The 144,179-nt window shown below is 38.6% G+C and overlaps 4 protein-coding genes across 4 annotated transcripts; 1 reads left to right on the top strand and 3 right to left on the bottom strand.

The window, feature by feature from the left end:
* The first annotated feature begins 84,265 nt into the window (after nt 1-84,265).
* On the top strand, nt 84,266-104,865 carry LOC139731233 (microfibril-associated glycoprotein 4-like). Its single transcript, XM_071642120.1, has 4 exons — nt 84,266-85,109; nt 97,545-97,690; nt 98,955-99,216; nt 103,401-104,865. Exons 1-4 carry the CDS (start codon nt 84,584-84,586, stop codon nt 103,652-103,654), a joined length of 1,188 nt encoding a protein of 395 aa, XP_071498221.1. The 5' UTR covers nt 84,266-84,583; the 3' UTR covers nt 103,655-104,865.
* A 5,692-nt stretch (nt 104,866-110,557) lies between these two features.
* On the bottom strand, nt 110,558-126,801 carry LOC139731232 (uncharacterized). The gene is made up of 5 exons (XM_071642119.1): nt 126,520-126,801; nt 115,417-115,692; nt 113,655-113,705; nt 111,725-111,833; nt 110,558-110,659 (listed from the first exon to the last, which is right to left on the bottom strand). Exons 1-5 carry the CDS (start codon nt 126,620-126,622, stop codon nt 110,626-110,628), a joined length of 573 nt encoding a protein of 190 aa, XP_071498220.1. The 5' UTR covers nt 126,623-126,801; the 3' UTR covers nt 110,558-110,625.
* A 4,858-nt stretch (nt 126,802-131,659) lies between these two features.
* On the bottom strand, nt 131,660-132,982 carry LOC139731264 (D(2) dopamine receptor-like). The gene has a single exon (XM_071642151.1). The coding sequence runs from the start codon at nt 132,980-132,982 to the stop codon at nt 131,660-131,662; it is 1,323 nt and encodes a 440-aa protein (XP_071498252.1).
* An 8,582-nt stretch (nt 132,983-141,564) lies between these two features.
* LOC139731263 (probable G-protein coupled receptor No18) lies at nt 141,565-143,546 on the bottom strand. The gene has a single exon (XM_071642150.1). It carries the CDS (start codon nt 143,544-143,546, stop codon nt 142,179-142,181), a length of 1,368 nt encoding a protein of 455 aa, XP_071498251.1. The 3' UTR covers nt 141,565-142,178.
* Between the last annotated feature and the right edge of the window lie 633 nt (nt 143,547-144,179).

Here is a 144,179-nt window from a genome sequence, read left to right as displayed (position 1 = left end):
TCCCTCTGCACCTCATAATAGGTCACTAGATCGCATTACATGTGCCGTATTTATTATTATCACCATCAGCAGTCATGGTGGATACACGAACTCAGTGGAAATACACCATGCTGACCCTGCTGAACAGAGCATCGCCCCACAGTGTGACACGCAATGTGGAAGACAGTCAGTCAGTATGAACACGTGTGAATTCTTTTCACACTGTTGAATTCTTTTCACACTGTTGAATCCGAGCGTTTTTTACATTGTGCACACACTGTGACTCATCAATCCATAGTGTGATACAGAATATGACTATGTGAACACTTTGTGAAAACCACACCACAGTGTGAAATCACCTTCACACTGTTGAATTCGAGCATTTTCACAATACAATAGTTAACTATGTGAACACACTGTGGACACTCTGTGTAACACTGTGTTCTTTTCAGCAGGGGAGAAGCAACGGAATTAATTGTAATAAACATCTCATATTTCATTCATTAATCCTTGTAGAAGGAAGAGTTATGAAGGAGCAGTGTCGTGCTGTCATCATGAAAAAGAGATGAAATTAAAAGAAGAAGAAGAAGAATGCAAGCCGAGATTGGAAAATGTCAATCCTGCCTACGTCGGCTTCGAGTTTGATTACCCAGTAATCGGGCTAGATTTATATGCCTTAGCATGCATTCAAATTGCATACATTTGTTTTCAAATGACACATACACACGGATTAAGAAAGGCATAAAATACTTTGTTATTTACTGCTGTTTACAGCTATTCTCTGTCGGACAAACGGTCTTCACTAATATCAGCCGTCTAGGCGGACATGCATGATAAAGTTATTAACTAAGCTGTCGAGAAAAAAAAAATTAAAAGACCTGAAGCAAGGCTAAGAAGAGCTCAACTTACTAAGAAGCAAGGGTCATATGTGATACTGACATCGCTCAAGCAAATGATACGTCGTCTGCTCGGTTTGTTTTTTTCCTTTCTTCTTTCCCAATCTTGTTTTCTTTTAACGAGTAATCTCACTCTTTCTCTTATCAGTCTCTGATTTTCCGAGGGGGGGGGGGGTGGTAAATTGTCGTTGTTTTTGTCTGCTGTCTTTCTGTTATGCCTCCCCTTCGTGATTCAATATTATCCTATTCTTATAGTCATCTTTTTATTACAAAATTGTGCGACTATGGCAACGCATTCCACAAGAAAGGTGTGACATTTGCAGAGAATCGTCGACCTTGTCACTCTTGTCTTCCAGACTGCAGGAGCTACTTGATTTTTTTTTTCCAGAGGCAGCAGTAGCCTTTTACATCTTGCAAATATCCAACAAAATAATAGATACGGTATCGACATGTTTGGCAATGATAAAACTCCTCATATTGAGTATCGAATACAAAATCTAACACTTTTTCATTTCTTTTTCAATAGCCATGCGTAATGTCATTGCCACGAATGTTGTAGCTGTTTGTGCTACTGATGGGCACACTTATTGTAATCTTTTGCCACCCGTTAGAATTTCTCTTTTAAGATATCAATGCCACAAAAATATCTACAAGCTTTTAGCAACGCTGGGCACTCCCCCTTTTCCATAAATATGCTCTTTATAATCTGTATCATCTGAACTATTGAAATCTGTGCTTTGGTGAAAGGTTCTCGGCTGCCTCAGCGAAATCATCAAATATTGTGACTGTAGGCTCAGAGTACGTAAACGAAGATTCTATATGGCATCCACTCATTTTGATTGCTGTTTGTGACAAGATTTGGTGGTTGATAGTTCAGGTTGAGCTTGTTTGCAATGGGTTTCCGAGTCTTTTTGGCGTACGCTCTGAGAGTAACCATAGGTTACCATACGAGTCAACTCATCATGTTTTATGGCTTTGAAGGTTATTGAAAACACGAGTACTCTCACGTGATATTCTCGTCCTCGCTAATCGTTGACGCATGTATGCTACCAAAATGACGCTCATGGGGTTTTGATATGGTTTCAGTGAAAATCACACTGTCCTTCTAGCTGTGTCAGTGTTAGTCCAGGCCGAACAAGGACTAGACCGAATGCGGTCCGAAGTCGGAGTAAACCCACATGACTCCATTTACCCTGCCCGAGAGTTCTGCCCTGATCCTTACCTCAAGCTGAGCCAGTTCCTCACAGTTTGCACTATATTACCAGGCCACAGTCTTACTATGGTAATGAACAAGAAAGCGGTAGAACAAACTAATGATTTAATCTTATATAAGTTGTGTATGCAGTAACTATTGCAAACGTCTTTGATGAAACTGGATCGGGACAAACACGGATTTTGAAAAAAAAAAATCGGTCTTGGTGTTTCGTTGCAGACAACCAATAGTAATGTATAGTTTGGAATTCTAAGACTATTAGGTTTTGACAGGAAAAATAGCTATAATATTAACCTATGATTTTTGAACAGACGAAAAGCCTTTTATTTTTCCAAAACACAAACAAACAAACAAACCCTTTGCGAAAGTAATCATGGTGATCGGTCACCATCAGAACTGCTCATGGTAGGCCGTTTCAGATATCATAATGACATTGAAATGGTCAGGGCTGATATTTCACATAATTGCACTATTTTCATTCATCAAATATACGTTTTATTTTACTGCCTTTCACCGACCCTGTACAGTTGTACCGCTCTGACTTGACTCAGCCGCTAAATGAGAATATGCACAAAAAGTTTAAAATGAAAGCGATGTCAAATTCGATCGTGTTACGTTATAACTCACTGAATCCTTATATTGGTATGGAATCTGATATTTGATTATAATCTGTTATGATCCAAGAACACGTTGTGTTGAAATCACGTTGCTTTTTTCTAGACATGGCCAAAAAAAAAAGAAGAGAGTAACCGCATAAAATGGTAAGCCCCGCCCCGTCCCCCCCCCCCCCAGAAAGACCAATAAAAAACAAACAAACAAACAGCAGCAACAACGAAAACCAGAGTGAATGACAGCAATAAAGCTATAGCTTAAAGCTCGAAGTAACAGATGCGGTACTTCTTGAATTCATTACCCTACATAATGCCTTTTGAACGCGTTTAATACAGCATGTTGAGTAAGATTTGTGGCAACAACGTTAAATCTGTTTCTTTGAGCGACAGTTGTGTCGAGCAAGCGAAATTTCGCTAGAATCATTTTTGGTGAAGCTTACCTTTCTTGAATAAAAGGTAGTCCAGTAAAGTGTGGGGAAAAAATCCTATCCAAAGTTTTTGTCTTTTATTCCGCAGTAGCTAATCAGACAGCAGCCCGTTATGACGCACGGAGAAAGCAAGGCTACTTTGTTTTGAGGAATGTATTCGCATATAAGCCCATCTATCTCTCCCTTATTGTCTATTTGTCTGTCTGTCTATGTTTCTGTCTCTCTTTCTGTGTGTGTGTGTGTGTGTGTGTGTGTGTGTGTGTGTGTGTTTCATTTCGCTATGTCTGACGGCTTATTATTCCTCTCTTCACCTATCCCTTTGATAGTCCTGATTAGCATCTCGCTGTATCATTAGTCATCTCACTTTGGCTAATTTTCTCTGAAACTTCCTGTCTTCCATTTTATGTCTCAATTATTCTTTACCTCTCTATCGCTCTCTGTATCTATCTCTCTCTCTCTCTCTCTCTCTCTTTCTCTCTCTATTTCTTTCTTGTCCTTGAACGTATTGTTTATTTGTCTTTCACATGCACTTTAAGGGATGGTATAGTTTTGGTTGAGATAGGGTTTCAGGTTTCTAACTGTTTTTTGTAAGATGATGAGAAGCCTCTCCTGAAATATGAAAGAGCATGTAATTCTGAGAGGAATTTAAAGTTTATTTGATTATGAAGATTGGTTTTGAAATGGCTGAGATATCCAAAAATCAAAACCATCCTAATGAAAGATGTGACCCAGCTTTTATTAGGAACGCTTCGTTTTACTATGTTTTTGGATACCTCAGTCACTTCAAAGCTGATTTTCATCAAATAAACTTTTATTTCCTTTTAGAATTGTATGCTCTTTAACATTTCATAAAGTGGTTTCTAAGTATCTTGTAAAAATTAAGGGCTGAATCGTCGCCTCAAGCAATACTATACTTTTCCTTTAAGTTCCCTTCTCTCATCTATTTATCTGTCGATCTGCCTATGTATATCTCACATCGTCTCTGATTCGTTTTCAGAAATGTTCATGTATCATAATGAAATATAAACATATACAAACATAAGGGTATATACAATAAAGATATATGTATATATCAATTGTATTGCATATATAGGTTCCATATCTTTCTTCTTTTTCGCCCCCCTTCCTCTCTGTCACAATCCACGAATATCTTTTGTTTTCCAATCTGACATGATAGGGTTGTATCGTGCTCTTGCTTGATCCAACGTCAGTCAGGCTACTTCGAGGTTAAGCGAAGGTAGATTGCATATTTCGTTGTATCGCAAAAGAAGAAAAAATACAGAAGGAATAATGCAAAAATAAATCTTTCCTCGGGTGTCAAAAGAGTGCACCAGAAGTCGTTAATCAATATGTCAATCATATATATATATATATATATATATATATATATATATATATACATATATATATATATATGTAACATATATTTTCAATCATAATTCTACCTCGATGAAGAGCGTCCGTGTAGCTTGTCACGAGACATTTATAAGACTTATAAGTTCAGGAATTTTGATTCAATTTTGTCAAAGTTATTGTAGTTAAGAATAGTTTTCTGATAAAAGTATAATGTGAGAAGATGAAGACAATGGCAACCGTCGTTTCAAAAAAAAAAATCTAATTTGCCTACATGGTCATAATGGTTATGACGAATAAAACGGTTTTGTGCGAGAAAAAAAAATCCACACCTTTCCCATAACTTTCTGTAGATTACCCAACTCTCTATCATTTTTTTTCTGAGTTTCGTTGTCTTTTCTTCCGTCCTCTGTTCGTAACAATGTTTCAGAGACTTATCTCAGACCACACTTGAAACCACCTGATTATGGGCAGTGTGAGGATTACGTATTAGCAATTGTGACAAGAGGAATGGTAATAATGATGATGATTATTGAACGATAATGAAAATGGTAATGATGATAATGATAATGATAATCGTAACTAAGATAATGATACTACAATTAATATCAATGACAGTGATAGAATAGTGATAGTTTTGAAAGTATTAGTAAAAACCAATAATTGCAGAATTAGAAGACTATGGGCTGGAATGTTCCTTTAAATAAATCAAAGAAGGCCGGTTACACATCACATACTCAGCTTACCTAGCAATATTCAGGTCGGGTCATCTTAAAAGCACCAGAGGTTAATGATTTTATGTTTCTTTTTGAAATCCTAATTGCAAACACGCGGGAGGAGTTCTTCTTAAACCGATGATTTTTTACTATAAACCTGTCTCGTATGCTTTCGTCTAATCAAAGCGGAAAATGTGCTCATTACAGTGACAAAACGCAGTCTCCGGTGAATTGGAGTGTTTTCACGATTGTAGTAATAAGCGGCCGAGAATGAGTACACTGGCTGTATTTCCGAGCCCGCATCGCAAGATATTGCGTCTCTCGAGTATCGCAATTAGGATCTCATTTCTATCTCACATTTCTATGCTCATTAAGAAGAATGTATTAAAGTGCGGAAACAGCAAGATTAACTGATAGAAAAAAGACATATATATTATATGGATGAATGAAATAAAGGCAGTTGCATTGATTGATCATCACAAGAGAATGTGAATCCAAGACAGACAAGTCAGACAGGTGGTTTTTTTTCCTTCTCTTGTAAGGGTAAAACTTCTGTTCCCCACTAAGATGCAGATATACGCTTGAAGCGCGATATAGCCAGTCTCTCAGACATGTACGAAGGCTGTATAAATCGTTCATCTGTCAAAATTTTGTGCAATTTTAGACGGTCAACTTAAGCTACAACTTAAATCCGTTGGCTTCTTAAATTGACAGGGAATTGTATGTCTGAGTTCTAGAGATGTAATAATGTTTTCTTTCATACTTTGCATATAAATGCATCAGCGGGTACTTTCTTTGGGACGTAAAACCGTAGATATTGCAGATATTGTATGCTCATGAAATACACTCATATCCTAGAAACATCATACTTTCGGCCCTGAGTAGCATGTTGTTTTATGAGGAAATGTGCCTTAATGGGTATGGTTCATTACATTTATATAGTGTCATATATTAAAACACTTTTCAGGTAGCTCGCTACGATATGTCCGCGTATCGCATACGACACCAAAATGATGGCCGGGTTTACCCCGTGGTGTTGTACTGTTCGTCTGCAGTCTGGCTGATAACTTAGTTAACTGTACTGAAACACGATTATTGGCCACGTAAATGTGTGTGTGATATTTATGTGCGTATGTGCATGTGTGTGTGACTGTCTGTCGTTTGTCAGCCTGTCAGTACGTGTATATGGGGATGTGTCTGTCTGTTTGTCTGTGAATATGTATCCATATAAACGTTGTATTTGTTTGTGTTGTGTGTGTTTTTGTGTGCACGAGTGTCAGTGTGCTTCTGCTAAAATGCATAGTCAGACTGATGTAGTGGTATGCAAAATTATGCGCATTTCACAGGCATTATTGCAAGGTTTTTTATCCAACAGTAAAGCCCCTGTTCCACTATGCCGTTCTCGCCACGATTTGACAATTTTCTCAGATCGGGAAGGATCTGGTAAAACATGAGCCGATCTGAACACAGTATGATGTTAGAACGCTCTAAGAACGCTGTATTTACAACTAACACGTGCTTGCTACGCTCTTACCACGATGATTGGTAATGAGACATTACAATCTTTGGCGCTGCAGTTACGCTTTAGAACGATGAAACTTCGCTGTCAGTGCGATGTTGCCGATGTTATCAGTTCTATCATTTGCACGCTGTATTTAGGCTCTGAACGATCTATACGATCTCATCACTGTCCTCCTGTCCAGAGAGCTGAAAAGTGTGCGATGTGCCGCGATGTACCCCGATTCGGCTGCCGATCCTCAACCAGTCAACTTATTAGCATGCAGTACAGTCGGAAACACATGTCTGTCGGCTTCGTCTCGTGTGTTTTCGACTGTTCAAAATTCATGGAGGGCGGATAATTCTACGAGTGCCCAACTAAATAAAGTGCATTATTTGTTTTATAGAATGGTGACATGATTTAAATTCCGTGGCGTCCATTTTCCAAGATTCCCAGGATCCCCAAATTCACCGGGTACAAGCTAACTGAACGGCACAAACAAATAATTGCAACGCATTTGTAATGCTGCATTGGTAATGAGGCTGAGCTCAGGTGACCATGCAGTAAATTGATATTACTCTTTAATTAAGCCCGGTAAAAAGTAAAGTTGGGCATTCAAGAGAAATAAAAGACTGGTCACGTGATAGCTCTCAGCTAATCATTTGAATAGAATTTGAGTTTAGTCCAGGGACGACATGGATGATCAATACTCCTCCTCGAGGATAGTTTAAAGGATTGACAATGAGATAAGACAATTTCTAAGAGTGTTAGTAAAGTGTACATGACAACCCCACACCTCCTGTAGGTGTAGGGTCCAAATCACATGGGCCTGACGATCATCTGCATGTGTGTGAACATTCCACACACCTTGTAGGCATTCTGTGGCCTTCAATGTTACTTTCCGAGACAAAAGAGTGATACTTGATAGTGTTATCACGATAATCTTTTCTGTTGTATCTCAATGGATAAGACAACTTGGACTCTCACTTTTGAGATGGCTGATTCGAATCTCCGCAGCACTTTTACTCCTAGGCAAGGCACTTTATATCCTCATTGCCCAGTCTCTCGGAGTCACCTTATCGCCGTCATCGGTTAATCAGTTGCTTAGCTAATAAATGAATCTTTGTTGTAGGTCCGTGGATAGCCTAGCATTCGTTGCTTCTTTGGCGGCTACGTAAAAACAAAATACTGATTCGGCGATTATCTTCCAGAGTCTTACCTTGTATTTTATTTGCAGATATCAGAAATCTTTTGCGGCTGATCTCCAGACTATACTGGCATATTTTATCGAAGCAGTATACTTCCTATGTTGCTGAAAGAAAATACGATGCCTAAAGGGGAAGACAGTCCATTGTCGTCATCAGAGCCATGTGAATGCTCGGGATTGAAAAGGAATGCATGATGAATTTAAAAGGATTCCAAACACACATCTCGTAAGAAAGTATATTTCTTTATGAAGCTCACAGAAGGAAGCAGAGGTTGATTTATGGGATTTTTTTTTCAATCAATAGATCAATCAATCAATCAATCAATCAATCAATCAATCAATCAATCTATCTATCCATCTAGCTATCTAGCTATCTAGCTATCTAGCTATCTAGCTATCAATCAATCAATCAATCAATCAATCAATCAACCAACCAACCAACCAATCAACCAATCAGTTAGCGTCCCTATTGGTAGACTGGTTCTCTAACGAATCTAAATTCATGGGCGTTTCGCCTCTCAGAACCTAGAAACAATTCAGTCTCCCAGATGTACCTTTTCTATGCATTCTGAACAACTTTTCATAGATCAACAAATAAGAGAATGGCTAAAATTTGGCAATAATACTATTTGTATGTTATAAAGCAATTGGTCGGGCATGTCATCATTCACCTCTCTATCGGGTACTGGATAAACCTAGCATCTCATTTGTCTATTCAACAAGCGTGATGTGTCAAGCAACTTTGAAAGCAATGCAGTCAGCATTATCTTCACAAGCCCGTCACCGCAGCCATCCCATCAAGTCCGAGGATAATTTTCCTCGAGATATGATTATTTTCATCTTACCCTTTAAAAACTCGCACCTCTAGATTTCGCTGCACATGTTTTATTCTGGAAAGATGGATCTAGCGCAAATTTCCAATATAACACAAAACAACAGCAAAAAAAAAAAAAAACAAACACACACACACACACACACACAAAATATGGTGCCAATTTAAACGAGGTCTGAGTTTCAATCCTCTTAAATGTGTTTTCCAAGTAAAGAATCATTGATAAACATAGCAATTAAGAAATAAAGGTACATAACAATAACAAATAAAGGTACATAAACGAGTAAACAGATAAATCTTTATATAATTATGTACTCTACCCTATCAAAGCTCACAATGGATGCCATAATTTCTGTCAAACAGATTTAGACCAGACCACAGAAATGGCGTTTTGGAACTTGTCGTGTTAAAAAGACCCGGTAGCGTGGTGGGATACCATGCAATGGGCATGATGAAAAGGCTGGCTCGACTCGGATAGACTTCGGGATAAATCGGGAATATCCGTTACGAACTGGGTACAGCTTTATCCCTAATATTTATCGTCAAGTATACACTCAGCCGAAGAATGTCGACTGGAGCCGAACGTTACCGAGGAGCGTACGCTTCGATGCACATTAACTCGCTGAAGGGCAACTCTATTCTAGCAGGTCTGCGTTTAATTGTCGTGGCTTTCGAATGCACTCCGATGGGCAGCAACTGGAGATCGATTCTATCGGACTAACCTTCTCTTCCCTGCCCACGCTGTCGGGTCTTTAAGTAGTCAGCTAGTACCTCCATGGCTGAGGCAACGATACGTTTATATAAAATATGTATTCATGATTTAAGACCTGCTGCAAAGTTTTGAGACTCTATTGTAGTATACATGCTCGGCACATCTTCACTATAGCCTTGTTTGCGATCGAGAAGCTTACACAGTGTTGAAACCTTGGAAGTTGACAAGTCAACAAGTTGATTGCCTTCGTGGCATTTTCATTCTTTTTTTCTTTCATTCTTTTTTCTTTCTTTCTTTCTTTTTTTTTTGCTATCACGCATATCTCCTGTGAATAAATTTTTTCCTCCTTTCTGTGAAGATGTATCGATCATTTCTTTCTTTCTTTCTTTCTTTCTTTTTTTTTTTGCTATCACGCTTATCTCCTATGAATACATTTTTTGCCTTCTTTCTGTGAAGATGTATCGATCATTAAGAGCAGATCAGATTCAATAAGCGTGATACTGGCTAAATGATTTCTGAAACCTTGAGTGAAAAACCTTGAAAAAAAAATCCGCTCCTAAGAAGTGGGATAAATCATGTTACCGGAAAGTATGCAGCACGAAGCGCACTTCACTCATTATAAGGGGGAGAATGATTGGGCATTGCCTGTTGAATAACAGCGTGATACATCAGATCAATCGCGTCACAAAGAGAAAAATGATGTTATTCAATCACAGCAAGCATTTCTTCGAGGCAAGGAAAAAAAAACTAGAAAAATATGCGTAACCATAGCTGTAGAGCTGGAGCAATAAATATAAAAGAAAGGATGAAATAGTGAGCGGAGAAAATGTGCTTCCCTATTGTCAGGGTAGATCTTGAAAACAGGAGAAAGAGCGCTGCCCACAGCGTTTCGAGTTTTCCGTATTGTCAGCCCGTGCACATACGCCATTACCCGATCTGACTGCCGACACCCACACTCCCGACATCAATGTCGTAGCAGCGGCGAAATATTGTTTACCAAGAGTCATACAATCTATAGTGAAAGTGTCAACAGCGAGGAGATGGTAACGTTCCACAGGAGATACACTCTACAAGAATGAGAGAGGGGGGAGGGGGGAGGTGTATATAAAGGGAGAGAAGGGGTGGGTGATATACAGAGGGAGGGAGCTGTCCCACACTACCCCACTCATTTCCTTTTTGGAAAAAAAATGCCCAAATTTTGTTAATATACAGTTTGTTTGTGTATTAAACATTATAATGATCTTTGCGCCCACTATATTCATAAAGCAATATACATGTTTCACACTCCCTAATCAAGAATATGCCGGCAACTTGCGTATATTATACCCACTCAATTACCTGGTTAAATGAAGAAAGGGGTATGTGGGGTAGATGAAGATGACAGGGAGAAAGTTTATCCATCATCGCATGTTCAACATCGTTCATTGCCCCAGAAAACCCGGCTTCCAGAGATCCCTGTTCTATCACAGCATTACCCAGGGTGACAACACACATGAGACACGAAACGAAGTGACAACAAAGGAGTAACACAAACAGAAATACATAAACTCCAGAAAGCAAGTGACAAAAGCAATTATTGGCAAACAAAATGATGGGGGGAATGTATTTTTGGCTCGTTATAACAGGCGAAACTCGCAGGTCAGTTGCAACCGGTCATACGATCTTTATAAAAAAAGAACAAAACAAAAACAAAACAAATCGTGTAATTATCTAGATACGGGCATTGATTAACTCGTTGACATCGAGCTTCTGACAGCTTTTAACGCTATCGTCGACGCGATCTTCCGCGTCAGGGGAAGTCGTCGACGATCACGGATCCGCTTTGGAAACCGTCATCGCCCCCAGGCTCGACAATCGCCCTCCAAGTCGCTGTCAAACCAGCGAAGTTGATTGATGGGCAGAATCAATAATTCACGTACTGGAGGGTTCCTTCGGAAGTTTCCACGCTTGTAAGACACGTGAGACTGCGTTTTATAAAGAGCACTACAAAATAAAATGGGAAGTGATAACTACACGTGCATGGTGGCAAAGCTTATGTCTCAGCTGCTCCCGCAAAAATAGATGGGGCAAAATTTGGCCTTTTTCATTTCGATGCAGGCAAGCATTTTAACATAATATACGAGCAGAAGACATCCGTTATTTATGGCTTAATGACCATGTGACATTATAACACTAAAGAAAATAAGACAACATATACATGATATGAAATGTTATAGATGTTCTAAACATAAGGCAGAACGCAAGCAGAAATTAGATCTTCCCTTTTATCAGTCACCTTTTGAAACTTATTACAGTATTAATCTATTTTCAATGAACTTTACGTTATTACTGTTTTCTAAACAGACAGAAAATTTTGATGACACTTTCCTTTAAAAAAAAGAGCAACAGTGATGTCATCGCCCATTTCTTTGTTCTGTTTTTGTTATTTTTTTCTCACTTTGTAACCTCTTAGTTTCAGCTGTTCAGCGTCACCGAGATTATTACTTTGTTGTAAAAAAGTAGCGAAAAATTAAGCACTCGTCGTTGTGGGTGAGGCACTTTTACAACACAAACATTACCGATTTACATTAAATTGCTAGTGTTGTCAAACAGCTATGTGACTGTAATTGGTGTCATTAGTGATCATTATAGTGCCATTATTGATCATGATAATGTGATATCTTCTCTCAGTGGAATATAGGCGTACAGACTAAATTGGCAAGTAAGGATCGTCGTTTCCGATCCCAACTGGTGGCGCACAGGTAACCGCGATTTGTACCGGGAGAGAGAGCAAGGACTTTTATGGGGCAAAATACATGAAATGGATCGCTCATTCGTCTTACTCATTTTCTGTTTACGTTCTTCTTTAATCACCGCCCAATCGACCTCGCTTGCCTAATCGCTAGAGTGCATTGCAGTCTCCCCTCTTTTGCTGATTACGACTTCAGAAGAAAGCTATTCGTATTAATGTCAGCATTGTTTTGAGTTTTTTTCTTTTATTGCCTGGTGTCCGTTGAAAGTCGATGTCGCCCATGCTGTTTGACTAATTTACCGCGCACAATCTATCGATTATTGGTCAATTAGTCTTTGAGAAAAGCGGTGGAAGACTACGTCAATGGCTCCACCTTCTGCCGGGTGTCCTTACGTACGCTGTGGCGGGAAATATTATTGTTTGTGTGCTCATTCAAATATTGATGGATTGATTGTTCGGTTTGGCGTTTGTGATATTGGTAATACTTGGTGTTGGGAAAAGATCTGAAGGTTACACACTAGGGAACGAATGAAATGAAAATGCAAAATAAACATAATCACAAGAGTGAATGATGAAGAAACTTATTTACAGTAAACATAAATGTTGGTCCCAAAAAGGCAAAGCGAAATACGCAACTAAGTACCTTTTGTTTAATGAGTTCGAATTGTTTAGCATTATCCTTTATTTTTCTGTGTATTCATGATAAATCGCAAGAGAAATGGGACATGTATTTGGTTGATTTATCGATTATGATGTTAACATGAAGATAAGATATCATGTATAACTCGAAGTGTTTAGCATTATCCTTTATCGTATATATATATATATATTCATAATATATCGTAAGAAAAATGGGACACGTTTTTGGTTGATTTGTCGATTGTGATGTTTACATTAAGATAAGATATCATGTACAACATTGGAAAACAGCTAAAACGAATGATTGCATCAATCTACAATGCTCTAGTCATCTCGGAGTCCTTGAGGTGCGTGGAACGATTAAAGCGTTTTTCCGTCACAACGCCTCTTTTGGACAAAAGTGTGAGCTTGGTGTTCGAGGTTCTTCCACTCGCATGAATCTTGCGTCAGAGCGCTCCGCGGCCTTGAACACTATACCGGCGTCGACTGTAGCCCAAGCAATCTCGTATTACGTCACAACAATTTAGTGCCGCTCCTTCACAAAGAAACAGACTTGAACGCGGCAAGCAGGCAAGGAAATCAATAGACTTACGATTTTAGCTCCGCTAAATGGATCCGAGTTGGATGTGAAATGCCATAAAGGTTTCATATTTCTCTCTAACCCTTTTTCTACTTCAGCGAACGGCGTTTTATGGAGAATAACAGCGGGGAACGAAGGCGGGATTGCCATTGGAAAAAAAAAAAACAGCGACAAAGATGGCTAAAGGGTTCGATTAAAACTGGTATTGATCTGCCGTCTTTTGTTGCTTCAGAGCAAAAAATAAAACAACAACTAAAGACCCTAACACCGCATCACAACAAGAGATATTGCCGGTATTCTAGACTCGCCTTTTTCCGTTTAGCATCTCGCTACTTTTCTTGAAAACAATGTAAAGTTGAAAGATAAAGAGTTAAAAGCCCGGATAAAACAGGAGGAGGAGGAGGTTGTGGTGGTGGGCATTAGAACCATCAGTGTCTGACAAGGATTTCAATCTAAAAAAAAAAAATCGGCACTATATCCACCTTCAAAATGCTATGAGGTAATAGTTAAACATTTCATTTCATTCATTTCGTTCATTCATTTAAGCACGGCAACATTCTTTAGTCCAGAGACTGTTCTTCCGCAGGTCCGTGCAGATAAAATACAACATAAACATACATGTATCAGAAATGAAAAACAATGTCATTGTTGGTTGGTTAAAGTACACAATCTAATTTACATGTATATCTATTACAATTATCATTTCCAAGGCAGAATGATGGAAAACAAGGAAAGGATCATGATATCAAATCAATGACTGCATTTAGTGCAATGACCTATCCGTTAGTGTAGAAATCTGCTTCCTGCTTATGAAATTAGCTTATAATTGAGGTCACTAACACAGCTGCACTTTTGTTGGGTAACAATCGCCCATTGCCAATGTCGTTTGGAAGTAAGGACGAATTCTGTTTGTACAGACATGAAAGAGAGAGAGAGAGAGAGAGAGAGAGAGAGAGAGTTAGATAGTATTATCTCTGTTGATATAACTTCACAACACATATCGCGTAATGATTGTTGAGAAATGGTGGTTAGCTAGAACTGAGGCACTCGATGTCACAGTTAACCTCTACTCGTAATTTGTGTGTTTGGTTGTTTGCTTCTTTTTGTTTTCATTTTCCATCTGAGAGGATGGTTTGATAGCCCATATTCAGCGGAACTAGTTGGCTCTTCATTGGGTCTAGTTGTATGTAGGGAGGGGGGGGGGGTGAGGTGACCACTTCAACGGGTTATGCACCCTGCTTTCTGCGATGACTGAATGAAGCGGAAACTTTTGCGTGCGTAATGATGCACAAGGAACCTCCATTTAATGTCCCATCCGAGAAACAGTGTGTTTGACTCTTACTATAGGAGATATCATGATAACACACAGCATCACTCAGTTAGACTCCTTTGGATTCGAGCCCAAGCCTTTCATTTCGATTGAAAGTCCTGGCGGATATGCTACGAACAGCGAACTGAGCTACCACTCTGCCCATTGATATGCATGATGTGTGCGTAAACGTGTGTATAAAATGGCGTTTATGTATGCTTGTATGAGTGCGTGCGATTAATTACACCACTCTCTGAGTGTTTGTCACGAAGGAACATAGAATTCCTGCGTTCGAATCGCTCCTAATGCGATCGTCCAGCCTTGCACAAGGTGTTTCTCTCTCAAAATTTCCCTTCAGACACGAATGTGAACAGTTAACGCTCAAAGCGTGAGGTAATTGGAGTGGTTAGGGCTTTCTTGGGAGCTACTTCGACAATCACTTATTCATTAATTATCGGATAGGTAATTAATTATTATCAAGAATTAGGACTATCAAGTCATTATTATAATAATGTAATAATAATCTACTAGCATTCCCTGATGTGTTAATGCAACAAAGCTAAAATTCAATATCACCACCTATGGCACCTTCCCCTCATCCTCCTCCTCCTCTTCCTCTTCCTCTTCCTTCTGCTACCTCCCCCTCACCCCTTTGAATTACATTTTGCTTTGCACGGCACAAGAGAAAAGGAAAAAAAAAAAGCAAGTCAACATGAGACACTGTTGAAACATTCATCGGAGCAGCAGATAACCGTTGTGTCCACCAGAATGTAACGCGAGTCCGCCTCCCCAGTTCTCTGATGGATCACGGCCATCCCGGCGAGACTTCACATTAAACAATGTTAAACTTCGTTCTTCTTCAATTGCCGGTTGTAACGAATACCGCGGCTGGATTGCGTTTCCAACAAATGAACGATAAAGATGAAAAAAAGAAGCCAAATTCTTCCCTCAGAATCCCAGTACCGTCTGCTAAGGTCAAAATACTCCTTGGCAATACCTGTAAAAGAGCTATTCAAATTGGTGACGAATTAGCTAGGCTGAGCTTACTGCATGGCAATCTACGCAAGCGGAGAGTTCGCAGAGAAACCATGACTAAGTGCATGCTTCTGTTATTCCAGTGACTTGCCTATCATGGCTCTCAATGTTAGAGCGGAGATCATGGTGACATTTGCCAATATTGAAAATTATGGTTATGTAATTACATTTTGGAAATTTAGGTGAAGATAAATGGGGTTGAACACCTCTTTTCGGCGAATCATTTAATATTTTGGTTGTGATCTTTAAATAAAGCACCATTCGAAAACAGTACAAATTACGCAATGAATATCAACGGAACTGATGAGTGCGTCTCTTTGTGTGTGAATGACATTTATATTCGTTTTATTGCTAATTTGGATGCTGATATCCAGCGAAATTCAAATAAAGAACATCATATTTTTTTTAATGTATGCTCCTGTGGATATGTTTGTGCCTGCGTGAGTGTGCTAATGTTCTTTCCTAAAGTGTATGGTGAGCGGTGATATAGATCCCTGTAGATGAGTACTATGATCGTTGAACAACGCGATCTCAATTTAGAATTTCCCCATCATTACTGTCAAACAAGCCTGAGGGTTGATCGGCATCCAGTTTATTCCAGCGTCCCTCCTATTCATTAATCAATTCCACTCCCGCATCATTCAATTGTTTAGATGGTACGCCATCGGCAATCCTTTCTACCCCAAACTCCCTGCCTCTCGATCTCTCTACTTTTTCTTTGATATATCTCTAAAAAGTATGCTACTCAAAAAAATAAAGACTTCTTTTCATATTTCCCAAGGTTTAGGAAAGAAAATTACACTTGTTATCTTCTTGTAAAAGCCCACGAGTTTCACCCTTCTCTCGATATGGGTCTCGCTAAACAGCCCCGAGTTAGTGTCCTCATTTTCCTGAAGACGTTGAGCACTGGAAGTGTCTATACAGTCCAGAAGGCATTTGGTTAGTTTCGGATTACCTCATGTTCATCGTAAGCCAGTTGGTTCTTTCTAGTTTCTTGGCATCCTCGGATGTTCCATTTTCTTTTTCTGCCCACCCATTCATGCAAAATTTTGCTTTGTTTCATTTATTCAAGAAATGGCTCTTTCTCTAGCCCGAGGATGTTATGTAATATTAACAAAACGACCATGAACGTCTCTCTTTTAGCTACACTTGTAATTCCACGCGGCTTTGGTGTACCATGTTCATACTTGGTGTAAGTCTTTGGTATCAACAATACCGACCTCGTGACATACTTCCTGTTTTCTTACGGAAGACGAAGAAAGGCCGTGAGTTTTAAGCCGGGACGAACTTGGGGGATGTCCAGCGGCATGGCACTGGCGAGAAGGTGTGCGGAGCGGCTCTCCCTCGGGCGTTGTTCTGTGCAGAGCGTGCCTAACGACGTGTAGACATGCGATCCGACTGCAAACCCAGATCATACGCTTCAGATTTCGCCTCCTGTTCTTGTACGTAAGTGCTTGGTGTAATCAACAGCACGCCGCGATATTGAGGCCTATGACGTGCGGCAGGGAATGGGTAAACATTTCCTCAGTCATCGGATCCGCGATGTGTTTGCCTAAATGAAGAGCAAAACGGTCTGCCTCTTTACTGCTTAAGGAGACTTTAAGCCGCTTCTTTTTTTTTTCATTCCCTCACCCCCACCACCTTCACATCTACCCAAGATTACACTTAAAAACAGAGAACCGTATTGTCTTCTTTGGACTATTGCTAATGACCAGAATATCTTTGTCTATGTCATATCCTAAAAGATGTCATCAGATGAATATCGCCAGATATTTCAGCACACGATCTTTGAATTGTCCTTACAATTAACATCGCTTAGAATTAGTATGACCCTGAACACCGTTTCAACAAATTTACCAATATCACAGCAGATGAACGTAGATTATTCTTCTCATGAGAGCGGTGTGGTGAACCACCTCTTTTATTTGAAATACGGAGAAGATTAATCATGATGGCTTGTTATAGCACTATTGTATAATTATCTTGTACCGTGGCACAGTGGCTAAATTCTCCTTGTTCATAGTTACACTCGCGTTACTGTGTCTGAATCTAATTTTTCAGACATTTAACAGTTTTTCCCTTCAACCTTTTTCGACCAACCTTCCTTTCAAACTTCTTTTCTATTTTCGAACATTGACAAGGGCTGTAAGATGGAAGGATAACAAAGCACGTCATTGTTTAAACTTTTATGTGTTTTGTAACAACTGATCCATAATAATCTAGTGGCTGTCTTCAGATAACAGAAAATTAGTCTTTGTTATTACCTTTTTTTTTTGGGGGGGGGGGGAGAGGGGAGTGGGTGCCCCAGCCAAACAAGCAACTAAATTACGAATGAACAGAACATTGCGCTAAATGAGAGAAAGTTATAAAGCCGTACCCACTTACATATGAATAATAATGCATATACCTAGAATTCGCACCACGTATTCATTGAACTTCTTTCTCTTTTCAGTAAAAGCATTATAATAAATGTCACGGTACAAATCAGGAGGGTTAAAATCTTAAACCCGAAGCTCTTCAAAAGTAACACTACTAGAAAGTGGACAGGGAAAAAAACTGTTACAAAAATAGTAGGCCAACAGCACTTATACATCACTGAGACCCCATCTGCACTTTTTTTTTTAAATCCGTGTATGTCAGGATACTGATAATTGCTCACACGCACATCCGAATCATCATGAGGATTACTCATTTACTCTTTTTTTTAAGTGTGAAGGAATCCTGTAAAATGAAATATTAGAAAGCGGCGTGCAACCATCTCTCCAAGAGTACAGTCTCAAGCCACTGCATCTTTATACTGTGACCCCTTGAAGAGAGAGGGAGAGAGATGCAAGAAAAAAAAATCAGACAGGCACAGTCAAACAAGCCAAACAGATAGAAATAAATGATACATAGATAAATAACTTCACTGGACAGATTGATGGATAGAGAATAAATGAAGAAGAAAAGAAAGGAGGAATGAAAGAAGGAGCGAACGAACGAAAGAGAGAGAAATATCTTTCTTCTGAGGTTTGGCTGTCACCCGTACACCTCCGCCGAGATTATTCACCACGATTCAGCCACAATGTACCCGAGTTGCTACTTGATTTATCGCTTATAAAAGTCAAAAAGAATCCACTGTTTACATATGTTATTTGCCAAAGATGCTTAAGTGCATTTTCCGACGGTGTCAACATCCTGATGCTGTTCCGGGCGCCCTTGGATCAACAGATTTATAGCATCTTTTGACTCTCATCTTAGTGGGCTAAGTGCGAGAGTATTTCTGTCAAGTCTCGTATAATTTTCCGTGTTTAAGACCTTGAGGTATTGTCGGAATATTGATGTTTCCAATGTGTACTGTCGCCGCCGTACATAATGTGTTTGGACAAAGATATTATGGACTAAATATAGTCTTCGGAATATCTTATCAATAGCGCAAATGGTTCGTATCATTCGTTTGCCCTGTAATATTTTGGGTATGTGTTAATAGAGACGATGCAGTTGATTGTTGAGATTATACAAGATTTGTTTGCTTGTTTGTATTTTTTTCAAAATGCATTGTTGTTATGTCGCTTTAACTTGTCAATTTGGCTTCGTTGTTTGCTAAGAGAGTTCTGTACTTCTCACCTTTGCGAAGATTGTCCTCCATTGCCCTGCCTTGCCATGAGCGGGTTGACAATACAAAAGACATTATCTTTTGGTGCCGCTAGGGAGGGCCAGTCCCCCGTCAATGAGGGGTTTCTATGGTGAAAATCGACGTCCGATCTGTCACTCTCACCAGCGTTCTCAAGGGCAACAGAAGGCTTCCCTACGTCTCTGGGTGCCGGGCAGCTGACCTTTTGCGCACCAATCGCACTGATTCCGCGGGAAGATTAGAAGCTGTGAAAATTCTAATCGCCCGCAGATCTCTGGCGAAATGAAAACCAAATCGTTCTGAAGGAGAAACACAGCGGATATCTCTGATCGACCTCTCTTCACGTAGTACAAGTTTTCCTTGACTTGATCCAGGAGACGAGAGTACAGCGACGCGTCTTCTTGCGATCCGACTGGCGTCGACGTCCGAGGTCATCGATGAAGGTGAACGCCATGCGTGCAGCGAGCATTTCTTTATTCAGTATAGACATTGTTTCATCCGGTATCAATCTATAGAAGTTATGTGAGGGAAAAGGACGGTTAGGATAAAGATGAGAACTTGTGATGATAAAAACAAACATCTATATCTAATTACCGTCATAGAAGGAAGAACAGCACAATGAAATATCATAAAGCGAGATGGGAGAGTACTCATGATAATGATCGATCAATGCCATTAATATCACATATCGCGAAGGAAATCGTTGGGAGAAGTAGATGAAAATGATTTTGTGAATGTTCTTAGGCATTAGACTGATCAAGATAAGTGGCTTAAATGGATGTACCATTACGGCAGGTTTATAATTTCTCTTTCTTAAGACCTCAGGTGCCCTATCAATATCACAATGCGTGTACTATCCAGCGTTTCTTTGGATTTCTTCAACGTCGGATAATTTTCACAAGCCCTGAAGGATATTTCTGGGGTTTGGGATATGGTTCCATATTTGCATCGATTACAGAGAGGCTAAAAACTCTCTCATTGTGCTTTACGGTATAAAATTACAATATTAAGTGGCTGCATTAACACAGATCACTGTCAGTTGTTATCGAAACGGTATACAAAACGTTTGACGTTGTCATATCACATGCGTGGGTGATAAAGCTGATAATTCGCTACTTCTTTTAGCAGGCTAGCCTTCTACCTTCTACCAGTAAAGGTATGTCATGCAACGTGATTGAGGAAGATTAACTGCGTGGTCATCATGTCAACGTACTAGCATGTAAAAAGATACTCATCTCCTTTCTTTTTTAAAGAAAATGTTACGAAAGTGATGGAAAATACAGAGGTGACTATTGGCTTTTTTTGGCAATTTCATCTTTTTTTGTATCAATATATTTCTATCAATATTTACACAGCACACTCTCTTAAAAACAGTCGAGCTCTCACATTCAGAAACCGATCGCTCTACTTTCCTTTCCTCAAAAGCAAAGTCGCGCATTTGAAATAAACTTCCAATTGCGAGCATAAGATATTTTATGTGTTATGATGAGCCTATTTGGGGCATTCAACTCTATTTTTATGTGATCGATTTCCTATTTCTTGCGCTCAATTTAGTGGAGAATATAAAATAGATTCATGAAGAGGATGTTTTGAGGGGGAGATGGGGACGAGCGTTGCCTTTTTCTGATCAAACAAGCACACATGAACAATCATCCAGCGCTACTCCCACGCGCAAAAATCTCAATTTTATATGTTTTTATGTATGTTATATATTAATGCTTTTATCAAAGGTTCTGTATAGTATACAGTATATGCATGTATTCTTCAATACTAAGATATTCATTTTTTAAATAAATTCGAAATGATAAAGGTTAGTAAACAATGCCGCCAAGCAACATACCATATTTGTAACATATATAATAGCCCCTTGGTGAGGACATGTATTAAAAAGACAATAGCTTGTGAGTTACCATACAATGCGTCCATTCAAACACCGATTAAAAACTACATAGTCATACAATCTCAAATATGTAACGCAATAAGGTATCAATAAAAGACAAAAAAGATGTTCATAATGTTTGTCCTGTGGTAATCCTCCTCAACATGCTCAAAAACCTTCGAGGCTGACAGAATTTCTTCGAAGATACAAGCACTTCAGTCATCTCACTTTAAAAAAAGGAGTGATTACAGTTCAAAGTTTCAAATGATCCGGTACTTTTATTTATTGTTCTGTTAATTTACGATCTCCAGCCGAGCGAGACAATAATATAGACTTGAGCCTGACGGTATTTGACATTGAACACTCTTCTCCTGGGAGATGATGTTGGTCCACCCTACTTCCACCCTACTGCACGAGGTCTCACCTCCATCAGTGTAGGTTCATCCCTGCCTGTCGAGCGGATTCCAGGGTCACCGACTCCACGTTTCCATTCTGGACCGGCAAAAACCCCTGAGTGTAGATTCAAATGCCACATGGACCGTTTCGGTACGTTGAAGTCAGAATTTGCTGAAGGCAAATATGATGACATGAACCCAAGTTGGATCCGAGGGTTGGTACCTTCAGGAAACTGATGACGTGCGAACGAGCCTTATCATAAGATCAGGAAGACTGAATCGTCTGGTGGGAATAACTGCTCGTACTGACGAGCTGTTTCCCCTAGGGAAGTCCCGAATCTATCCTTTGTCACAGTCTTGTTCGATATGGGATGGTGTACGAGACCGATATCTTCAAACACCATGAGGGTCATGTTACAGTTTCTCCCACGCTGTCCATGTACCACACACCTCTCTGGAATGCCACGGAGTGCTCCGCCAAAAGATCGTCGGGTCCAGATGTGCTCATGGGTGGTTTCTGGGACAAAGATGCTACGGAATCTGCATTCAGCTGCTGTTGAGTCATCAGGGCAGTGAGCTCTAAAACATGCTGCAGACGGTTTCTGATGCTGTTCCGATTTGTGATGTTTATCCCCTCCCTTTTCCAGCTTGTCAAGTCGACCATTCCTCAGACAGGTTCCTCCAATTTACTTGCTCGATTTATTCCGAGGGTGTCTTCCAAGTCAATGCAGTTAAGATTATTGTTCTCGAATGTGCTAGTCAACTTCTATGTGTTGTAACACACCTGTAGCCTACGCGTTGAGTTGACATTTTATCCTTATGCGGTTACAACTGAGAATGAACTGGTAGACCCAAGGCAAATATCGTGATAATAGAGCCAAATTTAGTGAAAAGATTCATACCAACCCCAAGGTAACTAAGTATTTTAATTCCTTTAAGTTGAATGCACTTATTCGGAACAGCGTTGCCTTGTTAGGGATATGTATTACCGACGGGATCCCGTTGTCAGCTTGATGTGAATGGAATGCTCATAGCTCATAATGCATTCGACTATTTTAGATTTTAATGACGATAATTATGTACAATTGATTGCTGAGATATTGAATCTGAACTTTGAATTTGAAAGCTGATTCACTGTTGCAGGCGTGAAATGCATGAAACCGAATGCTTTAAGTGCAAAAATAAATGGCAACATGAAAATTGACCGGGAAAACTTAGAAAAGAAACACCTGCCAAGCTGCCTTGTCTGTCCTATCTTTTTAGTTTTATGCCTCTTTGTCGCCGCTTCTCTCTTCGATAAGTTGACATCAGAGCCTTTTTCTTTCTGTTTCTTTTGAACGTTGCACATTTCACCATGCAGTCCCTGAAAAAGTGTGACTTTAGGTATGAACGTCTGGATTCAGAGTGCAGTTAATGCGGCAACCTTGAAAGCAGGGCGATAAGGACTCCATGTTTCATTGGAAAAAAAAACCCTCAGTATTGAAGTGTTTAAAGAAATGTAATGGAGAAAATGCAAGAATGTGAGACTAGAAACTGTAACAGGAAAGTGGCACTTAAATGGAACCAGTGGCCACCGTGGAGCACGATATGTCAGTCAAGGACACAAGGATACTGCATCTACTGTCTTTTGCAATCTCGTCGAGGTGTAGGGTTGCCTACTGACATTGGCTGACAGTATGTCAAAATCAAATCACACCTTTCCCTACCGTTTGAGGCTGAAACAGTCCAATCGAATCTCTAAGGTTTGAATAAAGAGAAAGGTTGAGAACCTCGCGAAGAACGATGCCAACCGCTACCGATGAAATCGCTACCGGATAAAAAAAAGAGAAACCAACCCCAAAACAGAATCGTACACGAAAAATGAGAAGATGAAAATTTTGGAAAACAATCTTCCTACGCTGGGTGTAAATTGGACGGACAAAAGTTGTTCGACGGAGTAGCATTTTAAGGTGACGGAATGAAATTAAGAAAATCAGAAATCTCGAAAGTATCCCTTCCACGCTTTTTAAATCCCTTGTGTACTGGAATTACGTTTGAACGCGATGAAGTTTATCAGAGGTCGGTGACAAAAGTACAAGCATACACAAACACACGCACACGCACACACATACACACAAAATGTCAGATATGTGAAACATTTAAAGGGGCATCCCAGATGATTTTCATAATTTCCCACCATGTAGTACATAAATCGACCACTCCGTGTATCGATTTGTGGAATTCATTGTGGTCCTAATGTGGTCCAAAGTCTGAAAATAAATTACACCGAACAGCGTTGATGACATAGGAGCTTCACATATTTCAGAAATGTAGCTGTGCAATTGCATTACAATACCATTTGCTTAACAAGTTCACTTGTGTAGAATGTATGCATACCTTCTTCTTTTGTTCTGCTTCCTCGAGCCCCAACTCATGCTTTCTTGTGGTGAGGCTGCCATGTCATCATCCTTGTTCATTGCAATTTCTCGTAAATTTTGGAAACATTATTATTCCTCAACCCAATCACTACAAATTCTGATACTCTGAACTCGGTGTAACTAATTTATAGTTGTTCAAATGTAAAAGTCTGAAAATCATCCTTAGGTTTCCTTTAAGGATTTAAGGAGAAAGGAAAGGTTACGACTAACACACAGAAACACAAACACACACAGCCATACACGCGCACACACCTGATTATAAGCTCCACTGTGTAGAAATTAGGGCAATCCCTGCTATAACAAGAAAACAAAAACTTTATCTCTCAGACCTATCCCTATAGTGTAGCCTTCGTGAACCCGATGTCATTAGAGGTCTCTCATTTGTTCGAAATTGGCATCGTGAGTACGTGGGAATGGATTTGAAGGGAAGTTGTCTGTAATCATAGCGTAAAATATACCTCTGTCCAAAACGAGGTCACTGCCGCAAGACAGTATTTTGCTTTATTCCTGCTGTTTTAATCGCACATCAACCGTGGCCGTCATGACGCACATTGATGTAATAAAAAAATCGTCTGGCCTGGTCTGGTGGACTGCACGTTGTTACACAAGTTTGTAAACAGTGATATTGCCAGCACAAACAAAACGCACTAGCAAAGTAATTATCCTGAACAGTACCAATTATCTTAAATGAGAAATAGGACTATATCGTATAATCTTTATAGGTCAAATATGTATCTCCTTCCATCGACCATCTTTTCAGTGGTTTGCGCTTTGCTTCTGATTGCATTTGTCTACTACAGAGGAATGATATTCTTATCTCACTCTCTAGAATGAATTGATTGCTTATCTCACATGAGTGGAAAGCTGATATATAGAACCGTAACCCTTTGTGTCCTATGAGTGCCCATTGGCGCGGAAAAATCCATAGCACTGTATGCCTTCTCCACACTCCTTGGCATGCAAAGGGTTAAGACGGTGATTTTTTCTCGCATCGGACGTCATCCGGCCTGTCATTTCAAAATGCCAGTCGTTAGGGAATCCATCAGTCTGTTGACCTCTCCGTAGAAACCATTAGCGAAGCCGATAGCAATGTTGTAACTCCCTCCCTACGGCAATACGCCTCTCAAGCTCAAGCAAAGAGAGATTGGACATTTTCTTTTTTTTTTCTGCTAAATCCCTCGGCAGCCACAACCTCGAAAAGTCATATAGTAATACAGTACGCGAACACGTTGATATGAGTATAATTAAAGTGGTTCTGCTTTGCACACTTGTTCTGCAATTCCTCCCAAAACCACTAGCTGCAATACTACAGTAGTGATTGTCAACAGGTTTCTCTACCTTACTGTCAGAGCTGAGAGTTTTACATCTAATGACGAGGAGACTCCAACTCTCCCGTTTTCGACGGGAGATCTCCCGCCGAAAACCCATTTTTTTTTGCAAAATCTCCAGTTCTCCCGCTTGAGATTTAATTTCTCCCGCCCTGGCTCTGTGTCTCCCGTTGGAAAGGATTTCTTACTTATTGTTATCTTATGTTGAAAACATAAGCTTTAGATAGCACCAGAGAGCATCTAGAAATCTAGGAACTTAGCGCTTCAATTCGTACACATCAACTAAGAACTTGGAGTCTCCCGTTTGCTAGGGGTTTCAGGCGGGAGAATCTCCAGATCAGAAGGTGCTTAGGGTTGGATTCTCTGGAGACGAGGAGACACAGTGACGAAAGCTGAAATTGCTCTGTATCAAACAATCTCAAAATAATGACTTGTTTTGATCATTATACATGTTAGCAGAATATCATACAAAATTTCGATCCTACGCAATGGTACAGTCTGATGGATGGAACCTCTGTAAAAAGAACAAAAAACTTTTCTAGCAACACTTCGTAAAACAAACCTTGGTAACTTAAGCATATTAAGTAACTGAGTAATAATAGCCGATCACCAAGTCTAGAGCACAACCCTGCCTTAAACGGCGAATAATTCGATACGAAAGTCTGTTATGAGACCTATATCACCCCTGGAATCTGCCCGCATTGGATTAGGGACTTTTGACATTTGTAACAGATATTTAAAGGTCATGATTACTTCAAACAGAAAAAGCTGACAACACATAGTCATATATGGCATCAAATTTACGAGATAATTGGTTTTTGTATTGGTATTTTCCGTATAATAGTGCATAAAGTAATTCGCAGATATGCAAGACGAAGTTGTAAGACACAGTAGGAGTTGAAAAAATGCAAAGAGAAGATCAAAATAGGTGTCATGACTGATGAAAATGATAATTCAAAATGATAGATGATGACAAAATTTGCAATTATGTTCAAGTCACCTCATCTACAGTAGGCCTACCACACTTTGGACGAAAGCTCATATCATGCAGGATTTTGTGGAGAAGAAGTTCCCCAACAATTACACTCAACTCCCAACAATAGAAATATGCAGATACTCAGTCGCTTCTATATGAGTCTATTTTCCCATAATGTGTGTTAAGCTAATAATAGATGTCTGAAGTTAACCTTTCGCTTTGCAGGTTATTTTGTTGATTTCGAAAAAAACACATGCATTTTCCTAGGCGTTTATGAAGGTAATGGCAGCCGAACCTCACAAATATTTACCTGCTCTAAATATTTGTCGCCGGCATCAAATTGCCCGAGACCTTCATGGCTGATAGCATCATCTGTGATTATGTTGTGAGAAAACGATTCAATTCCGATAAAAGTAGATTTACCGCCTAGTTGCATCCAACCTTTCATCTCGACTCATCAGTCATAGATTACAGCACAGTGCGCGGCTGTGACTGAGGAAATGGTGAAAAGGTATGGACTGAGCAAAAATATGAGCTTGATTTTTTTTCCAGGATTTGTCTCCCTTTTTTTCTGTCAGGTTTCATTTGTTTGCCCCTTCTCCGGTATTGTTGATGCTTTCCCATCATTTCAGTTCAGTTCAGTTTCAGTTCAGTTTTTATTTGTTAGTATCAATTCGAGGAAATGCTTTTGTTTTTCCTTTCAATGATCGCTAGTACCTTCTCTTCACGAGTTACGAATGACAAAAAGAAAATCCATCATATATGGTGATGCAAACTTAGAGTACTGTTTTTTTTTTCGTGCTGCCCCAAACTGGGTATTCCTATTTCTTCTTTTTTTTTTGTCGGAGATTCTCGTTGCATAAATGCAATCTTTGGAGTTCACCGTGCGTTTATCCGCGTGCTCATGAAGAGATTTTGTTTTTGTTTTTCCAAATCAATGATTTCTGCGTCGAGCTGCTGATTGACAAGCAGCCCTGCATTGGCGTAACTAAGCACAGATCATTCAGTGTTTCGAGTAATAGTCATGATGGAAATCATGGGCATACATAATCGAGTGGGATTCGAACCCACGACGTCCCAATTTCTGGACAGACGTCGTATCAAACTCTTAGAATGCCGAGCTTCCGCCGGATAGCCAGTGATGTTTACTGTTTTTCCCCCTTTTGTCACACAGGTAATTCATAATATGCGTAGGCACACCCATGTAGGTCTATCTCATGAACCGAGCAATATATGAATCTTTACAATTACTTTTAGGCCTTCTTTATAACATCTAACCTTTTGTCATTGTTTTCCTTGCGTGATTTATTTTGACTTCCATTATATCGTCGTTATATTTCCTTTTATTCGTCATCTTTATTCATTTCGCATTCTTTGATTGCCCTGTTCAAAGTTGTAAATACAAAATAGAGGATTTGAGAAATTGATTTATCGTGTATATATATATAATCATTCATGAATTGTGGAGGAGTTTGTTTCAAACTAGTAAAAGCATATCCATGTCACTTGAATTGGGTCACCCCTTTCCGAGAAACAGACATCGTCTTCTTTCCAGTAGTGGACTTAGAGTGAGAGTTTAAAATCAAACGACGTCTATATATCTACAAGGGCCACACTTGAGCGAAGCTCTTTGTGTTACGCACTCGCTAAACCTCATAGTCAAGAAAACCCCGAACACCCTGTAAGTGTCGCATATTTGTTCGTCTCCGAGGCAAATAGCTTTAAGAGTATAAATAACACCTCGCGCTTTCTCAATTGCCATGGAGTCCCCGCTCTTGCGAGTTGAGGCGTTTACCGAGACAAGGGGAGCGTTCGTCATGTATCTTCGTTTACTCGCACTTATTTGCTCTAAGATTTCGAGATGCAGTCGGTCTGCAATAAAGAAAACAAGCATCCGCTATTGTGGCGCGATGCGTTATGGTGTACCCGATCTCGGAATATCTTCGTCTCCGAATGTTTCTGTTATAAGTTTTCTCCTTCGAATCCTTTCCTCTTCTCTATCACTATCTGTCTCTTTCTCTCGCTCTCTTTCTCTCACTCTTTCTCTTTGCCCTTCTCCCTCCTTTTTCCCTCTTCCTCTTTCTCTTTCCCCTTTTTCTATTGGAATCTCTCACTCTATCTTTATATCTCGCCTTCTCTATCTCTATCTCTCACTCTATCTTGATATCTCTCCTTCTCTACTTCTATCTCTCCCTCTATCTTTATACCTCTCCATCTCTATCTCTATCTCTCTTCTTCTCTATCTCTATCTCTCCCTCTATCTCTCACCCTCTCTGCCGTGCTATCTCTCTCTTTCTATCCTCTTTTGTGCCTCTTTCCATCGTTATCTCCGTTGCTATATCCCCCTAAGTATAGCTGGTCATTGAGAAGAGCTCGAACCGTCATGGTGCAACCACGTCATCCTCGCTGCAAGAAGTGACAAGGTTTTCGCGAGTCATCACTAGCGAATCTAGATCAAGAGTATACGTCCACAGTATAGGTTGGTAAGTGGCGACCCTAATCACAGATTCATGGCCATAATTTTGCCTTACAAGTGTCGAAACTCAACATGATTTTATCTCAATGGGATCGCAAAAGACCATGATTTGTATGTGAGCGGATGTGCGTGTGTGCGTATGTGTTTCGGCGAAATCAAAGGGAAATTACCAAACCAGAGAGATGTGTTATCTTACGAACCAACAAAAGGGGAGTAACACGTGCTTCAGTGTCTTAAAAATAGGATAAACAAACAAACAAACAAACAAACAAACAAACAAACAAACAAACAAACAAAAACCTCTTTATTATTCCTCCAGTAGCCAAGACATTTCGTGCAATCCATCTATTTTCTTTTTATATCAACCCAGCAAAGCGTGTTCATCTGTTGCTTTAATGATGCAGTATTCATTTCTGCGAAACTAAAAGGTGCAATGTTCACATTTTAAAAAAAAACTGCTTACAAGGTAGGAAGCCATCCGTTTAGATACTTCTCATCAGTATGCATCATGCGAGGATAAAAACTCCATAAACTAAGAGAAAAGATATTCATCACTAAATCAAATCAAGGATATGAACAGGTTGTGAAAATAGGAGTGCCACGTAATTATTAGTCTTCACATATGTTAAATGGCAAGACCATAACCTGGAAGAGTGCTGTGTGTCAGGCAAATGTCTTGTGGCAGCAAGGTCCAAGAACAAACCCAATCTCTTTTCCTCCCAGAATTTGAGAATGTGCAACGTGGTATAAATGGGTTGTCGATACCAGTTCTCTTGGAAGATATCATCTCTCAGAAGAAGCTTCTCTTCATTCAATGCTGTAATGAGACAAAAGTAGTTTGGCGAGTAGAGCACAGAACCGGTCCGATGACTCTTTTTTTGTCCCTTCACTTGGGGCAAATGCGTGTTTCCTTTTCCTACTCATTAGATTTTCATCTCCCAAGTGTACAAACAGCTGGTATCACCTTTAATCTGGCTACGTTATGAAATTATTTCCAATGAGGCAGTGAATTTGGTCACTGTGATTTCCTTTATTGCCAATAAGCCCTTCCCGCCTATCATTCTCCCCCTGCCAATAAACGAGAAAACCGGCAGGTCTCGATTCAGCCGTCTGTCCACAAGACATGCTCTTGAACTCGGCCGCAAATAACCGGAGGTGGTGATGAATAAACTCTACCTGTTACTTTACAGATCTCCTTGGGGGAACTAATCTTGATCGCTGAGAGTTCTTTTTAGGCCACCATACCACCGCCACTTGTTCCCTCACCTTCCATCATATGACCAGGCTCTCTCACCCTTACCCAGCTCCCTTACCCCTCCCATGCAATAATATAACTAGTGCTGAATGTGAGTGTCTCTCATTCATGGTTTAATATCAATGTTCCGTAAAAGTAGAAAGGTTTGTTACTCATTTTGTTTAGGTTTTCAGTCTTAATTTTTATTTACTTTCATTTAGTCTTGTTTTTGAAGACTTTTCCCTATCAAAGACAGTGCTCTGGCTTCCCGGCTATCACCCCCTCTCGCCAAAAAGCGAGACAACCGGAAGGTCTCGATAAATAACCGGAAGTATGGATTCTATTCAGTAAATAACCTTGTCAGTATGTACTTAAATTCTAACACGTCGAGAGCTTAGTAGCATCTTTTATGCTTTTTGAAACTAAACTGATATCAAAACGAAAGCGTTAAAGGGCCATAACACATTTGGTCACTTAAGTTCAATTTTATCATTTTACAACATTTCCCAGCTAAGGCTGAATTTTACGATCAACTGCGATCAAAATTATGAAAATGCGATCAAAACATTTCTGATGAATTTAGAATGGAAAGAAAACATGAATCCTAATGCAAAACATAATCTAAGGGTATACAAGTATTGTCGAAATAATTATCTAACATTCAGACTGCATTATTCGACAAATTTTGTTTCATATTATCTGACATTATTGGACTAGGGAAAAGCAATGTTATCATTTCTATTTTTGCATCAGTATCGACTGAATATTTCAGCAAATGGGGAATCACATACAGATGTTTTATTTTCTGACCGTAGAATTTTAAAACTAAAAGATAAGTATGCATTTCAACTTGGCCAGTGTATGTTTAATTATAGTAATGATCAACTTCGTAAAGTATTTTATGATTTCATTTCACCGAAGTAGCCAGGTGCATAATTACCAAATCCGACAATCAAATGAATTCCAAACTTCGTTTGTTGAGAACAGTGCACTCTCAAAATACATTCGTTTTTCAGTGGGCCACTTTTCCATTCTTCTATTTCCTTTCTTGTCAACCTCTCAAGTGTACTCTTTTTCTCTTAATTTCTAATGAAATTGTATGTATAGTTGTTATATACTTCATGACGTTTTATTACGTATTCTCTAGACAATTGTGAAAAATGATTTTATAGTGTATATTTTGTATTTTTAACGTTTTTGTGAACGAATGGATTGGAAATAAATTTCAATTAAGAGGAAGAGATATTAGTAGATAATTTTCATGACGGATGGATAATGAAGGGACAGAGAGAGAGAGAGAGAGAGAAAGAGAGAGAATATATGATAATATTATGTGCTTGTGTGTGCGTATGTAAGGGTGTGTATACATGTACACACACACACACACACACATATATATATATATATATATATATATATATATATATATATATATATTTGTAAGTAACATTGAACGATTGATAAATGGATAGAGGTCGAAAGAGAGAAGAGGAAGATTGAGGTGAATACAGGCACATTCCCCATATCTCTTCATCTCTTCTAACCTGTTTTGGCTCTCATAATGTTACATAGGTGCTGACAGTTCCATCTCACCTCCGTAGACTGGTGTGAGGAGTTTTTTTTTTCCTCTCTCTCTCTCTCTCCTTTCAGTGTTATTGGACCACTTCGATGTTGGTCAAAGTATATAGCGCTAGGAAGAATTAAGGCTTTGATGACATTTACTCACGTTACGGTATAATTTGATACTATGAGTCGTAATTCTATTAGCCCCTCTTGATGCATTTTCAGGATCACGTTTTTTGATGGTGACTTTGTGGGAACAAAAGCGTCCTCCATCCAAGGTTTTCGGTGACATTATCGCCCCTAAATTTGACTTAGCGCACGGGGCGGGGAGATCCGATGTCAATTAATGTTACATTATAGGGCGGGGAGGTTGATAAAGAAGAAAAGCAATCTTCACTTGTTTTATGGCAGCTCCAGTGACGGCGAAACTTGCGTAGTTAATATGATAAGAAGGGAATAGCTAGATGCATTTAATACAGACGGGAAGTGGTGAATCACGTAAAAAATTCTATTAACGAGGCCTGATGATTCTGGCTCGTTCGGCATTTGCATTTCGCCCTGCTATTCTGTCTCACATGTGTCTGGTAATTTATGGAACATGTGCATCTAGAACTCGAAGTCATGATCGTTTGGTATTTTCACAGATGGGACCTGTCATTGAGACCATCTTCAACGTTAATTCGCGGCTCTTGTTGAAAAGCCTACGCACTTGATTGTTCATCAGAAAGAGATTATTGGTGTTAAATTACGGAAAAGAAAGAAGAGTATCAATAATTAAAAAATGAAACAAAAGGAAGAAAACCAATTCAGAAATAATGTTCCAGTACCTATTCCGATATCACATTCGATTGAAACTTTTGAAACTCCTTCAGGAGGCCATAGGACTATATAATACAGAGTTACTCCTTTCATCCATATTCATCTGTTGTATATTCGTATTTTATACTGTACAATTACTCTCTTTCAACATCTCACCAAATATTCAATACTGGCTTTGCTCGGATACACTGATTTATTTGAGGAGAATCAATGTCATGTCAAGTAATCGATACTTCATCAAATAAAAGTTACATTGAAATATCATTGAGAATGCTAGGAAAAGCCCCCCCCCCAAAAAAAAAAAAAAACAACAACAACAACAACAACAACAACAATAACAACAAACAATGAAGAGATAGATAAGATAAAAAGCACCAAGCACGCCAAGTAATAACTATGATAAGGAGTGCAATTTGGGAGCAACAATGAGTCATCGGAAAAAACTTCGTGAAGAGAATGCCTACTTAATTGGTGATTGTGACGTATGTGATGTTTTTATCTTTCGATACCTGTGCTTTTGATATCAAATCGTGACTTCATCCTGCGTATCAAAACCACGAACAGGAGTATGCTAGAATATCTGTCCACACTTCATTGTGTGATGTGTGCGATATCTTCCCTATCATTATCTTCACGTCACTATTATACAAATAGTGCATGCTTTACCATGCTCCATCATGCAATTAGGCCCTACTGGAACGACATATGAATTAGCCCCGAGTGCTGCTTTGTTTCACCGAGGCCGCAGGGCGAGGCGAAGTGGAAACACACCAGGGATGATTTAGTACAATTGTATGTGGAGTTCTATAGTCCAGTACTGGTGCATCAATAGAACATACACCAATGATTGTTACAGTACAAAAATACACACCTCGGTCTACATCCATTTTCCGGAGGTCAAGGACCTAATAGATCTAGACCCTACTATCTGGGCCTCATTTCATAGAAGATGTTAGGATAATAACTCTTGCTGGAATGGCAGCTTCTCATAGCAACAGCCAATCAGGAAGCTGGCTTTTTATCATTACCATGACAATTGCCATTCCAGCAAGAGTTGCTTCCATATCAATTTTTAATGAAATGGGACCCTGATTTTGTGCAAGCAGAGTATAGTGATGATATTGTTTGCGTATAGCCGTGCATATTATGTGTAGTGTTGAGCAGACTTGCCTATAACCTGCGTTCTTTTTGAGTCATGTGCTCTACGTATACTAGTACGGTGTACATTGAATGGCTTTTGCCCGGCCCTACGGCCCCTCGCTGCGTATCGATGTGTAGACAATTAAAGCGTAGGTACGCTGTGAGTGTTTCAGTATAGGCAGACGTGCACTATGCCGAAATATCTGTACGGTCACGTGATGCAATCTACCCAATCCAACGCATATCACACTTGACCTATCTACTATACACGCAAACAGAGGCCGGGTGGATGCTATCTCCGGTAGATGGTAAGTTAGCGAGGAAATGTTAGCCTCAGCATTATATTTGAAACCACTCTTTTTTTTCTTTTTTCACTCTAAATGAATTACTAACTTTGCGTTGAACGTCCAATAAATATTTATGAAATACACTTCGGGATACATATTTGAAAAATAAACCCTGGATACGTACGGAAACATAAGGTCTTGACAAAGTGAAATGAAACATAAAACCTAATTTACACAATCTGACCTATATCTTGGACTTTTGTAGACATAAGATATGGGACATCTTTTTAGACTTTAAAGTCAAATGTCAATCAAATCTTCATAAAATCAGCATGTGCTTGTTTTTAATTTGTGGTCAGTCTTCAGCCTTTGTTTGTTATATCATTCCATGTTATGTGCTTCTTTCATGCTACAGTGTCCATACAGAGTGTGCATATACTGTTTTTTTTTCATTTCCTTTCTTCTTCACTTCTTTCACTGGTCCAGAAATCATGTTCACAATGGAAAAAAAAACACAAACAAAGACAGAATATAAAGTGTTAGATACAATCGTACACACACATATACACACTCACAGGTAGGGCCTATGACCAGTGATGACAGAAATTGGTATTAACACAGGTGAGACACGGGTATTGTTCCATAGGGGCGGAGTTCTTAACGATACAGATTTAATTTGCATTTTCAGAACATACACACACACACACACACACACACACACACATGTACACGCACTTCGCTTTGTTAACGCTAGAAAAAAGCTCTTATGAAAGTAGATAAGAAATATTGGCTGAAGTCCAGAACGTGTACAATGGCAAATTTACCTGTACAAGAAATGCACAGCACATACAAGACAACATCGAAATGTTTTTCATCTCGTCCCGTACATCAACAAGATGGCATTTGTGTAGAAGGTGACGGAAAGGTATTTCATACAGAGCGGATATGAAAACAACATGACAATCTTACAGAAACCCTCATTACACTGCATTTGGAGGGGTAAGAACGAAGAGCTATTATGGCTTTAAGGGATAACAATGCAATACGTGTTTTTCTATAGCAAAAAAAAATGCTATGTAATCAGTTGTTGTTCTCGTCGTTGTTGTTTAATTCATAGTTAATTAATTCACAGAATAAAGGAAAATGCTTCATAATACCCCTTTGAGAAGTCCCTGAACAAAGCTCGCCATAGAATCTAAATGCTGGTGAGCAAAACAAATTAATCTTCCAGCTACAATCTTACTGTAATATTTTTTCTTTATCTTTGACTACATCTTTTACAAAGTTAGGCGATGGACAGGGGAAGATATAGCTTTCTACCCTAGCGAAATAAGAGATAACAATAAAGAAAGATTTCAACTTAGCTTAGATTGATGAACCAAAACACAAACGTCAACATGGTAGTCGATTTACCTAATGAAAAAAAAATGAATATCTACCCATCCTGTTAAGCTTTTGAATGCCCTCTAAAGTGATTTACTTTTTTTTCAAAATTGCAATTCAGCATAATCATCGAAATTTAGATCACCATATGATTCTATTTTCAAAGCTAGACCCTTCGTTCTTTTCGTTTATCTGCTCACAAATAGGCTACATCACAAGTTACATCAATTACTAGCTTCAATCAATCAATCAATCAATCAAATAAAAAGAGATTCACCAACGTACATAATTTCCCCCTCGTTTCACTAGTCAATTATGAAAGCGGCATCGGGACTAATTGGTCTGCTCTAGCGTACCACTACGTAGGTCAAAATCTACGTCACACGTCTTCACACAGACAAAACCGAAGATATCGTGGTCTTAAAGGAATGGTACGGTTTCCGTTGAGGGGGCTTCAGGTTACCAGCATTTTGACTTTTAGAGGTAATGAGAAGCCTCTCATGAATTTCATATTATGAACGAGTATAATAATTTCAAAAAGTGTTTAAAGTTTATTTGATGAAAATTGTTTTTTAAATGGCTGAGATATCCAAAACAAAGCAATCCTTGTAAATGATGGGACATGACTTTTATTAGGATTGCATTGTTTTACTTTGTTTTTTGGATATCCTAGCCATTTTGAACGGATTTCCATCAAATTAACTTTGAATTAGTCGTGGAATAGTATGCTTTTTATCATTTCGTGAAAAGTTTAAAAGCTGAGTCCTCACCTCATCCAACACTATACCATGCAGATAAATAGATGTCATATCGAGAAAGTCATCGACCGTTTCTGCACTTTATTTAAGTACAGGTATTGACAGCATAGTGAGGAAAATTTGCTCACCCAATGCCTGAATGCACACTCTTTTCAAAGTAAGATACGTAGTGATGTGATAACAATTTCGATTTTTGTTAATCGATGATAAAATGTTTTAATCATCAAAACCAGATACCGTTTATAAAAAAAGAAAATAAGGAAAAGGAAAATGCCTTGAATTGGCAGCATTTCCTAGCCATCCCAAATAGGTTTTACTGAAGCAGTAGCTGCCCAACATAAAGTCGCGCTCCCTCCCCCTACTACCGTCCCCCCCCCCCCCCGTGTCATTCTTAGCATGATTGCAAAAAGCCCACACACTTTAATCGACAGTGCGAATGATGATGGGAAAAAAAGAGATATGAGGAAAACTTTGCTCTAATTCTCAACCCCCGGCCTTGATATAATGCTTCTTGATGATACTTGTCTCACTTTCAAAGTGTTCTAATGGCCACCCCTCCCCCACCACCCACCCCCCCCCCCAATAAAAGTTCTGCCGGTGTATAGTTTTGTAACTCATGGCGAGAGTTTTCTGACTATACAAGAGACAGACTACTCTTGGAAATCTTAGGTAGACAAGGTGAGTCGGCCGCAAAGAGTCTTTAAGGGGTAGATTGCATCCTTGAAGTCTCCGATAGCCTTGGTGAAAACATCGAAAGTAGAGTAAAAGAACCTTTGTCGTTGTTGTCGTCGTTGTTGATTTGCAGGGAAAAGAATGATCCTACATGTACGTGAACATCCAGGCGTAGTGGAAAGAATCTCACATCCGATGTTGAAAACACAAACAGGAGATACGAGCTGACGAGGTTACGGAAGGATAGCTATGCTCAATATTCCACACTAACTTGTAAATGAGCGTATTAACATGGATGTTAAGGCGGTTATCTACGTCACTGTTAGAGCACTGTGCAGGGGAAATAAACATGTTTTCGTACAGTTCCACTATCTTGCTGCATATTTTTCAGATAATTTCGACTTTGAGAGTGAGCACGTGCAATTAAATGTCAGTTTGAGTTCGTGTTGGTCTACGCGGTAAAATATTTAGAGACAGAAGGCTTGATTTTTTTTTCATTTCAATAAAGAATATACAATACGAGTAAAAAAAAAAACTGCCTTACTATTTTGTTCATTTCAATTTTACATGATTGCAAACGTTAATTTGTCTCCGTAGCTTTTACATTAAACTGATGATAATATAATGAACACTTTGCTTTCCCCCGGGGGATGCCTACTAGTTTTTGTCGGTATGTCACTTCGAATTAGGTGAAATTAAGTGGAGTAAATCAAATCACCGTCATGCACCAAGGATAGATAATATGCCTTTTTGTAGTGTAATAGCTATCTCCATTAAGTGAAGCTTTCGATTGACATGCGGTGGTTTATATTTGTCGGTGAAAGCCTGAAAACACGCCACAACCAAACGGCCATCGTGACCGGTGCAAAAATAAATGCTTATCGTTACTTTATACCACTTGATAACAGTTGGGAATGACAGAAATATTCTTTTAAAAATATGAGTAAAATGCAACTTAATAGAAAACTGCCTAAAGGGCTTTAGAACGGTGGTCATTTTTAACAATCTAAATTTCAAACACTGTGGGCAATGTTTGCAATGTTAACACGTGTGTTTTGGCAAGATGTTAAAAGCTAATGCTTCTCCCCAAAACAATATTTGTTATCAGAATGGGGGGGGGGGGAGTTTTATCGTTGTCATTATAGGTTTTACTTGCTTGATTAATACCTTGCATCCACTTTCTACTTGCTCCTCTTGTGTCTATGTGTGTGATTATGCGTCTGTGTCCATCTTAACATCTTGTGAAACTTGTGTATTTTGTGTTCGAAGGAAGTTTGTATACTCTCAGTCCTCGAATGTGATCATAGACTATTCTTACAGGCAGAAAGGTCTTCGAAATATCTCTGATTATTTTAGGCAGTAAATCAAGATAAAGAAGGAGTACCCATTATACGGTAGAAGAAAAGAAGAATGTTAAAAAAAAAGATTCTGCAATTTTGTACCAGGGAGGTTTGCGCACTCTCCCATGTACAACTTCGAGAAGATGTAGCTAACCCGTCTCCACCAGATCGACAGGCTCGGTGAGCAGAAAACCAATATGGATTTTTAATGCTGTGCGCTTGAAATGCTTAACAACATCACAGCGTTCGATCGGGCGTGACTAAGCCGCCTCTATAAGACCATCGCAACTTAGCGAGAAGCACCCCCTCGCCTATGCCATGTCGATCGACTTCGTTCATTATTTCCTTCGCTCGTCAAAAAGACGCATAGCCCTGGATAAAGTCATCACCATACAACCCTGGGCCAAACGTGCCATGCTTTGTTACGGAAAAGACATAATGCGAATAGTTGCAGGTATTTGTTCTTAATCTAACGTAGTGGTCAGTACTACTCCGTGTTATGAAAGTAGGAAGAGATGAAAAGATGGAAATTTAAGAGTGACATGTAATGAGACAAAGCATTCACGTTGAATTTTAGCTTTTTTGAATCACGAGATACTGGAAAGGAACACTTAACACATCTTTGTTCCTACCGACTGGAGGGTTTTTTTTTTTTTTTTTTTTTTGTTCTGTTAACCAGTTTTTTTTACCAATCCCAGCAATACATGGCATGTACGTCAAAAACCAAATGGAGAGTATATGATATCTATCACTGTGAAACTTGAAATGAATGAGACTGTAAAATGCTCAAGCAACATGTCCTTTCTTGCATCCTTGCAAAAATTGTGCAGGTCCATTTACCTAAAGATACCTGGATATCGTGTTGATCTACAGAAGAATGTAGGTATAAGAGCGCATGTCTTCTTGACCCAACGGGTGCTGTGCACAGCCATACGGTTGATTTGGTGTTCTCATAGAAGACAATAAGAGATATATTTCACTGTTAAAACAATTTTGGGAACCTCCGTGTTATACATGTAATTACAAGTCTTAAAGGCATGGTTTTATTTAAGGAGCACCGAGGAACCTACCTACCAAGATGCAAGATGGAGTACATCAAATACGGTTGGATATACGTATACAAGCATTATTCTGAGAACCGCCTTATACTTCACCTTTAGTCACTCAGCTCTCCCCCCGCTCCCCCGGCTAACTCATTCACGGAGGAAGCGTGTACGTTGAGAGGGATAACAGTTTACATTGGTCTGCGATCAATCACAGAAATAATCGGTCGGCGTCGAATGCAATCACTCTCACAACCTGAGCTCCTTGGTCATTGATGAAGAGCTAACGCGGGGACATCCCAGACGGTGTTTCGTTTGGAATACATCATGCCATTCAGGTACAACCACTGTTCAGAGTTTTCCCCCAAACATTACTGGCTACCAGTCTCTATGACAAGATTCTGAAAGAGGAAAAGGAATAGGCGGAGGAGGAGGAGGAGGAGGAGGAGGAGGGGGACGAGGAGGAGGAGGAGGAAGAGGAGGAGGAGAAGGAGGGGGACGAGGAGGAGGAGGAGGAGGAAGAGGAGAAAGAGGAGGAGGCGGTGGTGGTGGTTGGGAGGGAAGGGAAGGGGATGAAGAAGAAGCGGAGAAACTGCCTGATTCCCCACAACAAATCAATCAGATTCTTAGAATGAGACCTCGCGGAGAATCGCCCAGTCCACAAAGACTATGTGGAAGGGAAGCCAGCCCACTCAAACGGACTGGACTGGATATTATAAGGGCAAGCGAGATTCTAATCTGATGAACTGGCAGGAATTACTTAGCCATGAAAAGAAAATTCTCTGAGTTCATCACACAATGGAAAACAATGGACACAATCTGGGGCAGCGATGTATTGCTCCAGTCTGAATTCGTGAAAATTCTTGGTATCTTTTCCAAAAAAAGGAAAGTGACCAGGTACGGGCATGACATGGTTTTTATCTCTTGCCCATTCAATTATTTAGCTTTCTTGGATATGAGTTGAAAATAAGGAGGGATATGACTGGCTTGAGTACGAATAAACAGTTAACAATCTTCACTCTTTTGAATTTACAGAGGGCAAAAAGAGAAAGAGAGAGCGAGAAAGTGAGAGAGGGAGAGAGAGAGAGATAAAGGACAAACCAACCAACAAACAAGGAGTGACACTCGTGCCTTAATCGTTTTGGTTGAATTAATGGCTTTCTAAAATCTAAAAACTAAAAATGACAATTGATATGTCACGAAGTCGAGATGCATTAAGAGATAACACGAGATAATCGTTTGTAATTCCTCGAACAGTTTCGAGGCAGACAAGAGCGCATTAAGATAGTTCGCTTGTAATTTAGGACGACTCTGTTACGTTCGTTTCTAAATCCATTCATTCGTCCCTTTAGGTAGCTATTCGTTCGATCTTCATTATGCCTTTTTGTGAAGGAGACTTCGAGAACGGCCAAATATGAGAATAAGAGAAGGATATGAAACTGAACTAATAGGATGGTTTATTACACTGCAAAAAGTCCGGTGTTAAATAGTGAACACCGAGCTGGTGTTAAATTTTTCGGTGCTCATTTATTTTATTGAAAAAAATGTGAAAATAAATTTACACCACAGTAACACCAGCTGGTGTGGTCTCTTATTGAAGCCGGACGGGTGTTAAAACCATTGATATTAAACACCAACAAATATCAAATCAAACACCATGTGGTGTCATTTTTTGAATTAACACCAGTACAGTGTCAAAAATAACACCAGGTACAGTGTCAAATTAACACCACAAAGTGTCAGGTGAAACACTTTTTTAACACCATCACAGTGCATTTTTCAACACCTGTGGGTGTGGTCCTTTATTGAAGTTTGATCGGTGTTAGATTTAACAACCCGTGGTGTTAAATCTAACACCGCTGTTTTTTTACAGTGTATCCGGCCATTTCGCGGGTCTTTGTTGTGAGTATGTTTGTTTGTTTTTCTCTTTGCCATCTGTTTAATGTGTAGTTGCATACCCTTTGGGTCTATTATCTTAACCATAGAAAACTAAAGGTTGCCAAAAGCAAGTGAATTTGTATTAAACTTATAAACAGTAAGGCAAAAAATTTTGCTGCACACGTGACTTAGAGAACAAAAGTTCTGCTTCTGCGCCTGCAGTTGAGCGTTGGGCCTAAAAAGTTTGATTGATACTTCCAGGACCTTTTGTAATGCAAAATGCATGTGAAACATATATTGGTTAATATCTATAATACATTGAACATCTATCATAATATGTGTCGTATTCTATGAAAAGAGTTTTCTATCACTTTTCTTCAGATTACTTGGATACGCACAGAGAAAAAAAAAATGTTCAATATGAAACTTAGTGGAGGCATGATAATGCAATGCAAATTGATATTACCATAATATTGCATCTACTTTGTGCCCTGAAAAAAAAAAAATCCATACAGGTTTCTTTGTGCGTTTCTAGTCCCCAATGTTTATGCAAGACATATCCAGCAATCCAAGACTCCACTATTGGGCAAAAAATGGTGTTGTGCACATGCGCGAGACATCTGTTTTCCGTAGTCCAACCCGGGGGGAGGGCGCCTTGTGAACATTACGAGCACGAACGCAAAACGCACGTAAACGGTTGCCTGTATATGAATTGTAATTTGGAGAAATAATTCTATCGGTATTAAAGCAATACAGATATGAATGCCCTAGTTTAATTTCTAAGAATACAGAGTAGGGAGGATGACAGATTGGTTTCTCCTTGAAAATGATAACCTTGTTTTTAATCGATTTCGCCCCATAATTGTAAGAAGTAGATTATGCCGGTATTTTTTAGGAGAGCTTGCGGGAATTTCTTCTCTAATCTATTTATCAACATATTTCCAGAAGTCACTTAATAGTTTAATGTGTTTTTTGATAGGTGCGCGAGGACGCACTCCCTTTTATTCGACGTATATTGTAACTTAAATTACTTTGGGTGATGTTATGTAATAATGACCTCGCTGATTCTGGCTGATAAGATAAAAGCTATTCTACGAAGTTTTTTTTTAGTTCATGTTACTTTAAGTATTTATTACGTGTGCTGATCGCATTTTCTTTTGGTTGTTGTTGCTTTATGTTGTTTTCATTTTGTCTTTCTTGTATTAAGTATTTTCAACAATTTTGTTCTTTACAAAGCGCTTGAGGCGCCAGGGTAATGAAGTAGGTGTCCTTTAACTTTAACAAGGAAGACGAGTATGAAAGTAATGGATGCCTCTTTATACTGAAAGGCGACATAGCCCTGGTACAATGATGAATCCACTGGACATCAGAATCACGGCCAGCCTATTAAAAACCCGTCCGAGATAGTTACCCATCTTAGGCGAGACTTAAATATTATCCTTATTGATACATCTTTAGAAAGGAGTATAGCGTCAAAGCCAGTGGGGTGAGTCATTGTAGCCAAAATTTGTTTGTCTTGGGAGTAAATCGTGTGATTTCTTTCTCTCTTTTTTTCTTCTTACATGTCTGATACGCCTTTCGCACAGGAGGGCTTCCCTTTTCATCGAAACACCAAAAATATCCTCAAGAAAACGTGTTGTTAGTCATGCATGACGTGTTTATCTCTACCTCCATGATCAAACCCCCACTCGTATACGAAGAAGAGCTGGTGACGATGGCCATGACTTACGGAGAGAGGCTTGGCCTGATTTACAACCCTTACCAGACAGATGCTTGCTAGTGACATCATGACATGTAGAAACACACAGAAACAACAGAGCATCTCCTCCACTCGGCTCACTTATCTCCCTCCTCTCCCCTCCCCCTCCCACCCCTTTGAAAAAGAAAAAAAGAGGACTTTGACAGAAAGTAGCGCTGCCAGTGGAGCGCTGCGGTAGTAGGACCTTCCCAATGACTCAGGAGTCACGTGTTTTACTTCGCCTAACGAGCGCAGCGGCGCGCTTTCTGCTGAACTGTTTACCCAAAAGTAGATGAAGGTTAATTGATAAATGATCAATGGAACTACAGACCGTCATATACACTACTCTATCCCCCGGATCGCAGCACGAAGCGTGTTAGCAGTTGGTATGACGTCTGATGGACGGGGCTCTCGAGGCGGGAAGGAAAATTAACACGAGGCAACGAGGGATCAGATTTAAGAAAACTATCAAGTACTCTGATTTGTTCTTGAATCGGAAGCTCTCACATCCGTTTCGCTTTTTCTTCAGCGTCAATGATGGAACGTCTTCCTTCTACATCCTCCCCCTCCCTCCCCTCCCTCCCCCTCTCTCTGTATTGTCTAAATAGATACATTATTCAAATCAGCATTAAATGATGATATACATTGTACGTTTATATCAAAGATTTTTTTTTTCATAGTGTTACTAATAATACTTCTCGCTACATCATCAACAATAAACTGGAGAGTCACCCTTCTAGTTTTTAGATTCTCTATATCCATGGCAATGGTGAAACAATTTATTATCCATTTATTGATACGTGCGTATTTATCGGAAATGTGGTTGTGGGAAAAATAATTGCGTGCTATAATGTGGGCTGGAAGTTGATGTAATTTTGGTGAAAGTGATTGTTTTCTTCTACTCCCCCCCCCCCCTTTCTCTCTCTCTCTCTCTCCCCTCTCTCTCTCTCTCTCCAAGTTGGGATCTGACAATCAATTTTTGCAGTTTTTCATATGTTCAAAAATTTCTTTGCGACGTGAAAAAACTGTTTTGCAACAATCGAAACCGTTTGCGGATTTTGATTGCAACTTTTTACGAAAAGGAATGCAAATGCTGATCTAACATTCGCCGCCCTAGGGAGATACGTAAAGGTGGCCGCACAGTATATGCGGTTTTTTTTCTTGCGACTGCTTGCGGTTTCGAGAAGTCGCACGCGGTTCTCGGCCGTAAGCGACTTCTCGTGATTTTGGAGGCGTCCGCAAGCCTTGCGACCTCCTTGCGGGCTGCTGTCAAATTTTGAACATGTTCAAAAACCTTGCGATCGTCTGCGGTTGTCTCTGCGAACCCTTTGTCGCGACCGGCTGAAATTCCGCAAGCCTTGCGGTCGTTGCGCTCACACTATGCGACTCGATGATCGACTGCAACTGCGATCAAAAAACCGCATAGTGTGAGGCCACCTTAACTCCCTTGAGGACTCAGCGGCAATTACAAGGTTACTCTCTCCCCCCAGAAGTGCCATAATGTGAATAAGGCTGCCGTCACTGTCATTCGGCTGTGATCTTCACCGTCGCTTATCCCTTGCCCTTACTCTTGACTGACTTTCCCTTAAGGTATGTCTTCATGTATCGAAGTAATCGCACTGTCTGGTCTGAAAACGGTACATGAATGAATATGGACTGCATGAAATACAGTATACAACACAGTATAGGTGGACGAGGCACAGGGACGCGCAGACACTCCAGTAAAATTTTTCAGTAGTAATCATTGGTAATTGCTATTATCTGTTCGGCGACCACTTGGAAAATGGTCAGGTATCAATCTTTAATTGGTCGGCAACTGGTTGCCAAGAGCCAGAAATAACTGAAAACCAGTCCGAAAGAGGTTGCAGATCTTTTTTTTTTAATCTGACCAATTTAAAACCAGAAAACCCCTTTCTTCAACGTATTGTTTTCTTCCGGTTTTCCATGCTGCACCGAAAAGCTGTAACCGACCAAAACTGGTTGCCGACAACCATTTGTCGGCTTAAAGAAAAGTAAAAAACAAAAAAAAAAAAAACCACACACAAAAAAAATAAACAACAACAACAACAAAAACACATGTGACGACCAATTGCCGACCAGTGATTTCAGAGGTTGTAGAATGGTCGGCGACCGGTCTTCGTTTATGTGTAACCAGGGCACTACAACGTTTACCCCGTCGGGCAAGTCAGTATGCATATCGAGTTCAGGTCAGAAACAGGTCCGTCCATACCACTTTTATTGCTAGCACTCGTCAATTTACAGTAAACGTATTCAGTAATGATAAATCATATGCCTACTTTTTCTTCTCGGCACATGGGCAAGTGTCCTTGCAAAAATACTATTTTAAATGGGGTCATTTAATGTAACTTTCTCCTCTTGAAATGATACTCTTTGAAAGATCATAATCAAATTCAAATTTATTCAGAGTTTTTAACATTGAACATGTCATAAATGAAATACAATCATTTTTTATCCCAATATTCGAAAAAAAATGAGACGCACAATTCAAACATTATTATGTAGAACTGTCATCTGACAACGAAATGGAAAGACATGTTGATTTACGGCTATTCTGGATAGAGGAATAAACATTGATGTCGCTGAATTATGGTAGAATGTATTTTTGCAGTTGGAATACAGAAAGCTGTGGTTAATATAAGCAAATACATGTAGTTTGAAGAGACGACAGTCTGAATAGAAAAGGATTATAGCGTGATTATGTGCAAACTGCAAGAAACCAAGTTATCCATTACTCTGGCGTTGCATTGCATGATAGCAATAGATTGTGTGGGTATAAAGGAAGGGGGTGGTTGAGTGAGTGTGGTGAGGGCTGGTGAGGGTGTGTGTGTTCAGCAAGCGCGCGGCACGATGCTCCTTTTTTGTGTTATACGCCTGAATATGTTTGTTGAATGGGTTTATGTTGAATAGACTCATGATAATGGAGTGTGATTAAAAAATAAAATCAGATGCTAGGAACATTACGTGGTTAATATCAGGAATCGAGTAATCATAATTTGATAGGATGCGCCCTTTCATTGTGGCTGTGGGGGGAAACAATGTGCAGGATTAAATTTGTTCCGACAGGTGATTCCATACGTCCGGCCTGTCTGGTCCGTGGTGTCGGGCAGATCTACAGGCGAGGAGCAGCTTCGGGTTGATCATTGCGATGGCGTGTGGGGTACATTGTGGGGTACGTGTGGGGTACGAGTGTATATTGCAATTTGAGATGAATGTATCTTGAAAGAAATGTAATAATTTGTTGATGTACTTAAACACAAAATAATAGCAGTAATAGTATTAATACAAGTAATTGTAGGTGTGAAGATTCAGTGTTTCCTTCCCTTATTTTCACAATTTTCTCTTTCTTTTGGATTTTTAAATGGTTTTCATCTCTTCCAGTAAAGTATTATCCCTGCTAAGAGAACGCAGTGTCCCACTATGTGTTCAAAATGTGTTCAGATAGTCGACTATGTGAAAACGCTCGAATTTAACAGTGTGAAGATGATTTCACACTATGGTGTGGTTTTTACAGAGTGTTCACATAGTAATGTTGTGCTTCACACTGTGAATTGATGATTAGCAATTTGCTGACAATGTTAAAACGCTCGAACCTAACAGCGTGAAGAGATCTCACACTGTGTTCAAAATGTGTTGACACTGTGTTTCACACAGTGGGATACTGTGTTTCACACTGTGGGATACTGTGTTCTTTCCAACAGGGACAGCAGGCAGCTTATTACTCTTAGTCGCTCTTGTAGTCTCTCTTCCACAATATGAAGAAAAACAAATTTATTCTGTTTTCTTCTACATCCATTTTCATTTTTTCCATGCCCCCTCCTCCCCCCCCCCCAAAAAAAAGAGAAACGTTTTCTTCTATTTTGGATTTTATTTTTTGTCCGAAAATACTTATCGTCTCCGACTTGTCAATTAAAGCCTTAGTTCTCTCAATGTGAAGTGATTTTGTCTTGCAGCCAAATCTATTCGGCCAATTAGTATAGAGCATTGATTGTAAGCTGCAGTGTGTCTCTAGTAATAAGGGGGTTCCTATAGGATTTTGTTGTGAGTGAAGTAAGTACGAATTGACAAAAAAAAAAGACATGTGGAAAATACTACAGGTCATTAAGATGGCGAAATTAGATTGCGTATGGATGATTTTTGGTCAATGAAAGTGCTCACGGAGGAACTTTAATGCATGATGGCTTTGACACGATTGAAAAATAAAGTTTACTTGGAGATATTGCAGTAACAAACACCAACTTTAGATGGAACCCCACGCCCGTGATCGATATAGCATCATGCTCGCATTGCAATGTCAGGGCGTTACTGACGACATTCGCCAATAAGCGAATTATTGTGCTGATATTGAATTCATTACGGGGGCTCTGATAACCTCATCGAGTCACAATATACCTCATAAACGGTCTGTCCTCGGGGGCTCGCAGCGGCCACAAACGCCGAAACACCCTCTGAGGAAGCATCTGAGGAGTGCTTCTGTTTGTGCCCTATCTCTCTCCCATTCATAGAAAGGAGAGTAAATTGCTTAACTCTGATTATCTTAATGAAACCGCGGCGGACATGTACCGCCAGTATATGACGCAGTCCGCGCTGTTTGCTATCAACCAAAAAATGAGTAGGCCTGTCTTTCCGCTCGCCCGCAATCAACTTTGTCCGCTTCGCCCCCCCCCCCCCCCCCCTCATCGCTATCTGTCTATCTGCCCCCACTCCACCCCACAAACTGAAACTCGACACAATGAACTCCGAAGGGATGTAGTCATGGGTCTTTGTGACAGTCTCTTTTGTCGGGAACACACGTAAACACGAAAATGAGCTGTCGGGGAATTTTTGATGATTTTTTTTTTCCGTAAGAGAAATCTATATCCATAGCCAGCTACAGTGGGCGAACGTGAATACGCGAATACAAGGGGAATATATGGAGACACTGTCGTTCAAGAATATGTTGGGTGAATTGTTTTTTAAGATCCTCCCACCATTTCCCATTCCTCCCCCATCCCCCCTCTCTCTCTCTCTCTCTCTCTAGTCCTATCATTGTTTCTTCCCGGTGTATCGGTTCCTACGCACAATTATCCGTCATAGAAAGGATGGCTGCAAAAATCAGTCCATCATTCAGTTCATTCGGGTCGTGTAGAATATGGGGTGAATAATGGATAGGATCAAATCTACCCTTATAAAGACTTTTAACTGTCAGTGAAATTTCACTCCTGTGCTTACTGGAGAAGCGGAATGATTCTCAGTGATCGGGGGATTAGGAAACACTCGGCGATAAGGGCTTTGCACTTGAGGTCATCAACATTTATCTTTAGGCAAGTGTCTTCCTTCTATCTCTATCAGTCTATGCATATTCCACTGCATCTTAAAACTACTTATCGAAATGATAAAGGTCGTGGTTAGCAAACGTATGACGCATTTTCTACATGTTCTCGTTTTGTTGCTCATAATCACACAGGCCGCGAGTGTTATATAGCAACGATATTTTCTCCTGTGGAAACTAACTCTTTGCTAATCTTTTGCCATCTTCTCGAGGAGATTTCAGTAATCACAGGAGGCATATTTGCAGGTAGACTATTCTGGAGATTTTCTTTTAATGAGAGTGGTGCTCGGAATTTGAGATAGTGACTCCAACGTCGAGAAAATTAGGGTTACCGCTGGAGATTTTACCGAGACCCAAATTAAAACTTACATCGGAATTTTAGAGGTAGAGGAAACAAGCTACACATTTATCGTGACTAGGTCCATTGTTATATATCTCTATTTATCCATTTCTCTGTCTCTTTCTATCTTTTTTTTTTCCACACATATTTATTTTCGCAGAGATAGATAAAAGAGAAGCAAGTGTGGGGGCGAAGGGTTCACGCCTTTTGCATTATGTCAACAGCCTTTCATTCTGGAATAATATAAAACGTAATAGTACCCTTTTGTTATCACTGCTTGTACGTGTGAAAGAAAGAATATTTCGGCTCTACTCGATGAAATGTGCAATGCTGCGAGAAGAAGAGAAAACAAAGCTCTCTTCTTTTTCTTTTTCTTTTGTATCTCCTTCCATTTCCACTCATTTCATTCGTTACACTCTTTGTTGCATGGTCGCTTCCTGACTTCGCTTTCCGTTCTAATGTTTGTTTAAAACTTTGTTATGTATTCTGTTTTATATCTTGTTCCACTATATATTTCTTAGCCTTCTTCAATATATTTCTCTCGCCTCTTATTTGATTTTCTTTCTTTTTTAATTTGATTCCTTTCTGCTTTGGGTCAACGACAGGAATCTCAATTTACAAGGTCGTACGGTGCATTGATTTTATGCGTAGATAGTAACAACAGTTACTGGCGTCAGTATAGAATTCATTCAAGTTTTGAGCAAGTATAATCTGACAAACTAAAAGGTTATACTTAAAGTTTGTCTTGAATGTATTCTGATCCAAAAACGTCTTCCAATTTGATATGAGTTGTAATGATGGAGTTCGATAATGGGTTCGTTGATCCGTGCTGCTAGTAAATATGCATGTCAGGTGACTTTTGGTGATCTTTCCTATCTTCTGAAAAGTTTAAAAACTATTTTTATTTCATGGGGTCAGAAAGGTTGATTCGTGTAACTGCGATAGTGACTGTCGTATAGTAGTAGTAGCAGCAGTTGCAACAATCCCGGTAATATAAAGTTTGAATACTGAGAGTAATGATAATGTTAATAATGTTTCTACTCCTATTACCTGGACTACTATACAACAATTAGTATTAATTGTGACAACAATTATGTCAAAAATATATGACGTAACAATGATAGAAGTTTTACAGCGTTGTAACTCCTCTTGCAAAGATGTTTAATTTGTAGAAAAATATCCAAAAATATCAATAGAAGCACAGCTTGCAGTACTGTTAAGGACACAAAAAGAGTTTTATATCTAAACAAAGGTATTATTGGACTTAAAGCATTATTGAATGTATTGAATGACTGATCAAAGTGATATATTACTTCGAGTCTATGGAATGTCCTAATGCTAATTGCTGGAAATTTTACAAAGACCAAGAATGGCCCTGTTGTTAAGCGTGTGAGGATTTTCTTGTGTTTTGGCGCTCCTTTCAAGTATTGTGACTGACTGAATCTGGCTGCTCTAAGCGGAACAGGGCTTGGTTGTTATGGCAACGAGATGACGTGGCTTGTTTTGTCATGAATTACATGGCAAATATAACTTGTGAAACTGCTGCTTTCAAATTCACATCAGGCAGGACGGAGGAGTTAGATTATCCCGTTATGACAGTGATCACTCATTTTCTTTATTTCACTCTTTCACTATCTGGTTCATATCTAAAGTATATGCCTACTGCAACAGCGAACATGAATGTGATCCTCCACAAAAATCTTAAAATTTGCATGTCAAAACATGTATTTTGTAAATATTGCAATATGCTCTAAAATTTAAAATAGTGAAATCCGTACTATAACTTGAATAGTGAAAGGGCTGTCAGCTTGCTTGATATTGTTTGTTCCTTTTCACCAACTGTAATGCTCTTTAACTTTGATTATTTAATGAGGTATACTCAACTTTGTTTGTTATCGATATTCTTGGGGGGTAAATAAATCTAATTTCATTTCATTTTCACTTCCATCTCATTTTATTTTATTTCAGTTGATTCTATTTCATTTCTTTTCGTATTGCCACATTTAGCTTTGAGACAATCACAGTTCATTCTTATCACTGCCACATCAATGGCAAGGGTTAACTTTTCGTACGAGTTCAAGTTTATATGACAGTGCTGTATACTCACTGACAGTATTCTCTTCTGTGTCTTATGTATCTCTTTCAGAAGGATATTTCACGTAGTTATCAAGGCAAGACCGAGAAAGAAAAGACAGCGAGAACGAAACACAATATCCGGTTCTGCAGCAGCTTCTTCCTTCCATCAACGCGAGACAGCTGAAAGCTCCCTCCAATTTATCCATCATGAAATCTGGATCAGTACTGCTCCTCACTTTGGCAACGGCGTGCCTGGTCTTACTATTACAGAGCACGGGTGCGCATGCGCGGGCTTTCGACATGGAACTTCTGGACGAGAGGGAAACGGAAGGAGGTTACGAAAAAAGGGACACATCACTGCGAAACACTCTTAAATCATTAATGGTAAGACAAATTTTCCCATTAACGCTCCTACAATTTCGGGGTGTGGAAGGTTACTTGTGATGTGTTGGAAGGACGCCATTTAGAGCTTTTTCTTTTTTCTCTCAAGAGGTAAACGTCCCACAATAAACTCATGCCTTTTGTGACCTTTTTTTTTTCAATCATTATTACTTGAGTCAACACATCTCCCTCTCTCTCCCTCAGTGTTTCTATGTACTATCGGCCCACGAAAGTACTTCATCAACGGAGTAGTTGAAAAAAAAAACTTTTGAAATAGGCACATTACAATGTTTTTTTTTTCTAACAAGTGTACAAAAACTTAAACAAGCAAACAAACAAACAAATAAACAAACACACAAACAAACAAGCGAGCAAACAAACAAACAAACAAACTACAAAGGCATTTCGCAAGGTTAAGGTGAGATAGTTTTCTCCGATAGATTTTTTGTGGTTCATCTCGCCAGATTTATTCCATCATGTTTTGATGAAGTAGCTTTGGAGAGAATAAAGAATTAAAGGAGTGGTCACAGGAGGGGCATCGGGAGGGTTTTTAGGAGATATTTATCTTCCTCGCGGTCAGATGTAGAGACATGAATTCGATGATGGGCGGAGGGGAGAGGGGGGAGGAGAGACCAAACCGGCGTTGATGAGATGTCAACATTATGCGCTGCTCGATCGCCATGGCGGATTCGCGCCCGGCGAACTGGAAGTTATGGGGGGCTGCGCGCCCAGGAAACGGCACATTACAAAATGTGCACGGCACCACGATTCCGGCTTCGATCACCGGCTGCCTGCGCGCCCCCGTAAACATGAGGGTGGTAAAGTGCAGTGTGAGTGGACGGGTCGCCCGAGAGTGAAGTGTGAAGCCAATGCCCCCAGAATGTCTGTAACAAAGAGGGATGAAAAGGTTAAGAGAAGAGGTCGGGACTGGATCGGGGGCGGGGGAAGAGGTGGAGGGGGTGTGAACGGAGGAAAGGAAGAGGAAATTCATTATGTTATGTACTATGTTGTATAAAAGGTGAACGATGTGGGGGGGGGGGGGCAAGCAGTGCTTGGAGAAAGAGGGAGAGGTTAATATCTAAGGAAGATTAATAGAGTAATAAACAAAACGTACTTCATTATTTCTTTAAATGCACTATCGGTCTCCTTGACACGCGCACATACACAAACACACACACACAAACGCACACACACACAGAGACAAACAAACACACAGACAAACAAACAAACATAAAAAACAAACACACTCAGGACTCACAGCAAGACTCTCATCTGCCCATGCATGCAGGCACCTTCGGGCTTTTAGAGAGATAGATACAGACAGATAGACCCACACAGAGACACTCTACAGCCACGCACACTGTACATGATTGAATGTTAACTATGTTTAAATATGAGCATATTTTGTTACATAAATTATGTATAGCAACCACAACTAAGTATTTACCCTATTCCCTGAAAGTAGGGGAGGGGAGAATTAAAAGACTCTCTGTGAAATGAGGCAAAAAGGGAACCCCTGGCCCAATCCTTTTTTTTTAAGCCATCAAACTTCAACAGCATGATTGTATGTTTTGGTGCTCTGTATGTGCTATGTGTGATGATGCAGCTGTATAATAGAAACACAAATGAATCTGGCATTAGCTGCCGTTTGCTTGTTACTTGCGTATAGCTTTCATCAATGAAACGTGTCGTTACTCGTCGTTTTTTTTTTGTGAACACAGACAAAGGCTATCCTGAGTAAAATGTTTCATCATAAAATTATATCTAAAAGAGATGGTTTATATATTCATCTGTCAATATGAATTATATACATAATAAAATACCCAATTTGCTGTAAGAAAGTGGCATAATTGCAAACACTTACGCAAATTATACCGGAAGAAAACTTCCTTGCTTACCAAGTCTTCCATTAACTTGCACAAAATCTTCTGCAGATTATATTAATTTTTATATTTCTTTGTTTCCTTGGAATCTGAGAGTAAATTACATCCTTCGCATCTGGGCACTGTTTTATGAAGAGTTATAATTGATTACATGGTTGATTTCTATGGTGAGTCTATAACAGCCTGTGTGGTAAGAAAATTTATAATCGATTGTATCTTTTGACAAAACGGGGCCCTGGTTATGTTGAAGCTAAAATAACCTTGTAAATAATGACATTAAAGAGGCAGCCACTTGTACTTGCTTACTGATTTGTTCTCTTTTGTCTTCACACCAATGGGAATCTAGTGAACCAAAGACATCATCGTCTCATCTAATTTGCATAATGTTGTTGCGATCGATATCATTGATCGATGAAAACATGTACAAATGATAAAATTCCATAACCTTGTTGTTTATATCGGATATGATTACATGTCCAAGGATTTACTTTGTTGTTATAACTCTATTCATCCAAATCTACTTCAAAATAAAGTGGATTTCCACGTTAAGCTTTGCCTCAATGTCCACTCACAGACCGTTTGCATGTCGCCAATTCCTATACCTCGTTTTGTCTGATAGTGTTTAACACGCCGGTGCGGCCTGTTTGATATGCGATGTTTAGGTGCGAAGACTCGACGTTAGATTGGGGCCACATGAAATAAAATAATTCAATAGGAGGCTAAATCAAATTAGTGAAAGAAGAGTCAGTCCTTGCCAAACGAGAGGAAGGGGAAACAAAAGAGAAGGAGACGGTACAGGGGCTATTTACCTCAAGGTACAGGACGAAGTGCGTCAGAACTTGTCCATTGTACACGTACGATATGATTTGATAATGCACGCCAAGAAGTTCTTCTCAAACATATGACGCTTGCATATGTTGCCGTCTGTGTTTCTTTCCAAGGTCTTTTTTTTCTTCATCTTTCTCTTCCCTACCCCATTTAGTACATTCATCTTTTCTGTGTGTTTGTGTAAGTGTGTGAAAAATCCCACGCGAGCCACAATCAACATATTTAGGTATTCTTCAGTGATTTCCCCAAATATCAATCACTATAGTTATTATTATCTTCATAATCATTCTTCCCCAATTTTTAGTATGTTTAGTTCTCCTGTTTTCTTTTCAATTTACTCTTTTCTATATTGCATTGCCTGATTGAGTCTTGAACACTGTTTATCAATGATATTGATCATAATACAATTTTGATTATTGTAACAAATCCTTAGCTGTCCTCTTACATTTTTATTAACTTAGAAGCTGTGCATTACTATTCATTTTCATTAAAAATTACTTCTTTTCGAGGACATTGAACTTTCCTGCTCAATCTTTTAAGATGTTACCGGGTATTCCTTTTTTACATTACATATTATAAAGACCTTTAAACTATATCAATTTTCTTTTAATCCTTTTTTTTTTGTTCCATGATCATGAGACGGCTGTAATGGTATTAACATGGGAAGGTTATTTTTTCTTCACAGTTGGAAGGTGTTGGCTTGCATTTCTTCATACAATTTTCTAGCTGTGTTTATATGCGGTCGTTATATAAATCAATATACTGTAAGTCGAAAAAAAGAACACTTTGAATATGGTAAGTAGGATTTTGTGGGAGATTTTTTTTTATCAAGAGGAAAAAAAAAAGTTTTAGGGGGAAGAATAAATTTCTGATGCCATAGGCTTTTGTGCTGATTTTGCTTATCCAACGCATTCAGGAAGACGAATGCAAATCAGACTCCACATTCATCGTGTTCCTATTTAAGTAAAGGGGGTGAGCTGATGTAATGCCACATGACCGCAATGAAGGTGGTTGAATCACACGTACAGGAACCCATCTTTGAAAGGAGCCGGAGAAACAAACTCGGCAAGCTAAACACCCACGGCCGTGAGAGAAGAAGGAGAAATAAACAGACCCGCCAGAGATAAAGGGCAGGAAAACATTTCATTTACACTGAGCGTGAAAATCGTGTCAAATCGAACTTTCCCTTCAAACACGGCCATTTATTTGAAGGCTAAAAACAGCCCCACAATTGACTTCACTCAATACTGCTCGAATCTATAAGTTTTGGCTGTCCACTGCCAGAGCAAACTACACAATGATTATCTTAGTAAACGTAAAGGGACAACAACGTCAGTCTTCTCCTTGTATATGTTATACATCTCTCCAACCACGTTTCATCGCCAATTCTCTCTCCCTCTCTCCCCTTTCTCCCCTCCCCTCTCTTCCTTTTTCTCTCTTTCTCTTTCCTGCTCTCTATCTAGCCCTTAGTACTCCTTGCAGTCATTGTTCCTTATATTGATTTCGGGATGTATCGATGAGTGGTATCGTTACTGGGGAGAAAAATGACGCAAACAAATTCTGCAGCGACAGGAAAGCTGAGATTGAAAGCAAAGAGAGATGCAAGGGCAATGTTTCGCGCTGAATTTCTCTATCAATGTATCTCCTGTCGCTCTCTCCATTCCATTTGACTGTGACGTCAGCAGTCAAAGCGATTGTGTTCATTTACAATTAGGAGATTGTTCCTACGGAGGCCATGCACCCTCGTGCACGTCGAATGAATAATATTTATCCGTGGTTGATGTATCTCTCTATTCACGGGAGCAATGCTCGATTTAGTCAATTCTCGGCAGACCGTTCATCATCTAATAGTCTCCGGAATCTATGGGGCTGTGATTGGTAAATAAATAGAACAATGCTGGCAATGAAGCGATCTATTTTATAACAGGAACATGTCTGGGGTACGTTTCCATTCGTCTCATATTAATTTGCGAAAGCGAACCGGACGTTCTCTCGACTCTTGTCGCTCGAGATTCCACTCTGCCAGCATCAGATATGTCATGCCGTGATACTTCTCTGAGAGGCCGCTCTATTTAAAAGCAGAGAGCCAACAGTCCGTGAGCTACTAGTATATGCTCGAGTTCGTACACATGGACACACAAACGAACTCAGAGACACACGTACACACCTGCTGATATCAGAAAATATAATGCCAGCATTCCCATAGGTCATAGGGATACAGAGCGAAACATGAAATTAGTTTAAATCCGATTTTACTCAAGCTCTTACTGACTGTTTATCAATCGTCTCGGAATCACTAAATCCACATAGTATGTTTGAATGAAAAACATGATTCCTTTTTAATTTCACATCCAATCCCAGGATATATACCATGTCCACTTTACGTCAGGACCTGCTATTCAGGCCAAATAGATTTAACCCCTTGAGCCCTTTAAGCCACACTCTGTGGTTTACTTTTGTAATTTCGTTCTCACAAACTCCATCATTCATCGCTTCTCAAGGTAGACTTAAAACTCTACAAATTGATAATGCAAAACAACAAGACGAATTCCCCCCCCAAAAAAAAAGGCGCTAAGTTCTGTGTCAGCTCTGAAGCACTGAAAATTAAGCAGCATACAATAATAGTACTAGTATTCTCTCTCTTCAGGGGAAGATATTGTCCGTTCTTTTGGTAATGGTAGTGTTGGTACAATGCTCCTCACTAAACAATTCCCCCCTTGAAGTGCCTGTAGACATAATTGAGTACTTGAATACAAGAACAGCGCAAGTCCAAATTAAGCCAACAGCTATTATGGAGATCCCTTTGGAAGTTATGCAAATATAGATAATCGTTGACGGTTTTACATTCCAATTTGTAGACATAACATTCCAATTGCTTACTTGCAAGCTACTCATTGCACGCCGTTCGTTCAATATTCATAACCTATAGTGCATTTGAAAATTTGCCGTTGACACTTAAAATCTCCAAAATACGAAGAATACTGAGATCAGTTAGTTGATCATAATGTATCAGTGTTACATTTTCTTCTCAGTCAAGGCAAGTTATGTTTCAACGAGCTAATATCAGTTTGTGTCTGCAATCCTCATTGGGTTTTTTTTTCTCTGAATGTTATAATCCCTCTAATCCCTCTATTGGTACGTAAGGCAAATCATAATCCCCATCATGGCGTCATTACTTCAGATTAGTCTCTTTTCAGAGTTCGGATCTATATTTTCTCAACTGCATTACGCAGTTTGACCAGGAGTTCTCAGATCTTTGATGCTAGGTTGGCATGGTACTGAGTATATCTTGTGTCAATTGAAGTACTTGCGTCATTCAAACTATACTTGCCGTTTCGAAATATACGATAATTACAACTGAAGTTTCCTTTGTTCCTCATGTTGGAGGTTCGCGATCTTGAAAAATAGAATTCATTATTATAAGATATCATACGGGAGCAATACAATTAAACAGAAGAGGTTTCATGGTGAGATTTTCTTTTTGTTACTTCTATTCATTCGGTCAGAAATCATTAGTTTCGTGAAGTAATCAAAAACATTATCCACATGGAACGATAGGTATCACTTCCTGCCTTGTGCGCTTTTTGGTGCTGTCCAACGCTTTTTCATTTGTTTTGAGTGCCCTTACAAAATGGAGGTGGAATGCTACGAATCTTATATTGCAGTGTAATGTTAGAAGAGAAGAATGTAAGTGTACACTTGATTGTGGGCGTGTCTAGAACTCGGCTGCAAAATTATTGTGTTGCATAAATTGTCTGTTACTAGCTACATCTTTATTCGAGTCTGGATTTCGTAATACCATATTATGCAGCTCTACGAAAAACGTTCCCTCAAACGAACATGATTTTCAATGCTATACCATCGGTTCCCTTTGTTGGAATTTACAAGACTGTACACATTATGGATATGGGAGTTCACCACCAACACACGTTTCTAAACGATTTTCCTTCGTATTGGACAAGAAGATGAGGGGAAAGATACCAACAATATCTCGTACAAACCCGCAGTTATTTGCTCATTGTACCCTTCATTGATTTTATGATGCCATATGGAAACACGATACATTGTACTTTCGTCAGTATTCATGGGGCTAAGTAACTGATATTTGAGATTGGTTATTGGAATTATCAGGGCTTTTTTTTTTTTTGCTTTTTTTGCGATGAGAACATAAAATGGCAATCACGTATTATCATGGATGTGCTCGCATCACGTACCATAATTGTAATTTACGTAAGTGCTTTAAAATGTCTTTTTTATAACCCACACCCTCCCCTAATATATCTAATTTATATATCTATTTTTCTTTCAAAGTCATACATTTTGACCTCACTGTTTTCGTCTGTGTCTGCAAAAATTTGATAAAGCCAGAACAATTTTTCTTTTTTCTTTTTTCTTTTTTTTGGGGGGGGGGGGAGGGGATCTATCTCGACAGCGAGAGTTAGGGATTTTCCGCTAGTTTTTGCGCAATCAAATAGAATGTCGTTCAGCAGACCCTCTTTTTCTGCGAGACAAAAGATTTGTCACAGGGTAAGCTACTTTGGAACATTACCATTCTGATCGAGATAGATTTTTTTTAATGTTAATCAGAGAGAGTGAGAGAGTGTACATAGGGAGTTGATTGGTCGTAGCAGCAGGTTGCCTCTTAACCACTGAAACGGTACGATTTCCGGTTCCAAATTGAAGAAGATGTTGAAGGGCAAATGCCATGGAGTCGTATACCCCCCCCCCAATCACCTTTTAAAAGAGTACTTGCGTAAGCGTTTGAATGTCAAGACAAGGAATGATAACATTATGTGTATTTTATTGGAGATAACCCCCCCCCCGCACAATCCCGAGAACTAATTTATAGCATCAATGATTTTTTTTCTCTTACCAGAAAATACAAACTCTCCTTCTGATTGCACGATAATGATAACAATGTTGTAATGTGTAATTATCCCAGTAATTCAAATTTTCAGTAGATTTTAATTCACCGTCTTTAAGCTGTCATTTCTAGATGTCATTACCGTCCTTGCTGTAAAATTATCATTACGCCATGAAATATGCAGCACACCGATCAATGACTGTGTGTGCTTCGACTAACACGGCATCGTTGTTCATAGACAGGGGCTGCCTGGTAGTAATTCGATAAAACCCTAATCACACCGGCTCCATGTTATGACTGGTTTGTTTTTGGTGGGGGTCGTCGAAAATAGTGACAATGCTTGCATCAATAGCGTCATTGCTATTATAAGCAATCACATACATGAATGGGAGAACGAGAGTAGCAATTGTGACGTAAAGAAAAAGGCCAACAAACTCACAAAATCTCTGAGTGCATACAATCAGAATGACTAAAACGAGCTTTGCGAACTCTTAGTGCCGATTTTAAGTGACGATATTGTGGCTGATTTGATGTGATCATTCGAACAATATTCATACCGTCAAAACAGCGTAATATGATTATTGCCAATGCTTTTCATTTTCTAAAGGCCAGTGATATAACTAGGAACTGTTATATTTGTATCGTAATCTTGTATACGATAAAAGTACACACAATGCATAGAGAGGGTAGTATATCACTACACAGTGTGATCGCAACAGAAATCATCGATACGGAGATGAGTCAAATGATTTAAAGATGTACACTTTCGGGAAGACAATTAGTAATTTTCCTTTCATATCTATTATCCATGTCATTATGCAGGCAGTATAATTTGGAGAGGATTTCCACAGGATGTAAAAAAGACGAACACCCGTAACGCTTTTCGGAATTCATTACGAAAGTATCTCTTATCAACACTGCAAAAAGTCCGGTGTTAAATAGTGAACACCGAGCTGGTCTTAAATTTTCGGTGCTCATTTATGGTGTTAAATTAACACCTCCGGGTGTCATTTTCAAATTTTAAACTGTTTTTTGAAGAGTTTCCTAGTAACTGCACTTCTTGTTGATTTTTAATTTAAACAAGACGATCAAGAATTTTACCAAAAAAAATTTTAAAAATGTGAAAATAAATTTACACCAAAGTAACATCAGCTGGTGTGGTCTCTTATTGAAGCTGGACGGGTGTTAAACCATTGATATTAACACCAACAAATATCAGATCAACACCATGTGGTCTCATTTTTGAATTAACACCAGTACAGTGTCAAAATAATACCAAGTACAGTGTCAAATTAACACCACGAAGTGTCAGGTGAACACTTTTCAACACCATCACAGTGCATTTTTAACACCTGTGGGTGTGGTCCTTTATTGAAGTTTGATCGGTGTTAGATTTAACACCCGTGGTGTTAAATCTAACACCGATGTTTTTACAGTGAAATAATGTATAAATGATTCCCTATGAAAACCTGTAAATAATGTACATTTAACATTGCTTCTCTGAATATTGTAAATACGTTATGAATAAAATTATAATTTGTATCGTTGAAAGGACTTGCCTCGACTAGCCTGCGCGCTGTTGCCGGTCCTTTTCTTCTTCTTCTTTTTTTTTTAAACCAAAACTGTGTTTTAACTATATTGACTGTTTTGACTATAGTGAGCATGTTTGTTTGGTAAATTCATTTCATTTCATTTCATTTAAATGATATGTAGGTCCTACAGCGTCTGTGCATATAAATGACATATGAATCGATATTCATTTTATATCACTTTGAACATGATTACGTTGCGACAGTCCTCGCTCATAGCGGCACACACACACACACACACACACACACACACACACACACACGAACACACACACACATTTAAAAAAAATGCATTAACGGGCCTCTTCATGTCCATTTCCATTCTACGAGCGTTCTCCTTTTACCGGTATCGTCTCAGGGACATTATAAGAGCACGGCATCACAGTCGTCTTCACTCAACGCAAAGTGATGGATGGAGTGGAGCTGAGTGTCATAATTAAACGCCGGTCATTGTAGATGCCATGAGCCCTAAAGGAGGGTGGATGGGGGGGGGGGGGGGGGGCTCTTTAGTGAAAAGATGAGTGAAACGGTTGAACAGCGAATTAAAGTAGTAAAGAAGCCCGTATTCCATTCATCGTTGTTTTAAATCCCCACTCTCTCATCTGTCAACATCGTATAAAGTGGGGGAAAGTGACAATAGATGCAATTGCAAAGAATATTTGCCGACCGGAATGACCATGCATGGCTGCTATAGGTCAATAAATTTGACTCTTAATTCCACGGTCATGATCACTTGATTCACCTGACTCTCTTGTCTTTCAATGACTATAATCCCCGGTAAGGTATAGCATAGCGACACAGCCTAGACATTTTTGCTCCGTGGTGATCTCTACGCCATCCGCCAGATTTCTGACCTACTCGATTTTAAAACACTCTAACTTTGATTATGTCGGCCATAACTGGGGAGGGGGGGGGGGGGGTCTGAATAGAATGAAAAAATGTTTCACTCGGTTATGAGATGAGTCATGTGCATTGCTATGTAAATTGACTATTGTTAGACACACTGAAGTCCCCGTTATGGCTGAAATAAAATGAAACAAAACAAAACAAAACAAAACAAAGCAAAACAAAACAAAGCAAAACAAAACAAAGCAAACAAAACAGCGCCCAACCCAAGCAGGTCTATATAGGCTGCAGGGACGCGGCAGTGTTTGGCTGAACTTTACCTATCAAAAGATATTCACTTTTACAGCGTTTGCTGAATTGCAGGAATGGTCACAACACAAAGTAGCCCTTGGAGCATTATGATTGTAGCAGAAACAAATTTTATTTTTATTTTTTTTTTCATTTTTTGTTAAATGTTTAGAAATCAAACTGCTATTAAAAAATCAGAAGTTTCACGTTTGTGACAGGAAGTTATCCATTAATTTCTGTTATCATAAAAATGTTACTTTTCTTACTGTTTTTACCACGACCAAAAAAAAATGATTATCATATCTTAGGTAATTTCGTTTCTTTACATAATGATAACAACAACAACAGCAACAATAACAATGATATTAATTATTATTGTTATTATTATTTTAATGATCATAGTGATAATAATAACAACAATGATGATGATGATGATTATTATCATTATCATCATCACTATTACTTTTATTATTATTATTATTATTATTTTTATTATTATTATTATTATTATTATTATTATTATTCTTATCATTATCATTATTATCATCATCATCATCATCATCATCAAAATCATCATTATCATTGCTATTATTATAACCACGGCGATCATCATCATGTACAAAAACCACTGCAATAATTTTTAGCTCCATTTCTTAGTTATTCACACGAGATTCTTAAGTTGGTGCTTGAGTGATTAGGATTTAGAGCCAAAAGCTTAAATCCTCCTCTAGGATACAACCATCATTAACGCCTACACAGCTGGCAGAGAATCCCTGAAATAATCCGCACAAAAAGAAAAAAAAAAATATTCTACAGCAAATAGGTCAGCGATGAAGACGAAGAATCATTTTTCTCGGACATTAAGAAGGGATTGATCTTTTAGGAGAATCCTGAAGTTGCAGATTAATAACTAGAGGAAATAATATGTTCGTCTGCAAATTACGCGGCATCTATACCTTAGCCAGGTAATTGAGACCATATGCTCGACGTCTCATGCTCTGGCAAATTAATATATTGCACGGCCCAGATGATTGTATATGTGTTGCATCGAAGGATCTATTTGGTGCTTTCTGGTTTTCAGTGTGTCTTCGAGTTGTGTATCAATCTATCCCATTTTCTTTTTTTACAAAACCATTGATTATTCTCTGTTGATGTATATCTCTGGTTGAAAAATAGAACTCGCTACTATTGAAGATCTTTTATAAAAGCGTTTTAATGTAGACTTCTTGAATATATTTTTATATAATATGTATACTTTAGTTTGTTTGGTTGGTTGTGTGTTGTTTTTAATTCATTTTTGGGGTGGAAATTTTGACTATTGATAACAATGCTTTATAAGGTTGAAAATATTGATACATGTAAGTGATGTGCATGAAACAAACGGAGATATATCCTGTACTATGATGCAGTAATGCAATTTCATTCATATGACTAGTGTGCCTCACGCTTGCCTTTATGTTTACTTCAGAGATGATTTTATCATAATTGTGTTTCGAGTGGCAAGTTTTCTTTAGTGCAATTTTAGTGAAAAAAAAACCCTCCCAAACAAACTGGAGGATTGCATAGTGCAAATCAAAGGGGAGAGAGAAAAAAAAAAGTTTATCCGGATCTCATTGCAACGGGCCTTTATCACAAAAGGAAAGGGAAAAAGAAAACTGTTTCATTTTTCTTCGTTCATTCACAGCGCAAAAAACCCAGACGACAGACTGTTTGGCGCCGATCCCGTGGAGCAGAAAAGAGGCGGTTCGAAATCCATCGACTACGCCGAGGATATGGTCAAGTTCGCCCTCTGGTGTCGACAGATGAAAATCGACTGCTAATGCGTCCTGTGTTTTTGTTACCCATCTCCCTCCCACTTTTGTTCTACAAGGTAAGATATTAGCCTCGATGCTGCTCTGTGATTGCGTTCGTAGGCTGATGTAAATAAATCGTTACTTTCTTACACTGGGTTCATTGGCTAGATAGTTTCATCAGTACGGATTGGGTTATTCACTTGCTATAATCCAAAATCGCTCAATGAGAACTCACGGGCGCACTCCCACCTCCCCCCCCCCCCCCCGCGGCATGTCTTAACCTTTTGAGTGTTTTCAGTGTCATTTTGGCACAGAAAACCCAATAGCATGTACATACTGTCAAAAATCCCAGGCCCACAAAGGGTTAACTAGTCTACGTTATGCAAGGCATTCTGCATCTTACTAACACTCGATTTTGTACAAGAACAACAACAACGACAAATAGGAAAACAGAATAATTATCAAATTACACTTGGTCATTGCATTTGCGTTTTCCCGTTCACTCATATGTCTTTTTTTAGTTTACAATGAAAGACATTTCTCTCCGAAGAAAGTGATCGACCAAGAGTGCTCTTTGAAATGAAAATGACATTTAGGAATAATAACCTCAAAGAAGATATCAAATTGCTTTCGAGAATATCGATGGAATAATCGTCATTTTGTCGGATTCATGGGTGTGTGTTTGTATTTGGTCATGTCTTGTTTTGTTTAGCTGTTAGCACTTTTTCTTGATATAACACGACAATTGCCCTGTATGGCACTTCACCGTGAGTTCATCTCCACGTTCTTACACCCCCATTACAGAACTTATCGAAAGGAAAAGAAACGATCATCTATAAATCTGGCAAACCCAACAATCTTAGGTTTCTTGACCTCATTAACTTGTCATATCCACCATATTCTATCTCACACGTTTGAACGCCACTTCAAGTTTTATGCTTATAGTCCTATTCATTCGCGGTTCCTGTCCAGTCTGATGGTTTTCTATTCTATTTATACCTCTCTATTTCCGTGATGTCATATTCCGTAACAACCAGAGCAATCAAACTTTTACGATTATTGTTGTCCGCTTCGGTAATTTCTCTATCAATCTCTCCCCCCCCCCCCCTTCTCTCACTCTCTCCCTCTCCCCCTCTTTCTCTCTCTTTCTCTCTCTCCCTCTCTACCTATCTCTATCGCTATCTCTCCCTCCCTCTTTTTTTAAACCTTTGTCACTTTCAACCCACTTCATCTTAATTAGCGATATATGATTTGTTTTACAACTTCGACTTACGATTATTGGTGGAGTTGTATCTCCCTTTCTCTCTCTCTCTCCCTCTCTCTCTCTCTCTCTTTCTATCTCTTTCATACACACCCACTCTCTCTGTTTTGTCTCTTGCACTCAACCCGTTCCCTAGTAATTAACAACTATAATTTGTTTTATTTCGGGATAGAGCAAGAACACTCGGTCGTTCGGCGATTAGGCCTCTATAAATAACATTTCCTCTTTAAAAAAAAATCAAATTACCATTCATCACCGATCAGGAAGAGCAGTGAAAGAATGAGGAAATTATAGAATATAAAATATTCCTCCGACAATTGGAACCAACTGACATTCTGAACAGAGAGCATACTTTGCTTAACAGCAGTCATAATATATATATATATAATATATATATATATATATATATATATATATATACCTGTCAAAGTCACAAGCTAGCTTACATAAGATTCGTTTAAAGTTGCACATTATGCATGGCTACCGTGTTAGAGGTTGTATTTCTCGCGATTTTCCCGCGTACAAAATATATTAAGTGTTGGTGTGTGTGTAGGTTTGTGTGCGTGTGCGTGCGTGTGTGTGTTTGTATGTGTGCGTGTGTCCCATAATTTTACTTAATGTCAATTCAGATTATGATTTATCCTGCCTGTACAGACGAATAATTGATTCGTTATCAGGTCTAGATGTATTTCTTTTCCAATTTGTTTTTCTTTCATTCATGAAATCATATGTGTCATTTTTTTTTCCATTTTTTTTGGGGGCTGGAAATTCAAGGAAATGAGTTTTTGACAGTAGTTAGTGATCAGTTTTACGCTGGTTGAATGCACAGGGATTGTTTTGCCGCTATACCGTGTCTATTACGAAATTCAGTGTCGCGTAAATCTGTCAGATAATTATCTTGCATCCTTCCCATATACTTTGATCGCGTGTAGTCTTTCAGTTGACATTTTTGTAAATACATTGCCGTAATGTTCATACTCAATTCACCGCGTTTCTTTCTATATGTTAATACCTTTGTACCTCAAATCAGTGTGTTAAACGTCACACTCTTGATGATTATGATTTTTGGATTTTAGAAAGAGAAGGAATAAAGAGCTTCGTGGAGGTTGGATTGCTGTACGGAATACAAATTAGCGACGCGATGCGTCGTGTGGCGTCGTTCTTGATGAAAATTCGACCCGACCGATCGCTACGTACGGTGCTAAAATTGGCAGTCGATATATGTGAATGTCATCGCTTGACTCACGAGTTGGCATTTACCAGAGATTCTATCTGTAGGATTATTGCTGACGCTAAGCCGATTCTCTCTCGTCCATCCACGGACGGTCGGCAATCATAAGAGATTGGTTACCGAGACAGAATACTTTGCTTAATGGAGACAAGGGAAAAAAGATGAAGCGAGCCCCCCCCCCCCCCCCCATGAGTTATTATCCCAAATGCATTCAGTTGAGCTCGGCTGTTTGGTTTTGTTTTATATACTTTTTAGTCTTCATTCGTGTTTTCTGCACAGTGCGAGTGTGAGTTTTCCCCATTATTATTCGCTTGAGTTCAATAAACTATCTCCAACATCTCACGCCTTTATCTCTACCTAATCCTGTAAGGATTCTGTTCTATTTCCAAATCGGCAACCGGACGGTAAATGTTCATGGCTTGATTTTAACACAGTGCTCACCCACGCTGACAAGTAGATAGTCTTTTTGGGGGTACGTGAATCTCAACTTCGTGTTCAGGACATCTGCAAGTAATTTTCGGCATCATGTTTACCGTTGTATTGATTCGCTCATCTATTTATAAGTGCACGCAAAGTCTATCGCTTTAACACCGACATCATTTCTTACCCTTTTCCAATGATTACGAAATGGTCTGTTGTTGACTGTTGTTAATCCGAAGACGCGCCAGTCGCATTATCATTAATTCTTTATATTTGTCTCTTACGAAACACCTATTTTATCGCTTAAACATTTTAAAGTTTCAAGATATTTACATCTCACAAACAGACATATTCATGCACATGTACGCAACAAATCAACTTCCCCCATTGTTCCATAACATAATTATTTCACTTGATTTTCATTTTCATTTCTATTTTAATAGTTCCTGCATTATCATGTCATGTTGCAGTATGACATGTACGATAATATCGAGGAGTTATAAAGCATAAATAAAATGTTCATTTGGAACATGATACTTTACATTAAGACGTATAATAACAAAAAATTTTTAAAGAAATTTTATCAGAGATATGTCGAGCATTAATGTTCCTTTTCAAATGTTCATTTACATAAATCCCAAGAAAGTTAGTATTTTCTATTTTTAGTACTGAATGATTTACAATCCACCACGATATTTGGATGCTGCCTATCATTTTTATTCTTCCTATTATGAAAATGGTTAAAACAAGCCTCTCTTAATTTCGGTGATAATCTATTGCTCTTAAACCATAATGGACATTTTCATGCAGCAATTAAATTTTCAAGAGTTCTCAGGAGTGACCGAAAATCTGAATTGGAACAGACCACATTGGTGTCATCGGCAGAAGAGAATATATTGCAGAATAACAGAATATAATGACAGAGATAAAACCAACCAAATCAAACAGTTGTTCGTTAGTTCCTTGCCAAGGTATACATCAGATCGATAACGTTTTGTGGAGGTATTTGGAAATGAGCAATTATTAAAATGTAACATGTCAGCTCGACAGTCTATGCCTCACAATCTTCGTTCATACAGAAAGAAAAATTCAAAAGGGAATTCCAGACGATTTTCATAATTTCACATCCATGACATCATATAGTACATAAATCGACAGCTCCATGTATAGATTTATTGATTGTATTGTGGTTCTTGAGCAAAGAAACCAATACTCTGAAAAAATCTTAAACTAACTACACTGAACAGGAGCCTCACATATTTCATAAATGTAGCAGTGTAATTTAATTGCACCTGTGTAAAATCTATGCATGCCTTCTTCTTTTGTTCTGCTTCCTTGAGCCCCAACTCACGCATTCGTAGGATGAGGCTGCCCATGTCATCATCCTTGTTTATTGCAATTTGTTCTAAATTTTGGAAACATTCTTATTCCTCATCCCAATCACTATAGATTTTGAAACTCCGTATTCAGTATAACTAATTTATAGTTGTTCAAATGTAAAAGTCTGAAAATCATCATCATTTAACCAGAACTTCATTTTACGACCTCCATCAAATCCAGAGGAAGCTAACTCCTAGCAAAAAGACAAAATAAACTAATGGGATAAGATTTTCTCACTAATTGCGAAAGCTAAGAGAAAGAAGAACAAAGGTCAGTGTAATGAATCATAAAAAGTAGATATTTCTTTTGATAGACTGATGTCGCATGACGTGTTTATATCACAGCAAGACTAATAGATTTACTCAATAATGTATGTAAGAGTGTGTGTCTGTCTGTCTGTCTGTCTGTATACTCATAGCCTTCCACCCGTTGAATTAACCAGAGCTCCTTCAAGATGAGACTAGATTGACTTGTAAAATCCCAAGGTGATATCAGTTGGAAATTTTAAAGATAGAGTTGTTAAGGTGTCATTACGCTGCTCTAAAGGTGATTAAACGGAGATTCCGGGGGCTCAAATGTAGCTGTGAGTAGGCGGGTATTTTCCCCGGAGATTTTCGTCTCTATTCAGTCTCTGAGACATGGCTTGTAGCGGATGGCACTGGGATAGAGCGGGGAGGTTATTAGCTTCTCACCTGCTCACCTCAGCCAAAATAGTGTGAGGTTTTTTGTGCACTCTTCCCTTCGGGTTTCTCTGTACTTTCTCCCGACATGTCCAACGCTTGCAGCATTAAAACACCGCACACCATCTCGGTGCGGAAGCGTTGCCTGTTGGTGCCCTATTACGAGGTGTTATAATGGTACGTTGTTGTTGTTGTTGTTGTTGTTGTTGTTTTTATTGTTTTATGTTCTTCTTCTAAAACAATTATCTTCCTGTCTTGATGCAACATACTAGTTGTTAAATATTGTCATTACAAGCAGCCAACCATGCAAAGGCAATCATAACCAAAAAAACAAAACAAAAACAAAACAAAACAAATCAGCCCAAGCCAGGAAATGTGTAGTCTAGGTGCTGTAAACACACACCCACACATTCACATACTTCCGTTTGATTGGTGTCTGCTATCAAGTGAATTCAGACTCACAGTGTGTTTCGTAATTAATTTAATCGAAGCAAATTCGTCTCGAATGTTTTTGTCAGGTGTCGCAGGATGTATCTTTGCCAAGAAACGGAACATGGCAAAAAAAATTTGTAAAATTTTTTTAAAAGGTTTATAACTTACGTTGATTAGAAACATACGAACAACGGACGAACCTTCTCACTGCAAATAAAAGAGGAGCAAGCGAAGAGCTAGATGGGTGTACCAAGATGTAGATTATTCTCCAAGCAGAGGGAGCGGTGTGTTCCTATATATAATATACAACAACGAGTAACGAATGCTGCGCCAAAATGTTAAGGTCTGAATCCATAAACTGTGTCCATTGTCTAGGATCTTCACCCTACTTTCACCCAACATCCTGCAGCAAGACGATCTATGGCTGATGTGCGAGTGGATTTTCTAGCTCTCGTCGCCAGCAATTTCCGATCTTCAAAATAGGTGTTTTTTTTAGCTCGAAAAGATAACAATGATAATAGCAGTGATTTTATTTTGTCCCTCCTTATAGTCGATTGTTGTGCTGGGTTTTTTTTTTCTTTCAGTGAAGTGAGAGTAGGAGAGATGGGGAGGTGGGGTGGGGGGAGAGAGATAAATGGTTATGGATGAGAAGGGGAAAGGGAGGTGGTAATCAATTAACAAAACGTACAGGGCTCGTGCGCCGAATAATTGAATTAGACAGTCTCAACGATTTATAAGCTTTTGCGAAAAAAAGAAGATAATTGTGACAGGGATTTCTAGTGACATACGCAGAACGTTTAAAGCATCTATTGCTTACTTTCATAGATATAATAAAATTCCTTGGGGGGGGGGGGGAGATAGGGAATTACATATTGGCAGGATCACCCCCCCCCCCCTCCCCGCTTGATTGTACAAGCAGTAAAAGTTTAAGTCACGAAGATCTGCAACGATACATAAAACTGCCCTTGAGCTTTCCTTTTCCAACTACAAGATGCAGTGCAAACTGCTGTTTAACCCAAATTCAGCGTGAAAAGCTATTCAAACCATAATATTTGCCCATTTCACTGACATATCGAATGTTCGCACAGTATTTTTTTTTCTACAATGTCTTATCATTGTCAAGCTATCGTGGTCATTATGTACGTGAACATGGTGAATGTTCACTGCAAAAAGTCCGGTGTTAAATAGTGAACACCGAGCTGGTGTTAGATTTTCGGTGCTCATGTATGGTGTTAAATTAACACCTCCGGGTGTCATTTCCAAATTTTAAACTGTTTTTTGAAGAGTTTCTTAGTAACTGCACTTCTTGTTGATTTTTAATCTAAACAAGACGATCAAGAATTTTACATTAAAATACTAGATTTTTGAAAAAATGTGAAAATAAATTTACACCAAAGTAACACCAGCTGGTGTGGTCTCTTATTGAAGCTGGACGGGTGTTAACAGGGGTGTATCCAGGATTTTTTCTGGGGGGGTCGTAATCAAAATTTTTGGACCTTTGCCTTTGCGAGGGAGCGGCGCGACCGAGCGGGGGGAGGGTGTGGGAGGGGGGTGTCCCCCCTCCCACGGTAGGGAGTTTTTGAATTGTGTATCTTAAAATGGGGCCATTTGGTGCATACAAAAGTGACTTCTTCGGCATGGCAGTGCGGCTTAGAAATAAGGTAAATTATGGCATATTAAAACTAAGTTACGAAATTTACGAGGTTTTTGACAATTTGCTGGAACACCGGTCACTTTTTTTCCCTGTTGTAGGCCTATATAGAGTAAAAAAGCCCTCAAAAAACAAAAATGTCTTTTACAAAAAGTGGACCTTTTGAAAATTTGGGGGGGTCGTACGACCCTCCCGACCCCCCCTTGCATACACCCATGGTTAAACCATTGATATTAACACCAAAAAATATCAAATCAACACCATGTGGTGTCATTCTTGAATTAACACCAGTACAGTGTCAAAATAACACCAGGTACAGTGTCAAATTAACACCACGAAGTGTCAAGTGAACACTATTCAACACCATCACAGTGCATTTTTAACACCAGTGGGTGTGGTCCTTTATTGAAGTTTGATCGGTGTTAGATTTAACACCCGTGGTGTTAAATCTAACACCAATGTTTTTACAGTGTTCACACGTCAATATCAATAATACAAGCATTTGCATTCGACGCCTAGGAAATCCCATGACGAGGGGTACAATGGAAGTAGGCCCCCTCGTGCTCATGATGGCGAGACACATACAAACATATTACCAGAGTGATATCGCGCACTTCGTATAGTGTTAATGACAAACACGCCTTATTTAGTTAGTCTCAGTACTCCTCCGTGATAAAATGATGCAACTTATCTCTGACGCGAAATATCTTCAGAACTGTCTGATTTCCCCAAATCACCACATTTATTACAATATTATGCAATGTCTATCTCAATGACATGATTTACCCCTTGCGGTCGCCATGTTAATGCATCAGAAGCGAAAAACTGATGTGACACTCTCGTTTCTATTCCCCTCTCCTGTCCTGTCAGAGAATACCCGGTGCAGTCTTAGTGCCCATTGTCGACAAAGCAGTAAATGAATTTCAGAAAATATAGCTGTGTGTTTAAGGACAATGGCAAAATGTTCGACTCTTTGGGTCTCCTCTTCCATCGCGCGGTAATGTCAGAGTATAATCCCACACGTATACTACCATAAAGAGGAACTGCACTTTTAATCGAGCTGATGTTGTTAATAAAAAGTAAAATTATCGAAACAGTAAATTTGGACAAAGAGTTACAACCATGGAATTTGAGCAAACTAGCAATATTGATCATAACAGTAATTTTGATTAAGCATGCATGTTCTTGCCTACATGCGAATAATTCATCGCATCTTTCAATTTGCAACATAGTATGATTGTTATGATAACCCTATCTAATCAATGAAGCATGCCAGAACTTCAACAAAATGAAAAATATTCTTGGTAGTAACCCCCTTTGCAATACATTTAGAATGTTGATGACTCACTTAAACAAAACCAAATTGCAAACAACATGGGGAGAAGTCTTTACCTTTAAACCGCAAGTCAGCTCACAATGAGCTCTTTCGGTTAATAATGGCGCCGTTCATTCCATGGTGTTCGATTGCAGTTATCGATACTGCTGGGAAGACGATAATGAGCTGGAATATTTCAGCTGGGTAACGAATCGATGTCTAAAAGCCTATGTGGAATTAAACTCGCAGCGTAACACGAGCGACCCGGCATGTCACAGCGGCTACGATTGGTAATATTTCTTTCATGAGTGAAACGAGTAAATCGAAATAACAGCATTTGAAACAGTGCATGTTGAGAGGTAAATGCACAGCCCAATGGGCAGTTTGATGCTTCTTTGTATATTCGGGTGGTTTTTTTTTTTCTGTTCGAGGAACGCTCTTTGTCCAATTCGCAGGAAACAGTGGTCTGGGTATACTTATACTGGCAAATAAGATTGGTTTGTGAACGCCGTATTGCAACAGTTCGCAGTTTAAACGAACGATACCCCTAAGTGTCATTTTCCTATCACGTAGTAATCCACTTTTCCTTTAATTTGCAATTCAAAACCGACGAGCGCTCGCTTTTCACACGATTACATTGCATTTCAGGAGTGCTAATTGTTTTGTCCATGTTCACGTCTAGTACGGCACATTAAGCAATTCTGAAACGCCTTACCGGCTGCCTACACTGTGAATTTTGACTGTAATTACGCAGACTGGTCTGCCGACGGTGTAACTCACGTCGTATCTTATGTAATAAATAAGTTCCCGTTGACATCACGGAGAGAACACCACGACTATACATCCATAGAGAATTACCAGTAATACATTTTCAGTGTTTTATGTAATCTTAGATCAAAGAGAAAAAAAAAGGGGGGGGGGTGATGGCAGTGAGTAGTGGCGAGAATATTGACTACTTACCGCGAGCTCCGTTCGGCTGTAAGGTCGTGTTCCAAACAGTGCCGCATATAATTCGATGTTATACGATTCTATGATTGCGTGCGTAACAAGAATGCGTGCGAAAAGATTGAAGGGCGCAATGTGTGAATTTCTTTAGCACATCAGAGATATGAACCCTTGAACACAACATTTTATTAACTATTGTTTGGATTGGATAGTGGTTATGTTTTGTTCGAGGGAACATCAGCTTCTTGTCAACACGCGTGTTCGTTTCCTTAAGAATCGTCTTTGATAATGTCATATCTTGTATCGTCCACATCATATTCTATCTGATTATCATTGATGCAAACCTGCAAATGTGGGAAAAAAAAGAAACTGTATTCCCTTAGTAAACTTCATTCAGTCTTCGGTAACAAGTCGACTTCCTCGAACCATTCATGTCACATGTTCAATTCTTTGTGTGCTAATGAGTAAAATGTGCGAAAAAAAGAATAAACAAATACTTTTAGAAACGAAATTTATATGGCACGCAGATGGTTAAACATAGTAAAAGCTGCCCTTTTTTCTCTTTCTTTCTTTTTTGGTAATTAGAAACACGACAGTCGTACGTTTAACTGACTCGATTGTTTTCTTTCGTTTGTTCTCTCTCTCTCTCCCTCTCTGTCTGCAGATTCCATGTGCCCACAAATGCGTGTAGATAGACTGTTTCAAGCCACATGCAAACCTAGCTGCAGATTGGAATTCAACAAATCACTCAACAGATCTTCAGCCTTCTTTTAGAATAGCCAGGGCGCCCTCAGGAAACATCACTGGCAGAATGGTAACTGCGCTCGTGAAATCAGTAAAGCGCCACCTAGCGAACGGCTTCATCATCGCGCTCTCTCCTCATAATGACGTCACACCAAAAATTACCCCCTTCGTGCCAGTGATTGAGAACTCAACAAACACTTTAACATCTGTAAAAACTTACGATCTGCTCCAAATAATGATCCTTGGTTAGTTCTTATCCTGTACATCCTCAGAAGGACCGAAAGACAATGAAAAGGGAAAATTCACCTCAGTAGACAAATGTGCAGCTGGAAATTCAGTGGCTACTTGATGATTTTGTTTGTTGGTCCAATCTACTACGTAAAACCAGGGGATGTTAAACAATTGCACTTGACGCAAGCAAAGTGTTCTTCTACAGATTCATTTCTGCAGTTCACAGAATAGTAATGTTTTAATTCTCGAAGAACATGCTGATTACAAGTAATTATGTACTTGGTAATAAATAAAATATTTGATCAATATCGATGTTTCATATTTATGATGTTTATAATGTAAATGTTTGATGTAATCTATGCGTAGTTATCGGTATCAAATATTTTTCGTATAAAAAAAAAGAGGGAGTATTTTAAAAGCTACATAATGGCCATAGATAATATTTCTCGACCAACAATAAACCGAGTCATCACCACGAGCTGTTAATTAATTGTGATGTTATTTTCCGTTATGACACAAACTCATCCGCACTGTAAAAACTCGGCAAAAGGAGAGGGAACGGAAATCGTTATAGAATCATTACTGTCTGTCAGCGAACTCACGCTAGCAATGACTAAAAGGGAATCCATTTTGGTTCTAGTTTAAGATTGAATTTAAAAGAAATTTTGTAAATATTCATGTGCTTATACTGCAGTTATGATTACACTGATGGTCTTTGGTGTATCTTGATCATGTTTGGACAATGTGCTTATCTTGTTAGTCTTTAGCATAGAGTCAAGGAGAATTTCACTTGTGTATTTGTTTCCTTGCAAGCATTATTTTGGCATGGTCACAGCACATGGATCTCAACTAACGGCAGTACAAGGGAAATGATTATTTCCTCGTTTGTAAATTACGAATTGTCTTTTGTGTCAAGAAACCACAAATACGGAAGATAAAATGAAGGTTGAAGAAGCGTCCTCAATACATAGTGTTTATACCCCAAATACCCAAAATGAATAAAAAAAAGAACAATTAAAGACAAAGCCGATTTTTCATTTCAGGACGTAAAAGAGACGAAATTTCAGTCAACGATCTTCTGAAATTTGTTTCTGGAAATACAAGGATCATCATTGCATGGATCCTTCTAAAGTAATGAAATCGGCAGTGATGGGGCATGCAAATCACTTCATCTTTCCCCTGCCCTGCATAAAATATTTCGATATATTTCTAATTAATTACCTCGTCATCAGGGACGTTGGTCCACTCCCTCGTATAACGCAAATTCATTTTGGAAATCAAATGAAATTTTAAAAATGCCATGCTAAATGTGGTTACAGTAAACCTCAATCGCATTATAACATTCTTTATAACAAAAATGGCTCTGCGATTTAGGCAATAAGGCAAGGGAATTCCTCCTATTTTCTGCCTGGTAAAATGTTATTGAGTATTGAGAATATTGTGAGTAATGTTTTTCGGATTTAAGAATACAGTGCTTAGTGTGAGAATTTACACTCATAATATTACATGACAACGAAGTTGTTCCTCGTGTTTAGATGGCGAGGTAACATAAAAAGCTTAACATAGCATAACATAACATAACATAACATAACATAACATAACATAACATAACATAACATAACATAACATAAAATAACATAACATCGTAACATGGCATTATCATGTTCCTATCTAAAAGTTATGTAAATTTCGGGCCTGCTGTACTTTGAATTCAAACTTTGTTTCCTCTTTCGATCCAGTTTGTCAATCTAGCCTGCCTACGAGGGCCTTAGACGGCCCTATCATGTCGGACTCAAACCAGTGCAAAAGAGTTTAATCTGTTTTTGTTTTCTGACATGTTATTGTTGAGTGCTAATGATTTTTCTTTGTGTCAATGTCTTCATTATCCATGGTGGAAAATGTTTTATTGTCACACCGAGATAGGCAAGCCCACGTATCAAGGCGTAACAAACAAGATTTGGATAACAAAATTAAATGAGTGTCGCCATGTACATTTATCGCAAGTTGGATTCGCTTACGAAGTATCTTCACTGTACATTTAGGGGTAGGATGGGGTGGGGAGGGGAAGAAGCGAAAACTACAGCTTCCTAGAAATCCTTCTTTCTAGCTGTTTGTTAGGATAAAAATTTCTGACAATCTCGCTTTGAGAGTGATTCTACCCTTAACATTTCGAGAAGAGGCCGTATTTTTGATTTGTAATGTTTTCGCTTTAATGAAAATGGGTACAGCTATAATCATTTGAAATCTCAACCTTAATTCTCTGCTGTACAGAAGTCATAGTTTACAAATTTGCCACGACTGGTCCAAGGACCCAGGGACTTCAGTGTATGAAATAGATAAGATGTTTACGAGATTCCTGTAGATTATAAGATGCGCACTGCAGAAGCACTATCATTGCCAATGTGAAGCCATGGAGCGTGGGCAACCAGCATATCAAAGGCAACTTGCAGGAATGCACAATGTCTTAAGTTTTGGTTATTTTTCTAGCTAAGGGGAAGAATGAGACAAGCTATCAAGGCCAAGCATTAGACTCGAGATATTTCAAAGGAGAACTAGCTATTTCGTCGTTTTCTTTCTTATATATGTAAGGCTGTGTACCCTTTAAAAATAGCCTTCTGGGTGGCTGAGATAATCACGTGTCCATGGAGATCATCCGTTGTCAAATAAGGTTTGTGTCAAAATGCACAATATACCTGCCATAGTACGCGTTCATATGCATGGTGAACAATATTTCAGACCAAATCCCGCTCAAAATAAGATAAGTGATTATGCCAAAAACAGCCCCACTAAAAGTGCAATATTTTATTCAAAGGAATATACTAAACAATCTGTGCATGTAAATCCCGAGTTATTCCAATAAAAGGAAAGATTTTTTTTTTTTTGTATGAGCGAAGTTGGATACCTTGCTCGCGATATTCTACGCGTTTCTGTTTTATTTTGGTTAAATATATATAAGCAGTGGAAATAATGTTTCTCTTTAAGGTTTTCAAGATTGACATAATTTCATGCCTTTCCTTTTATCAGTGACACTATATCTTGAGGCAATATTGTTACTGGTTGATGATAATTTTGCCCCTTTTGTTGTAGGTTTGCAATTATGACCATGATTATCATCAACATTGCAAGTCAGAAAATGTGATCATAATAATATGTTGAGTGATTCAATTACGAGAAACATGCAAATAAAAGTTTTATCTTTAATCCAGTTGTACCTGTGTACTTTGCAGACAGTCATGGTCTTGAATGAACCAAATTCGGACGTTCAGTGGTCGAAGAGTGCGCGGCTGAAAGATGAACCTAACAGTGCCTTTTACTCAGGTTCTTTAAACTACACTTCTTCCAAATTCAAGTTACTTTAATTGCATTCTTCTCTTTTCTTTTTCGTTACGATATTACTACAAAATGCAAAAATAAACCCAAAGGAAAACGAAAGCAAAAAATACAATATAAATTCATTGGTATCAAATAATAATTATACAAATGAGGTAAGGCGAGGATATTTTGATAACGATACCGATATCATGATTACGATAAAAATCATTTCCATCAATTTGTTGGCTTCCCACTACTACAATTCCTTTATTATGTGCCATCGGAACGTTGCAACAATAAAATGATTGTTCTTCAATTCTAAAGTATTCCTTTCGATTCCAATATTAAAGGATTCCAAAGTATTTCTTTCACCTATAAAGAAAAGAAATTAAGTAAACATATGCATGTGTGCAAGTTAATCTGTTTATGGAAGACTTGTGAGGTGTGGCATCAACATTATTTTGCCCTATCGATAGTCATGACCGATATTACTGCTTCGTGAAACATTTACATTTTCGATAAACTTCTTTTTTATTTTTACCAAACTTTCACCGAAATTTTTAACTCACATTTTTTTTTTTATTAGCGGCAAGTTGAACAAGAAATGGAACGTCCCTTTCGAAAGGAGCAGGAGCGCAGATGTGTGTGTGTATGTGTGTGTGTGTGTGTGTGTGTGTGTGTCTGTGTGTGTGTCTGTGCGTGTATGTGTCTGCGTCTGTCTGTCTGTGTCTGTCTGTCTGTCTGTCTGTCTGTTTTGTCTGCGTGTATGTGCATGTATGTGTGTCCTCACGACGCGAGTTATGTTTTTATTGTTCTCTTGATGTGCTCGTAAAATATCAGTCATGGATAATACTGTGCCAGGCTTCATCCAGCGCCTCACTCAGCATACTCAGTTACAAAATTTCCACAGAAAAGTCAAGTATTATGAACAAATGTAATGACATACAATACATACATAATTATGTTGTACGTGTATTATAAAAAGCAAATAGTCTTTTGCATTACGAGATAGCAATTAAATAGCTTTATTTTTGCCAGATTCGTAAACATGAGACCATATCATATGTCTTTCACGGCTGTACAGGAAATAACTGCCTCCCCTGATTTTTAGGATACATGCCATGTAGCCTACAGACAATTTTGTTATGAGTTGGCATCGTTCTGTCTATGCATGGACGGATATCCGCAGCTTGAAAGTTTAGTTTTGTATCACAAAGTGTCAATGCACTGTTTTGCAATTTGTAACATTCACCTGCTTTGTCCCCCCCCCCCCCCACATCTCCAATTAATGTCCTTCGACAAGAGGCCCACAGCCAACATTTTGTCAACGCAGATGTGCGAAAACAAGTAATGTACTTGGCACTTGGTATAAAATCTTCAACTCATATTACTGCTAGCTAAACAATAATGACATGAAGGATTCTAGCTGCTGTTTTTTTAATATTTAGTGTAAGTTTTTGGGCCTGACAAAAACTCTACGCGCGTTGATGTTGAGTCCGAGTTTAGCAGTAAATTTTGACAAGTATGAAATTACTTCTTTCGAGTCCCTTGGTACGCATGAACAGTCATAATCCACAGTGCTCAAAGAAGCCTAATGGCCGAAAGAAAAACAAATTATTCTTGTTTAAGAATTGGTAAGATAATTACAAGCAACAAAAATGGTGACAATGAGCAGATGCACGTTGAAAGGACAAGTTCACCTTCATAGACATGTGAATTGAGTGAATGCAGCGATATTAATAGAACACATCAGTGAGAGTTTGAGGAAAAGCGGACAATCCGTAAAAAAGTTATGAATTTTTGAAGGTCCTACTGAGTCACTGCTGGATGAGAAGACTACTACAGCTTGTGATGTCACATGTGTACAACGATATAAAGAAAGTATAAGGAAAATTCAAGATATTTTCCCTTTTCTCGCATAATAAAACAACACTTGACTTCCCTCTTTCAGAGAAGGCAAGGGGAATAATGTTACCCTTAACATACGTCAGTGACGAGTCGAGGAAATGTGCACTTTTTTTCAAAAAGCAACATTTTGTAAAATTCTCTTTATATTTTCCTTATATCGTTGTACGCATATGACATCATACACTAAAGTAGTCTTCTCATCCAGCAGTGTCTGTGCAGATACTAAAAAGATGCGTAACTTTTGAACGGATTGTCTGATTTTCCTCAAACTTTAAATGATGTGTTCTACAAATATTGCTGCATTCACTAAATCCACATGTATATGAAGGTGGACTAATTGTCCTTTAAGTCCCAGTGATAGAAAAAGATCTAAACTATTTCAAATTTGATAAATACATGTACTAGGCATCTTTTAGGTATCTCATAAAAAGCGGAAAATGATCACGTCATTTTAAAGACTCCATTAGAAAAAAAATGCTTCAGTTGCTTTGTGGGCTCACTTACAACGTCTGACACACGTACAACATGCGATGGACTCCATTCTTTTCTTTTCTTTCTGCCTATACACCGCGAGAGGTTTATATTATATATATATATATATATATATATATATATACAGTGGAAACTCGATATAACGAGATGGTCGGGACCGAGTCATTTTCCTCGTTATAGCCGATATCTCGTTATATCAGTAGGCATAAAAGAAGGCATAAAATAAAGACATTAATTTGCACATGTGGGACTACCCATCATATTTCAATCAATACTGATAACTTGATATTGTGTGTGAGGGAATTACTCACCTTTATGGGTAAGTAGATGTTTTTTCGCCAAGGAAATCCAATATCAAGAATGTGTTTCTTATTAATTGTAGATGTTTGAATTTGTAAATTTATATACCGTAGCTTGCGATTGTATCAAGATCGTCTGTGGATTGGTATGTGGTTATCGTATGGGTGTGTGTTGTGTGGAAAGCTATGGTCTGCACAGTGCTGTGTGTGTATGTGATACATTCTGTATGTACATTATGACTGTGTGTAATTGTGTGTGAAGACGGGAAATTCCCTAAGTAGAAGGCCAATCACAGCATCAGATTGCCTCACACCTGCTAAACGTCATGATGATGTCATGTATACATATGGCCGTCCCACCACATTTTCTGCATGTATCAGTGTGCGTGCACACACACACTTCACACGTACAACATGCAGTGCTACACACTTCACACGTACAACATGCAGTGCTAGCTGGAGTGCACTGAAGAAAATGATTATGTGTGTACAAGACAGTTTTTGGCGCATCAAGCGTTACAATCTCGGAAGATGATAGCACAGGCAAAGTAAAGCTTTACCGAAGGCATTTTGCTTTACCTCGCTATAACAGGTTTGATTTACTATGTTTTTCTTTATTTGGAAGTCACAAAATTTATCTCGTTATAGCAGTTATTTCGTTATAGCCGATCTCGCTATAAGAGTAGCATTTTACATAAAATTTGGGACCGAGAAAATTTCCTCGTTATAACCGATATCTCGTTATAGCAGTGTTCGTTATACCGAGTTTCCCCTGTATATATATATATATATATATATATATATATACTGTATATTGAACTCATGCCCTTTTCCGAAAAGGAGGAACTGTGAAAGGAATTATGATGTCAAAGCTGCGCACCGATTTCTCCTTCCTTTCTCATATCTCACTATATATGCTTCTACCAACTGCCGGCATCGTGCGACATCTATACTGTCTTCTTTGTCTCAATTATATCATTCTTCCCAAGTTGAAAGAAGCGTTCGGTAAAAATATCAGCATCATCCCACTATATACAAAGATAGATTATGTAGATATATACATACCAGAGAATGACGGAAAAAGTTGAAAGAGATGTTAACACTGACAGATTATCATCCATAAATGGGGCAAGCCGGAAACAATCTCGGTAGTTATCAGGGTAATTGGCTTTAATTTTACATAATGCCGCCTTTCTCGCCATTCACTCAACTGTCAGTCTGTGTTCATTCTTGAATATATTTTGCTTCAGACTACCTAGGAAATGACGTCAGTCTGTCTTTGACTGCGTCCATGCGTAAACTTTGTTTTATTCCTCGATCGTGAATTTATATCGTATGCGAACTTTATATCACACACGGGACATAATTGGGATCTTGGTCCAAACTCAGAGTACATCTTGGCGTAATAGGCACCTATGTGGGCGAACTTTTGACCTATGATTGACCCTCGAAGGCGGAAATTCTGGAAGTTTCCGTTTCTAATTTCCTCGAGAATTATGTGTCTTTGTCGAGTCTTGTTCATGGACAGTCCGCTTGTCCGTCATCTTGAATATGTATGTGGAATTAGATATTTGCACAGACTGCTGTTATTAGGCCTAAAACGAAAAGTAAACAAACAGCGGAGAAGAAATTGGGTCAAATTTTGTAAACGCCTTATACTCTCAACGAAATCATTCAGGATAACCAGACAAAGAAAGTCGTCCGGAATCAAACTCGTAGCTCAAAACAACGGAGCTGCCTCCATTGATATGCTTGCGGAGCACATTCACGACAAAAACAAGCAAACAAATACATGTTTGCAAAATACATGAAATACGAATACATGAAATGTTCATTTGGCATCATTTTACGTACGAAACCGACGAGAACATCTCCATTGATGTCGAAATTACTTGACCAGAACCTGCGCACAAAGTCAAAACGTACATCCCGACACTCTGACAACGTCTGACGCTCATTCTTTAACATGCATTTCTGGGATTCCCCTAAATACTCTTTCTGACCTCTTGCGTTTGCTCGGAAATGTTCTTGAAATTTTAGTTGAAGAATCACTTTTTGATATTTATGAATAAACGGAACACAAAATAGTGTCATGTCAGGTCAGTCGTATAGTGTAAGTGTTTGTTGTTTTGGTCACTTGTCTAAATTAAGCATTGACTAACTTCACAAAAAAATACCGTTTTTTCATTTAAAAAAAGCCCATGGCACGTCTTTGTTCCGCACAAAGCAGCCAAAGTTGCCTTCGGTTTTCTTTGTAAGAAAGTCACTTTGTCTGATGGTTGTCTTTTTTGCTGTTGTGATCACTATATAGAACTATACCTTTTGCGGTGTGGGTCCTTGAAGTTTCTACATAGGGCAGCATCAAGAGCAGTATTAGAATACCTATACAGGATGAGATGTATCCTTCCTCAAAACAATAACGAAAAGATCAGTCCATGTACTCACTGACGATACACAATTGTCGATTGTGTACACATGTAAGACACACTGACGAATGATAACTATTTTTTTTTATTTTTTTGTGTTTGTTTCTTTCTTTTGCATTCTATTGTATTTTCTTGTTTTGTGGTTTCATTGTGGTTTGTATTGTTTTGTTTTGTTTCTTCTTTTGCTATAGAGGGTAATCGTATTTCAATTTCGAGTTTTTATAATGAAAGGCATTCTTTGAATTTTTCACAACTTGGCCACATCTCAAGGAGAACCTATATGAATTCAAAAATATTGGGATCATTTTGATACGACGAAAATTATCTGACACATTTGACAGGCCTGTACAAAGGTGATTTCTTCTTCCCCTTCTCCTAAGGTGTCATCAAATCAATATATCCGTTTACATTTCAAAGTGTGGGGTGGCCCCGCAGAGGAAATGCTATTCGCTAACGAACATCTTTGATGTGTAAATATAGGCCAGCATCAGCCGTACATAGGTCTGGTTCTAAAATGCCAATGATTATAACCATTGCCGATTCTTACCAAGTCAAGGGGAAGGCTCCGAAGGAATACGAAAGAAACGCATCGAACTATGGCACTGCTCCTTGCCACCTTCTAAAGAGCGTGTTCCCACCCCGTCGTGATACTCATAGCTTTACAAGAGAGCTTAGACGTTTGCGGTCATTTCAAAACATTTCATACAGGAGTCATTCAAGTTTACAAAAATGGATTAGGGCCATGGAAAGTTCAATTTTAATTTGAATATTTAAGCAATGCAGTTTTACCCTTCTGTTTAAGAATAAGGTCTTAATGAGGTCTAATTAAGTCTTTTCAGGCTTACACGTTGGAAGTCGAAGACAAAATAACTTAATTTAATTTCAAATTAACTTTGTGTTTTACTAACCTATTGAAAACGGGAAAGACTAAAGTAAGAATTATTAAATGGCTTGTAGTTTCAAACAAAGTTCATACAGTATATACAGCCTAATTTAGGCCAATTGATAAATTGATAATTGATGATTATCCGATAGAAATTGAATATTTATATATGCTAAAATGAGAATAAGATGATAAAAAAAAATGCTCGAAAATCAAGAAATTTGATGCAAAATAAAAGATTCCTTGTAAGATTTCAAAAGCTTTGAACTTAATCTCACAATGTTGACACATATACTCCTGTTCAAAAACTAGATACTGCAGGAAAGGTGTTTTATGTGTATGCTTGAATTCACAAGCAAAGTAAACAAACAACAACTTCCTCCACCCCACCCCATCCCCCCTCCCCCCCCCCAAAAAAAAAAGTTGATATTGGAGATATCTATCAATACGGAGTATGTGATCGTGAATCAAGTTAACATTGAATTGTCCGAAGTGAAATTAAAAGCTGAAATAAAGGTTCTATGTAACCACATAACGGTCTGTCGCAAACTCACTGGCAGATGTGGAATATTGGTTCTTTTTCACATTTTACAAAACAGTCTACAGCAATCCTCTGATTTTGTTCTAAGATCGGGAAGTTGAAAGAAAAATATCTTGCATAAACAAATGAATTCAAACACGCACAAGTTGAAGATGTCATAAGGGCATACGTCAGCAAAAGAAATCAAGTTCACTAAGATAATTAAATGAACTTAAGAGGGAACAATTTGATAGAATCCATAGAGCAGCTGAATTTTCTATAATTGTGTAGTCGTTATTCTATATTACGGAAAAGCAACGTTAAGATTTTTGACTTTATTCTCTTATGATGAAGCAAAAATGTTGATGTAAACAGCAAATTAGTCACTGAAAAAAAACCCCGAAAGGAATGAACCAAATTCATTAAAAAAAAAGGATCAAACTAGCTGCCAAGATGTGAAGTAAGTAAGATGAGTATATAGGGATATTGGCCTGGCAACACACACACACACACACACACACACACACATATATATATATATATATATATATATATATATATATATATTATATATGTATGTATATATATATATATATATATATATATATATACTGTATGTATATATATATATATATATATATATATGAGATACAATGTATGACGAGGGAGAAGAGGGTGAGTGTATAGCTTGGAATTATCATCCCTAAATACTGCTCCTCCTTCTTTTCTCTTCTTTTTTGGAATATATATATAAAGCTGACATCGCTGGAAGTGAAGAGGAGGCCGAGATACCCAAAGAATTGCTTTGATCCATTCCCAATTAAAGTACTCTAGTCTCCAATGATCCATGAGCATCAGATATGAATATTCCAGTTCAACTCAGCTCCCCTCCTCTCTTTTGCTTGCATGGCATGAATCTAAAATAAAAAGTTCTATCTTTGTCTCCTGATTTAAAATCTTGTCCTAATCAGGCATTTTGCAGATTCCTACTCGCACTAGCCTAAAGTTGGTTATCACCGGTGCGTTTTAAGTCTAATCCAGCGGGAGCAGAGCTTGTCACTTTCAATTGCCCGTATATCCGCCTCTTACTTTCCTGCCTCCACTCACATTGTACTGCTTTGTTTGGCTTGGAATCGAGTTGAGTTCCGCTAGTCTATCGGTCAAAAACCTTACTTCCAATAAAAAGCTGCATGTATCACTACACTCTCTGTGGCAGACACGCACTACGCTTCGGCTGTGATCAAGGTTACATATTAGAGCATACGTAACTCTATCATTGCATATCACTTTGAAGAATTAACAACGCTTTACAGGATCTATGAGTGGTTTTGGCGCGAGGTCTTGGAGGAATGATTGCTTATGGACGTCTGAAAAAAGAAAACTATCGTTAAGTTTGGAGCAATTTGTACCGGAGAAGAGATCAATCTGCCAAGACTGCCGCCGTTACGGGTCCTGGCGCGCGTTCGCCTCAGTGTGCGTCGAGGAAATCGTGTGTAGAATGTCAGCTTCGCTCGCAGACTCGAAAAGTTTCTTTAGAACTGACTGACACGAAGGCATCATGGACCCGCACGGTATGAGAGTCATCCTTGTAGCCGTAGTTCTGACTGGCTTGTCGAGGAGCTACGCTCAAGATGTTGGCGAAGACCTGGCGCATGGTACACGCGCGAGTGGCGTAGCCACATCAGCAGACGTGGATGTGGTGGACGTGGAAGACGTAACCCACGCCGCCGTCGTCGATGGCGAAGCTCAATCGGACCATAGCGTGGATAGCTCAGAACGGTTTGTATGTCGGCCGCACATTACCGTCCAGGTGCCTCCTTCCCGACCTATCCGACGTGGATGTAACTGCAGTGACGGCGCAAGCAGTGCCGAAGCGGAGAAACAAACGGCGAATCTGGTCAGGCAGCTGCAGGAACTGGTGCAATTCTGCCGAGCGGGTGATGGCGGTACCCAAGGGGGGAGCCAGACAGGAGCTAGGGAACCGATCGGAGGCAGTAGAGATGGTAGTCGACAAATATACGAAGCCCTCACTGACTTGACGACCGTCCTAAAGCGATTCCAGACTCCCGGGATACCCGTACCAGGTGGGTTGTAATCTTAGACTAGGCACAGGCCTACACTTACGCAAGGCTCTTTCCACTTTTATGGTTAAAGATATCATGATTTACACATAGACACAAATGGACATTGTTCCCTCATCCAAAACTGTGATGAATAAAATGTTTGCTTCCCGTTTGTATCTACACAAATATCTGTTTTGCAAGCATCCTACTCCACTGCTCCCCTGGATGTCAGCGCGGGATTTTCCTTAACGAGAAATGGAGGTTACATGATTCTACCTAAAATTATGACAAGCGTTGACACTTTGATAATGATATGGCATGGTTTGGCTACCAATGATACCCTTCTCGGGTTAAGCATTCTTTCCTTGCCCCCATTGAAGGACTCAGTCGCTATCATTACTGCAGCATATTGCCTTAAGCTTGTCAAATGATGTCAATTACACAGTGCAGGATTCACACTAAGAATCGTCAGTGAGACCCACCTTTTATCAGGACCACGTTGGTGGGCTTTGTTTTCGGGTATCACAGCCATTTCCTACAGGATTTTCATCAAATAAACTTTTAATTCCTTGAACAATTGTATGCTCTTGCATAGTTCACAATAAGGGGTTTCTTATTATCTCTCAAAAAGTTAAAACCTGAATCCCCATTTTAATCAAAACTGAACACAGTGTCTCACAGTGTGGTCACATAGTCGATTGTGTGAAAACGCTCCAATTTAACAGTGTGAAGGTGATTTCACACTGTGGCTTGGTTTTTCGCAGAGAGTGCACATACTGATGTTCTGTTCTGTTGAATTGATGATTCACAATGTGTTCATAATGTTAAAACACTTGAATTTATCAAATAGTGTGAAGAGATTTCACGCTGTGTTCACCATGCGTTCATTCTGTTTCACAGTCAATATGTGTTTCACACTGTGGAACACTGTGTTCTTTCCAGCGGGGCTATACTATCCCTTTACGTGCAGACAACAGGTGAAGCTAGTACGATCAATACCACTCGCTTTCATATGCATGTGTTGTGACTATATGTTACATAGCAAAAGAGGAATAATCTCTTTGTATAACCAAACATATCGCATACATTATTTTTAAAGAGAGAGGTACACCTGTCCAGTCATGTAAGGTGTTGTTTCTATTTTCATTAAAGAATAACCAGTATGTAAGAGGACGTGAGTAACATGGATTTTTGATGCTCACTGATTAAGCTGTATCATTAAGCTGTATCACGATTTCAGACACGCGCATACTCAAGCGATATTTATTCATGTCCCCTGAATCCATGCAAATACTGTGCATCATGAGACAAGGCTGTATGCTGTAATGCTTCATGTTGTCGCCCTGTCACCCTAGAAAACAGGACACGATTATAACGCGCTCTTTCCGAATTTGGGTTGGCTTATGGAACCTCATTTCCGGTTGAGATGCGCTTGTAGGCTGGCTTCGAGCTAAACCTTGACTGGCGGGAGTATGACCTTGTAAACCACATAAACCGATATGATGTTTTTGGCGGAAGTAACCCTCGTTACCGTTTCAGCTTCCATGTGAGAGACAGTACATAAACACGTGCAACATATCGCCTCAAACTGGCATCAGATTTGGCAGATTCCATGCGTTGAGATATTCCATAACATCCTCTTTTTTCCCCTTCATGTCATTGAGTTCATACATTTTGTTCAGTTGCCAAAAGTTTCAATTTATTTCTTAGACGCGGATGAGAAATAGAATGGAATTAATTTCTTCTGGATGAGGGTTGACTTATGTCAAATTGTTTGAATCCTAAGATTTGACCCTTTTCGTACATTTCCCCTTTATTCCTGCGCATGGGATTCGACTGTTTAATTTACTTGTCACTTCACATCTGCTTCTGACTACGTGAAGGCGTATAGATAGTAGTCTTTGCCTCAAGACGTTTCAATATCGTTATCGAAGAGCTGAGAGATGGAAAGCTTATTTCATTCATCTGTTTGTTATCCTTTGGCTTAGCCAGGCATGCTTTGAGTATGTATACTTACACATATCATGCATGCACGTTTGTCCCCTCCCATGCCCCTATTTGGTCTTCAACGCCTGCCTGCCTGCTTGCTAGCTTGCCAAGTTCCCGCCCCTCCCCCTCTTTGTATCTCAGAATTATAAAGGGTGACTGTTGTAATATGTCATGACAGGGAATGAGACGGTACACTATGAAAAATGAAATGGCTTGGAATCATTATTTTAAATTTTTCCACTCCTGCTCCGACCTTTTTAAGATCTTAAATTTAACACTCAAACTGTTCAATTCGACACTCCAAGTATTTAACTATCATTTCAGAAATGGTAAGTCTGACATTTTAGATGTTGAATTTAGCACTCAAAATGTTAAATTTAACACTGAAAATGTTGAACTACCATTTCAGAAGTGGTAAACTTAACATTTCGGGTGTTAAATTTAACGTTTACACCAGGGTTGGAGGAGTGACAACCTTTAAACTGTTGATTCACAATTTCACTCGTTAGAATGTTTGTTGTTGTTATGGTTTCGTGCTGAAATGAAATCGTATTTGTTCGAAACTTTGATGAAAACTGATTAATAAGTCTTCGGATGATATTTCGCTTTCATGAGGATGACAACCAGTGATAGGCAGCATACAAAGTCTTTAAACCGAGTTCATTAACCCTTTCCGTGTCATGCACTATGCAGAGTCTTTAAAACGTGACGGGATTTTCTGTGATGATCAGCACTTAGAGCACGTCAAAGGGTTAAGCTAAGGAGATATAACAGACAATCCATTTATTCATACTAATCATGCGTTTAAAGTTTCATATTTGTAACTTAACTAAAGTTATTGCTCAACGGCAGAGAGAATATATATTTATACATACATTACACTGGGAAATTGGCAAAATCAAATGACTAAGAAAAGAATGTTGGTTGTTTTTAGTATGTTCATAAGTGTTGATAGCCCAAAGCTCATCAGGGTTGAAATGTCAGATATCGCGAATACTAAAAAGTAAAGCTGTTTATTAAAAGTTACGTTGTTGATCAAACATTTCAATTGAAAATATCTTTTTTGGAAGTTTGATTATGAAGTTGTTGCAAGCAATTTATAGTAACTATTTAGAGCTCATTAATTCTTTTCGTCATTGGATATTGAATCTTCATTAGTACTGCGTGGCATAAGATCATAAATTGATTTCTGGTAGTTGATGAAGAATTCAGTCTGTTTGAAGAGATTGTTTAATTGCCGCAATACGTTTTGAATATTTCCGGAAGTATATTGAAACATTATTTGTCTTGAAACCATACACTCCCCGTCTCTCTCTCTCTCTCTCTCTCTCTCCCTCTCTCACACACACACACACACACACACACACACAGACACAGCCACACAAACAAACACACATCATAACACACACAGCCACACAGACACAAACACACACACACACATGCACACACACACACACACACACACACACACACACACACATCATTACACACACGCACACACACTTAAAATATTGCAAACGTTCCCTGAGATGAGGTCTGTCTGGGAGTGTTACGCCATTACAAGGGGACTGGCTTTGCGCGGTGTCATTCTCGTGGCGCGGCGAAAGAGCCGAGTGCACGACATGCCGTTTTCTTTTTTTTTTTTCTTTTTACCTTCTTGTTCTCGCAACTATCGTAGTCGCTATCATGTATCAACACCTGGAGGTTAAAAATCAAGCCGTTGGGGATAAGGCGTGGGTAATTGAGGAAATCACTCCGAGCTAATTAGGACCTTAAAGCGGCGTGGAAAAACAAAAGAGGCGTTCGGAGACTGCTCAGCGGATTGCGACCAGAAGTCGTACATCCTGTCGAAGCGGTTGTCCGAGACTCTGCGCACTATACTGCGGATTTTTCGATATTTGAATAGGTCTTTTTGAGGACACTACGTGATTATGCTTATTATGATCAAGTTATGAGACAGGCAGTGTAACCAGGGGCACTTTAGCGCATGGGAGAAATAGAAAATACCGCTCAGCGCTGTATATCATTTGCTATAATTGCCTTCAAATTTAAGACAAACAAGCTCATTAAAAGCTTTGCCTGGGGAAAACGTCAGTACCGATGTAATGCGAGCTTTTTTGTTTGTTTATTTGTTTGTTTGTATTTTGTTAAGGAAATCCACTTTTCAAGCGCTGCTTGATATTTAGGACATGCAGAAACCTTTCTGTGCAAGCGATCTTGCATAACCGGGTTCAAGTCTTGCTTGGTACATTACATTATGTAAACATACCTGGAAAACGCGATTTACCATGACCTTTCTCCATTCTCGGTCCTGGTAGTTAAAATGGGTGTCTGTATGATTATATAGCTAAATTGATATGGCCTATTGGTAAAGCAGTGCTTACACTGAAGACGCTACCTTGGAGATTATGAGCTTGCAAATATTTGTCCAATAAAATATCATGATGTAAATGTCAGTGGAATGGACGTAAATTGAGGTTAACCATTATGTTAAAGGGATGGTAGAGTATTGGTGGAGATGAGGATTGAGCTATCAACTTTTTGCGAGAATTCGGAAACCACCTATAAGATAGCATAGAGCATACCATTCTAAGAGGAATTCAAAGTTTATTAGATGAAAATCAGTTTTGGAATGGCTGACACATCCAAAAACAAAGTAAAACAAATCGATCGTGATAAAAGTTGGGTCCCGCCAGCCTTTATTAGGATGGCTTATTTTGGATTTTCCAGCCATTTCAAAAGGAAGGAAATTTAAAGCAAGCTACATGTGGAATGCGCCTACATCCTATGCAATGTATAATGTCATACTTGAAAGCATTGTGTTTTTAATAAAGTACAAGCAAAGGTTATTATCGGACAAAGTATGCATCGAAACAACAGGGCATTGCTAAAGGCTGAATTAGCTCATACACTGAGTGATGATGGAAATCGCTGCTATTCTGGTTTACATTTTGTTAGTATTTGAGAGCAACCGTCTGGACCTGAAACGTTACTAAACAAAATGAGCATACTATATTGTGACGAACTCGCCTTCTCGTCGTGAATGATGAGAGTGTATTTGACTGTACAAATGTCTCCGCGAGCCGTGTCAGGATGGCCGAGTAGGCGGGGTTCGTTTTGTTGCAGTTTACAACGATCCCTTTAAATCATTAAAACTACCAGTCTGTGTCTACCATGTAATATGCTGTGTCAGAAGCAGCTCACCAACACAAGCGGCACACATACAAAGTTCAGCATCACTTAGATAATGTCACTTCCAAACGTCAGTGGTAGATGGTGTTAAATTGGTACGTCTAGTTTGTTACCAACTTTTGCTACCAAGTTCTGCTACCAACTCTTGCTACCAAGTGCTGCTACCAACTGTTGCTACCAAGTTCTGCTATCAAGTTTTATTACCAACTCAGTCACGCTAACGTGGAACACCTTCACAACCATATGGTGGCACAGGTATCGTTGATGGCACGGGGTAAAGTGCTATATCGCACCGTTACCAACATCTTCAGGCGACGACTGGAACTTGGATTGGGCACAGGGCATATGCGACAAGTCACATTACCACTATTCCCGAAATCCAACGGCGACGACTGGAACTTGGATTGGGCAGGGACTATGCGACAAGTCACATTACCACTACACCCGAAATCCAATGGCGACGACTGGAACTTGGATTGGGTACGGACTATGCGACAAGTCACATTACCAGTATACCCGAAATCCAATGACTTGCTAGTTGGTCTTCTCAGGAACGGCGCTCCAACTCAGGAACATAAACCACCACTCTCCAATTTGTTGTATTGTGGTAGAACCCTCAAGAAGACACAGTGAGGACAGCAATTCAGGAACATATGTACAGTTTATTATACAAAGAAGTGAACATTAACAACACACTGGAAATGTATCATACACGGGCTGCTTGTTGCGGACTATGTCACACAACGGCCACTTTATATGCCTCTCCTCCTATCGCGGAATGAGGAGGCAATCCCGCACGGCCGTGAGCAACGCGGAAAATACCCGCTGTAGTCATTCAAATTATTTACAATGTTGGCGTGGTTACAAAATTCGTACAATGATTATACGTTTTAACAATATCTCTTGTACATGGTTGCTATATTTCGGCATGTATCATCGGTCTAAACCGGAGTTGGTATTAAAATAATCCAAACTTGCCCATGACAAACAAGTAACCACATATCTAATAATAAATGTTTAAACTTATAATGATGCACTACCACCTTGAAACGTTTGTCCACCGTTTCGATATTATGCCCCTTTCTATGTTATACACACTATCGATCATAACAAATACTAATCGAACAGTTAAATCGAATCGGTTCCACCGACTTTCGTTAAAATATATATATATATATATATATATATATATATATATATATATATATACATATATTAATTTTGTCCATGTCAATACAGCTAATCATATCATACAAGGGACACACACATCGACAATAAACACGGAGAATGGAAAAGAGAATGAGAATTTATGACTGAGAGACATTGCATGAGATGAAGATGATGGTGACATATTTATAGAAATGAAGAGCAGAGAGTCGCAGCTTACTTTCATCAATCACCGATTAACCGTCTTCTTTATGTTACTATGGATACACGCCACCAAAGCATCTCCATTTTTCGAAGGATGTTCATCCTTTCTAAAGCAGGTCATCTCAATCATAGTGTGCTAATTCCGAGATGACTTCGTTTCCAGAGTTTAACAACGCTTTCGTTCACCCTGCTGTGTCCCTGTTAGTGCCTGCAAAAGCACGCTCATGATTGTTCGCAGCGGAAATGGACCAAAAACGAAAATTAGAGGTCAAATTGTTTGCTTCGCAAAAGTGACTTCTTACTTTGCAGCACTATGTTTTGGGTCTTTTTTTTAGCTCTCTCTAGTTCCGGACAAATAGCAGGAGTGTTGTTTCAAAAGCGCAGCCCGACAGTTATCTACGGGTTTTTTTTTGTGTGTGTGTGTGTGTGTGTGTGTTTGTGTGTGTTTCTCATTCTTTTTCTACTCAATGGGCCTTTATGAATTACTGTTAATCATTTTGGCCAAATACGAATAAATTGAGGTCGACACAAGACTCCTAACTGGTTTGCAGATAATATTTTTGTTTGACTCATAATTTGCTGAAAGGAAACGAAAAATTCAGTTCAATTCGACTGAAATATGATTTGCCAAGTTACATTTTGTTCGCTCTTTATAATGCTTATATTTTATCTGTTTTATCTTATTGCAGTTCTATTTGGGGAAACACGTATTCTTGCCATACTCAAAGACTTTTTATACTACAAAAGAAAGCAATTCGAATTTGTACAAAGTCAGATTATAGAGCTTCAACATCTAAACTTTTTAAATCATTACACACTCTTAAATTGCAAGATTTGAATAAAATTCAAATATGTTCCTTTATGCAACGTTTCCATGCTAAAACTCTTTCACCTTATTTACAAAATATGTTTTCTGTGAACTCTGATGTACATAATTATTATACAAGATCGTCAAATCATCTTCATCGATGGCGTTTTTTAACCGATAAATCTAAATATTCGTTACGTCATACTGGTCCCGTTTTATGGAATACGTTAGAATTGAGCAAATTCAATTCACAGTTTAATAATATGTTCAAAAGGCAGTACAAGAAGTTATTGATTAGTAAGTATTGATTGGATTATTATGTATGGATGTATTGGTCTTTCTTCTATTTGTATGATGGTGTTTAATGTTTTTCTCTTTTTTGTTATGATTAATTTGATTTTTTTTAAAAGTAATTTTCAAATGATTATAACGCGGAGTATGTGCAACATAACAAGCCTATTCTGGCTTTCTACGCGCATACCATTTTCCGGTCAACCAAACACATAATGTTAACATGAATTCCACTTTGATATTTTTTCTATTCGCCTGGCATAATCCAAACAAGGGATGGTTCATATTTTGACCGAAAACAAAATAACAAGTAAACTCATATGCAATAAGAATTTCTAGAGCGAACAACAACAACATAGTAATCTCCTGTTCGAGGGACAGTTAATATTTCAATTTATGGCTGCGAAAAACTTCTAGAGAAATTATAGGACTTCTGATACACTTATCCGTATGGTTGCCATGGTAACTAAGTAAAATATTAGTGATGTTATCAAAGGTCCTTCCACGTGTATTCAGTCTTTAGAAAGGACTGGATTGTTAGCCTCACATCAGACAAGATGTGGTCTTCACCATGACGTGTACAATGTACTTGACAACTGGACTAAATGAGTGTCAGCAAAACAGATGCCCGTTGATTATTTTCAAGGTTTTGATAAAATAATGACCAGTCACCTTGGTAATTTGTTTCTCTCTCTTTGTCTCTCTGTGTTTTTAACAGTGAAAGCAGGCAGATGATTTAAAGGGGTGGTATAGTCTTGGTTGAGGTGAGGATTTAGCTTTTAACATTTCGCGAGATACTTAGAAACCACAATTCTAAGAGGAATACAACGTTTATTTGACGAAATCGGTATTGAAATGACTGAGATATCCAAAATCGAAGTAATACAAAGCGATCCTAATAAAAGTTGGGTTCCATATTGGGATTGCTTTATTCGGAATATCTCGGCCATTTCAAAACCAATATTCATCAAATAAACTTTTGATTCCTCTTAGAATTATATACTTTGTCATATTTCATAAGAAGTTTCTCATTATCTAAAAAAACAAAACAACACTCACCATCAAACAAAGTTGGAAACTTGAAGTCCCATCTCAACCGAAACTGTACCATCCCTTTAAAGTATATACGTCAGTGATGACAAGTGTTAAGAATGGATTGTTTTAAATTCCTTTGTAAAAAGTGAATTCACCGATTGACTGTTGAGGAGGGGGGAAGAAAAGGGAGAGGATGAAGACGACGATAAGAGGAAAGAGGAGGGTAAGGAGGACGAGGGAAAAAGACTAGACAGCCACTAGTCATACTGACTACGAGTCACACTGCCCACGATTCATAAAGCCCACGAGACATACTGCCTATGAGTCATACAGCCCACGAGTAAAACAGACCCAAGTCATACAGCCCACGAGTAAAACAAACCCAAATCATACAACCACGAGTCATACTGCACACGAGTCACACATCCCACGAGTCACACTGCTCATGAGTCATATCATTAGCCCTCGAGCAATAGACGCAAAGTGAACAAGGCCCACGAGCTCGACACAAAGCCGAATAAGCCTACTAGCTACACGGTCCTCAAGCTACACTATAGGCAAATACGGCCAAGGAGTTAAGCACTCGGCAAATAAGGCCCACGGCCTTGACACTAGCCAAACAATTCCTGCTAGTTCGACACTAGGCAAATGAGGTCCACGAACTCATCATTAATTACTTCAAGCCCATAAGAGTTTATGGGCGCTCACGGACCTTTTTTTTTTTCCTAATGTTTAGATTCGGGCTTGATTGATAGTTTCTAACTCGTGTTCTACTACGTGTCAAGCTCGTGGGCTGTATAACTCTGGGGCTGTTTGACTCCTAAGTTAATGACCCATACACTTTCTCAATGTCTACCTCGTGGGCTGTATGACTCGTGGGTAGATCGTGGGATGACCTGAGAAGGAAAAGGGGATGAAGAAAGAAAGGAAAAAGGAGGAAGAGAACGATGAGGGATTGGATAATATGGACTGGAAGGAGGAGGAGGGGAGGAGTAGAAAAGAGTTAAGATGAGGGTGAGGAGGGAGAGGGATAGGCGATGGAAATTTTAGGAAGATGAGCTGGTAGAACTAGAGAAAAAATAATCGAGTGAGGAATGAATGTGTTTGAAAGTTGAGGGAAAGGAATAGGAGGAAAGGTGGAAGAAGAGGAGGTGGTGGAAATGGAGCAAGGAGAAGAGGAATAATGAGGAAGTTTTTGAGAAGGAGAAAAACAAAAGTTAAAGGTAAAAGGGTTACCCATTGGGAGCAGTGATTTTAAATTCTTTTCGAGTTATCACATTTGATCCAAATTTGTAAGTCAGTTGTATCAATAAACATCCTACCATATAAAATTTCGCAATAAAGCCTGAAGAATAAGCAGATATCGCTATTTTTCTCAATAAACCATACCTGTAGACGGTTTATTCTATTTTATCATAACTGTTGTTCTCACTATTCTTCAACAAAACTTTACATTGATTATACTGATTAACATTTTTTTTTTCCATTGGATATTTCTATTCATAACTCACATTCTTAGAACTATTTTGAAGCACTAAAGCTGGGTTATTGTTTCATCTGCAACTAAATGGCAATGCCTTTATGACGAAGGTATTTCTCGTAAAGTGGCACGGTTTGTGATTAATCTTATATCTGTGTGACTTTGATCGTTGTCGCTGGCAACTCTTGCAAGGTAGAGTGAGTAAAGGAAGAATGCCATGGCAAATATTGTAATGCGCTGAATATGGTGATGACAATCTTCATTGCAGTCATTACTCAACGACAAATACAGAAATATGAAACACCTGGGCCCCATTTTATAAAAAGTTGATACGATAGCAACTCTTGCTGGGATGGCAGTTGTCATGGTAACGGCAAGAATCCAGCTTCCTGGTTGGCTGTTGCTGCTGGAAATTGCCATTCCAGCAAGAGTTGCTATCCTGACATCTTTTATGAAATGGGGCCCTGGACCATGTACTCTCCTAAACTTTCCTACTGTGTATATCATGTATATTTATCTGTTCTATTTCCCTATAAAGCAAACAGAACGAGGTGTATTTAAATTCAATTCAAATGTATTTTCATTAAGACAAAGCATGATATACGCTTCAATCTGTTTTGTGACGTAAGAATAATGTAAACAAAATAATGTAAAAGGAACAGAGTACCCGGTATACAATAGCGAAACTAAATCATTGCGGAGAACAATTATGTAATGTACGAATAATTGATGGACACACTGAAAAGACAATGCATGTAATGATTATAGGGAGCCCCACCTCTTAAGACTAAAAAAAAAGTGTTGGAAATTTCTTTCTTTTCAACCCAAAGATCAACAGGTCAGAGGAATATTTTCCGATCGTATTGAGGTTTAGTCCGACTTTGTTTTTATTGCATGGTCAGTATAATGCAGTGTGCTAAACCCAAGTTCACAGCGCAGACAATCACAGGACCTGACATCCTAACAATTGTTTCCATATCGCTTCCAAGTAGGTCATTATCCTGTTTATTGCACGGTAGTGGGGTCAAAACATGTACGACTGAAAGGGAGAGAAGTACTGTGTGAGTTTCATTGTACAATGTATACTGTTTGAAAGGGGGGAAGCGACAGCTAAGGGTATGTGCCTTATCTATATACAGTCCCGTTTAGTTTTGTTTTGTTTTGTCTTGTTTTGTTTTGTGCACAATCGATGATCAAAGCTTGTGTCATGAGTCGGGAATGCAATGCCATTATACGTGATGCGCTTGGGCATCTATTTTTCTTTCTTTTTTTCTTTTTTTTTTAAGATTTGGTGATTTGAATAAGTCGTCAGTTGCACTTTACCAGTATATTTCAATTTATGAATTCTTTTCCTCCTCTTGAGGACCCAGTAAAGTAGCTCTTACACGAAGCTGTACGTCACGAAGTGTACTCGCTGCATTTCACTACTTGGACGCTCTTTTCATGATTCGGTTGTGTATGTCAGCCAGTCGGGCGATGTCCAAAGATAATTCGTTATTCCGAAGATTCGTTATATTTCAGTACTTAGAATCCAGTTGAAAGGTTGCAGTTGATGCTATGACCATGCAGGACTCCTCTCTTATCAAATTTGAATGTTAACAACATGATTTCCTGGCGAATATACCCAACTGTGAAATCGCTCTGCTCGTATACCGTGACTATGTTTGTTCGCTTTCTCTTCTGACTTTTAATGACTAACGTCTAAGTGCTCGTCACACTTTCCATACTTTCCCGCGTCGATGACCTTTTAAAGGGATGTCATAGTTTTGGTTGAGTCGAGATTGATGATGAGAAACCTCTTATGAATATTCAAGAAGAATTTAACGTTGATTTGATAAAAATTGGTCTTGAAATGGATGAGATATCCAAGTCCTCATAAATGATTTCTTAGTATCTCTCAAAAAGTTAAAAACTCAATCTTCATCTCTACCAATACTACACCATCACTTTAGGCCTTTTCAACACGCTTATCTGATCTATGCTTCATGTGAACCTTCCGCTTGGACCACAAACTTCGACAGGAAGATGAATTAACCAGTAACGTCATCGCTATCAATCTGGTCACTATACACGAACAACGTTTACTGGTTTCTTACCGATACACGATGCAACCGTTCAAACAAATATAGTGTACGCAAACATTGGAATTAATTGCAACTGATTAACAAATTGCCCAACATCGACGTAAAGAACACGAGGACCAAAACAGAGGATGAAAATTGATGGTGCCAATGTACAAGCATATACGTGTCATTATTTTGTCTCCTCTCGCTTTCCACGAATAATCCAGGATCATTGATCTCGCTACCCAAGGACTGTTCCGAGGTGTTATCTAGAGGAGCCACTACCAGCGGGGTCTACACGATCCAGACCTTGGACTCGGGTAGGCCGTTTCAGGTCTACTGTGACATGGAAACCGACGGCGGCGGCTGGACGGTGAGTATATTATAGGCCGACACCTCGTGACCGCCTACTTTACTATCTTACTGGTCTTGCCGTCAGCTGGCACTCGCTTGGAAAAAGTCACTTGTGAAAGTTATTGCCGTTCATGTGAGAAACAATTTTAATTGTGACCACAATGAAAAGCCCACATCACGAATGACTGAAGCAGGACGTACCCCCCCCCCCGTATTTGTTTACTTTTACAAACAATCAAACACGCGGGAATAGAGCCTTCTCTTTAGTTGCCCACTTCTGTGGAACTCGCTTTACCAATCCAAGTTCGGAATTGCGACAACCTTGAAACCTTCAAATCTGAACTAAAGCCCTACCTATCCTTTTCAGCAACTTTGTGAATAATGTGTGATGTATTGTTGGAGCGGGGCACCTTTGAATGTTCTTTACAGACAAACGGCACTATACAAAGGCTGTTTATCATCATCATTATCATCATTATCAACAAACAAACAAATAAACAAAAAACAACATATGTGTACGCCTGCCGCTATCTCCTTATATACAGGCGTTTCGAAGGTACTGCTAGGCTATTGTTCTGCAAATTTTTAATCAAGCGTAGATGATCTGATATCATATCTTGACGGATGCAAAATATATTTGACAGAAAAAAAAATGTTCAGTGTTACTCACAAATTTTCAAAGATTTCCAGTAGTTCGAATTTAAAAGTATAATGATAATCCGGTCGTTGTAGAATGTTGAGTCTTGAACTGGCTTCGAGCACATATTGCAAAGTGGATCATGTAAATAGAGATCAACAATAAAAAAACAGACAAATTGAAAAGCAATCGTTCAATCAAAAAGAGATGAAAAGTAATATATTGCGAAATTTCGGCTGTGAACGACCTCGGATAGTTTTTCCAAGGGACCCACGTTGACTTCTTGCCATTGCCTTGGATATATTTCCCTTCAAATTTCGCGTAGATTAAATCGGTATAGGGTTGACGACGCAGCCCTCGTTCATCCGTCTTTTCAGGGTTAAAGCACACCTTGAGAAGATGAACAGTTGCAAAGCAATACCTTGGTTGTAACTCACTTATTTCATTCGAACTTGGCATTCAGGTGTATCACGTATGTTGATAGTATCACCCTCAGATTGTTTACTTTTGGACTAAAGAAGAATAACGCCTTAGATGTCCCATCCCTTTCATAAAATGCGATACAATATAACAATGAGAATTCATGTTTGATAAGGCAATACCTAACGAAATAGAATTTGGTGCCTTTTTCTTCCTGACGTGACAGGTGTTTCAGAAACGCAAGGATGGATCAGTCGATTTCTTCAGAGGGTACGCCAGCTATAGAAGGGGATTCGGGGATCTGAACGGCGAGTTCTGGTTGGGCAACGACCAGATCCATCGTCTGACGTCACAAGATGAATACCACCTTCGCATTGACTTGGAGGACTTCGACCTTGGAACGGAATTCGCTGAGTATCGAATCTTCAGAGTGTCAGACGCGAACGAGGATTATCGATTGACAATCGGCTCGTACTACGGAACTGCTGGTAACAAATTTTAACTTCACTTTCAACTTGTGTTCATATTTCTCAATGAAAAATACATCAGATAATATAACGAAGTAAAGTGATGCATAATATCCAGCTAGGATGCACAATAGATATTTGGAAACATACAGAACATTGTAGTCATTCTATAATTTTTATGAAAGTTTGAATCTAAGTATAAATGCTAAAGAATTATGATGCAACCTACTTAAAGTGAAAACATAGGACCTAGTTCTGGTAAAGGTTTGAGAACCCGTTTTGCATTTATTCATTTTTGCTTGCAATATATCGAAAGAGTCTACCAAGACACTTACCTGATTGACGCGATTTGCCGGGATGATAAGTTGTTGGTTTTTTTTATAGTATTTTGAGATCAAAAGTGTAGGATAATAAAAGTCGGTATACCGACTTTTATTCCAGAAGGATCCAGCCTAACTCGGTCTCAGGGATAACTCGAATAACAAGAATATATTGTTATTACAGCGTTATTCCACACATTTCTTACGCATACGTGTACACTTTGGAGCGAAATTTGACAGTTTGTTCTGCAGGCGTACAAAAACTATGTTTTCTCTTTTAGAGCAAGCAATCATGGCTTCAGACAGTCAGACCTTGTTTACTTTGTGCGTACATGTATTCGTTTGTGTGCGTCCGTGTGTGGTTTCGTGTTTTTTAGTATCTTTTTTTATTTCTTCTGTCCATGGGATTGTGGACAAGAGATTCACGCAGATGTTGACGAACCTTCATGTAAACCCCCCCCCCCCCCCCCAAAAAAAAAAAAAAAAATCTTTACACATGCAAGCACAAATACCTACTGCTGTAGATTTGTGATACATTGTCACAAGATAAGTGGAACTCAAGTTGACTAACTAAAGGCAAGTTTTCAGGCTACGGCATTTCAAACATTTCAAAACAGGACAGATACGCGCCTCATAAACATATATCATAACCATTTTGATCTAAAAAAAAAAAACAAGAAAAAAACCCTCCCGACTCATCAAGAGAACGATATTACGTACGAAATCGTTTACCAGATTTTACGTTACATCGCTATGTGAATAGATGCAGCGCAATGTATATCTGGCCCCTTCGTCTGTTCGTGCACCTAATCGCGACCACCACATCACCGCGCGTGCATACGTGATATATAACTAGTGTATACCTACTGATGCTTACTGGTGCTGGTGCCCGATAATTTAAAAACAAGAAGCAATAACGTACGCATATTACCGAAATTGTTGTGTGCGGAATTCTAATAAATGTCAAATTCCGTAAACACTATTTATCATTTATAGCTTTTTTTCTTCTTCACAGAAATAATAACAATGTTACAGATATTTGGTTGAATGAGTTAATGGAGCAAAAACAGATAAACAAAAGTCATTCAGCCGAGACTATACTTTTTGGGATTCCGTCTAACCACAGAAATTTCAGAGGAAAATCGATATATACCATGACAGGGATATACAGCTGATAGCAGCAAGACAGATTGCCATTTATTATTATAGAGAGAGGCAATAACAACAACAACAAAGCAAAAAATCCAAATAAAAGAGTTACTTTAAATCAGGACAGTGACTCAGAAATAATGACCAAGTGAAAATAGTGGAGAGATCAATCAAAATGATAAGCCAGTTATAAGCAGTAAAAATGGCGCGAAAATGATCAAAATGGCGTCCTACGAGATGCTCAAAAACTGTTTCTGCCACGTTAATACAGAGACGTCCCTCACGTCATTCTCCTGGCCTTCGCATTGTGTGAAAATAACGAAGACTTGAATTTGTACTCCAGCTTAGAAAGGAACTCATTCACTTTGTCTATTGTGTTCATTGATATATAGCAATTATGTTTTTTACGAAATGTTTTGAGCGGAAAAGAAAAACATACAAGTGATATTCCCCATAAATTCACAAGCAGTCATACCTATTTTAATATTGATCTATTAGTGGAAAAATGAGCAAAGGATAATTCAACTTGGGGATAAATGCGAGGGATCACCAAAGTGATGCAGCTTTTTGGGTATGTAACAAACGCAAACAGAAGAAAACTGACCAGAAGTGAATATATTTATAAGTAGAAAAATTGGGCAAAGAAAATGGGATTCCAGCGGGATTCGAATATTTATCTATAACATATTCGTTATGTCCAGGGGATAAGATTTATATAAGAAAAGAAAAGAAAATAGTTAAACGTTTAACATTTTCTGATGGACTTCTCATTCTCTTTTTATCAAAATGTTTTCCTGTCCCAAAGTTTTGATTAAGAAGCGCAAGGTAGAGCTGGGGATTATTAAACTATTTACATTGTTCTTCGTAATTATGTTTTTGGCTAGATATTGACAGTGATTGATAAGTTACCTCTCTTTCTCTCTCTAATTACAACTGTACACAGCAAAACAACCACACAATTCCTAAGCCATTATCCATATCATATTATGATCTCTATGTGATGACGTTATACGGCCTTTACGCCATAAAGAATGAAATTGCACATTAAACACATAAATTCATTACTGGGTTCTGTTTCCAGTTATTATCAAGCAGCTTATTCATGCCATAGAAAAATAATGTTCCCTTGACATGGCGTCCTCCTCCTTACAATGAAAAAAAAAATCTACGTGAAAAATATAGCGGTAGAGAAAAGATGTATTCAGGGCGTGCAAAAGGGAAACTGGCTAAGGTTTGTGTTACTTGGCATGCATTTCAAACAAAGAATGTTCGAGAAAACTGCAAAATAAACTCGTGAAATGATAACAAAACAATGTTGTTGTTTGCTCTGCAGTGGGCACCGTTGGTCTGTGTGAGGGAGGTTGCGAGCGTGCTGTGAAAATGGCTTTCATTGATAACCACTTTTTGCTTCGGTACGTGGCGTTTCGCGTTACCTCTCGTAGCGCTCGGGGGCGCCAAAAATGGAAATGGGGGAGTAAATTTGAACAGTGTAACTACGCCTCCGGCTCACGCTTACCATTGTCTCTTTCAAAATAAACGCGATGCTTCTGATTTCTGCGGGAAGTAATCGAATTCCTGGAGTATAACATGGCGTATATTTCTGACAAAATAGCGATTGTTTACGTGCCTTATACTGTGCACAACATAAAATCACTTATACTACAGTTTGGATAACAAACTCCACGCTACCTCTACCCCCTCCCCCCCCCCCAAAAAAAGGGATAATCATTAAAGGAAAAGAAAAACTCCATGAACCAAATACATCAAAATTCGATGACACACTAGATGCTGTACTGGTGAAGTATGAGTCCGTAACGAGCTAGTCAAGAGGTATCTATTTGGTTTTGATTTGTCCTGAACTCGACCGAGGTAGACAGGTATTTGAGGCAGGATACAAGACAATCAGTATGGGACAGGGTGATTTGGAATTCAACTCTGTGGGATTTTCAGGGTCAAAGTCAAAAGCCAAACACGGCCATAACCTTATTAAACTGTTTAAAGTCTTTCATGGAGAATTGTAGAGCAAGTTAAACCGGATGTAGGTTGAGACGTAGGTTTGTTTTCTTTCACTATCCCGACAAGTCAGGATTATTCTGTCAAACAAAACCAAAAAGGACTTGTTCAGTGACATGTTTTGCTTTTATAAGAATGATTGTATGATAGGAATTAGCCATCAAGAGTGAGAAAGACTAATGAAGAAAATAACACTCTCTGTGGCACACCTAACACACACGTAGAAACCAAGAAAGCGACTATACTGGATGTATTTTGTTGAATCTTTTTTTTTTGTAGAAGCTATATATTTGTAAAAGTCATAACCTATGTTTTCTTTTGTTAACGGCCAAAACATGTCAAAAATCCTTTGATGATTTAGATCTATGTTGTTAGTTTTTTTTCTCTCTTTTTTTCGATTTAGCTTTTCCATAAATGTGGCAGTGTCAACATAAACATTTGATAAGATGGTTGCTGTGCTTAATCCTGTGTGCATGTACATGCATGTGTATGTTTGGGTCTGCGCCTCTGTTGTTTCATGCTTATAAGATACACATAATGTCAATGTAATATCGATCACTTAATTCAAAGCATTTCCTAAAACGTTTCAAGCGACATATTCCACTTATTTTCCTTTAGATTTCGTCTCTATCTTTTCGTTCTATCCATCTTTGTCGTAGTACGGTGAATCATTCATGATTCATTCTCTTTAACCTTTCTCTCACCTGATTTCGATACCCACAGGTGATGCCCTTACGACGCACAGCGGGCAACCTTTTACGACCAAGGACCGCGACAATGACAACTGGGCTAGCAAGAATTGCGCCAAGGAGTATCACGGTGCGTGGTGGTACAACAGCTGCTTCTACGCCTCGCTCAATGGGGAATACCTGCGGGGCTCATCGGAGAGCTACGGCACGGGAATCGTTTGGTACCAGTGGCGCGGCTACTATTATTCCCTCAGACGCACAGAAATGAAAATTCGACCAGCGGACTAATGAGGGCACTTTTCACTGATCATACCCTCGATTCTGTTTGAACAAGTAGAAGAAACTTCTGTTGCTGATTGGTTGTCGTTGTAAGGTACTATTGTAGGTAGTCTATTATGCAATAACGCCCGATACTGAAATTTCGGTTTAATTGACACCTGATTGAAATGCATTAAAAGCCACACTCGTCTTCATAAAGAAAAAAAAAAAACTGAGAGTCGAACTTCGCACACCTCCAGACGGAAAAACTCAAAGGTCAAGATTTGGTCAACATCATATGCTGCTAATAAAACCCGGTGATTTCTTAGTCTGCAGGACTGAGCAGATATACCCTGTTGCGTTTTTGGTCAAGTTGTCAATGTTTCGTGATTGCCATTTATCAGAAAACAATTGGAAGAGAAAATTACAGTGTATATCTGATGGGCACAAACTATTAGCACGATAACTTAAAGCACGAACGAAATATGACAATCTAAATGCCACCTAGTCGTAGCTTATACTCCGTCCTGTTTCACATTAGAATGACATCCAACTGGCCATGTGACTTCAGCTGTCATTACCAGATTTACAGTATAGTCTTCCTTTAGCAATGATTTGTCACTTTTTGTCGCTATTTTCATTCGTAGTATTCCTATTTAATGTCAATAGATCTATCGATGCAACCCGTCTTTGGTTACAAATACTAAAAATAAAACAAATATCAATTGAAACAAATCATGCTTGAAATTTTACGTGAGTTGTAATCATGGTAATGTATGATGTATACAAGGTTTATCACAATGATTATCCACGGTTTTCAAAAGTAACAGACATTATTTCCCTGTTCTTTTTATGTTGACTATATTCCAACTATACTGAGATCATAGTATACCTATAAGATATATCAACTGTTGAAGTGAACCTACCCCCTCCCCCCCCCCCCAAAAAAAAAGAAGAAAAAAAGAAAGAATATCAGGTACGGAGAGATCGGGGGTCAAGTTTAAAGTGGCGAATAAAGTCATTGACAGTTATTCTTTAGACCTATGGATGAAAACGGCAACTCAGTTTCGGGCCTCGAAGTCGTTTTATCAAGTTTGAATACACTTTGGGAATTGTTGTCTACGTCATAATGAACGTATGACGCAAGCCATGTAGACGAGAGTGTATAACTGGTGGAAGATGTGTTGGTATAAATTATTTAACTCACGTTGTCAATAATTATGCTAGTGAAAAATGTAGTAAGAGCCATGTAATTGTTTTAGCGTAATAAATACTTTCTTTACGAACGCGTTGTACTCATTACGAGGCATTCATTTATGTTGTGTGCTCATACACCGTCGCATTTGAACCAGACATTTTGATCACCACCTCTCAGGTTAAAGGCATAATTTACCATTTGCAGATGAAACAAAAACCCAGCATTAGTGCTTTGAAATAGTTCTAAAATGTGAGTTAGGGATAGAAACCACCACTGTAGAAATCTGAATACGTATAATCGATGTAAAGTATTGTTGAATACACAAAATGTGAACAATAGTTATATTAAAAATGTTTCCAGACTAAACCGTCTACAATTATGGTTTATTGAGAAAAATACTGATAACTCCTTACATTTTAGGCTTTATTGCGAAAATCTTATATGGTAGGATGTCTTGTGATACAATAGACCTACACATATGCATCAAATGTGATATTCTTGATTTTTTTTTTATCGCTGCTCCCAAAGGTAAACAGGACCTTTAATATGCTACCATTGCGGGAACACAGATTTTTTTTTAAAATGTTCGAGTTATCACTTTTGATGCATAATGAATATGTGTAGGTCAGTTGTATCACAAAACATCCTAACATATGAAAATTTGGCAATAAAGCCTAAAATAATATAAAGGAGATATCACTATGATTTCTTTTCCTCAAAAAAACCATAACTATGGTTGGTTTATTCAAGAAACAATTTATTTCATTATAAATATTCACATTTTGTATATCTAACAATACTTAACATTTGTTATACTGATTTACATTTTTACATTGGTTGTTTCTATCCCTAACTCACACTTTGGAGTTATTTTCAAGTACTAAATCTGAGTTTTTGTTTCATCTGCAAATGGTTAATACACTGCAAAGCCTAACAAGAATCAGAGGACAACAATATTTCAATCGACTTGGCATAGACAGAAGAGAAAACAAACGCATGACGGCTTTTCAAATGTTTCCACATCGCCTGACATCGGCGGGTGCACGCCACGAGTTTGACATTAATCATACAGCCCACGAGTCACACAACCATATAAAGTTTGACACTATGCACATAAGGCCCTTGAATGTGACACTGGGCAAACAAGGCCCACGAGTTCAACACTAAGCAAACAAGGCTAACGAGACCGACACATTAAGCCGCGTGATGTAATGTCGGTCTTGTGGGCCTTTTTGCCTAGTGTCAAACTCGTGGGCTTTTTTTTTTTTTTTTTTTTTTTTTTGCTTTACTTTTGCTTTTTTTGCTGAACTCGTAGGCCTTAACTCGTGGGCCTTGATTGCCTAGTGTCGGACTCATGGGACTGATTTGCCTAGTGTCAAACTCATGGGCTGCATGACTCGTGGATTGTATGACCCATAGGATTTTTTTTCGGTGTCAAATTCGTGGCCGCATGACTCGTGAGTGTCGGTCTCGCTGGACGACCCCACATCGGTTACATTTGATAACCGGGAGTGCCAGCTAATATCATTACATAATGATTGTATAATCCTCTCATAATGCAAACTGTATTCAACTGCATGACTGTGCACTCGCGAGTTGGATACACGGTTCAATTCAAAATTAAGGTGCGCGGACTCAATCTTATTTGGAGAACACAACGTAGTACTAGTAATACATTGTATAGTTTGTAAACCTACCACCTATACGCGCTGCCTACGAAGCCAAACAACGTCCCCAAGGAAGTAAAAAACTATTTCAGAAGCCATACACAAACATGTAGACACGCGTACAAACACACACGCACACACACACGCACACACACACACACAAACACACACACAAACACAGACACCAATAGATACAGAGGAAGCCGAAATCTTGTAGAAGCTAACCTAAACCGAATCCTTACAAAAGACAACAACAGCGAATGTTCATCATTTGTACATTTTTAGCCTTTGCCATTTTCAAAAGGCTAAATTGTTGTTAGTATAAAGCACAGTAGCATTGATTCATATACATGCATACTTATAGCCACTTCGAATTTAGGTCTAGAGAATGCTAACCATTCCCTGTGACAGCAAACTAGAATATTGCAAGAACCCACAACTGTGGCCCAAACCAGTCATGCTAGTTGCACTCTCAAGGTTTCGTAAACGTAGAAATCCGCTCAATTTTCAAGTTCACTTAAAGAGGGCAAAATCAAACAAGCGACAGTGTTTTTCAAATATAAGCAAAATGAAAATATTATTCAAATCTGAAGTTACTGAATTCGTAGGTCTCATGGTAATGCTATCCCCAAGTAGTAATAACTTTCTATCTTATTCTTTATCTCCGAAAACTTGTTTTCAATTTCAATTTCAATTTACATGTATTTTCACATTTCTCAAAGAATGCAATAAAAATGCAATTATACAATCCAAGAATTGCATAAGATAGGTAACACTTCACCTCAATGTACAACAATGCTGTCTTGATTATTATGAAACTATATGGTGTGTTTACAGTATTGGTGACAAGTAGGAGTAATGTGATAAGACCTAAATAAAAGAAGCCTTGGTTTAGGTCCCAGAATAAATCAGGTGAATTGAAAATATGGGGCACGGATGTCTATTAAGACAAAATCATTTAGGAAAATAATGGTTGTTGTTGCTCTTTGTTTGGGATGTCAGAGAAATCAACATAGCTGGGAACAACTCTACTTGTTTCTTTTCACTTCAGAGGCATACAAGCAAATTAAACCAGATACAAAACTAGAAAGTTTAATATTTATTATGATTGGAGTAACAACCAATAAACAGAACAATGGAATATCGCTGATAAGTGATTTAAAAATATATACAATGCGCTTATTGAAAATGGAACGGATAGATATTGATGTGCTTTTGTTCCAGATATAATCTCTAAAAATCTAATAAGTGCCAATCAAAGACGCAATAAATACGTCAACTCACCAGAACAATAACAGAATTATGTTCTAACTTTTCAAGAAAATCGATAGCTTGGGATCGCTTCTTGTACCTACGACTCGCAAGTGCCATGTTCTTGGCGTCTGAAGCCCACCGCACACTATACGATTCACGACTATACGACTGACAGACTTTGGATCTGAAATAAACCAGCGTGTTTATTCTGAGGCTATTGTGATTAATTTCGGATCCAAAGTCTGTCAGTCGTATAGTCATGTCGCGTGAGTCGTATAGTGAGCGGCGGGCTTTAGAAGAATGCGGTCACGCTTTGACGGACGGCATCATGCTGTGTAAGTCGGTCTGAAATTATTATTGATTGGGGCACTGGATCATTTCAAGCGATAGATGGCGCTATTCAAACATGTAGACCTCACCTTCTGCAGCTGCAAGTTGCAAGAAGAAACCACCCTGATTATCTTGATCAAGTCCCACTCTGTACCCTGTACGGACGAGATCTCTGACGAAATTATCGCCGTCGAGAGAAACAAAATTGCACGATTGTCTTTGGTGACTACATAATGTTTATGACAAGTAAAGGACGGCACAAAAGTTGGAACACAAGGACCGGTCAGATTTGCGTGTGTGTGTGTGTGTGTGTGTGTGTGTGTGCGTGTGTGTGTGTGTGTGTGTGTGTGTGTCTGAGTGTGTAGTGTGTGTTGAGTGTGTGTGTTATATACCGTTGTTAATGTTTATGGGATTAGCTGCTAGAAACACGACCTGAATGTAATTATGTATTGTTATTTTGAAGAATGATTTATTCAATCTGAATTAAGAGACCAAGGAACAATGCTAGACAATGTACAGTGTAGATGTTCTTCGAAGCTCATCGTCATCCATGAGCATCTGATTGGCGTTTGAGTGGCAGAGAATAAGGATCGAAGTGATGATGTCGCAGTCCTTTCTAGAATCAGGTGCACACATTAACCCGTTCCGTGCGGGAACCTGAGGAGGCCTGCGTGTTTAAAGTCTATGGGCATTTCAGAATTCAGTATGGAACGGGTTAACACTCGGGCCATTCAGACGAGGATGTTTTGAAGCAGTTTCATTGGCAAGGAGTGGCTTTAACATCACACTTTGGCACTCTATCCGTACAGATGGGATGGAAATAAGAACCAGTACCGATAATGACATCCTAACACTTTGCAGCAGGTGAATGTGAACCAACGTGTATGTAGTCTTAAAAACTGACATCCATAGATAAGTGGTCTTCAAGAAATAATCCAGGTCAAGCATGCCAAGAGAGGAAAGAAAACCTTCAAACCATTCTTTCCAATCTATCTATATATATATATTTTTACAAATTCTATCCCATGAAGTTTGGCTACAATTGGAGATGAATTTTAGAAAGACATTGTACGACGCATTTGATAAAATGGGTATTGATCTTCTTTCTTCGAAGAATATTATTGTATTCAATTCAATTCAGTATAGGTTTATTCACAATATAACAAGAACATTGCTCAGATTGTTCATTTTACAAAACATATACATTTTAAGAAAAATACATTTGTTGAAATTAGCCATCAATATGACGAAAAAATGTACAAGCGGTCAAAAGTATTGAACAGTGTTAAATAAGAATAATTACAAACCATATAATAACCTTATAAAGCATGGACTGATTGGGTTTCTAAAACATAAAGTGATTGAGTTTCAAAAACTATTTAAAATGAAGTATTCTGAATATACACCACATTATAGTTTTTTAATGTGTTTATCATTAACTTTTATTGATTTTGCAGTGCAAATTTTCAGTGCAAATGAAAACCGTAATCAATCTAGGTACACGAAGACACGGTGTTTTAAGAAGTCATCTGTGAGAACACTGTAATATCAGCAAATCAATTCTCATATCGTTTGAATTAACAGTAATGTTGCTGCTACTATACGACTACTACTACTAGTGCTACTACTTCTTTTTTTACTACTACTACTACTATTTGTCTACTACTACTACTTTTACTACTACTTCTAATGCAGTCACAAATGCAAGTTTATTTTCCTTCATTGTCTCCCATTTATTCACAGCGTTGACTGTTCAAATGATACTACATTCGGAGAGAAAGTGTATCGACTGATTAAACCGTCACGTATTCGGCACTTTGCTCCGTGTGACACTTAATATTCGAACCTGCACAGGATCCACAGTTCGGCTGTTCTTGTTTTCTTTTTTCTTACGTAATGTGAACATCACATATTACACAAAATTTGGCGCATATACTGAATTGCACCCTACACATTATGATTCAAAATATTCAGCGGGAAGGGTGTGGGTACATCCGGTGGCCCTGCCCTCAACAAATCAATTCTTTCAAACCTCGATCGTTGACATTTTTACACTACCTGTCTTGTCATAATCTTCTTGCCACCCAATGATTCTGCGACACCGAAGCACTCACGGACCAAAATATTGGAGTTAGACTATCTCAATGATGCTTGTAATGGTCGGGTCCCCTTGTTCAAACGCGGCGCACAGTTCAACAGGGTGTGCATGTACGCATTATTATGGAAACGCATTATTCTGTGTCGGTGTCCCTTGTCTGGGTGCTGTTCGTTATTCCGAAGGTTCGTTAATCCGAAGCACACAAATTCCCTATACCTAGAGGTTCGTTAATCCGAAAATGAGAAAGGGTTCGTTAATCCGAACATTTGCGGCGTTATTCCGAAGGTTCGTTATTCCGCAGATTTGTTAATCCGAAAATGAAATTCGGAATAACGAACCTTCGGAATAACGAATCTTCGGACTGAAGAGCCTTCGGAATAACGAACCTTCGGATTAACGAGCTGTAACCCCTTGTCTATCCAATCCTTTCCGTGACGAACTTTGAGCATTATGGTCACACATCCACCGACTGGGTGTCACTCGAACACCTGTAGACCCAAACAAGAACCAAACTCAAACAATAACTGACAATGGGGTCTTCATTGGCACATCTTTGCAAACGAAGTCAATCTTGTGGTTTTGCTTGGGTTTAATTTGTTTTCTTTTGTTTTTGCTTTTGATTTTGAGAGCTTGTAACTTGAGAAATTATAGTTCAGAGGTTATAGACTCCTGCTAATTTGTTGCCGTCACCTCTAATGCGAATATTGCCTCCAAAACATGTATAACTGTGACGATCATTTTTTTTTAAATCTTTTAATATAAAAAGCAAATTACATTTGACATAATCTGTGGCTTTGATTTTATTTTAGACCAATGCATCAAGAAGAACTCGGGGACCCAAACACACACACACAAAAAAAGGCATGAAAACAATATTTGATATCTGATAGAAGTTAATATCGGTATGCTTTCGGGGTAATTTCCAGTTGAAGAGTTATTGAAATCCTCTGTATCGCTTACTTTATGACGACTATACTGGAATTGGCAATGTATTAATGGATTTTGGAAGATAGCAGTTATTAATCCTTCTGAATTTGTATAAATGCAATGAATTGTACAAACTTTGTCTTTTCTGCACCAATGGAATTCAGACAGTTGTTAGTTTAGTGACAAAAGGATGATTATAAGTGCAGCAAACTTCCCCCATCGGGTGGGTAAAGACCCCCCAGGTGGTCATCTGTATCGAACTGTGTCTGTATCGGTATCGATTTTTCAATTAGGTGTGATTTTGCTGGCTTCCCTCCCCAAATCCTGTGACAGGAGGTAAATTTGATGGCTTCCTTTCCCCAAAAAACCGTTAATAGGGTTCAAAATCCTCACCCATTTCCATCCTTATCAAGGGGGCATCTAACAATCTGGAACAAGCATGTGTACATAGTGACCTCCTGAGTAGGGTGGCGGGAAGGTGGGGATAGAGATGTGCACTGTGGGAAAGTATTTGTTCTAGAAATGTTTGAACCCGAAAATATTCGTACCCTAGACCCTCTTTTGTAAGTTCAGAGCCATAACTACCATGTCAGGTTGATTGGTGTTCATTGATTTGTGTTCATTACCTTATGCACACGAAGAAGGTGACAACGATGACTAACGAAACGCACGTTGCGGCGGCTGCTGCTATGTAGTAAACACATTCATTGGCTTTGTAATGATTCTCGGGCGCCCCTGATGCGGTAAAGAAATACAAGAACCATCAATGACCATACAAAATGTTACGGTTAATTGGAGCTGCTCCAGAATAATATGGCCTCTTTAGAGGATGCAGAGAAACTCAACTTTTTACTGGCACTCATAGTCCTTAAACTAGAAACGGTCTGAATTTGATCAACGCGATTGATATGAATTAGTATTATTATTAAAGAAGAGAACAAGTATTATCACAATTAAATGGCGAAATGTGTTCTGCATGCTCAATCACTTGGTATATCAGGTAGATGTAGAAACAGATTAAAGCAAGATTAAAGTTTAGAGCAGTACTAATACCACATTACTAACTCTAGTACCCGTGAAAAATAAACAATATGAACATAAATGTTGAATGTATTGTAAAGAAGGATATGAAGTCACATATGTCGTCCTTTATACAAGGAGTGTCGATTTCAACAGACTTACGTGACTAGTGATAAGTGATCTTAGCTTTGGGTTCTCATTCATGATATGGTACAATTTTATTTTGTTCAAAATAATTTATAGTACAACAAACCGCAATAGAAATATGTCCGAGAAAACGAGAGAAACAAAAATACGCAAAAACATTTTCATGAAGAAGTATAGAATGATATCCACACACGCACAAATATACGACAACATGCATAACAAACTTAATGAGACGATACTATAGCTCTTGAATTTGATTCATGTAACCACAATTTGACAAGAAAGCAGTATGCTGTCTTTTGTTTTATCACCAGCGACATTTATATTATATAAGTTTCCCGCTCAATCTTTTATTTTGCCATTCAATTTAACTTTAAAAGCATTCCAATTCAAGAAATTTGTGACCGCTTAGGTATGAAATAGCTATTCAAATTCGTTTTTGGTGCAATAAGCATTTCGAAGGTGTCGAACAAGCTGTATACAAGGAGCATATGATTTCAGGTTGGAACATATAGATTCATTCTCTCTCATTTGAATTGTTTTCGTGCAAAAACAAAAACAAAAAAATCTTCAAATGAATTATCAAAATTTATACAAAAAGCAACCGATCTAAAGAATGTGCATAAGAAATAATTTTCTTTTATTCGAATTCATCATCCGTTTAAAAGAAAATGCAAACAAATCATTCAAATAAGAAAAAACACATAATATTCAACAAATGGGAATTCAAACTCAGATGCCCATTGAATGGGACTCTGTTAATTCATTCAAATTCAAGAAATGGTAAACATGTTTCAAATAAGAGCATTGGAATGTATATCATGCTTCAAATTAATGTATTTCCTTTTTAATCTCTGTGGTTTATTGTCAAAGCATAGGCGCGGTAACACTGGCAAAACTTCGAGATCTTAAAGATCGCGATCTTAAACTTCTTGATCTTTGCCAGTCTGACCGCGCCTCATATTTATTTCTACGTTGCTTACTGCTTACATTTATGATTTATAATTACATTCATTAGTATATAAGGTTATGTGCAATGAATATATTACGGAATTTTGAGATCCAATGTAATTCAATCAAGTGTAGGGTTGGGGTGTGAGCACTCTGGTAACCTAGATCTGTGGAGGGAGGGGAAGCGGGTAGGTCAGGACGATTTCTATGTCTGTGCATGCGTAGATACAAATAAGTTTGCATATAATTTAAGATGTATGATATAATTTTCGGGATACGTATGTATTGATTGATTATTTTCCGATTGATTTATCATTGTTGATTAATTTGTTACATACATTAAAGATGGATGTTTTAAATATTACTCTAAAGTTGTGTGTATTTTATACGTTGCACATAAATTAGTATCACTAATGTCTTATCGGAAAACGCTCTTACTCGTAATGGGCGCACCTTGACAGTACGGACTCGTGTTGAGCTGGAGTTTTACTGTAACAAAGAGTGAGAACAGGAAAGTTATTTTACCAATTAAACTATTATTCACATAACGTTCGTAAATAACTTATTTTCATATACTCGGTCTCTGGAAAACATTTTACTCATATTGCACTTTACATATGAAAGGAACTGTCACTTTCGTATATATTTTGTGAAGTCATGGTATTTTATTTCCTTAGTGTTGATGTCCAGCACACCTGCCTACTATGTGGAGATTTGTGAGTAGACGAGTGACTAATTTGAGCTTACGTCATTTACGATGCATTGAACTTCAGCTGCTTGTTAATTTCCGTAAAAGCTAAAAACTCGCGTGAACATATAAAGGAACATCTGTTTTCTTTCGTTTTTTTTTCTTTTCTTCCGAATATTATATATAAAAAAAAACACTAAAGAAATATTAAGGACAAAGGTCAGTAGGCCTTCTGACAGAGAAATTTAAGGAACATGACAGATGTACAATATTACAGTTAAAGATATTATTGAAACTCAGTTTGATAGTCTCTAGATAATGGTTTATCATTTTTGGTAGTGCACCTTTTCCTATACAGAAAGTAGTAATTTAGTTTAATTTGCATCTGCCTTGTTTAAAATCTCTGGCAGTTATCGGTTGTCGTATAGGCAATGGCTTCAATAGAGAAAGAGCGCAATATTTGCAAATCAAGTTTTGATTGGTAATGTCTCTTCCTTGCAGTAATACCACCTGGTGAAAATTCTAAATCATAAACGGGGTAGAAAGTATACACACATTATCTTTTAAAAAGAGAATCCATCTTACTCTTAGAAATCCCGCTTTTTTGCACTTATGAATTTATGTTTGCTTATGTTGTTTACTTACGATTGCACTTTAAAAGAACTGTGTAATGCAAAATCGTGTTGACTTGTATTGAGTCATGATACCTGAATGTCACTATTATGTCGAAAAATTAAGTATATTAATATATGCCACTTATTTCATTATTACATTTCTCCTAACTTCCTTCAGATGACTTCTGATACGCCCAATAAAATCTTCCACACCAATATTCTGCAGGTGACATCATCTGTCATTCATTGTTGAAGCACTATGATTATTTAAAGACAATGGAATACAACTTTTCCTATGGTGAGCATAACTTTCATGTGTCTGTTCTAATGATATGAGCTTTATGATTAACAAAAGACATTGCAGGGGAAACATGCAAACTCTTCTCGGTCTACTGCCAAGGGGAAAGTGGATTCGAATGTCTTTAATTTTTCGAAGTTTGCATAATGTTACTCTGTCTTTATCACTTTAGTTGTCATGACAACATAAATTATTACTACAAGGTTCGACATTTATATTCTTCTCAGTTTACTTTGTTTTGCTTATACAACCTTATCCTCTGTTATCAAGGAAAGTGAAATGTTTATGTTCTTTTCGAAAAATGAAATAAAAATTGAATTGAATTGAATTGAATTGAAATGAAATGATTTGAATTGACTAATAATCAATTTTTCATATTAGTAGGTCCCTACTTTAACAATGATCGACAGATAATGTCATAGCACTGGCAAAATCTGGGTTTCGAATTTGTTTATATTTTGAAATATTCTACAGCACATATTTAGATATTCTCTTGGCCAAATATAGGATGATCAGAGTATCTTGAGTTTATACACGTCCGCATGCATTTGCACTGCATAGTCCCTTCAAGCGAGCAGATGAAACTTGTTCTAACGTTACCCTTGTAGACAGCGATCTTGGATATGCCTCCACAAAATACAGCCGTATTACCCGAGCATGGCCTTCCACACATGTTGTTAGCCAGCGCAGATAGGTGGGAGCAGTTGAAATGGCGTGAGCAGGTACATACACTGCCATGGATACTCGCAAATACGAAGCCGGCGTGGGTGCAGAGCACAACGCAGCTCGTTGGGGTCAAATATGTAGAATTCTTGAAGCCTAAATATGTGCCCTCAGTCTGACAACGTTCGTCGAAACAGCCTAGGTAAGTTGCACCTGAATGCATTGTGTAACTTTCATAATCATAACGGCTACAAATACCAATTTGACATCTCATCTGATTTGATATGCTCTGAGAATATCGGATTTATGTAATTAGAAATGATCGATTTGAACCTATGAATTTTAAACATATCCCTGCGCAACTTATTGACTGCTTGCAAATACTCCATGCATTAATCTCGCAATAGATTTTAACATAGAATTGAAATTTACATGACAAAGTAATAAGTGATAACCAAACAAATTATTCAGTGTACACACATACTAGTACATCCGATACAAATTCTTGTTTGCTATCAGAGAGAAAACACAATTCTGATGAATGCAGATTGCTACAGTGTCATAATCCATTGCTTAAAGCTTTTAATGTGAAATATAATCGTATTGATGAGGATGAGTTTGAAAATAGATGTGATCATATTCATGATTTGCCACTTTGTATAATTTGAAAGAAAACTCCATACATTTTTGCTGCATGTGCAAAGTTTACTGGGACAGCATACATACTACTGGGAATTGGGACCCTGCGAAATTATAACTTTATTGGCACTGTAAAGGAGAGGATTTTGTTTATAAGAAGAAAAGTGAAGAAACCATGGATATGTCTTGACATTGAAATCCATTATTAGGTGATACGCTATCAGCGTATCACCTATTGTGATTGTCAAAATCTCTCTTTATTTCTTTTTAGGTGATACGCTATCAGCGTATCACCTATTGTGATTGTCAAAATCTCTCTTTATTTCTTTTTATTAGGTGATACGCTTTTAGCGTATCACCTATTGTGTTTGTCAAAATCTTCCTTTCTTTCTTTTTATTCTTCTTTCTTTCTGGCACATTTTGTGTCGTGAATATCTCAACATTGACATGACGGAATAACATGACATTTTCAGTCAACATGTCTCATGACAATATCTAGCCACAATAAGGTTTTCATGACAGTAACATATCTATGACGTCATCTAGGCGCCATTTTGTGATTTTCGGACCATGTTACATGATCGATCATAACTTCATAACTAAAGGTCATTTCTGTATCATTTTCGTTGGACATAAAGTTCAGGTCACGCTCTATCTTACTTTTTAATGCTAATTACCCAGGACATCATTACGCGCGCTAATGCGCGCGTCAAAGTTTTTAAATGCTTAAAACGACTTCCCAATGGGAAATCTCGAAGTTTCAGACAATTTTAAGCGTTCCGCGTGTTCGCGTCCGTCCGCGCATTTCCGCGCGCAGTGCGCGTAAGCAACATGAAAATGCACATTTTTTGACAGATTTGGATTCCTGATACATTAAGTAACAATATCCATTGATTTCCGATCAATTTCGACCTATAACAAAGGAATGCGCTGGCGTCAAAGTTGAAATTTCGTGTTCGCGTCTATGTGGAAATATAGCGAAAAACATGTCTTTGTTTATTTCGCCATAGCTCTTTAAAACGTCAGGTGACCCTATGTTTTTATTGCATATTACAAAAGCATATGAATTGAAAATAACGTTTCAAGTATCAATATTTCCCTAAATACATTATGACGTCATCATATCATCATCTGAAATCAAAAAAGTGGAATTAATTTTTTTGAGGTACTGTTTCTGACATTCATTTGCTCGTATCTCTGTTGTTTAAGCTCAATATTATCCCAAATTCAGATATGTTGTACTTTGAACATTTGCCTTTTAAGTCCAAGTCATGGTTTTGAAATTTGATGACGTCATCATAACTTAAATTGTGATTAAAGGTAAAGATGCAAAATCGGACAAGTTTACGTGTTATGTCTATGGGAGGTGATTTTTTTTAAAACCATGCATTGACTTGACAACGTTTAAGCACCTTTATCTCAGCTGATTTTGCTTCATTTCCTCTGAAACTTAAGTATGTTGTAGCTGAGACAATAAGCTTTAGTAATCATGCATTTTATTTTTTGAAATCTCATCATCAGGTTGACAATTTTGCAGTTTAAAACTGAAAATGAGAATGGAATGTGGACAAAACGATTCCCGATTCAGCTTTCACATACATAAGTTTACGTTCCTCATATTTTCTCGCCGAGACGTATGGCCGAGTGGTTAAAGGCGACGTCTCAGAGACGTGAGGTTGCGGGTTCGAACCCCACAAGATCACGAAACAAAATACTTAGCTATTTTACTTTTTTTCTTCAATTTTGTATTACATATTCGTCCATGTAGAAATCACGTTCGTATATAAACGCACCTATACACACACACAGACACACAGACACACGCCATATCCCTCTTTTTTTGTGTGTTGGAGACCACATTGCTTCGACTGCAGCAACATTTTGCAGGTTGACTTTGTCAAACCGATCATAGTATGTAATGACGACGACTGAGGTGTTGTACTTTGAACATTTGTCTTTCAAGACCATGTCATTGTTTTGTACTTTGATGACGTCATCACACTGAAAATTGTGATTAAAGGCAAGGTATCAAAACCAGCCGATTATAGGCTTTATGTCTATGGCGCGTATTTTTCCCAAGTTGCCAGAAATGGCATAGCGACATCAGTCGTTACAAGGCCGCATTTCCGTCTAGCAATGCAATACATGTTCACGCGGCCACGATTGTTGAGTGGGCATTGACTTTTCCCCCCTGTAATATCCATACATTTCTTTTTTGCCTTACCATTTCCGGGGATGTCCCGTGGCCGATTGGTTAGAGAAACGGTTTTGCATGCACGCTCAATATAACTTCAAGGTGCCTATATCACATTCTTTTCTTTGTCGATCACAGATGACCGACACCTGATGACCCCAAGCGTATCACCTAACTCGTCAGCGTGACGAGTTTCATATCTCGTTCTTCTTTCTTTCTGGACAATTTTGTGTCATCAATATCTCAAGAATGACATTACGGAATAACATGACATTTTCAGGGAACATGTCTCATGACAAAATCTAGCCACAATAAGGTTTTCATGACAGTAACATATCTATGACGTCATCTAGGCGCCATTTTGTGATTTTCGGACCATGTTACATGATCGATCATAACTTCATATCTAAAGGTCATGTCTGTATCATTTTCGGCGGACATTAAGTTCAGGTCACGCTCTATCATACATTTTAATGCTAATTACCTAAGACATTATTACGCGCGCGTACGCGCGCGTCAAACTTTTAAAAGGCTCAAAACAACTTACCAATGGGAAATCTCGAAGTTTCAGACAATTTTAAGCGTTTCGCGCGTTCGCGTCCGTCCGCACATTTTCGCGCGTAGTGCGCGTAAGCAAACTGAAAATGCACATTTTTTGACAGATTTGGATTCCTGATACATTAAGTAACAATATCCATTGATTTCCGATCAATTTTGACCTATAACAAAGGAATGCGTTGGCGTCAAAGTTGAAATTTCGTGTGCGCGTCTTTGTGCAAATATAGCGAAAAACATGTCTTTGTTTATTTCGCCATAGCTCTTTAAAACGTCTGGTTACCCTATGTTTTTATTGCATATTACAAAAACATATGAATTGGAAATAACGTTTCAAGTATTAATATTTCCATAATTACATTATGACGTCATCATATCATCATCTGAAATCAAAAAAGTGGAATTAATTTTTTTGAGGTACTGTTTCTGACATTCATTTGCTCGTATCTCTGTTGTTTAAGCTCAATATTATCCCAAATTCAGATATGTTGTACTTTGAACAATTGCCTTTCAAGTCCAAGTCATGGTTTTGAAATTTGATGACGTCATCATACCTTAAATTGTGATTAAAGGTAAAGATGCAAAATCGGACAAGTTTACGTGTAATGTCTATGGGAGGTGATTTTTTTTAAACCATGCATTGACTTGACAACGTTTAAGCACATTTATCTCAGCTGATTTTGCTTCATTTCCTCTGAAACTTAAGTATGTTGTAGCTGAGACAATAAGCTTCAGTAATCATGCATTTTATTTTTTGAAATCTCATCATCAGGTTGACAATTTTGCAGTTTAAAACTGAAAATGAGAATGGAATGTGGACAAAACGATTCCCGATTCAGCTTTCACATACATAAGTTTACGTTCCTCATATTTTCTCGCCGAGACGTATGGCCGAGTGGTTAAAGGCGACGTCTCAGAGACGTGAAGTTGCGGGTTCGAACCCCACAAGATCACGAAACAAAATACTTAGCTATTTTACTTTTTTTTTCAATTTTGTATTACATATTCGTCCATGTAGAAATCACGTTCGTATATAAACGCACCTATACACACACACAGACACACAGACACACACCATATCCCTCTTTTTTGTGTTGGAGACCACATTGCTTCGACTGCTGCAAAATTTTGCAGGCTGACTTTGTCAAACCGATCATAGTATGTAATGACGACGACTGAGGTGTTGTACTTTGAACAATTGTCTTTCAAGACCATGTCATTGTTTTGTACTTTGATGACGTCATCACATTGAAAATTGTGATTAAAGGCAAGGTATCAAAACCAGCCGATTATAGGCTTTATGTCTACGGCGCGTATTTTTCCCAAGTTGCCAGAAATGGCATAGCGACATCAGTCGTTACAAGGCCGCATTTCCGTCTAGCAATGCAATACATGTTCACGCGGCCACGATTGTTGAGTGGGCATTGACTTTTCCCCCTGTAATATCTATACATTTCTTTTTTCCCTTACCATTTCCGGGGATGTCCCGTGGCCGAGTGGTTAGAGAAACGGTTTTGCATGCACGCTCAATATAACTTCAAGGTGCCTATATCACATTCTTTTCTTTGTCGATCACAGATGACCGACACCTGATGACCCCAAGCGTATCACCTAACTCGTCAGCGTGACGAGTTTCATATCTCGTTATTCTTCTTTCTTTCTGGACAATTTTGTGTCATCAATATCTCAAGAATGACATTACGGAATAACATGACATTTTCAGGGAACATGTCTCATGACAATATCTAGCCACAATAAGGTTTTCATGACAGTAACATATCTATGACGTCGTCTAGGCGCCATTTTGTGATTTTTGGACCATGTTACATGATCGATCATAACTTCATAACTAAAGGTCATTTCTGTATCATTTTTTGTGGACATAAAGTTCAGGTCACGTTCTATCTTACTTCTTTTGATGCTAATTACCTAGGACATCATTAAGTGCGCGTAAGCGCGCGTCAAAATTTTAAAAGGCTCAAAACAACTTTCCAATGGGAAATCTCGAAGTTTCAGACAATTTTATGCGTTTCAAACAATTTTGCGCGTGCGCGTCCGTCCGCGCATTTTCGCGCGCACAGCGCGTCAGCAACATGAAAATACACTTTTTTTGACAGATTTGGATTCCTGATACTTTGAGCAACAATATCCATTGATTTCTAATCGATTCCTACAAATAACAAAGCAATGCACTTGCGTCAAAGTTCAAATTTCGCCTGCGCGTCTATGTGCAAATATAGTGAAAAAACATGTCTTTGTTTATTTCGCCATAGCTCTTTAAAACGTCAGGTGACCCTATGTTTTTATTGCATATTACAAAAGCATATAAATTGGACTTGACGTTTCAAGTATCATTATTTCCATAATTACATTATGACGTCATCATATCGTCATCTGAAATCAAAAAAGTGGAATTAATTTTTTTGAGGTACTGTTTCTGACATTCATTTGCTCGTATCTCTGTTGTTTAAGCTCAATATTATCCCAAATTCAGATATGTTGTACTTTGAACATTTGCCTTTCAAGTCCATGTCATGGTTTTGAAATTTGATGACGTCATCATGCTTTAAATTGTGTTTAAAGGTAAAGACGCAAAATCGGACAAGTTTACGTGTATTGTCTATGGGAGGTGATTTTTTTAGAAACCATGCATTGACTTGACAACGTTTAAGCACCTTTATCTCAGCTGATTTTGCTTCATTTCCTCTGAAACTTATTTATGTTGTAGATGTGACAATAAGCTGCAGTAATCATGCATTTTATTCTTTGAAATCTCCTCATGAGGTTGACAATTTTGCAATTTAAAACTGAAAATGAGAATGGAATGCGGACCAAACGATTCGTGATTCATCTTTCACGTACATAAGCTTACGTTCCTCTAATTTTCTCGTCGAGACGTATGGCCGAGTGGTTAGAGGCGTCGTCTTGGAAACGTGAGGTTGCACACGTACGGGTTCGATCCTCACAAGAGCACGAAAGAAAATAATAATTTTTTTTTAACTTTTTTTCTTCAATGGAGTACTACACCTTCGTCCATGTAGAAATCACGTTTGCATGTAAACACACCTATACGCACACACTCACACAGTATACCTTTGTTTTGCGTTGGAGACTGCATTACTTCGTCTGCTGCAAAATTATAGTTTTGCAGGTTGGGCTTTTCAAACTGATACAGTATACTGTAACAAAATGAAATTTGTTCATATCAATTCAGTAACACAATGTAGTCGTGGTTACTTTGTGCTGATTTATACATGTAACAAGCTATACATTGTAAAAAAGGTATTCAGTCTTCTGTATTGATGATTATTTGTCAATTAGTGGTTTTTGTGGAGTTTCAGATAGTGATAAAAAGTATGGATGATAAGTGCAGCGATAATTCCTATAGTTAGTTCAAAGCTGTGTTACAGATGTTTGATACATACATTTAGCATTGTGTGTGTGTATATACGTGTGTATACAGGTTGGCCATATGACACATTCTAGACAATTACTCTTAATTGATTAGCAAACGTGATCAGCTATGGAACTGAATATGGTACTAATGTATGATGTTAATGATTCTAATTAAACTGTGACGAGTTTAAAGGGATAGCGTAACTGTGTGTAAAAATAAGGCAATTATAAGGATATTTTAGGGCAATTTGATAACCATGCCTATAATAATTTCATACAGGTACTAATGCCTCCCTCATATTCGTGTGATAGATCGTCATGTCAATAGCAAACTGACAACGTATGATGAATGTGTTATATATTGAACAACTGTCTTTCAAGTCCATAACGTTCCCCATATTTTCCCGTCGAGACGTGTCGCCGAGTGGTTAAAGGCGACGTCTCAGAGACGTGAGGTTGCGGGTTCGAACCTCACAAGATCACGAAACAAAATACTTAGCTACTTTACTGTTTTTTTTTCTTCAATTTTGTATTACATATTCGTCCATGTAGAAATCACGTTCGTATATAAACGCACCTATACACACACACAGACACACACACACGCCATATCCCTCTTTTTTGTGTGTTGGAGACCACATTGCTTCGACTGCAGCAAAATTTTGCAGGTTGACTTTGTCAAACCGATCATAGTATGTAATGACGACGACTGAGGTGTTGTACTTTGAACAATTTTCTTTCAAGACCATGTCATTGTTTTGTAATTTGATGACGTCATTACACTGAAAATTGTGATTAAAGGCAAGGTATCAAAACCAGCCGATTATAGGTTTTATGTCTGCGGGACGTATTTTTCCCAAGTTGCCAGAAATGGTATAGCGACTTCAGTCGTTACAAGGCCGCTTTTCCGTCTAGCAATGCAATAGATGTTCACACGGCCGCGTTAGTTGAGTGGGCATTGACTTTCCCCCCGTTATATCTATACATTGTTGTTGTTTTTCTGTCTTACCATTTCCGTGGATGACCCGTGGCCGAGTGGTTACAGAAACGGTTTCGCATGCACGCTCAATATAACTTCAAGGTGCCTATATCACATTCTTTTCTTTGTCGATCACAGATGACTGTCATCTGATGACCACAAGCGTATCACCTAACTCGTCCTCAATGTGACGAGTTTTCATGTCTCGTTCATGGTTGCATTTAAACATTATGCTTTTTGTTTTCATTAAGATTTTAACAGAGCAGAGAAGAGGCGCCTATTATTCACCAGGACTATTGTATCTTTAGGCTACGGTCACAACCCCTAAGATCAGCCTGCTCGGCGACCGGTCGGCGAGTTTTTAGCCAATTACGGTCGGACGCCGACCAGAGACCGACCAGGCACCACTGATTTTTAGGGCATCGGTCGGTCGCAGCTGAAGTTTTAATGCGGAGTTAAAATTTCAGCGGCGACCGACCAGTTTTCACTTGCTGCCCAAAATACGCTCGGTGTCCGAGCGGCAACCGCCCAGGCACTGACCTAATCGAGCGATCGCCGCCGAGTGATTTAGGAATTAAAAACAATAGAGACAAAAATGACAAAAGCACAGAAGAAAACCAATGGAATAGATCGAGCGGTCGCCGTCGAGCGACTTAGGAACAACAAATAATGACGATAAAATGACAGAAACACTGAAGAAAACCAGGGAATAGATGGGTAAGAGAAGCCAGGGAAGTGTGGAAGAAGCAGGGGGAGGAATAGAGGCAAGGAACCCCTACCAACATCTCATCATCTCGGCAACCAACATGAGGGACATAGAAGACAGGGATAACTAGTTATCTGTGGTTTCACACAGCTGAGGTTTGGTAGTTGGTAATTTAACTCTTGAATCTTTTGTTTTGAGTTCTATATTAATTGATTAATTAATCATCACATCACAAATCGCATAGGTACATGAATATACCCAGGTAGCTCGTGAGAAATTTCCGGCAGAGACCGGCGGACGGCCGACGGTACGCCTACGGCACACCGGTGGATGACCTACCAATCACCCGTCGGTCGCTGAGCGGTGGCCGGTGGGAGATCGTCCAGTTACCAATGGGGCATCGCTCGGTGACTGCTCAGTGTCTGCGCGGAGAAGATCCCCATATTTCGCACTTTTTTTACCTAAAATCCACCGGTGACCGACGGGAAATCGACAGGGCATCGCTCGGGCACCGCTGGGGTTTTATAACCTGCTCGACATCTCCAAAAACTGCTGGGCGCTGCCAAAATTTCAGCGGCGACCGAGCAGGCTACAAATCGGTCGGTCGCCACTCTGAGTTGTGACCGTAGCCTAAGAGTAGTCGCTAGGAAGGTTGTTGTAGCGAACATCAGAATAATGACGAGTCGCATAAAGATGGACACTCAGGTGTCATGTACGAAAGCGTCTTGCAAAATTAAAGGAAAAGATTGAAATATAAAATAGCCGTTAGAAATTTATATCATCTCATTCAAGAGTATGAAATTCTTAAAATATTGAATCTGTACAAAAGCTGAAAAATGCTAAGATGTGCAAATCCTCAATTTTTTTTTTCTGAAGTAAAATAGCGCTATTTCTTGTTCCATGATATTTCCCCCAACTTATTTGCAGTAAGATAAATAGCAAGAAAGTATTTACAACATTACTGGGATAATATGCATTCTCCTCTTAAGACTTTAACGGAAGAAACGCTTTTTCCCCGTTAAATCTAAATCTATCATACGCTGATTCATGTAGTTGAATCTTTCGTAGTGAGGGCAACACCATCAAAATATCATCATGGGCACAATTTGGCGAACAGATAGTCTCAAATACAAGAAAATATTTTTCATCGTATAATTAAAGCTTAATACATCTAAACCAAAAGATACATAACATATTTGTATATTAATGATTTTAATGATCTCATTCAGATAACTGTGGGAACGAAATAGTGCTATCTGCAAATAATACATAATAATGACGGTGTCGGCAGATATTAATGTGGACTGCTTGAAAACATCAATATTTAATAGCAGAACACATCAGCAAAGTTTCAGGAAAATTTGCTGAAAGCTCTTATCAATCTTTAAAGCTTCGGTGCAGAAATCGCTGAATAAGAAGACTGCTACAATTCATTCGTCACCTATGTAGAACGATGTAAAAAAGATAAAGAGCATTCTACAAAATTTCATTTTTAATGAAAGTACACATTGCCTTTACTGACTTATGTCAGGGGTAAAATTATCATTTCCCTGCTTTCTGAACGAGGTAAGCCAAGTCCTCTTTTATCAAGGTAGAAAAGTGAAAAGTTTGTTGATTTTCTTTATATTTTTTACATTGTTTTCCATTATATACGACTTCAAGACGTATTGTATTCTTGTCAAATAGGGATTGCTGCACCAAAACTGGGAAATTCTGACTTTTTAATGTTTAATTTCCCCAAATTAAAACCGACCTATAACTGCTGCATTTCCTCAATTCACATGAAAAATAATTCATGTCATTACTCATTATCATTTCATTCTCCGTTAATGTAAAATCGAAAGAAGAGCGGATGCAAGATTGATCCTTGGGGAATTTTACGCCACATTAATTTGGTGGATGTTTGTATACTGCCATTATTTTGAATAAATTGGGATCATGGTAAAATCTTTATACCTTGGTAGAGTAATTCTCCTTTTAATTCAACGACAAAGCTTTTGAATTAGAATGGAATAGTAAATGGTATGGGAGACATTTAAAGTGTGTAGGCGTGAAAGTTAACCTTACTCTCTATGAATCATTCTTTAGTTCATCTTGTAAAACTATGTACACGCCTAAAAGAATGACGTTACCCTTGATCATAATAACGTTGATTAAGAATCATTATTTGGAGTATGCATAAACAAATGCATTTCACTAATTACAGAACGACCGTCTATCATAGCATTTGGGGGGTGCTGCTGTTGCTTTTGCGTTGTGCATTATGTCATTCAAAATGTTTCATTTATCGGAAAAGATTCGCTTCTTCTTTATTAAATCGTTAAGTAACGAGGATACAGGCCACATTAGTTCATGGACTTGAATAGCGACAAAGTTTCATAGAAACTCCATTATCTAGGCAGACCTCTTGCCAGGATCTTTTATCCACCTTACACTATCACATTGTTAATGGTTAACGACTTGTTATCTTTAATAGAATTCTCGAGAAATTCAGAATGCTCCGTTGAAAAAAAAAAAAAGAAGCTAATGACTGTCATTATTTCAAATCAAATTGAACATTAATTTCCTCACCCTCAACACGGTATTTTGAGATTTCAGACAATCCAACAAGTTCTTGGCCCAGTGCTCCGGCTGAAAAGATGACTATCTCCACAAATACCCACAATGCGAGCATAGTGCAGTTCACTGATCGCAGCTTCCATTCGTAATCACGATAAACTTTAGGAAGTGTGTTTTACGGAAGATGTAGCATTATCAACGAGATCAACTCAGTTTGCGGACTGCAGTCTCCTCAAAGTCTTCTTTGCAACGCGAGTCGTGCCTAGCCAGCTTAGGTGAGAAACAAAGGGAAAATGAATAAGTTTCGCTTTTTAATATACTTACATTGGTCTGTAGTATCATTTACATGTCTCTAACGACCCTTTAACCTGTCAAATCCCGTATATCACATTTCGGTGGTTAGGTGTAGTAGTTCTGTTTTATAAGTTTTATCATTTTAGCAGTCCTTTCGTAGAGTAGTCTAAATAATGCTCTTTTATTTGAGTCCTTGTTATAACCCTATGAATTACTCACATTGCTGAATTTACAACTGTTATCAAGTAGACATCGCGTTTCAAAAGAGTGAAATTAAGATATATGTCTAACATTTGCATGTTTTGGTATTTTTGTTTTGACTTTGTCCAACTTTGATATAGATTAGATAAGACGAAGCTGCCAGATTAATGAAGAAAACTTTCATAAGGCGGACTTAAATGTTTTCTTTCCTTTGAGCTCTATTTTTGTCACCTACCAAAAATTGATTTTGGTCGCAGATTTGTCATTAGCTTCTTAATTGCTAAATTTATAACACAGTCAAAGCATCTTTCCCAAATTAGCAAATTTGTGTAATTTTTTACCTTAACTTACAGTGCATATCAGAAAGAAGAAAATCATAATGATGCTGCCAATTTAGCGAGGGTTAGAATAAAATATCTGCCCCAGATTACCCTGGGACATACTGGGTTAAAGTACATTATGTCATTCCCTGCACTTCTGCTTAGCAATTAACGAGAAATCTTCTTTGTTTGTCCCGAGTTTCAAATGCTTTCGAAATGCTGGGGAGAAAGATCGATCTTCTTAAAAGGAAACGAGGAAGTGCAGTTACAAAATCAAATCAATCTTAAATGCTTAAACAAGTTTCAATCACTCTGTCGCATATCGGTTTTCATTGTAATGGGATCTCCCTGTATATATACTTTGGCTTTAGTACTCAGCACAAAATCAGACGAAGTGATCAGTAGGGTAGGCCTACAATACCGAGTTTGCTTAACAGAGTAGGTAAAAAAATTGACTCTTTTCATCATGTTTGGAATGAAATAAGGTGTTGATGTCTTCGCCTCCCAAGTCTCCGATTGACCTGCATACAATTTTTCATCTCGAATTTCTGTTCTCTTTAGAATAAAACCAAAGATAATATTCGGTAAATTATAATAGTAGTCATGTGATTCAACTCACAACAACTATGACTTTTGTGGAGGAGGAGGGGCAAAGATGGTAACCTTTCGAGTCTTGTTCAGGGTTGTGATTACGTGCCTCATGGCCACTTGAAAAGGCAAGGAACTTGAAGAATTATAATCATGATTATAGAAAATTTTGCAGTTTTTGCGTAACTTCTCATGTCAAGTTTCACCGAATTCGAAAATGTATTTCAGTGAAAATATTTCTCAATATTTCAATTAGAACATTTCTTTTTCCCTGAGAATATTTTTCATCAAATAAAAATGAAAAAATGATCTTGTGTCGCTTTGCTCATACACTGTGTACTCTTGCCAATTATTTCTCTCTTTTTTTAAGAAAGTAAACAGCGAAGCAACACTAGATTTTGTGAGCATGAAATGCCATGTTAAAAATTTTTTAAAAGGCAAAAGAAAATACACAAATAGACATGCCAGATACGGCTATATTCTGTTATTCGTGATTATACCAGGCAAAGCCGACCTAACATAAAATAGATTTTTAATCGTTGCGCCATCTTCCTTTCCCTCCTCCCCCCCCCCCCCCCCAACACACACACACACACATTCACATCCTTGGCGAAAAAATAGAAAAACGCAAAGAAAATATTCCCAAATATATCAACGAACATAACAGAAACAAAAGTGTCTGGGGTTGCACCCTCTCTCTCACTTTCTCCCCTCCCAGATCCATTCCAAAATAGCACGAATGAAAGAAAAAAGTAGTTCCGTAACCTTGAAATAAGCCAGAAATAACATCTGCAGAGCTCATACATAATTGATACCAACATATTAATTTCTTTATTGTTTGTTTGTTTGTTAACTCTTATTTCCGAGACAGTAAAGTAATACACAAAAACGAGACATATTGAACATGGTATGATGATATTGAGACATGAATCACATGTGAATTATCAAACATAATGAAAATGAATTGACATGTAGCAAATGATGTAATATGTGCAACGGTCGATAGCCATTTCAGATCTATCTACATGATAGATCTTTTCTTAGGATCCAAGATTTATAAGCCTATAACAACTAACATGTGTTCAATTTACTAGAAGCATCTTTTACAGCCATATTCACCATCATAATTATCTTTTCTATTCACACGCCGATAGTGTCTGTACTTGATATTTTAGCATCTAACATGCCTTGTTGCCACATTATTATCCTGTCAGCCTGTTCTGCATGCGTACGGATAGCATTGGATAGAGTGAGGCTAGTCGGTTTGGACACGCTGAAGTCTTGCTTTATCCCCCATTTTCACATTATAATCAAAGCAGAGTTACAAAATTCTAACTTATTAAAAAAAATGAATACATAGCCTTGCACATTGCATTCAAGATCAGGAACTTTGCAACTCTTGGGAGATTAATTGCGTGATTTCGAGATCTGCGTAATGAGTAATTGTGGTTAGTTGTTTAGACATTGAGTCATGTATAAAGACATTAGTGACTAATCAAAAAGCACTCCAAGGTTTTTAAAATAATGGATGATTCAATCTCGACACCACACACAGACAATGACAGAAACCACACAGACAATGACAGAGACTCTGTTTGGCGACAGCACAATAAAAGGCTCTAGATAAAGAGTTCTCCAAACACATCCAATAGTTATACTTACGTATGACAGCCCGTCGTTGAAACTGTCACAGGTAAATACAACTATTGGATGTGTTCAGAGAACTCTTTATATTCATCAGCCATTGATATGAACTTCTTCGCAATAAGACACTCTGTTTTGTTTTCACTCAGTTTCAGTTTATTTTGAACCATCCATTCACTCAACTCAGAAATGCAACCCTCACAAGATCTGATTGAATTACACATATCAGACTGTCAGGTCTTTCGGAATAGGATGCACAATACAGCTGAGTGTTATCAGCAAATCCATGATATTGGAGTCCATGTCGTTTGATTGTTGCCATCGTGGCCATGGGCTAAGTTTATTATGTGAAAAACGTGGGACCTAACATAGATCCTTGCGGAAGTCCATATAACAAAGGATAGAACTCAGAATACTTATTCCATACAAATTTTACTCGAAAAGACTTGTCATTAAGATCTGGCTTCAACCCATTCACCACAAATCCAGTAATACCAAAGTCAGTGTGGAGTCAATCACTCAGTATAATGATCAATATTGCCAAACACAGCGCGTAAATTCAACTGAACGAAAACTCCACCCTTCCTGTTATCAAGCTGGTGCAGGTTATTTTCAACACGAGGTAGTGCTGATTCCGTATATGAGACTGTTAGTAGGCAGAATGATCGATATTCCTCTTGCAGATCAAATGCATCAATATGAGCAATCATCTAGATGTTACAATTGATCCAATCACTTTATATGTTACATGACAAATTCGAGACCGAACTATAATTTTTCAGCTCCGAGTGACCCAGAGAAGGCTTTTTGAGACAGGGGAAAAAATAGCCTTTTTTTTACATTGCTGGAAAAGAAATACCACAGAGAACAATTAACGATGGAATGTATTGGTAATAACAAATTGAGTCATGCATTTTCAGCAGCCAGACAAACAGCATGAACAGAGCATCAAGTCAACATGACTTTTTGCGGCCTTCCTTATTATCTTCAACAGCTTATTTTCGTTAAAAAGGTCAAACTCAGAAATACCGAGACTACAAGGGGATAAGATGACTTCCGAATCACACAGTGACAATCGCATTAGACATCAAGTGACCGTCTGATATCTGTAATCAATTCACTATTTTTGTTTCTCCCTCTTCGATTTTTTTTTAGCCGTTGGATGCATTTTTCAGTTATGATAAATCTTCAATTATGTCACTTAAAGTGAACAAATGTCAAGGGTATCATTATGTGAAAAAAATTATTGTGAATTCATACATTGCGGTGGAGAGACGACTTTCATGCAACTACATGCGAAAAAGATTTTGAGTTGGAGAGTGAAAATCACTTCACAGAACACAGACATGATCATTGGTTTTGACGGGTTTTCCGCAACATACATCGGATGGTTCGATTTGTCCTGTTCTTTTGTATTTGACAGTGGGGGCAAGAGACATTACCCTTCTAAAGAGGTCTAGAACCAGGTTTGGGATACACATTTCCGGAGAACAGTTAGAACATAAATAATTGATGAGACTAAAACTAGCAAACTGGCGTGTCATCTGACAGGAAGATTCCCAGTGTTTTACTATTTACGACTTTTTTCTCCTCCTTCATTTTTTTTCTCTCTTTTCTTTATCGCAATCCAACAAACCTGGTTCGAATAGAATATTGCTAAATGTGTCTACAAAGCGATGGCTTATTGTCAGCAGCGTGAGGTAAGCTTCAAGCGCATCTCAGACCACTTCGTTGGTCGTCATTGGAATCCTTCGTGAAAGGAGTCTGCTATACCATCGCTTAAACCTATGAAATTTACATGGATTACAAACTTTAATCCTTATACCATACATTGTCCCTCTCTGGTTGGACTTAACATACGGTCAGTTCTGCACCTAGATGGTGACGATCGACGTGATCTAAATGTCTAGCTAGTCTCCCCCTCTCTCTCATCTCTCTCTCTCTCTCTCTCTCTCTCTCTCTTGCGTTCTGCAGTATGCTGGAATACTAAAAGAAGAGAAAGCTGTTCTCAAAGGAAATTGAAATACTTTCGATGTTTGACGTAAGCTTAGGATGTGAGCACCTTTTGTTTCCAAATGAGGAGGCCATGAACTACTTCCGTTCTTTCAGCACCACAAGCGACAGTTTTGAAGATATCGCGAAGGCTCTGGTATGTTCTTCAGATCACACTTAAGAATGCGGACGAATGTTTTCCCAAAGTGAGGATGCTTTAGAGCATAAATGATAGGATTGAGGCAGGAGTTGCAAAGGAACAGCACGGCCATCCAAGGGATCACCGGCTCGCTGGCGGGTATGACGATGGCTACAGCCGCGGGCATCACGCATACCGTGTAGACGCACACCACCATGAACAAGTTGAGCGTTATCCTAATTTGCTTTCTGTACACTCTCTTGATCTTCTCGCAAGCGATCCGCTCCAACGTCACAGCCTTTCTCCTGGGAGGGGACTTTTTGGATATCCGCAAAGGGCTCCCTGGTGTGTATTCCAATGTCTGATCACAATTCGCAGGAAGGAATCGCTTGGTGTTAGGATGGGCTGGAAGAGAAGAAAGAAGAGGCGGAGGAGCTTGAAGAGATGACGCGGAAGGGTGCTGGGTCAGGAGTTTGGAAGGAGGCAGCGCTGGATATAACTCGTGTTTACGGCACGGCAGGGATGCAACAGAAATATCTTCTTCGGAGGCTGTGTAGGTGATGATCTCTGACTGCACTATTGAAATAGACTTGGCAGATGCACACATTCGCCTCATCATAACGCGGCTGTTGCGTCGCGCGGTTCTGAGGATCAGCGAGTAGCAGACGACAATGATGATGAAGGCGGGAAACTGAACGAGCAGTCCCGCCGTTAAACTGAGTGTGTCGGAATGCAAATTGCTAGTGTCCTGTACGCAAACCCTGTATTCATGCGAATAACCAAGAGAACCAAACCCTACAGGTACTAGAACGACTATCAACACAATGGGGTATAACCACGAAATGATGATCATAATCCCAAGGCTTTGTTTCTTGAAGACATTGGTTAGCGTCGAATGAGAGTTCAAGCTGCCGTTAATTATGTGATAGCGATTAATGGCAATGAGGGCCATAGTCACGACGCTGCAACCCAGGGTTGTCAGCGTGGCTGCAGCAACCAGCTGGCAAAGAATTGGAGGAATGTTACAACTGTCCTGGCGGAGCAGGGTTGCTGTGTGAACGGGGAGAAGCAAGCATGTGAAGAGGTCAGCAACAGCAAGGTTCACAACAAAGACGTTGGTAGTGTCCTGAAGTCTGCGTGATAGGGCTACTGCGAGAATGACGAGTGTGTTGCCGAAAATTCCAACTGAGAAGATGACGCAAATTATTGTTGCCAAGGTAACCCTGATTGAGAAATCATCCAGAGGATATTTGGCGAGTCCTGTGGAGTCATTCGCCTGACATTCATTTGTTGCCATATTGTCAAATATTCTTTCGATGAACGGTGTTAGATTTTGTCCAGGTTCTGTTGACGATGGGAAGAGTGTGGATGAATTGTCGTTAAACAATGCATTGGCAATATCGTCCAATTTTCTGGTATGCTCTGTAGACCCTTGAAACATCTTCCTCTTTGCCGAGATTCACTTGTGGGAAAGCGCCTTGTCACAGACCCTCAGGTTTTCTTCCTGCAGCAGAAAAGCAGAAAAGCGGTACAACGTTACTTCAGATTGGCCTGAAATAGTCTGACGGGTGTGCTGTATTGAATTAATTAATTAACAATTCATCACTGAATGTCAAAATGTGAATATACTTTAATATTATTTATGTGTACTAAGACCAATAGGCTGATTGATGAGCGAAAGATTTGGTGCCTATAATGCCAGCAAATGTAGACCTAGATATTCCGAGATTTGTCGATAATTGCGTCAAAGTTCTTTGCATACATAGATATTTAGCGTTCACAACCAGGTTTGATTATTCTAGGCTTAGTAACATTAAGAAATGTTTTCGTATGTTCTCCCTAAACTATCTGACTCTAGTACATCGGTCATATTAATCATAGATATGAAAGGTGGGTTGATGAGAAATTCAGCCAAACCTTCGAAAATCATAATCTTAAAAGCGTCATTGATGGTTGCAAAATAATGGCAAAAGTTTATGTTATAATTCTGTCCTTTTAATGTTAGGTATATCAACAAAATATAAAGCTAAGCACATGCACTAATATGCATCTTTTTATTTCTTAATTTGCTTCCTGTGGTCAAGCAAATGTGAACATACATGCGTGATTCAGTGTACACTTAACAATGTAGAAGGTTTGATCTACCGAATACCCGCGATACACCAAAAGCAGCATACCAGCCGCCGTTTCAAGAATCGAGACAGGATACTTTATACTCACGATTAACTCTTTAATGGTGGTCTTTCTCCTGGTTCTGATCTTGTCCACCGTCGTGTTTTCATACCATACCCTGGGGTAAAATACAAATTTCTATCTAAGAAGAGTCGCTTTTATAAATGCTTCCCATTTCACATCAAAGTCGAGTGTGGCGATGACACGGTGTGACTCACGGGTTATGCTTGGACGGTGCTGAGGGCGCAACCAACAATTTTGGAGAAAAGGGGTGCGGCGAAATTGTGGAACGTTTTCCTCGCTTTGTGAGATGGCGTATGCTCTTGGTGTCACTTGTACAGGGAAGATGTAACTTTAGAAATGCTGGAAAGCAGAAGGATAAGAAATCTGCATAGATCCAGACGTAACACTGATTTGCAAACCCGAATCTTTTCTTTGCATCGTATTTTCGATATAAAATTTGGTGCACGTGGTCTTTTTTTTTTTTCGTTCTTTTTTCCTAAAGAGGGGGGGGGGGAGGGGTTGTAGAGACCAATACAGCTTAACTCTGGTGACCATTTCCTTGTTGGTGTTGAGCATAATGTATATTTCAGTGATGACTGTGAGCACCAATACTACCATAATGGACATTGATATATGTGATGCTACTGCAAATAAAGGATATGAGGTGAAAGACACAATGACTATGACAGGCACTGGCGTTCAAATTGTATTACTGTCTGCTTTGACACGTATACGATGTTCGGCAACCCAGGGGAGTAGTTGTCCCCTGCACCCCCACTGGCCCCGTTTGGTTGGCGGTAGACAGTGTGTAATGGTTCGTCCAGAGCAGTGGTCGTGAGAATGTTAGCTTTCGAGGCGCGACAAGTGATTCGTCTTTCAACTTGAGCGAGCATATTTATCACCTTTTGAGGATGCGAGGTCACCTGTTACAATGCCGAAAATTACAATGGGACTTTCTGAAGTTAGCCATGAACACTTTGTGGTCAGTGGCAATGAAAACTCTCGCGGTCTTTTCAAAAACGTGCCTGACATCCGGGCCAAGATCATCATTTCATTCTTATGATTATCATCTCTTCGCCAGCTGATATCATCATTTAAGGAGCACAAAGACAGAACGACACTCGTCATGGTACATTGCTAAAAACAAAGAAGACTTCTTGCAGTCTTGCGTAAAAGACTTTTCATGCAAGAAAGCTACTTTGTGATACAATTGAAAGTGGGCGTAAAAAGACTTCTTTTGGTATATTTAGCATGTTAATGAGATTACGTCATGACTAAATTAGATTCAATCAATCTTCATAATAACTAGCTTACTTGACTACCTACATGCACGCACACAGTGCTACACACATAAATGTATATAAATATTTATAATATATATAATCATTTCACTCTCTAAAAATATCGAGTGAAAATATTCACTCTTGAAGGAGTGAATAACATTTTTCTGCTATTCACTCCTTCAAGAAAATTAGACAGAAATGACTGAGATAGCTGCGTAGATGCCATCAGAAAACTAGGCGGCTAACTTCAAATGCTGCGAATGAACCTGCTCGACGTGTTTCTGACAGCATGTTTGAACAGAAACGGGCATGAACGAACACGACACCAATGTTCAAAGGTGACGATTTTCAACTTCAAGGTATGCATACAATTTTATTGAAAATGTAGTAATGCCATTAAAAGAAATGTTTTAATAGTCTGCCCCAATTCGCATCCGCAGAATGCAGGTAAAATTTCGTATCTACGCTGTCTGGCATATTACTTCATTACGTCACCTGTTCTGATAAGCAAATTGTATTCAATATCGATTTGTAATCACGTTACTTTAAACTACCTGAATTCATCTAGCGGGCTGCCATCATATGACCATGGTATATAGTTGCGTGTAAACTATTAATAGATGAATGAATAGAATAGTGCCATTTACCTATTTGTTTTATGTTCTGATGTTTTAATCTTTTTAGAGAGAGAGAAAGGGCGGGTTTCATTTTGTGTCCTCTCTTGATAATTCTTTGTTCCTTCCTACTTAACTCCCTTTGTTTCTTTGTATAGTGCTATGGGTGCTGAAATGATAGGATCCTCGCGACTTAGCTCCTTGAAGACCGTAACTAGAGACATTGCACACATAGAGGTATTGACAGGGTTAATGTCTTCACTTGAAACTCCCATGATTAATCATGACTGTATACCGCTAAAAACGACGTTTCTTCATGTGTGTCAGGGTAAATAGAACATCAGCCTCTGGGTGTGTGCGGAAACTTTCTGAACTCATGTGCGTCCTACCGGAGCCCACAATGACTATACACTGTGCGAGACAACTCACAAAATTGTTTGATTTTGCTGCAATTTCACGTCTTTTGTTCATTTCTGACAAGCTTATTCAAGCGTATTCATGGAAAGAGTCAAAGGTGAACACGTGGAAAGGAAGCATAGTCAGTATCATTTCAGAATATTTTTATTTCGCACGTAAAGAAACTTTGAATGGTGCGTGGAAACGTGACTGTTGATTCCAATTTTATAATCAAGAACACTATCCCTGCAGGAACCGGACAAGTGACTTGATTAGATCAAAGGGTCTACTCGTTTTCATACTGTTTGATATAGGAACCTACATACTCAGTATGTGAATTCCTGAATTGTACAAATAGTATGAAGTTTAATAAGAATTCCATTAGTACTACTAAAAGAATGATGTTCCCACTCAGCATCTCATTACAGGCAACTATACTCTCGGATTTGGAATTAGTGTCCTTTCCAACACCGTAGAGAAGTCAAAACTATGATCTCTATGCTGATGTTCTGGCCGATTGTTTGACAGAATGAGATGTATGCAGGTTGCTCCGTATCGCGTGTATTATGAACGGCACTGATTGTGTAGGCCCCTATACAATCTTGTTGGTGTATGATTGAAATGACCAGTGAGTTTGTCTGCATTTGCGTCCAATATTGGTATTGCTGGTCTGTTTAGAGTCTCTCATCTTTGAAAGGATGGAATTTGTCCCTGGCGCGGGTCTTTATAGTCAACTGGGACTGCTCGGAATTTCATCCTACTTTGAATTTCATTATGTGACTTCACTGCCTTAAACACATGGGAAATGCTAATCTCCAGAGACTTTAACGAGTGCTACGTCCTAGAATTTGTGATACCTATCTAAAAGCGCCAATAAGTACTTTTGTTTATTACTATAACTGAAATATTTATCGCCATCATTACAGTCATCAGTTGTTAACATCTTATAGGAACTTCGTCCTCAGAAGACATCCGGAAATGGTAGATGAACGCTTCATTTAAAGCTGTGCAATTACTCTTCAAGTAATTTTTTATGCCACTAGATAATCATGTTATCTTTAACTTTTTTAATATCCTGAGAAGGGTATTTACCGGAAGTTATATATCTTCGATAATCATAAACGTTCGTTTGATTTATTCATTTTGTCCGCTGTTGGAGACCACTGGTAAGGCCATACGTTTTCACTGCATTGAGGTTATTTAAATGTAAATGGTGCTCTAAATTCATGTATATACACTCAACCAAAAAAGTAAGTTCCCCCCTAGCATTTTTGGATATATCTCAACAGTATTGTACCGATTTTCATAATTCAAACGGGAATGGATAGGGAATTTCATTATTCATTAAAAAAAAGTTGCACTTAAGGTTATATGAAGCACATTGTGTACATTTCCTATGCAAGTTAGCAAATGACCTTTTTTTTAATTGTTATGTGATTCTCAGGAATTTCTTCAGGTACAATGTGCTCCCGTATTAACCAGATGTTAGGCATACTTTTTAAACAATAGGCCTTTTCAGTATGAAAATGTTGGTCGAAGCCATGTGCTTTTTAATTCCAATTTGGGTTGATCACATTAATGTGCTTATGGCCATTTTGCATCATGCCGCGTCTGCAAATTTTTGAACGAGGGAGAGCTACAGCTTTCCTTGAAGCTGGGGTTCCGGTTAAGGAGGTGGCCAGGAGACTAGGGGTTTCGCCCAATGCCTCAAGGAACCTTAGAGCAAAGTTTCAGGAAACTGGAGAGGTCAAAGCTCTGCCAAGAAGCGGCCGACCAAGGGTGACATCTGTCAGGCAAGATATGCCCATAATCAATAAGGCTAAAGTACAACTTTTTTTTTCCATACATTTTGACATAAAATGCATTTTTTCACACCAATAACGATATCTGGTGGCAATTTATTATGCCGTTCATGTTATGAATAATAAAATTCCCTATCCATTCCCGTTTGAATTATGAAAATCGGTAAATTCGGTAAAATACTTACTGAGATATATCCAAAAATGCTAGGGGAGGGAACTTACTTTTTTGGTTGAGTATATAATATGTATATATATATATATATATATATATATATATATATATATTTCCTTAACTGAAAATTGATAACTGTTCCAAGTCCAATGAGCATTCGGTAAGTATCGTGAGACAAGCAGAACCACTTCTCCACTTAAGCGGAACTTAAGATTAATGACTCATCTTGCAAGTATAAATAGGCCAATATTTTATTCTGATGAATCACATCATGACAAATGTCAGTAGTTGTGCCTCTTGTGGTAATCTGAAATTGGAAACTCTAAAAATTAAGAAGAAAAACCACAGAAAAACCACCACGTTCTACTTCCAGGTCACGTTTCAGCACTGTAGGATGCCATTGTCTTCAGCAATTTCAAGCGAAGAAACTGAATGGAGTCTTTAAGGCCCGAATTCACGGAATATTTCGTCGACAAACTGGCAGTTTCGTTAACGAAATTATCATTTCGTTAACGAAATGTTCATTTAGTTACAAAATGTTGTCATTTCGTTACAAAATCATAATTTCATCGACGAAATGACTGATTTTGTAACGAAATATTCCGTGCGACACTTGGCGCTCCATGGTCATGATGGTTTTTGTCCATGGTTTAAACCATGAGTTCATTTGGGCCTAGTGTTGTGTGTGTGTGTGTGTGTGTGTGTGTAATTATCAAACGATATTTTGATATAGTGATTCATGATATTATATTGATGTAATTGTTTCATTCGGAAACAGGCTAAAATATTGGGCTTTGCCCTCCTGCCTGTCTCCTCACACTTTCCAATTATTTCAGTGGTTCCCACAACCCATGAATGTTGTTATAATTCTCATGCCTTTATATATGTTTTATTGTTGTATTGTCTGTTTTTGTTATCTGTTTTAACGGAAGTGTTAGATAAACCCCAACTCAACTAAAAAAAAAAATAAACACCGTCGTTTCTTTCATCCCCTTCAAGGTACAAGGCATCATTCATTCTTTTATCTCATATGAATATGAATGGCTCCACTCCTGAATCTGAATGAATGGCTCCACTCGTTGAAAGAACACTCCTCGAATAAAACTCACACTACACTTCATTCATTCAATCAAGCATTTTACACTGCCGCAATCATACATATCTTTTCCAAATATTGTAGTCAGTTTTCCTGATAAGAGTTTGGGCTTTTATTTCAGTACGATTTGAAGTCAACAAGCCTTGTCACTGCAAGAACGGGCACCTATCATTCTTCTGCAATATCAAAGTATGTTTTTGACGTGTTTTTTTTTTCATAACTTTGATCACTGGCATTGTCAAATCTTAGTATGCCCAATAAACTGAGCGAAGAGGATGAGCTCTACGCCACAAACGACATGAACGAAAGGAGACAGACTAAACAACAGACAGACAGACAGACAGATAAACAAACAGATAGCTGGCATACAGACATTCATAAGGTTGATGAATATGAAAGCGAGAATACACTTTGGGATAATGGTTGAGAATATTAATTAAACCAGCTTGTACCAAGACAGATCGAGAGGAATCGAGTATCTTCAAAGAAGTACAGTGTCTGGAAGGCAGGTGCAATGTTTCATGGTATCATTTTCTATCGCATAAGCAATATTTCGAAATGAAAATAATGTCCCTTTCCTTAATTGAATGAAACCAGACAAACTAAAGGTGTAGAAACTCAAGTTGATGCCATTATTAATGCCTGCAAGCATTCATAACGCAGCATACATACTAAACACAATATGATAGTCAATTGGGACTTTCTGGTGAAGAAGTGGCCGTAAATCTGAAAAGTTTTGTTCAGATTTCTTTCAAATGCACACAAGTCCGTGAGGGTGTTGTTTATGCCTTGGCCTTAGTTTGTAGAAGAGAACTATGTGATGTCACATACGGAATATCATGGCTATGTAAGGTTGAGGTTGGCTAATTATGAATTTCTGGACAATTATAGACCAATCACTTTCAACGCTATGTCCAGTCGTTTATAACTTGACAGTAGTCGATCACAGCCCGACCATTCCACAAAATACTAGGTACGTTAGCTTCCTATATACTTTGGACCAGTCGCAAGGCATACCATCTCACACATTTGCCAAGGTTTACCGTGATGTCGATATATAAAAAAATGAAGTCTAATTAGCAACGCCTCATAAAGCAGGCTGAGTATGTTCAATGACACATCTACACACCCACAATAAAAGAAAAAAACGTGTGGTCTAATGTCTACATTGCAGGGGACAGCGGTCGAGGCATTCCCCTAAGCCTACGAAGTCTCTGTGATGAAACCTTGCTGCGGTTTGGTACTGTTTCATCGTGTTACAATTCTTTTCTGTTTATTGTTATCATTCATTTGTTTGGTTCATAAGGTGGTTAAAAAAACTCTCTTCCATATGAGTCCTTTGTTGTTCAAATGAATTTGATTATTTAGGTTGCAGAATTTGTCATAGCCTCACAGATGCATGCACACTGATGGCGCTATTACATAGTCGCTACACACCTCGTTTGTTCGTTATGATTTCTGATTGTATTTGTAATACGTGTATTAGACAGTTTTGTGATATAACGTATGCACATCTAGAAATGTGGGCAATTGTGAGCAAATCAGCAATTTGCTGGAAGTCACGAGCTTACTAACCCTTGAATGATTATAATACTACTACTAATAATAATAATGATAATGATAATAATAATAATAATAATAATAATCATTATTATTATGATAATAATAATATTTACATAGTATAGCTATTACATAGTCGCTACACACCTCGTTTGTTCGTTATGATTTCTGATTGTATTTGTAATACGTGTATTAGACAGTTTTGTGATATAACGTATGCACATGTAGAAATGTGAGCAATTGTGAGCAAATCAGCAATTTGCTGGAAGTCACGAGCTTACTAACCCTTGAATAATTATAATACTACTACTAATAATAATAATGATAATGATAATAATAATAATAATAATAATAATTATCATTATTATTATGATAATAATAGTATTAATAATAATTGAAAAATCTGTAACTGATTCTAATCTTTGCAACCCTTAGTAAAACTTGAAAAGGGAATCCCGGACCAGGTAAATCAGTATGAAAAGGATGAGTCAAATTTTACAGGCACAACACTAAAATTTCATCAAAATCTGATAAAGAATAGGGAAGTTATAAAATCGTGAAATTTTGCTACTACTAATTTCCCCAAAACAATTCTTGAACATTCAAAATAAATATGCAAATAGTGAGTTCATGTCATCGCCTCAAAGACAAAGAAGTTTGTGCATAAACTTCTGAAATTCTCCTCCCGCCTCTTATTTTGTTTGTTCAAACGCAACGAAGATATAAAGAGAATTTCACAAAATTTAAGCTTTTGCAATAAGTACACATGCATTTCCTCGACTTGTCGCTGACGTATATTAGTCCCCCTGCCTTCTGAAAGAGGCAAATCGAGTATTCTTTTATCATTTGGAAAAAGGTGAAAATATGTTAGTGTTCTTTATATTTTCTCTATATCGTTGTACACATGACTGTGACATCACAAGCTGTAGTAGTAGTCTTCTCATCCAGCGATGGCAGCACTGAAACTTCAAAAATTCATAACGTTTGGAACTGATTGTCGTATTTTCCTCAAACTTTTACTGATGTGTTCAATTAATATAGCTGCATTTTGTCATTTCACATGAATATGAAGGTTAGCTTTAAAGTCTGCAAATTTTTGCACCTTTTACACAATAGTCGCTTGTTAAATGTAATAGATTGTAGTTAAAACTTTCAATATTTGTGACCTAGATACCTGTTCTTGAACTTATTGAGGAAGGGAGCTACTCCTTACGAGAAATTCCTTACAAGATTTTTTTTAAGTATGAAAACAATCTGATAAAAGGACTCAATCATAGTGTCAGGTTTTTCAAATCTTCATCAGCATAAAATCTATAAAATATACGGCATTTTATCCTGCATTTCCGCAGACTACATATTCATCAGCTGCCAAGGGTTACATGATTGTTACGCACTTCAGTCAGTTACGTCATAAATACGTGCTCGTAGAAAAGCTGACGGTTCTGGGATGTCTGCATATCTGCATCGCAGAAGACAAAGAAAAACCTTGCTGAAAGTAGGGTGCTTCAAAGCGTATATGATTGGATTTAGACAGGAGTTACAGAGAAGAAGAACCGTAAGCCAGGGAATCACTGGATCACTCGGTGGAATCATCACAGCCACCCCCAAAGGCAACACGCAGATCGTGTACGCACAGACGACAATAAAGAGGTTCAACGTGATCTTTAGCTGTTGGTTGTAGCGTTCCTTTCTCTTCCGCTTGTGTATGTCTTCCAGTGTTGGCGACCTACTGATGTTGGACTCCTGAGGTAGTGTGTTGCTTTGTTCACTAGCCCCATTGATAACTCCTGCGGCAGATGATGGGTTGCGAGACCTTGTGTCATCTGGGTCAGCTGGGGCATGGTTGTCAGGTTTGATAGATTCTGCCGCCGTCATCGTGGCATTCCCAGGAACCCCATCTACCTCGTCTTCTATGATTGTTACATTTGTGTGGGTTTCGAAGTCCTTTTCGGCTCCCCGCTTCGGCGCTTGGAGAGAATTCATGACTTCGTGGTGTTGTCGAATCATTCTGAGAATAAAAGTGTAGCTCAAAATGATGACGACAAAGGCGGGAAATTGTACGAGAAGGCCGGCCGTTAGGCTCAGGTAGTCTGAGTACTCGTTGTTTGTGTTCTGCGAGCAGACCTTGTATTGCAAGGAGTAACCGAGTGAGCCAACTCCAGCCGGGACTATGATGCACATCAGCACGATGGGGTAGAGCCATGAAAACGCTACCATGGCCACGATGTTGCGCCGCCTGTACATGTTTTTCAGGAAAGGCTTCGGATTCAAGACTTCATATATGACGTTGAATCTCGTGAAGGCAATCAGAGCCAGCGTGACGATACTGCAACCTAGAGTTGTAAGCGTGACTGCCGCGACAAATTTGCAGAACAGGTCTGGAATGTAGCAGCTGTTAGTGCTTAGAAGGGTTGCCACGTGAGCCGGAAGGAAAAGCGCGGTGACGAAATCGGACACTGCTAAATTGACGACGAAAATGTTCGTGGTGGTCTGGAGACGCCGCGAGACGATCACGGCGATGATGACGATCAGGTTTCCAGCCGTGCCCAGCAGGAACACGATGAGGACTAACGTAGCGAGAATTGTTCGTGGTTCTTTGTTGTGGAGGATGTATTCCCCCGGTTGAAGGTTGAAGGTCATATTGCACACGATGATCTTTCGGACCAATGTGACGAGACCCGTCGTGTACAGGGACGGATCACTGGTCGTGTACGTGTCCTGGAGATCGCCGGTGGCATTAACTGTAAGCATTCTCTCCGTCATATTTGGTCGCAGTTAATTTACCCGTATCTTCCAAGAATTTGTCGTACTTCCAGGAAGCAGTGATGAACACGTTCCCAAAGTTCCTGCATAAGAACCCTGGCTATTCCCTTTTCAAGATAATGGCCGTGGACTGATGTCTTCAGGGTGCAGCAAAACCAGTGGCATGCAAATCTGTAGTAGAAGTAAACATCGAAAATATGTCTAATGAAATATTACCAACGACATATCAATATTCTTTTCTTTACCAACCATCAGTTGGTATAGCTAGATCGAAGTTCTAATCATCCACCGCTTTTTATTGCAAATATTAATTCCTTCCTGTCTTGTGAACCGAATCTTATGATATGTTCCTCAATTTTGCTAAGACTAGCTAGCCACTGATAGCATACACGCACGTACCAAGTTAGGAGAATAATCTAGTGACAAGAGAGCCATAAGCATTCAAATCAAAAGAATGTATTAATACAATAAATGTTATTTAGATCCAAAGATAAAACCTAGTGAAATAACTCCTGAATACCGTGTATTAAAAAAATATACGAGCAATAGCATTCATCCCATTAGCAAAGTGATGAAAATGAAGTTTGATGGTTTGTCTAATCACAGGCTCACTGAGAAAGCACAGTTGGAGTT

Source organism: Diadema antillarum, unplaced genomic scaffold, assembly GCF_040938485.1.
Source record: "Diadema antillarum isolate AM-2024a unplaced genomic scaffold, OU_Dant_1.0 seq00000367_RagTag, whole genome shotgun sequence".
Classification (NCBI taxonomy): Eukaryota; Metazoa; Echinodermata; class Echinoidea; order Diadematoida; family Diadematidae; genus Diadema; species Diadema antillarum.
The sequence above is the reverse complement of the archived record's forward strand: the minus strand, read 5'-3'. Positions and strand labels throughout refer to the sequence as shown.

Coding starts and splice junctions, on each gene's coding strand:
- LOC139731233 (XM_071642120.1), top strand. CDS start 84,584: ATGGACCCGCACGGTATGAGAGTCATCCTTGTAGCCGTAGTTCTGACT. Junction 85,110..97,544: donor TCCCGGGATACCCGTACCAG/GTGGGTTGTAAT, acceptor CGAATAATCCAG/GATCATTGATCTCGCTACCC. Junction 99,217..103,400: donor CTCGTACTACGGAACTGCTG/GTAACAAATTTT, acceptor CGATACCCACAG/GTGATGCCCTTACGACGCAC.
- LOC139731232 (XM_071642119.1), bottom strand. CDS start 126,622: ATGCTCGCATTGTGGGTATTTGTGGAGATAGTCATCTTTTCAGCCGGA. Junction 113,706..115,416: donor CAAGATCGCTGTCTACAAGG/GTAACGTTAGAA, acceptor TCTTTGTTACAG/TAAAACTCCAGCTCAACACG. Junction 111,834..113,654: donor TCAAGGTGCGCCCATTACGA/GTAAGAGCGTTT, acceptor TTACCGCATCAG/GGGCGCCCGAGAATCATTAC.
- LOC139731264 (XM_071642151.1), bottom strand. CDS start 132,982: ATGGCAACAAATGAATGTCAGGCGAATGACTCCACAGGACTCGCCAAA.
- LOC139731263 (XM_071642150.1), bottom strand. CDS start 143,546: ATGACGGAGAGAATGCTTACAGTTAATGCCACCGGCGATCTCCAGGAC.